General features: G+C 36.2%; 1 protein-coding gene across 2 annotated transcripts; it reads left to right on the forward strand.

Annotated features, from left to right (window-relative positions):
• The first annotated feature begins 9,373 nt into the window (after nucleotides 1–9,373).
• On the forward strand, nucleotides 9,374–113,515 carry TSBTYPE2 (tryptophan synthase beta type 2). Of its 2 annotated transcripts, XM_089831543.1 has the most exons (6): nucleotides 9,374–9,597; nucleotides 53,925–54,285; nucleotides 54,657–54,873; nucleotides 54,960–55,497; nucleotides 56,010–56,108; nucleotides 112,587–113,515. In XM_089831543.1, the coding sequence occupies exons 1-6, from the start codon at nucleotides 9,561–9,563 to the stop codon at nucleotides 112,841–112,843; spliced, it is 1,509 nt and encodes a 502-aa protein (XP_089687669.1). In that variant the 5' UTR covers nucleotides 9,374–9,560; the 3' UTR covers nucleotides 112,844–113,515. The 2 variants fall into 2 exon arrangements, with proteins under 2 accessions (XP_089687669.1, XP_089687670.1); XM_089831544.1 differs by lacking the exon at nucleotides 56,010–56,108 and having other exon boundaries at nucleotides 9,380–9,597.
• Nucleotides 113,516–119,498: the final 5,983 nt, after the last annotated feature.

The following is a 119,498-nucleotide window of genomic DNA, read 5'->3' on the forward strand; positions in this document are numbered from 1 at the left end:
ATTATGTCAAGGTAGTTACATCATAGTATGCTTAAAATTGATCTTTGAGACCATTTGAGCTTTGAATGCTACATAAAGAAAGTCTTGACCTCTATAAGACATCACATAATAACAACAAGTGGCGTTATATGTTAGTAAAATCATGTTTTAATATTACAATAATGTGTTAGTGCTTAACTGAATCTAAAGGGAGCAAAATCCATCATATAACAAATGACCATTAGATCACAAGATTTAGAGAGTAAATTATAACTAGATTGTCGAAAGATCAAGGGAACAAACTCAAATAATCTGTAGTTATAAGTGCACATCACTCTGTAGAAGTCGATATATATTAAAGAAGGAAAGGTGTCAATTGCTATACATGGCTAATGTCGATCTAGAAAGAGTGACACACGTGAAAACAAGGGAAAAACCAAACTAACAAACCAAAAAGAGAGCCACAAGCCAAAATCATAGAGACCATAAACCAACTCATGAAATTGAAAGAGATGAAACAAATAATTGTCTTTATCTATTCTGATAATGATATTTACATATCAAAACTGTATACAGGATAGCTTCGGGTAGACGAGAGGACTGCTTATAAAATGTAGCCTTACTACAAACTTGTAGGTTAAGAAACTATAAATGGAAACCAATCGGCTAGAAGTATATAAACTAAACCTGTATGTAAGTACTATGCCTTATATTTAATTGGCTCAATATAATACTACCAAAATGACTCAAAATTACAACTATAGATGTCAATTCTATTTCTTAAATACCATTATAATCTTAGAAGCCTTGTGCAGGTTTGTGGCCTTCGAACTCGAAGGAAACTCATAGGTTGTCCTGCCTTTGCTTGACTTATCATAATTTGGGAGACAAAATTCCACATTTTCCATATCGGAGAAGTCTGCATCCGGGTGGATGTATGCATCAAAGGCCTACAAATAATTTAGGAGCCAGTCTTTGCCAGGATCCTCAATGATTCCTCTCCATCTTAGTAGGAATTGAATGCTTGCTTCCATCCTCGGCCACTCTCTATAGAATTCAATGTTGTCTCTGATTACTAGACATGAATGCCTAGGACTTATAGCTAGCTCTGGACTACCCAATTCATATTCCATATACACTTCAGGAAGGGGGATCCGTAACCTTTCATCAATGTTAGCTACATTATCTCAAGCCCTAGCAACCAACAGGGGTCGAAAAGGTTGTAGCTTAGCCTAACAATGTCCCATTTTTCAACCCCTTCCCTAGCAAGGCAGCCTACCCATTGCCCCATAATATCACTATCAATCCTCCATGAGTACTCATTGTTGAAAACCCCCTCATCCAATGCTCTGCTTATTACAATTTGACTCATGTCATCTATCAGTCGAAAGATCCTATTCCATCTCTCTTGCTTAATAGGACCATAGAAGGTGATAGTGTAATTTTTGAAACCATGATACAAGTAGATATTTGTATCTATGGAGAGACAAAATCACATACCAAGGAGCTACAGTGAGAATTAACTCTTCTGAGCTAGAACCGCTAGTTATAGATTTTAGGAGGAAAAATCTAGAACCCGAAATGATGAGAAAGATGCCCTAATGGGTTTGGTAATGTCACTCAAATTCATAATTAGGCAAATTTTCATGCACAGATGAAAGATATGCATCATATTCTGGTACGAGGCTCGATTTAATGATAATTAAAATCTAGGTAAGGGAATAAGTTGGGAAGGAGAAAAAACAACCTAAATGAAAAATTATCCTATTATACTTTGGTTAAGTATTAATAATTTTTCTTCATCAGTGCCTTTATTACCTAAGCTATAAGCTTTCGTGTTATCTTCTCTGTAGATATGCAAGAATCTTACTTCTTCAAAATTTCCTAGTAGTTTGAGGGTTGTTTCTAATCTGGAATTTAAGATCCAGTTTGGCATTCGCCCTTTCCTGAGAGCATTTAATATGATCTGAGAGTCCCCTTCAATTATAATCTTTTTAATGCTAGGGCTATTGCATATTTTTATACCTTCTTCTACCACTTTTAGTTCTGCTACATTATTGGTCGTTATTTCCAGTGGTTTAGATCTTTTTGCTAACCAGTTTCTTGATTCTTCCCTAACAATGCACCCTATGCCTACCTTACCTGGATTGCCTCTAGAGACCTTGTCAAAATTTAGTTTCTTCCATCCTGGCGGTGGTGGTTCCCATTTACAAGCTTTCTTGGCTAAATTATTTTTATTTTTTATAGTAGAGAGTAGGATTGATTATAAGAGGCAGCCATAATTTTTTAATCTCTGCATCCCATTATGTAAATATTTCGTCTTCTCTCGGTCTCCTCCTGAGGTCGTTGTTTATAAATTCCGTAATAGCTATTTCCATTTTTGTAAGGAGAGCTTGCAAGTTAAGATCTTGATTTTGGAAAATATGTCAGTTTCTTTCTTTCTAGATCTCCCAAGTTAGGATTGCTGGGGATATATTCCAAAGTTTCCCATATACTTTATTAGAAGGGTCTTTAGGCCAGCCCATTAGGTGATCTAGCCATTTACCTGCAAGAGGGGTAGTCCAATTGAGTTTGTATTAGAGCCACCTCCAGCATTCCTGAGTGTATTTACAAAGATATAGGAGGCGTTCTGCAGTTTCTTCACTTTCTTTGTATAGTGTGTATCTTGATGGTCCTTCAAGTCCCATTTTTAAAATTCTATCTACTGTTAGTATTCTCATTCGCATGGCTGCCCAAATAAACATACCTGCTTTGGGGAGCCCTACTGGATCCCAACATAGATTTATTGGGAGGGTACTAGCTTCCCATCTTTGGGAGTTTGTGATCAATCTGTACCCTTCTTTGACTTTATAAGTTCTGTCCTTAGAGGTTGCCTAGATTAGTTTGTTCTTCCTATTTTTGATTGAAAATTGGACAATTTTTAAGGATGATTTTGAGTCTCTCTTAATCTGCATGGTTGAGTCCACAGTTAGAGATTGTTTTCCATTTCCACATCTTTCCCGATTCAGAGTAGTGTTCTTGTATATAATCTTTCACTTTTGAACCCCACATTGTCTTAAGGTGAGTAATAGCTTCTGGGGAAATGTCTAGTAAGTTTAAGGGTGGATGTCCATTCCACCAGTCCTCCTAGAACAGAGCTTCATCACCTTTCCCTATATCCCATGTGAGGTATTTGGATATCACATGCCGACAATTAATTATGAAGTTCCATCCTGTAGAGCCTTTAGGGGGTTCTCTAATTCTAAATAAGGAGGTACTATCTAACAAGTTAAGATATTTGTTAAAAAAGATTCTAGTCCATTTCTTGTCCCATTCTTGGTACAATCTCCACACTTGTTTAGCTCCTAATGCTTCGTTCTGCCATTCTAGAATTTTGATTCCTAGGCCCCCAACTTCTTTGGGTTTGCAAATATTGCCCCAACTGATAAGAGCTACCTTCTTCTTATCCTCTAATCCATTCCAGAAGAAGTCTCATAGTTTATTTTCAATTTTTAGGTTTATGTTTTTAGGTAGTTGTGTATAAGAGAGCTGATAGGTGGGAATTGCTTATAGAACTGCTTTGATTTTAGTGGCTCTCCCAGCCTTGGTCAACCATTTTCCTTTCCAAGATTCTGCTTGGTTATCAATTTTCCCTAGTATATGCTCTCATCCTGGGTTGGATTTGCTCCCTTTGTCTAGGAATATTCCTAGATATTTAAAAGGTAAAGTACTCTTTTTGAATCCTAACTTGTTGCATATCTAGTCTTCTCTTTCATCAGGTGTATTTAAGAAGAAGGTTTCTAATTTCTCAACATTGATTCTTTGGCCTGAGGCTTTAGTGTATGTCTCTAAAATATGTTGCATGTGTTTTGCCTCATTCAGAGTGCTGATTCTGGCTATAATTATGTCATCAACAAACTGTTGGTGGGTCGTGTTTTCTACGTCAATTGTTACTTTAACTCCTTTAATTTTGTTTTCTATTTGCACAGATTTGAATGCTCTTCCAAATGATTCTGCCATAATGATAAATAGGAGTGGGGATATCCGGTCTCCTCGTCGAATCCCCCTAAAGGTGTTGAAGAATCCTTTCTGAGTACTGTTAATGAGAAGATAAATTTTTGGGGTAGATATACATTGATATATGATGTTTATCCTTTGTTTAGAGAAGCCAAAAGCTTCAAGAGTTTTATAAAGGAATCTCCAGTCTACTTTATCATAAGCTTTTTGAATGTCTAGTTTTAATAGCATACATGCTTCGTTATTTTTAATTGCAGAGTGGATAGTTTCTTGTATGATAGAGATACCATCTAAGATCGATCTACCAGGGACAAAACTAGTTTGTTCTTCCGATATAAGTTTAGAGAAGAAGTTTTTGAGACAGTTGGCTAAAACTTTTGAGAACACTTTATAAATAGTATTACAAAGTGTGATTGGTCTAAAGTCCCCTAGTTCTTCACATACGTTTTTTTGGGGATAATGGTAAGGAAAGTATGATTGATTTTTGTTAAGAGGGATCCTCCATTCCTAGATGCTTCTAGAGCTTTCCATAGGTCTTCTCCTAGTATATCCCAACATTGTTGAAAGAAGAATGCTTGAAACCCATCTTGGCTTGGGGATTTATCTAGATTGATATTGAAGAGGGTGGTTTTGACTTCTTGAAGAGTAAAGGGTTTATTGAGGAATCTATTGTCTTCATCTATGATCAACTTGGGAATATATTTTAACATTTCCTCTTGATCTACTCTATTAGAAGAATCAAAATTATTAAGGGTATCTTTAAAATAGTCGACAAAGATTTCAGCTATTTCTTCTGGATTTTCAGTTTGCTCACCTTGCAGATTCTTAATTTTTGTTATGTTATTACGGTTTCTATTGTAAATAGTGCTATTATGAAAGAATTTTGTGTTGAAATCTCCTTCTAATAGCCACTTTTCTCTAGATTTTTGCTTCTAGAATATTTCTTCTTGTTTTAAAAGGTACTCTTTCTCTTGTTGATAGGATTCATTATTCATCCCCTTAGTTATTATTTCTTTGTTTAATTTACTTATTTTTTCTTCTATGTCTAATTTTTCTTTGAAGATATTTCTAAATTGTGTTTTATTCCATTTTCAAAAAAATTTCTTTAATGCTTTTTAATTTTGAAACTAAGCAAAACATTTTTGAACCCTAAAACTATTTTTCTTGCCACCATCCTTTTATTTGCTCCATGAATGATTTGTCCATAAACCACATCTTTTCACATTTGAAGGGGTTCCTGCTTGGTTTAATCTGCTCTTTGATTTCCAATTTTACTAAGAAATGATTCAAACCTGCCATTGGTAGTATTTCTGCATTGACTACTTTATCCAATATGCTAGGCTTACCTTTCAAAAAAATCTATCCAAACATTCTGCGATATAACAAAAGCCTTTCCTTCTATTATTCCATGTATATAAGCCATTTTTGGTAATTATGTCAATGAGGGAGTCCTTCTGGATCCAGTTTCTAAAGTCTTCCATTGCTCTGGAAACTGAGTTATTTCTTCCTTGTTTTTCCTCTTTTCTTAAAACAACATTAAAAATCTCCTCCTATGAGAATGGCCTCATTTGGTTTTGTATTGATAAATGTGCTAATTTCATTCTGGACAACTAATTTCTCTAATGATTAAGTGGGCCCATAAACATTTATTACAATCAACGGTATGTTTGATTTTGTGCTAATGGCTTTGCTTCCCATCTAATTAGTGTGGGAAGTTATCTCTTCTATATTAACTTGCTGAGAATTCCATATGATTCTGAGTCCACGTAAGGCTCCCTGTGACTGTTTAAATTCTGATTTCCACTTTCCTAGTTTTTGACTTAACTTTATTCCTTCTTCCTTGTTTAATTTTTGTCTCTTGTATTAATGTAGTGTCTGAATCAAATAAAGTGAGATTACGCTTTAATAAGCATTTACGCTTTAATAAGCATTTCTTTTCCTATTAATTTTAACACTTTGCTTCTTCTGCCTTTGTTAGGGCTATCCCCTAAGTCGTTCCATATGGTTTGCTCTTCATTTTGTGTGTTTGTTGGTTCTGGGGTTGTTATCCTTATTCCTGATGCTGATTTTTTTACTTCTTTGATTGGGGAAAACATGTTTGTGCCATTGCTAGGTGTTTGCCATAATTTGTAACTCTTCTTTTTTGCATTCTTTCTAATAGCGATGTTGCTCCATTGAGCTGAGTCTGCTAGAGGGATGTTTGCCTCTTGTTCTGAGGTCCTTGATTGATGGGCTTTTTCTTGAATGTTGTCTTTTGCAGGATCTTCTTCTTTATTGTTTCTTTGTTCCATCTGTTCAATTTATGCTTTTTCAACTAAGACTTTTGATAGTTCTTCTTCTAGACTTCAATCTGGTTGTTTCTATTTTTTGATGTTTCCTCTATTTATGATATTTGTATCCTTTTACCTTTGTGTTCTTTGTGAACAGCTTCTCCCAATATGCTTTGATCTATCAAATCATTATGTAGTAGAAGGATCTCATGAAATAGCTTGTTTACTTTTTTAATATTGAGTTCCATTTCTTCTACTATCTCTCTTTCCATTTGCCAGTCCTTGCATCTTTTAAATTTATCTAGTGAGTGCTGATAGTTTATGTTTGTCATCCAATCATTTTCCTTCATTCCTTCTTTTTCCAGATTCTCTTGTAGGGATTCTTCTTTTTTCTCTGGATTTCTTTTGTTTGAGTTTTTAACCTTTTCTGTTGCTCTTTGACTTCCTTTGTTGTCCTTTGTTATTACAACTTCTTTTGTATTCCTTCCTTTTACCATGCCTACACTTTCCTTTGCTTTTATGTTTTCTTTAAGGTTGTTCTTGAGATGCATTTTAGTTAAGTTTGGATCCTTAATTTTGTCTATTTCTCCTGAGTATTCTTTGAATGATAAGTTATAGATGGATCTGTTGGTTATAATTTTCCTACTTACTATATTGCTTAGATATGATTTTACTAGAACCCTGATTTTATTGGTTTAATTTTGCTATCTTCGAGTCCTATAAAAGATCCCAAAGATTTTCCTATTCTCTTAATGATATTGTCCTCCATTAGTTTGATGTTATGTCTAAGCATTCCATCCATTTGACTGTTTTAATATTTTTAATGTAATTTTTGTTGAAATTTGGATGCCATGTTGTAAAATTAATGTGATGTCCCTTATAGAAGTAATTATTAGTACTTAAAATTTCAGCTTTAGTCTTTGAGTTTTGACAATGAATGGACCAATGTTTGTTTGTAAAAGAGATTATGTTACTTACCTTGTCACCCCATTTCTTGGATATGATACGTACCAGCTTGTTTATGTATTTTGGTGGTCCATTCTAGTACATATAGATGCCCTTCGTTGTGCATTCCATCCATCTTCCTTCACTATGTGAATTGCTTATGATTATTTCATCATTGCTTTTGTTCTTGGTTGAAAACCTCAGATTAGGGTTTCTTGCCTCTCTTTGATTAGTTGCTTCTTGATATTTCTTCCGATGCGGTAGAATGTAAACCTCCTTTGCTGGGGGGAATGTTTCCTTCCATGGGATAATTTTGCAACTGTTTATTTGTGTGTTATGGGCTTTAGATGGCTGCCATAGACTTATCAGAGTAGGGCCTAAAGGTATTTTGTTGTTCTTTGAAATTGCTTTAGGCCAATTTGAGTGACTAGTCTGGAATTGCTTTCTTGGGCTAGGGTTTTGATTTGCCAGAGTAACATACTTTGTTTTGTTGAAAAACTCTTTTTGAATTTGTAGTCTTGATGCTATGCCATCTTTGCCCTGTTGTAGCCATCTTTGATGTTTTTTCCTATTTTGTGCAATCTGCCATCCTTCCTCGCCTCTGTTATTTTGGCTCTCAATAATTACCACATTTCATTTTGCATGCTGTTGTATTAGGTTTTCGAAACTATCCATCCCTGTTTTGGGTTCGCACTAGCTGTTGCCATTCTGAGAGGTGAGAGCTTCGAATTTTTTGTTGGTGATTAATGGATTGAATTCCTTCTTCTGATGCTAATATGCTAGTGGAATTGAGCAAAAGATTTGAAGTGTTTCTGCAAGTTTGTCTTTTTCGCCATTTTGCAGAGCAAAGGAAAACTATTAAATTTTATAATTAACTGTAATAAATTTAATAGTTTTACTAAAATATTATAAATTGGAAAAAAAATTAAATTGGCATCAAAAGATATACAAAATTTGAATATTGGTTAAAATAAATATAAGAATTTACAAATTTTAATTTCAATTAAAATAAATTCTAAGTATCTTATGTACAAAATAATTTAAATATTTTATTAGATATAAATAATTATGGATAAAATATACATTACAAATAGTTTACCGAATTATTTAATTTAATTTTAAAATATTAAGTTAGTGAAGAAGGTTCTAAACAATCATTCTCTAGATTTAACATTGTATAATTTATGCATTCTTGTATAATAATTTTTTTTTCTTGAATTTTTTTTTTTTTTTTTAATAATATAATTCTTTCTTATTCATTCAATTTACAAATTGTAATATTGAAATTTATGTAAAAGAAAAAACATGTTAGAAAAGTATATTAATAATCATGTGGTAAAACAGGGAATTTAATGAAAATGGAGGAAGCCTCTACAAAAAGGGGTTTTATAACACCAAATAAAATAATAGTTCATTTTCATTGGTTGATTTAAACTAATTCACTTTTATTGTTCAAGTGAATGCAAAAATACTAGCCTACCATCAACTACAATAAGCTGTGTAAAAAATTAAGAATAATTTGAAATTTCCACCATATTGGTTGAAAAAAAAAAAACTTTAACAAAGAGATTGATATCTACTTAGAAAAAGATAGAGAACACAAAATAAAGGATGACATGGAATTTACTGATAAATTTTATAAAACAAAAATAAATATAGTTATAGAAAGGTTAAATAAGATTAGTCATGTATCAAATTCTATTTTGTTGAATCTAAAAGTTAGTCATATTAAGATTGCTTTATGGAGATGGAATGTGTTAATAAATTTTAGAGAAGGCTTAACATAATTTGTTCAAAAGAGATAAGTTTTCGTGTAATTTAGACAAAAAAATAAATATAGTCATACATAGACTAAACATTTCGATTTTTATAAGATTGTATTTTTATAAAATGTAAAAGTATTTAATTTTCTAAGATTGCTTCATGTCAATGAAAAACTTGATTAATTCCAACCAAAATTTACTTATTTCAAGCTATAAGAAGATTATTGAAAATAATTACTTTAACAGATTTTTATTAAAAAAATACAACTATTATTCATATATATAATTTTATAAAAGTAGTTTACTTTTTGAATAATATATAATTTTATAAAAGTAGTTTACTTTTTTTGGCTAATTAGATTCTATTATCATAATATTAAATCTTTCAAATATAATACTAAATATGCTAACTTCCTTTTCACCCCTGCACTTCCCTTCCGTATTATTTCTCTCACGCTAAAACCGCAAGTTAGGATCACTCTCCCCATTATAAAATAATTCAACTCGGCAGTTCAGGTCAACCCATCTGAACAACTAGTTAGAGGAGTATCCGACGGTACAGTTGAAGTGTTGAGCAAGGGATGTGAATCACACAACCTTGGCATTCATGGCTTTGTCTCAGGTTTCATTTTTCGACGCCTACAGTAAGCATCAATCCCTTGTTCTATTCTTCACTGGTAACGCTGGATATTGTTATTTTGTTAAATCTCTATATAGATCTTTTATGTCCAACTGCGTTTGACTGTGCCGAATCTTCTCAGTGGCACTAGCAACAACGGAGGTTTCTATCTTATTAGGGTGATGACTATATCGGATATCTGTGCTTTCCTATGTTTAGGATTTTTTCTCAGCAGTCCACTGTTTGAGAGATCTTAACCATTAATGGGACACACAATAAAATACCCTTGACGTCAGAATAAGGTGAAATGTAAGAGCTACACGATTCGTAGTGAATACTTTCTAATAGTGGAAATTGTTAAACAGGGGAAATACTGGAGCAACAAGAACAGGGGAAATATTGATAGATGCTTGCCTCTATTAAAGATGCACCGGAAAATCTACAGCGTTCCAACCAAAGAAGCTTCATTCCCTAAGTAATCGCAACAATGATCGGGAATCGCAACCTTTGTATTGATATGAAGAAATCTAGAATCTATAGAATTAAAATATTAAAACTCAAGCCAACCAGCTTCAGCCTGGGTAACTTTCTAAGCCTTCATCAAGTTACCAAAGGTGACTGTCTTTGTTATAACTAATGTTTCTCGATGACTTTTAAGAGTTCCTGCCTTAATAAACCATCCTGTACGTACAACGATCCACGTCAACTGTCGAGCAATAGTTGGGAGAACCGGGCTCCGCTGACAATGAATTCTGCCGGCGAAAGGAGAGAAGCATAAGCAGGATAATTACGATCCAAAGTCGGTGGTTTAGTTGAAGGCACGTAGCGGACTATGTATTGCTTCCTCATTAGAAGTAGGAGAAAGCATTCTGCTAAACAATCTTGAGGGCCTTGTTCTTTTCATTTTTGCTAGCCTCGTACGAATTACTTACAGCAACTAAAACGACGAGCATCTTCTACATCATCTTAGTTTCTTCGTTAGCTTCTTCTGAGTCACTTCCAGCTCTTTATGTCTTCTGTAAACTCATGATTTCTTTTTATCGTCCGCTTGCAGTCACTTCTGCTGCTTCTGGCGTCTTCAATGGCAACTTGGCATTATGCTAGTCTCCAGCATCTTGTGCAGCAATTCGAGATATGTTCATCAGCACTAGAATTTCTGCAGGATCCAAGCTACCCAAGTTTGTTGGTCTATTGTTCAATTTTGAAATTATTAAAAAAGGAGGGGGCCCTTATCCTACGCTTAACTGATAATAAGAATACTACCACTATAAATCCCGTGCAGGAAATTAAAGTAGAACAACCATTATGAAATATCAAATTTACTGCTGTAGTATTAACCCTCTTAAAATATTAAATTTGAGAACCTTGGAATAATAGTGTGCAATAAACAAGATAACTATCGATGAGGTTTCTTCTTTCAATATATCAGTCTAATTTAACCCTGATCTGAATACATATAAAATATGTCAATAAGAACAAATATATTCATATTTTTCCAAATTAAACTAAACTAACATAAGAGCTGGATACCGACAAATAATTGCGAGATAATGGTAGGATGAGCCATACGAAATCTAGGTAAGCTAAATCTTTCTAGATGAGTACATTGTGGACAGAAGGAACAACTGTAGATATTATGGGTTCTCTTTGGTAGTCTCTAAACATGACAATAAAACCTTTGTACTGGCTAAAACAGAAGCTAGCAATCTGATGCACATAGGGTTTGAAAAGGGTAACTACCTCAATGCAGAGAAACATGTGATTACAATAAGTAAATTGTTAAATTCCTGCCAAGCCACAATCGATATCAGTTGATAGCTTCAATACAAACCTTGACGCAACTATCCAGTTTGAACTTGATTGGTGAACTAACAACATAATAAAATGAGCAAAGGATCTGGATAACAATTTGAATAATATTTCAGTAGCATAAGCATAGCATCACTATCATCATGAATTCTTGTGATCAAAGAACTTATGCATAAGGCTTCAAAATATCCAATTTTTGAGATTCAGGATAATGGTTGATTTCTACCGAAAAAACAATGTTTTAAAGCACAAATGCTTGATTTTTCTGAAAAGTAGGAAAGAAGGAACTTGAAAGTAAAAACTAAGTTAATAATAGAATAAAATAAAAAGCTGACTAAAACAGCCTAAAAATGGGCCTTAGCTCTCATAAATCCAAAAGCAGACCCATCAGAAAAATGATTACCAAAAATAGCTGTGATAAAAATAGTAATTTGATACAGGAACATATTTTGTGATTTTAATGTAACCCTTGCTCAGAAACAAGTTAGTCTTTTGGAGAGTTCTGAAACGCTGATCACTAGAAGACTAACCAAACAATCTTGGTGATTCAAATTTGATGCTATTCATGGTAACAATGCAAATTAAACTGGAAATCTTGTTGTGGACGATTTCACTAACCCCAGCTGTTTATTCCAATTAGTGAAATGACATTTACTGCCTAGGGGTTTGAGAAAACTGAAAAAATCAAAATCGAAGGCTGAAGATTGCCTCAAAACACTAGGGTTTTACTCTAAATCAAACCATACAAATGAAACCCTAGTGGCACCACAAATTGATAGAAACTTAGCTAGAAAAACTAAGAGCTACAATTGAAACCTTAGGCGCTGACCTCATATTTACAGTACAAATAAAAGCCTGCGTGACCGCATCAATTTTACAGTACAGATCTTCATATCAGCCTAACTATAACTGAAAATACTCGGCAACAATTATGAAATTTGTCTGAAAATTCATATTTTTTAAAATACTTTTGCGGCTAATTGTAAAGTGCTGGGATTCCAGGCTGTTGTGAAGTTGTACAAGCTACCATCATGCAAACATGAACTGTTGGTATAAGTGACTGGAAGTACTGCTTTTGCTGTTTATGGAAGCAGGAAACTTTACGCACACTCTTTGAAGAGCCAAGCCACTTAAATTTGTCACAAAACTGTTCAAAGTGCACATCTACAACATTCTTGCTACTGAAACACCTGCCATAAACTGTACTAGTGTGCTTCTCAACTATGTTAGCCACACAACACATGACAAGAACAGTCCAATGCATGTCTGGTATGTTTTTCAACTCTTGACACGACTTAAAGACACCTACGATCCCTCTATTTGTCCTTCATTATACTTTAACTTTGACCTAATTCGTCCAGAACAGTCTAGACACTCAATTCAGCTGTTTATGCCACTCAAATTGCCCTAAAAGTTAAAACACATCAGATGCACTATAATGAATGTTGCCACTTAAAAACTCAGTCAATAGCATATCTCATGACAAGAACAGTCCCAGTATCAGATGCACTGTAATGGATGTTGCCACCTAACATCTCAATCAACAACATCTCTTAACAAGGACAGTGCAATATATGTTGTGTATTTCAGCTGTTGGCACCACTTAAAACACATATGGGCCCCTCTCTTTTTCCTTCACGCTACTTAAGTTTTGACCTAATTAGTCCCCCAGTATTCTAGGCACTCAATTTAGCTTTTGTGCTAATCTTGCTTTAAAACACCACAGATGTATCGTACTATATGTTTCCACTTAACATCTCCGTTTTTACTGTATAGTGCTGCTTTTTTATTGCTTTTGCTACTTAAATCACTTACATGTCCTGCATGTGTGCAATAATGCATAGTTTCAGAGTTTCAGAATGACAGGATCAGGGATGGTGCAACCGAGGGCCTATATTTGCGCATAGCAATTCAAATATATATAGTTCTTGATAAACTAGTCACAAAACATGTATAAAGGATATCAAAATGAAACTTTGAAATAGTAAGCATATTGTAGTGCATAGTTTAAAGGCAAATACGAAATATCTATGTATCAAATTCAAAACGATGATTACATTCAAAATTCAAATACAATTTCCAATGGCTGAATCCCTTTTAATTATTCATGAGGTCCATGCCAAACTCCTCATCACTTGAACTGCTAGAGTAATTGAGGTCAAGCTCCTCCAAACCAATACCAACCTTGCTTTTGTTGCATCATCGTCAATATGTGCTAGCTCCTTTAGATCTACATCACATAGAGCTACTAGACTCTCCTATATGAGTGTTATTGTCAGTAAGATACAAGGTGCTATGTGCAACTACAAGCATCTTTGCCTTCCTAGAGGTGAGTATGTTCATCTTAATGCATTGAATGAAGCTATAAGTAGAGTACTGCCTCTCAACAAAAAAATAACTTAAAATTTGGGACAGAATATGAATGGTTAGCGTGGCTGACAAAGAATGGTGCCCACACATAGTGCACCACAGGTTTGGGCTCTTTTGTGCTCTTGTCTCCCTATCTATTCTGGTCTATTCTTGATATCCCGTAAGAGTGGAAAATTTTGTCCACTTGGTACATCTTTTGAATAGCCTTCATGAATCTTGCATTCGTGTGAATTGTTAATGTTTGCCCCATAAATGGTGACAAATAACAATAACGAACAAAAAATAGGAACAAAAGACACAAGACATTTATCTTGGGAAAACCCTTCAGCTTGAAGGGAAAATCCTAGCCACCCTAGAAAATGTATCTTTTATTGACATAATAAATACAGTGCTTTCCACTGAATACAATATATATAAAGAATTGAGAGACTCTTCATTTCACAGTTGAAGGTCTCTTCAATTTCTAAAAACAAGTCTTTTCATATTCCCAAATGCATGCCTCTTCACATGCAGATGTCTCTCATATAATATCATCTCAAATAAATATCTTAAATATATTATCCAGCTGTAAACACAATATATAGGTTTATCTCATTTTCAACATATAGAAAAATCAGAGGTGAAGATATCTATTGTGGCTACAATCTTCAACACTCCCTCTTAGCAAGAGAGATATCTTTAGTATGGTAAGCACACATAGCTGCGACCAAAGATGTCAATACATTAAAACATGTTATCTTAGCATAACATAATTCACCATCGTTACTTCATAGGCACATAGAATGAAAGTCATGGAGTCACACCCATGACCTCCACCAATGTCCACTCGTAGAGGGTGGTCCACCATACCTACTTGCAGAGGGTAGTCCACCATACCTACTTGCAAAGGGTGGAACGAAGGCTTGTACCTCAAACTTCTCTTAGAGAAGAATGCATTTCAACCATGCCTACTCGTAGAGGGTGGTCCACCATACCTACTGATAGAGGGTGAAATGAGGGATTTCACCTCAGACTTCTCCAAGAGAAGAATGCATTTCCACATGCCTACTCGCAGAGGGTGGTCCACCATACCTACTCATAGAGGGTGGAATGAGAGCTTTTTCCCTAGACTTCTCCCAGAGAAGAATGCATTTCAACTATGCCTACTCTTAGAGGGTGGTCCACCATACCTACTCGTAAAGGGTGGAATGAGGGATTTCATCTCAAAGTTCTCCCAAAGAAGAATGCATTTCCACCATGCCTACTCGTAGAGGGTGGAACGGGGGCTTTCACCTCAGACTTCTCTTAGAGAAGAATGCATTTCTAGCATGAATCATAATGAGTGATTTTCTTTCAACAATCACCACAATAAGATAGCTGATTCCAATTTGACCAAATCGAGAGCTTTAGCATTTATACCATCACATGAGCTTGCAAAGAATTCGACATCTTCCTCTCTCACGTATGCTACCTCTGAAGTTGAAAAGTCTCCCTCTCAATATCATTTCCTGTATATGATCTTCTCTCTTAATGAAGATATGCATCATTAATTCAGTCCCATGGCTGCATATTGCATTCCTATACAGTCTACATGACTTTGCATATAATCTCTCATCATCCCACTGTTCTATCCTACAACCAAGAAAGATTACTTAAAGACTCATAAAATCAACCTAAAGAAATCAGTGCTAAAGGCATACATTATTGCCAATAAAATAGAATAAATTCATTATCTATACTCAAGAGGTATAATCATAGAATACTTATCTATTTGTAGCCAAAATTCCTCAGTATGCACACACACATACAAGTATTAGTATATATATAATGATCATAGCATTTTCTCAAAATGCTAGGCCAAAATGAATAAATTGATAACCTAATACAACACTAGCATTAAAGCAACACATGTAATACACTGCATAGTCGTTTAAAAACAAACTTGTAGAAATACTTGAATTTCCAATATTTTGAAAGAGACTGTGAAGAAAGGATAATTTGTTTACCTAATTAGTGGGCATTGACCTCAATATTCCAAAGATGATCTTACCACATATAAATTGCTGGAATCCATTTTCAACGCCATTGAATAACAAATGGTAGTCGATGACCATTTACTTAGCGATGCTCCATTGAGCTTTATCATGGAACTCTTCTTCATTTTTTTATGTAAAGACTTAAGTTCTCATAGATGATAGCTTTGAGATGGTCCATATGGCTCTCATCAAATACATGGTAAATGCGAAACCTTATCATCTTGTAGCACTCGAACAATCGCACCGCTCCATTCTGTAAATTCCTTGCAATAGAGATTTAATGGTTTTTTAGAAAGAACATGAGAAGCTTAAAAATTTCTCTGGAATTGGAAACTTGCGCTCACCTTCTCAAACCATTTTGATTGATCTTCATAGAATAATCCATGTTGCTTCTAGGACACAAAGGATCGTATAAACTGAGCACCCGACACACCTCTAGAATTTTTCTCATGCAACATTTGCTTGTCATGCCAATGCTCCTTCACCAAAATCTTCTTGAATAATCGAAATTTATTCCCAACAGGCAATCCAATGTGTGGGTCTCATTCAAAATAGAGGTGGCAAAGCTGAAATGGTCACAAGGCGGTGAGTAAGTGCAACTTCTTTCCATTCCCCTGGACAATCTTTCCCAGTCAAGCCATTACCCATGGATCAAGCGTTGAATGAATTCTTGGATTGTTGAAGAATTTGGAAGCATTTGGTGCCTTATAGGTTTCTCTTCTATGATTTCCTTTGAATTTACAAGGCAAAAAATTTCCTTAGGAATGAACAGGGGGCTCCCGCTTGAATGAACGAAGTGGAAAACAAATGAATTGACCAATCTGCCATTACAATGTGAACAATCTTTTATTGATTATGTTGGGTGGATATTTTGCAACCAATAGTTTTGTTAAAATTCAACCGCAAAATAGGTCGACCAGCCACAACGTATGAGACAAAGTCTCTCCTACCTTTATGGGAAGGCTCCCCCTTCTTGCTGTTCCTTGGATCAACTCAAGGTGGGCAAAAAGTTGAGAGATTTTGTAAGGGTATTACCAATATTTTTTCCTCTTATCATTTAGGAAAGAATCCACTTACCCGTGGAGTGAGTAATGGGCAACATGAAAACTCTAGCTACACTTCTATCGAATAGTTGGAAACGGCGATATCGATACGAAACACCAACTCAAAGGCTAGTTGAAGGCGTATCGGTTTGGCTCTAATTCCTGGTTTAATCTATTCTATAAGAATAACCTCTACCATTGGGGTGCAAAGACTTCTAGAATTAGGGAATTCCAACTATTTTTGTGAATTGAGACGAAAATACAAGCTACAATCAAAGCTTCTAGTCTATGTATCACCACAATCGCTCCTCGTCAAAGCTTCGGCTCCGATTGCTTCTTAACTCGTTATGCTCTATTACTAAACATACAACAATAACATGAATCAAAGATAACACACAAATTACAGTCAAAGCTTCTGATTTGCACTATCACAATTGCTCTCAATCAAAGTTCTAGCTCTAATTGTTTCTTTGTATTCACTTTTTTTCAAAACAATACTACATAATCAAAGTTATGCTTGCACAATTTTATTAAATCTTTCTTATATACAATAAAAGATGGTTTTTATAATGAGAGGGGCACTCCTTTTATAGGAAAAGAAGTAAAAGAAAGGAGTACAAAGTGGGAGCAATTCAACCACTTTGACCTGGTAAAACTAGGTGAGAAGAATTATTGGATTACATGTCATAAGGATATGCAATCAAATTATATGTAATTGCAACACATGCAATTCATCTTCTACAATTATAAAGACGAAATTCTAAAAGCTAAAAAGAAAAAGGCAGAGAAAGTTGAATCAACCCTTGAGATTCTCAAGGAAAGCCTTATGTTTGGCAATACAATCATGAACCATAGGAAGATCATGGATCTTCATTGTCTTTGAAATGACTTCAATTTTGACTGCATTTGCAATTTTGCATGTGCCGTTTTTACAACTTCGTAATTCTCGACAAGATAATCCCATAAATGCTTTGCCGCAAACTTGTATGTAACAACTTGTTCATCATGCACGATCCAAAATCTTCAAAATCAAAATCAGCATTGACTCTATCGGTGTAATTTGTAGTTATTTCCTCTTTAGTGAACAAGTTATCATCCTTAGTAAGGACCTTACCTCCCATTTTCTTCAGATCGCTCATGATCTCCATCTCTATTGCCTGACAGCGTTCTAAAGCTCCCTATAACTTTGCTGAAAGGTTTTCCATCACCAGTGCTTTGGGTCTGCTTTGCGACCCATGAGTCTTTGACATTCAGAGAACATATGTAGGGATAGAAATATGTTGTATGTGTCTAGTACATCTGAATCACGCCTTTCTATTTGATTCCATGTACACAAATCTTCTTTCAGAGAAATGGACTCTTGATTGAAAGAGGAGATCATGTCATGGAGTTTTTCTTCAACACCTTTGATGGATTCAAGGACTTTAAGTGCATCTTTGATCGATCAGGCCCCTTTTGAGATAACCTCTTCGAACCAAGCCTTTTTGCATCAGCTCTTTGATTCACTTGGGCTATTTGAGATGTGATGGCTACAAGCTGTGAGGATTGTTGGCGAATGATCTCATCAAGACGAGCATTCTCCTGTTTTAGCTGAATTTTCTTTTCCCAGAGCTCTTGATTACTTTTTGACAAATTTGAAAGTGCATCTTAGTTATCCTGTAAACACCCCAACTGTGATTGTTTACCAACTTCAATTTTGGTGAACTTGTAATTTGAGCGATTAAACTCCTCAGCTGGGTTATCCACCAAAGGCTCCACAATCTTGACAAATTTGATCTTTTTAGAATCAACAACGATTGTAGAAATAGCCTTCGCCTTTGATAACTTAGATTTATTCTTCTTTGCAAGGAAATCATCTCATGACAATACAACTTTCCTCCTTTGATAACTTAGTTTTGTTCTTCTTTGCAAAGAAATCATCTCATGGCAGTACAACTTTCCTCCTTTTTACGGTGATCTTTCCTAACCATGTAGGCAAATTGAAACCCTTATGTATTGAAACTTGAACAATGGATACAAAAGACATTGGTCTTGATTGTATTTATGTCGCCATAATGCATGCTTTAGTTTGCATAGCTGGAACCATGGGTGTCCTTTGAGATGACTCTGTCATGAGCATCTCAAACCCTGCAACTGATGTAGGAGCATCCTAGGCTTTCTTGCAATCCTACATGTTGGAGGAGTTCTGGTTTGTGGTTTTGGACTCGTCACCAAAGAAGTGGTGCCCGGTCACTGTTGGGCATAGTTTATGCTCTAGGAGCTTGGCATGCTTTATGGAGCTCGGCATGCTCTGAGAGCTCGGCGTGCACAGTGGTGCTCGGCAAGGTCTTGGAGCTCAACATGGTTTGTGGTGCTTGGTTTGCACTGCGAGCTCGACAGTGCTTATGGTTTTATTGGTGCTCAGCATGGTTTTGCTGACACTCGGCTTGGTCTTGGTTCCTGTTGGTGCTGAGTTGTTTGTGAGTTGACTTTTGGCATTTAATTTATGTATGGGTATTTAATTTGTGTTGTAGCCGACTTGTGGCTTAACATATATTTAATGTGAGGGATTTAATTTAGTTTGTAATGAACTGGGCCGACTTGTGGCTTAGTTGGGTATAAGTAGGGGGTCTTGTAGAGTCTTTAGGTAGATTAGGAGGAGGTGATCCATCTTGGAGAAGAGGATGTGAATTTTGAAGAGCTAGGGCTATGGCTAGAAAATCAGAGGTTTGCTTGGTGGACCTGAGGATGCAAGTGTAGATTCTTCTTGGTGTACTTATCCAGTTGTGAATCTGAACTAGTTGAGATTGGGATTGAGATTGTAAGTTGGATCTTGTAGAATTGATATTGTAATTGTTGTTTGTTTTTGGCCCTTACTCGGAAGGCCTTACAGTCAGGCATATTGCATGTAATCAGTTGTTTTATGAATAAAGAAGCTATGATTTGGCATCAGATCTTGCATTATTGTTGCTTGTTGTTGTGTTTCCGCTATGTGGTTATTTGCTGGGGGTGTGGACATCTATCTCCTTTGGGGATTCTCCTGCCTTGCACTGTGTCAGCAATTGAGGTATCAAGTTATGAAACTTGACCTTCTGTGAGAGTTGGAAAATCATCAAATACATTTCCCAAGTTCTCACATTGCCTTGTTGTGAGGATTGGAGGAGATGTAGAAGAGATGGGGAGTGCCGACATGTTCACCTCCAAGATGGAAATGGTAGATGTGGATACAGTGGAGAATGAATCCACATCATTGTCTACGACATCCTAGAAAGGTTCCTCTTGAGTAGGTAGCTCTTGCTTGTTTGGCGGTTGTGGGGGAGATATGATGATTATTTCTCCCTCTTCTTCTTCGTCAAGTTCTTCTTTGATTCTTCCTCCGATCCTTGAACTTGCATGGGCACTTGAGAAGACTGTAAATGTAGTTTTGATCCTTTTCCTCCTTTAAGCTTAAACTTGAGGTTTTAACTAGCCTTGAAGAGGATGAACCATCCTTCCTTTTAATGTCCATCTAAGATCTCCTTCTAATTGGCCCGAAGTTATTGCAATCTATCCCTAGCTTCAGATGTACTCTCTTGAGGCCTTTTCTTTTCAACCACTTGTTAGTATTTGCCAAAATGGATTGGAATCTATTAAAAACAAAAATTCCTTCCTTTTATTGCCATTGAATAGGAAGGCAAGCTTATCAAACTGAGTATTGTGATACTCTGGATCAATATCGAAGCCTAGTGAAATCTCTACCATGTTGAGATTGATGATTTGCTGCAACATGAGCCTGTAATATTCCATCTTCATGATGTTTATCTTAGTCCGCAAGTCAATCCAAACATCTTCCATGTGATGAACCTGTGTGAATGCTCTTTTGATCTTTGAATGCGTCCTCAGTAGTCGAAGTCAAACCTTGCTTTGAATTTCTTCAAAGTAATGAGTTGATGTTCTCCTTCCATGGCTTTAGCTTTATACACTGAATTGAATGTATATTGACTGATTTGGAGAAGTTTAGCAATGGTAATGCCAAATCCTAGCCTGTGCTGACTTTGTTGATACGATTGCACCTCCATGAGCTTGGCTAACTTCATTAGAATGATCATATCAGTAGGATACCTTGGTAAGGTGTACGGTTCTCCTTGAAAATAACCAACCCTCAAGTAGGTGAAAGTTGGAATTTGCAAGAAGATGCATCCGAACTGATTTATTCTTTCCTAGGCTTCATTCGATACCCTTTTGATTGCTATTTCTTTGTCAAAAAGACACCTAAAATGTCCAAACAACACATTTTGAACTCTTCTGTAATCATACAAGCTCTGTGTCAATGTAATCCGGTCATAGTAATTCCAAATGGGAACTGGAGATCAATCCTCCTTGGTGGAGAGTTCTGAGAACGTCCTCGTAGATGCAACAATGTATACCAAGTATGAATTCATGTAGAATGACATTGATGTGCCCACATGAATCAACTGTTCACACAATTCCGTACTTATAAGCTCTCCCCAAGAGATGAGTTCCTTGTTCTCAAGAATTTGGAAAATGAACTTATACATCCAGGGTTCAAAGTTACTAGATTCTTTGAGGCCACAAGTTCTGCTAAGAAGAGTAATCAAATCATTTACTTCTGGGAAGAAGTTAAATCTATATATTGTTTACGCCCATCTAGAAAAATTGGATCTCTTGTTCACCAACCAATTATCATTTAGTTTTATTGATATTTCTAAGTATTGCATTCAACTAAATAACACCACAAAAATGGTTCAGTAAGAACCCGCCTTAACAACTTATGTTCTTATAGTAGAATTACCCAAAGTATCGATACCAAAATCATCAAAAGTCTTACAATATATAACCGCATTGCATTTACGAAAATAGTTATGAAACTAACCCCAGACAGAGTTGATAAAATTTAACTTAGAACAAAATGAAACTTAGCTAACTAGGAAAACTAACTGGCCGAAGCCCTTGGTTCTAAGCTAAGCACTTGCAACATTGACCAGATTGGCCTGCTATCCTTTTTCAATAGATGCATTGCGTCCTGCATCTTTCCATTCTTTGTAAGCAACTTCAAAGTCGACGATATCTTTTTGTTGTGGGATTCCTAGTTGTTCTGTCCTCAGCTACCAAATAGTGATAACCCTACGAGCATATTCCAACTTTTTATTTTGCATTGCCAGGTGATTATTGTTGATTATGATCATTGAGTTTGCTCAAGCAGTGACGGTGAAATTCACAGCAGAAACCTCCTTGGTGTCCTTCAAAGCCAACAATATATCTTGGCATGCTGCGTCAATCTCTTTCAGATTTTTATTAGGTTGATCCGTGTTTACCAAGATTTCAACATCGATGCATTTCACATTGTTGTCTAGAATTTGCTTCAAACAATCAAGCTCTTTGACAAGTTCTGAACATTCATCTAAACATTGTTCAATCACCATGTTTCTCCACTCCAAGTTAGTTCTAGAAACATATAGGAAGTCTGCATCTATGCCAGAGTTCTGTTTCTCTATTAAAAATTTATCCATTCCATATTCTTGGACTTTAGTGATATGAACTATAACTTCATCCCATTTTTCCTTCTCTTCGGCCCAAGCTCTAAGCTTTGATTCCAGATTGGTCATCATTTGGTCGGCTTTTATCCTTGTTTCAGCTAAGCGAGCAATGTAGCCTATCTTGCAGGAAACTAGAGATTCAAGCCATTCATCAAATGCCCGAGAAATTGATCTTTCTCTTTTCAATTGATCAATAAATTGCTGGTTAGTAGGAGAAGTCACATCAACCATGGAGATGGCTTAGGGTTGAATTTTTGTTTTAGCATTTTGTAAAGTATGGATGTATTGTGCTAGCAGACGAATGAATTGTTTAAGCTCTTTCTTCTCTTTCCAATCCTTCCAGATGTAGTGGGTGACCCTGGCATGTCCTGCATCTCGAATTTTCATATCTGCAGCTCTAGAGGCTGGTACGAGGACCTTTTTCTCTACCGTGTAATCTTAGGGTGTAATGTTATCAAGAGTTTTATCTTCAGAAGGTTTATATACATCAACCACCTAGTCTCCTGTCTGCTCATCAACCCCTAGCATGGTTTCTATCTTTGGCTTTTTAGCCTTAGGCATCTTTCCCAAACATTTCCCAACCATGTCTTCCACTGAGATATTTACAAGCACCATACTTTTTTTCTTGTTTACTAATAAGTCAAACCAATTTTGGTGCAGTGGAAGTGCCTTTGGACAAAGGAGTTTCTAAAATAGGGGAAGTAACACTGATGATCATAGAACTTGGAGCGTTGACATATCCACTGTCTGTTGAATACCTTGATCCATGTCTTCGTACGCTCCTATTGTAGACTCAACCATAGTCTCAACCTAAATTGGATCCGTATCAATATCTGCTACGATAGCTCTTTGGGCTTTTACTTTCCTAGTGTGAGAATAGGTCCACTTTGCTGAACTTGAAGGTTGAATTGAACATTGAACTTTGGGTTCAACTTCAGCTTCAAGGTTCAAAATACCTGCAAGGGAAAAGGTGACACCTTTGTCAGTACCATGGATGGGCAGGGGTGATTTAGAGCTAGTGAACGCTTCTTGTAGACGTTGTTTTGAATCCCTATCTTAGATTTCTTCTCCTTTTTCAACCAATTTTTAGTTCTTTCAATGACTGGGTCTGTTCTGGCCTACAGATTATCATCCTTGGGTGAATCCCAATCTATCTCCGGCAAGGGGAAGGCTTCGACCTGAGCTATATAGAAAGGATCAACCACTTCTTCAATTTTATCTTCTTTCACACCCTTTATATTCATATGAAGCTTATACTCTTTTATCTGTTTCAAAGTGAGTTTAGACCACCATCTTTTCCTCACTTCATAGTCCTCTACATAGTCAACCCATAAATCTTCGAAATGAGGAACATGTGAGAATGAGGGATGCAACTCAAATAGGGGTTGGGCAAAATCCTTGCTATCAAAACTAGAATGGGTGGTATAGGTTGCTAGATTCATTGTTTTTAATTCATGCTCTAGGTCAAAGACATCTTGGATATTTTTGCATCAATAATGACCAAGTTCTATGGGAAAAGCAAAACTAGAACCCTTCCTAGCCTTGCAACTTTTGTCAACTTTTGCTACTTGTTTACAGACCTCAATTAGAACATAATGATAGGCAATATCTGGGCAACTTAAGGGGCCTTCCTTCATATCCTCCAACTTAGATGCATGTAAATTTGGGGAACTATGTAAAGAAACTACCATAGATGGATATGGTGTGCAGCTTCTTTAGTCAATCTCCTTTGTTCTTTACCTTGTAGTTCAAAAACTTAGCAAGGAAAGTGTCTTGCACCCTTTTGAAATTACCTTGATTCTTCTCTTTCTGTAAGGGAAATACTTGTACATGGGTATATCATTTACCCGTAGAGCATGAGGTAGTCTGACCCATTCTTTGCAGCACGCTAATATATAGAACAACTACAAGGTCATGTAAAAACCAAAAACCCTAGATGCTTGGGAAAGCTCATCATGCATTCGGTCTGCTATGATTCCTGCCCAATCAATACACTTCCCATCCCTTAAGATAGCTTGAACAAAGACATACATCCAATTTTCCTAGTAGAAGGCATATTTGTTTCCTTTTACTTTGTTTAGAAGGGTAATTACATCCTTTATTTCATGTATCATATGTTCTCTTGTCAGGGGATGTGGAAGGCGGGAACCTCCTTCCTCTGGCTTGAGTAACCAATTTTTGGCTATGCCATTGTTGAATGTGCTTGGGTTTGATGCGAACTTGGCATCTGAAAGGTCAATAGTCTAGGCTTCGTATTCCTCATGTGCCGGAATCCTTAGGGCACCCATGACTGTGACCTTGTCTATATACACCAGAACTTCACCTAGGTATGTTCTAATACACCTTTGGGTGGTGTCATACCTTTTTTGTATTCTAAAACAAGTTCTGGGCAAAGAACTGCTTCTGGAAAACCTATAGCCTGCAACAATCAACTCTTGGCTATCTTTTTTGTGATAGACCTAGGTTTAGGCTTTGAAATTCTAGTCAGTAGTTTGCTAATATCCTTGTTAGCTAGGAAAGTGTCTTTTAGCTTTAGTAGGAAACTGGGAAGGGAAGTTGTTAGCTTTTCTTTAGGTAACTTTGGGCGAGATGTGGGTATGGGAGACAAACAACTAAAACAAACCCCTTTTAAACCAGTAAGAACAGATGGAAATAAAAAGGACTAATAGAGCTATTTCACTTTTAAAGAAGGAATTCTAATAGTAACCAACGAGGAAATGAGAAAAGGACTCACCGCGAAGAAGGCAAGGCAATCTGGTAGACAATCAATGTTGCAGACCGCTTACGACTCCAAGAAGCAATGAATGCCTACTTCATTTAGTAGTTAACATAATGAAACAGAAAGACGGATTAAAAACAACCTTAAACAGGTCAAGTACCGATTTGACAAGAGCATTCAATCATTAATGAGTATATTTGTTCTCACACGTAGCAAATTTTCACACCACCTTTCGTACCAATCATTTATCACAACGTTTCACTTCAACCCTTTTGGAAAGATTTCTACAATCTCCGTACTGCCACTTGTCACCTTTTGTAAATACTTTAGGCTGATGAAATGAACTCATGAACCACTTTGAGGTTCATGGTTCAAGTTCAAAAGCCGATAATTATAGGAATTCTAGTGCATGAAATCAACTTGGCATAGAGGAAGCAGAACATGATTAATGAATTATGAACTTGAACAAATGATTGATTCAAAGTTCAATTTCAAAAGAAGTGCTGAAATCCGACTAATGATATTGATCTCACCAGACCTAGACAAACGTATGGACACCAAGAGTGAATTTTGAACCTTGAACTTAATTGGTTGAGAGTTCACGTTTAAAGAAAGAAAAACAAAATGATCCAAACCAAATGTCCCGATAAGACCAAGATCTAGTGAACCTTGAACTTGAACTTAATTGACTTAAAGGTTCAAGTTCAAAATTCAGATCAAAGGGGAAAGTCATTGAAAGTTTGAAGCAACATGCACGAGACTTTAGGGTGGGTAATAGGTTGCATATGTGAAAATGAGGGCTCGTATTCAAGCTTTTTATGTAAGTAATTGGATGTGTTTGTCCCCAATTACTATCGTTGGTTCTTAGTGAATTGATGAGTTTGTCGCCATTCACAAGATGATGTGAGTAATTGGATGTGTTTGTCCCCAGTCATAAGTGTTGTATGTGTGTGTCACTGTTCATGATTGATGTTGGATAGATGTGTTTGTCCCTATCCAAATCTGATATAAGACCTTGGATAAATGCCTTAGTCCCTATCCTTGGATCCATTGGTAGATGTATTTGGCTCTATGCTTGGATGAAAGGACACTAAGTGTAGTGTGGCTAGTTCTGCTATGATTGCTTGACATGAGTGAATATGTATGTCCCTACTCTTATCTTATATTGTTTGGTGAGCTACTATATATGGTCATATAGTATTGTTACATACTTTCTTCCCATATTCACACTAAGGGGGGTGCTATTGCTGGGAATTAGTATTCACATAGGCATCAAGAATGTTGCATCATAGGATACATAAAACAATAATGAGGTTTGTTTAATAAGTTATTATAATAGCTGTTGTCTTGCATTTTGTCACCACAAAATGTTGGTAACAACACCAAACTTTTTCAAGCTAGTTTCACGTATCTCTAAGTTTGAATTTAATATTAAATTGTTCATTGTTGATCGATCAATCAATGCCAATTCATATATCAAATTGTTTTACTGAAGGCTTTCGTCAAGTCTTTTTCGTTTTGCTTTCTGTCGAGCCTTTGCTTGATTTTTGAATCCTTCATCGTCTTTTTCTTTGCTTTTGAGTTTGCGTTTGTTGATTTTTAGTCCTTTGGTTTTGCTCATGTCATGGCTTTTGGTTTCCCCTTCAATTTGGTCTAACCTAGAGTGCAATCGAAATTGTTAGTCAAGAGATAAGGCCGTTTTAGTGCCTCAAAAGTGGACTTTTTTGATGCAACAACACAAATTAAAAATATCATGTTATATTTTTAATTTGACATTCACTTTTTGAAAAATATAACTTTTTGCTGCCCTCTCCCATTCGAATTTGCAAAGTTGGAAAAAATCCAAGTGTTTTTGAAGACATTTTCAACATTGGAGCATCTTTTTCCTTCATTTTTGGCACTTAATCTTCATGTAAGTGGACTTATTCTTTCTTGCTATTTAATTTGTGCTTATCTTGCTGATTTTATACACATTATTGCTTGATGATTGCCACTTGTTGAAATCAATGCCACGGAATGTGCTTTTTTCCTTTAAAAATGAAGAAATTATTCATTTTCTTGTTTTTTGGTTTTTCCCCAATTTTCAAATTCGAATTTGTGTGTTGAAGTGCTTTGCATCTTGACATGTTTGAGTCACTTTCCAAAGGTACGTTTTTCTTTTGAGTTTTTGTGATTTGTCCTTGCTTGCCGATTTTCTCCACTTTGGAGAAGTTACAAGTTCTTTCCTAAGAACTTGTTGTTTCTCTTTATGCGAAAACATCATCACATTTCTCTTCCATCTTCCATGTCACAACACTTCACATCTCATCCGACAAATGCGATTACATGTTTTCCATCCCATTCACCATTTGCACATGCATGTAATCCCATTTTCTGCTTCCACTTTCACTCATCTCACTTTTCGTATCCACTTCCACAACACGATTACACTAAAAGATTTATGTATAATAGCATCTCAAACTTTGATTTTGATAAAAAATCACTTTTTGAAAAGTTAAAAATATGTCATTTTCATCTTCCATGGACTTGGACTTCACCTTTTCACCAAAAATTGCTATAAAGCTCATTATCCCTCTTCCATTTTCCATTTCCATCTCTCCATATGCATTTTCACCTTTGTGAGCAAATACATGTTTCCGCATCTTTCCATGCTTTACACCTCATCTCCATTCACACTTGCATGTAAGGTGCATCCTCCATCCACATTCACATCTCATCTCACCTTTCATGTCCCATTACATGTTGCACTTACATGTACTCATTTTTCATGCAATAATGTCTTGAAGACTCTAAGTCACGTTTGAAATCAACAATTTTCATTCGCACGCATTCCCATGTGTTCCACCTTCACACATTTTCATTTCATTTCATTTCATTCCATCTTCCATTTTCCACCTTCATAACACTTCATTCCGCTTTTTGTTCATTTCATCTTCATTTACTGCATATGCATGATGAGTTCTTTTTGAAATCATTTCATCGGATCTGCAAAGTCTCCAATCTATTTCTGAATCTTTGTTGCTGATCGCAAATCAACTTGTATGGCGATTCCTTCTGATGACGTGTTTATGTTTTGGGATTTTTATGTTGTAGCACAAATGCAAGATATGCCCTCATCATCAAAACCCAAAGGAAAGATGAAATATCAATATGATAAAGAGTTGGCTCTTGCAACTCCATCATTAGTCATATCTGTTCTTGACAATGTAATGGACAAAATGATTGATCATGTGGACATGGTTGATTTTTTGCGAAGAGTTGAAGCTCTTGTTGGCCACGAGATGAAGCGCATCAAAAGAACTAATATTCACTTGGTGTCTACATTACCTATGGCAGCCATGGAACCTGATTTTGTTCTTGGATGTGCATGGTGTTTTAGTCCAAAATCAAAGACTATCAAGGACACTGATGGCAAGGTTGTCATTAGCCTTGATTTAGAAGTCATTGAGCAGATCTTTAAAGTGCCACATAAAGCAGAGCGTGCAGATCTAACCAAGGAATCATCTTTGGCATGCTGGAATGGACAGAAAGGTGACTATCAGAAGTATGTCAACCAATACTGGTTAGACAATAAATGAAACAACTTTTCAAGATGGCCAAAGACCGTTCATCGGTCTAACTTTAAACAAGAGTATAAGGATCTTATCATCCTTCTCAGCAGAGTTTGTGGTCTCAAAGATTCTACTGATTTCGAGCCATGGATATACAAGTTCATCTTTCAACTCATGGAAAACAAAGAACACATCTTTCGGGGAGAGCTGATCAGCACTGCACTTTGCTAGCAGTTAGTCAACGTGGGAACTTTAGCACTCTTCTACATGAACTCCTATCTTGTCTACATTGTTGCTGCCATGGGATCTCTCTGGTCTTTCAACCAAGGGAGATCATCTTAAAATTCCTGTTTGGGATTACTGTGACCAAATCATTCTGGCGAATAGTAAATTTCATTACAAAAGAGTATAAGATGCCTTCTTTGGGCATTTTCGGTGCTTATTTGATAGACAATTATCTATCAAAAGAGTATTTGATGCAGCGTGGGAAAAGATGAATCAATACTGTTGTATTTTCATTCAATTGCCAACTTTTACATGCTTAAGAGTTGGGTATTTCAAAGGCAAACCGTATACCTTACCTAGGTATGCTACAGATCGAATCATCTTGATGGAGCTAGCTAGATAACTTATGGACATGCAAAGTGATCGACATGCTATGCATAGGCTTGGTTTCAGCATTACTTCAGCCAAACATTTGGTGATTGATTCAATCAATTCTGTGCCCAAAGCAAACAATATGGAAGCAGAGTTGCAATTAATCACCTTGAAGAAATTCAAGGCTAGATTTGACTTTGATTACTGAGGGATGAATTCTTAAATGAAAAGAGCTTGCATGTTCATCGCATCGAGGACATTTGGATTGATATGAGAATGGAGCTTGAAATAATGAAGATGGACTACTGTAGATCAACCCTACAACAGATAATCGATCTCAACATGTTGGAGATTCCTTCAGATTTCCAAGTTGAAGATGACGGCAACATCCTTGATCTGGAGTTCCATTAAGCCAACTTTGATAAGAAGTGCCCTTTTCCTATTTAGTGGCAATAGAAGGAAGGTACATCTATAATGGATAGATTTCAATCCATCTTGGTAAACACTAACAAATGGCTGAAAAATAAAGGCCTTAAAAGAGTTAATCCTAAAATGGGATTGGATTGTGGAAGCTTTGGCCCTCCTGGTAGGAAGTCACAACTAGAGATTATAGGGAAAGATGGTGCCTCATCTTCTAATGCTAAGGGTTCCCTCAAATTCAAAATGAAGGGTGGAAAAGGCTCTAAGTCTTCTTAGATCTCTGAACCAATTCAAGAATCAGAGGAAGAATCAGAAGAGGAATTGGAGACAAAATTTGATAAAGAAGATACAGACGAAGAAGGGGAAGTCATGATCATATCTCCCCCAAAACCTGCACAAACTCATGCACCGTCTATACACGAAGCACCTTTTCTAGATGAGGAAGATGATGACATGGATTCATTCTCCACAGTTTTCACTCCTATTCCATCTCGGAAGTTAATACAATGACCGTTCCTATTTCTTCTGCTGCTCCTCTCATTCTTGCAAATGAACAATATGAGCATTTGGCAAATGTATTTGAGGATTTTCCAACTCTCACAAGTGGTCAAGTTTCCCAACTTGATACCTCTTTGACAGGTTTTGAGCTTTTCATGACAAAATCCTCTCAACATGTTCTTATGCCTTCAACTGTGCAGACTGAATCTTGCTCGATTACAACGGAAATACAATTTGGATCAATTCCAATGGTCTCCACTGTACCTGCTTCTACAAATGAACATTTCGGCTTGCCTGCATGGTTGAGCAGAATCACAACAAAGAGAGAAAAAGTGGTTGTACCACCGGATAATCTCCCTGTTAAGAAGATCAAATCCAAATCTTTGAAAGATAAGATTGTTACAAGGATTTTGGTTGATTTAGATAAGACCAAGTTTGTTGAAGTTGCTGAGCCCTTGGTGGACAAACCTGTGTGAGAACCTACTCATTCTGATTACAAGTTCACTAAGGTTGAAATCAGAAAACAGTCACGTCTGAGTTGTTTACAGGATGCTCAAGATGCATTGGCTAATGTATCAAAGAGCAATCATGAGCTATGGGAGAAGAAAAATCAAAAGAAATAGGAGGTTTCTCTCCTGAACCAGGTCATTCGGCAACAATCTTCTCAAAGTGTTGTTGCTATGTCTTAGACATCCAAGGAGAGAAAGCTGATTGAAGCTGCCAAGTCTTGGATAGGAGAAATTATCTTTGAAGGAGTCTGAGCCATCACAGAGACATTTGCAGTTCTTAGGCACATCAAAGAAATGAATGGAATGGAGTGAAACTTGATCTCTTTTGTTGGTTCCCAAAACCGCAGATTGGAATCCTACGAGCCTTGCCTGCTCGATGCTGGGATATCCAACCGGTTAAGGCCAACTTGATGGGATTGATCGATGCAATCCAAATCCCCTGCGCTTTCCGCTCTGCAAAATTGAGGCGAGTGTACTCGATCCTGGACAACAACCTTATATCCAAGATGCTTAAAGCAGATAAATTAGAATGCGATTGTATTGAAAGTTTTCTAAAACGGCAAGGATTATAGAAAATCTAAAACTTGCAAATTATGAATTAAAAAATAAAAATAAATGACTGTATAAATGTGATAATTTTTTAAATAAAGAATGAATGCAACAAATGAATATATTAATTCCTCAAAGGAAAGAAATGAAACATTTGCCAGCATATGGATTATGAATCAAGAGTAAAAGACCGGTGCTTAATTAAATGGGCAATCAGAGTCAATATTATAAGTTGAGATGTACTACTTTATAAAGTTTAATATATTTAAACTATAAACAATTTTATTAATTCAGACGCGACGGATCAATTATATAAACACATTTAAACTAGTCTAAAATGCACTTTAACTCCTGTAGAGACAAATTAGACATAAATATGAAAATAATTAAATATTTCACAATATTTATGTTTATCAAATTTAAAATGCAATAATGACCCAGTCCACTTATCCGAATATTAAAATATTTATAGAAAATAATAAAAAACATTTATAAAGGACACAACTTAATAATAATTTAAAACTCTAATGCAAATAAATTAAAACAAATATTTCTTACTGATCCAGAAATAAAATCGTACTGGAGACACTCCTTACGGATGATCTATCCAATACAGTTCGACTCCAGAATCGCACAAGAATTTATTCGATAATCCACCATCCACAGGCTTAGTTCAAAAAATCATTTCTTTATCAATAAAAGAATAAAAATATATCATTGAGCATAGGATAGGTAAAATTTTAAAATATAAATATGAATATTGTCCCCTAAGTGTCTCTTACATCTCATATTTATAAATGTGAAAGGGTGCTAATATGAACCGACACATCTCTTCGCACATGCTAATCACAACTGCCTTCTAATAAGGCTGTGAGCTTAATTATTCTAATGAATCATAATATGACTCAAAACCATTGGAGATATATATTTATCTTGTTAAATTTATTGGATAGGGCGGAACAACTGCTCTTGAATTGGGTAAGCTCCTATGTGGAACCAAGGATGCCAACATTTGTCTCATTTCGTTACGCGTCCATACCAGGCTTCCAGACAACTTCCTGTTGGTTCACGCATATACCTCCAAACTTTGATGCTGGCATATGTCAATGCGTCCCTATCTCTACAATCCGGATCTGCATGGACTCATATATATTTTGGAACCATTAAGGAGAAGATGTTGTAGATTAAGGCGTCGAATTTTTGATGAAAGACGCTTCAGGAATCTTCAAATTTCAATTGTATCTCCTCTTGAAAATGTCTCAAGAAGCTCCCACTGCCAGATATAGGGCTCGCGAAATGTGTAACCATGTGTTGCATAGATCCTCATCTTCATCCACGATTTCTTTAGAATATAGCCGCAAAAGTACTCTACAATCTTTGTTTCGTGTGCAATGATTGAAGGCCTCTACATCATGTACATCTCCTTCTTTCGTGCGCAATCTGCAAGGAACAAAAAACAAAACAATTAGACCATGTTATCCTCCGACTCACATGGTAATGAAAATCTTGGTGCCCTCATTGATATGCCATCGTATATGTAGATCTCAAGGATAAATTACTGCTTCATTGTGTCATATCAATACACCTACTCTTTTGAGAAATAACAGGGGTTTTCTGAGATTTATATATTGTCAAACTGCCCTGTCTGCTATCATAGATGCACAATAACGAGCTGCCTAAGTCAGATGCTTTCCATGGTATTCTTATATTTAATGATACATGCCCTTCATTTGTTAGCAAACGGTGATGAGGAATTTCTGTCATAGCTATAGAATTACCCGACAATCCTCTATCATTTCTTCTATTCAACTTAATCTTTTAGAGGTCTATAATATACCACATTGCTATATTGAAGATTGGACGGCTACCAGCAAACAAGTAATGTTCTTGAGAAGTGGCTTGTACTTCTTAGTGTATTGTATTATAGGTGGAATATGAAAGATGGATGAGATGCATAGTCTCTAGGTCGCATGGAAAGGACTCTTCTAGTCACTTCCTTCAATCAGACTGATTCTCTGTGAACCTTCATCTCAATTACAGTGCACTCACATGCTGAAGTAAATGATTTGAGCCATGCCATTCTGAATGAATCAAGTGAACTTCTATCTGCATTTAGGTTAGAAAAATGGAAGCCAATGCAACAACAAAACATTTATCTCTGCTATCCATGGGCTGTTCGTGATATCCTGCTTACTATCATATCCACTGCTCACATATGAAGCAATTTCTTTATTTCTAGTTATGTGATACTTAAGCTACTAGCATAGTCTGATTTCTTGTTGACTTTCTTTGTATTGATGTTCCATTGTTGTCTTCCATCAAAATAAATCTACACATTGGGAAATTATACTTATTACTCTTCTTATTCATGTGTATGCTTTCAGAAATATACCACGTCTAATTTCCAAAATACTGGTTTAAGCCTTTGATTCCAACATTATTTCTCAAATGGAGAATCTAATCCTTGCATAAATTAGAGCTCCATCATCTTCTCTGACTTAAGAAGCGGATAATTTGAAGGAATTCCTCAATGATTGGGATGAAATGGAGAGATTTGACCTAGATGCCTTGGTCTCATGTGACATTCTTCCGCCATGTGAAATGTTCTTCAGATTTCAAGGACTTATTGGCTACAAAGACGAAACGTTGAGGAAGCTGATCACAAAGTTGTAGGCGACACTTAGAGATTGTGAAGCAGTTGAAGCAAGTATTACTTGTGTTTTGGAATAGATGGGATGCCGTGTTATCGATGAATCCGGTAATCTCATTGTAGTTGAAAGGGTAAGCTTGAAATATACAATTAGGATCAATGCTGATGTAGATTCTGAAGATTTTGGTTCGCACACAATGAACAAGTTTGTTTTGTATAAATCCTTGACAAAACACTTGTTAGATTCTATGGCAGAAAATTCCAAAGTTTTGCAATCAGCGTATGCAAATGCAGTGAGGATCAAAGCCATATCAAAGACCATGACAATTGCTGATCTTCCCACAATGCATGATATCATCGTCAAATTCAAGGCACTGAGAACCAATCTTTAAGATTTAAAAAAAAAAAAAAAAAAATGTTTGTAGGTTTAAGAGGATGCATTACATGAAAAGGTGTAATTACATGTAATGCGAGTTACATGTGTGTAAAAGGATGTAATGCGAGTTGCATGTGCAGTTGCATGTAACCCTATGTTTTCTCTTTTAGTTAGACTAGGTCAAATTTGGTTGAGTTGCTCCCACTTTTTCCTCCACCTTTTTCTCAACTCCTATGCCTTTATAAAGGAGTGCCTCCTCATTGTAAAATCATCATTATCTTTATGCAAGAGAGAACTATAGAGAAATTGTGCCAACAAAACTTTGTTTGTGTAGCACTATTTTGAGAGAAAGTGAATACAAAAGAGCATTTGAGACTTAACTTTCATTAAGTGAGATTGTTACTTGCATGAGTTATAAGCTTTGTCTATAATTCATCTAAGTTATCTTTGATTCATATTATCTTGTGTTATTGATAATTATTAATTATATCTCGTGAATTGAATATAAAAGAGTTAAGAAGCAATCGGAGCCAGAGTTTTGACCAGGAGCAATTGTGGAAGTGTATAGCTAAAAGCTTTGTCTGTAGCTTATACTTCGTTCTTAATTCACAAAATAGTTAAGTTATTCTTACTTTTAGGAGTCCTTGTGCCCTAATTGTAAAGCTTTTCCATATAGAAGTATGGCCGGACTTAGAGCCAAATCGGTACATTTTTCAGTTAGCCTTTGAGTTGGTGAAGGTTATTGGTATCACTATTTCCATCTCTTGATAGAAGTGTAGTTAGAGATTCACCTTGCCCATTACTGGCTCCATGAGTAAGTGGATTCTTTCTTGAAAGATAAGAAGAAAGGATATTGGTAACACCCATTTTATAAAATCTGTCGACTTCTTGCTTACCTTGAGTTGATCCAAGGAATGGTGAGAAGGGGGAGTCTTCCCTTTAAGGTAGGAGAGACTTTGTCTCACACGTTGTGGCTGGTCATCCTATATTGTGACTGAATTTTTACCCAAAACTGTTGTTTGTAAAATATCCACCCAATAATAGCGACGTACGTTGAGTTTTAAAAAACAACTCAATATTTATAAGAAAGTTGTTATAGAGTGGTTTCTCATTTAGTAGGAAACACAAACCATATATGTTTCCAAATGTGTTGAACAAGATGAGAAATTGAAGCACAATTTATTGTGTTTAATTTTTTGGAGCTTCATTTGTATTTTAAGAAAATCTTCTAATATAGTGACTTATTCGATTTAACCAATTTTTCCCAGGTCCTTAAGTGTTTAATTTATAGGATGCACACAACAAAGAGCCCACAAATATGTTTTAAGCCACATTAATCAATTTTTATGTATCTTTATACAATAAGTTGCATACTATGTGCATTGCATTTTCTAGTTCAACCTATTTAATAAAATCTCTTAAGGATTTGGAATTGATAAGTGACATCCTCCCGTATCTCAAACAATGAACAACCCAAAGGAAGTTAGGGCCCTATATACATGTGACAATGATGTTAATAAGATGATAGTTAATACTCGTCCATCCATCTATAACTATGTAGTTATCCAATTAGGTTTCATTTCTTTCTATTAGAGATAGTTTATCAATTGAAAACAAGAGCATATGACTATCACATAAAAAATATAATGTCGATCAGTTTTAGCTCGTATCTAACAAATGACAGTGGTTTGGACTAAATATTTTGGATACAAATATATATTACATTTCAAAAAGGTTTTAAAACTATAAATGCCTTGAACCAAAAAGAAGATAACAAAATTTTAGACTAATTCCATCCATCATTGTTGCTGCTTCTCATATGGGGGTTTTCCCAACTATCTCTATAGAAAAAAACTTCATCTTGGTTGCGTTTTTATTCATCTCCTTGTATGTTCCTATTTGGAGCAAGATTGCAAACTTGGCTTTCTTGGTTAACAACATCTGCTTCCATAGTATTTGAGTAAGGTTCTTGTTGAGATATGACGTTCGAAATATGATCATTGAGCATCTTTTTATCTTGCTTTGTTTCCAAAAAGTTGGAAAGCTGGATGCCCTAAAAAATCATCATATTGCCTTCTTTGAGCAAGGGCATAAATCTTTCTCTTGGGATTTCAAGAATGGTAGTGACCCTTGACATTGTATGAGAGAGGGTGAGTTTCAAATAAAACCTAGTAAGGTCTCGTTCCTTATGTTGAAAGAGTTCCTCATTCCTTTGCTTCCAAATGAACCGAAGAATTTCATTAGTAAGAGAGAACAAAAAAGAAAACATTTTTTGAATCAAACATATCAACAAAACCTACAAGGACTTCATGTGAAGACAAACCCGGTCTATGATTCCACTTGACAAGATGACCAAAGCAAAGAGGCCAAACTTTGCAAACAAAACTACATTAAAAGAAAAGATGCTCAAAGAACTCAATGCAATTGTAGATAAAACACATGATAAGTTGTTTTCCCTTGGGGGAAAGAAAAGACCCAACCACAAGATTCTTAAGGAGCAACATTCATCCAAAGCACAATTCCTTGGGTTGGACATGAGAGTGCCAAAATAGTTCAAAAATAAATTGCCATCTAGAACATGACCACCTAAAGCCCCAAACCTAGTTGATTTTGTTAATAGTGTCCATATCATATTTCAACATTTTATAAATCTTCCTGCAATATGTCTCTCTCAGAAGCTTCCCATTTGACTGTTTCACCTTCTCTAGGAATTGATTAGTATTAAAGATCTTATTGGGACAATATTTACGAACTGCTTTACCAATCAAAGTATATGTTTTCTTTTGAGAGATAAGAATGTTATACTTTGATCTTATACCATCCCAAGAACCCATTTGGCTCTTCATCACAATATCCTATAATAGAGAGATGCCTTTGTTATCCCAATTTTGCTGAGCAACATCGGGTTAAAGCCAATGGCTTATTACTAAGATAAACCCCCCACCATAAAGATTTGTCGAAAACTGCATAGTACGAATTCTTACCCACAACACTCCTTGAACAACAAGTGTCTAACCTGACCCATGCCTTCCAAAGAGATTGAAAAACAATAGACCCTGCTACCTTGACGTCAAAATCCTCCATTCATAGGGACCTCATTCTACTGTTTTCCCTTTTAAATCCTGGATCTTGAGAGATTGTTTCTGATCAACACTTTCCAAGGCTGGTTGTCATTAAGGGCTTTAATGATCCATTTGGAAGCAAGAGCAATACCTTGCTTTTTAATATCCCTCATCCCAAGGCCTCCAAGTTTTTTAGGATAACAACCCTACTTCCATTTAACACAATGCCTCTTTTTAGTTCCGTTGCCATCAGACCATACAAAGTCTCTCAAGATTTCTCAAGCTTATTGTATTGGTAACTAGCAAACAACCATGCCAAAGCATAATGAACTGCATGAGAAGAAAGCACCTTTTGAGACGTGTGTCTCCCATTTGATATGCTTATTTTCAATTTTATTATAGATCCAAGTCCACATGTCCTTTAGAGAAGGGTCAACTGAAAAGGGTATACCTAAGTATCTCACAATCTTATGAGGCTCGTCCCCTTGCCAACTCTTATTCTTGACCCATCCAGGAGGGTTTTCATCCCATCCAATAATTGAAAATTTTATTTGTGAGATCTTAGTCCCAGAGGCTTTACAAAAAAATAGGAGTTTGTTTATCATGTTATCAAAGTTGGCCTCTGAGAGATCAATAAATAGGGATCTACCATCTGCAAATTGCTCCAATAGCAATTCATTATTATTAGGCAAAATAATACCCCTAAGGGAAGGACCCTAATTAGAGGGTTTGAGGACACAGAACATAGAATCAACAACCAACACAAAGAAACAAGTTGCTAAGGGGAAGCCTTGTCTAATGGACCTTCCCAAGGGAAAAGATTCAGAGATTTCACCATTGACCTTGATAATAGTAGAAGAATCCTTAAAGCGAATGTTGACCAACTTGCAAAAAAAGGAGGAAACCCCATGGTGTGTAGAACACTAACCACAAATTGCCACTCCATTCTATCATAAGCCTTCTCAAAGTCAAGAAGAACTATGCTAGCATTTTGCCCACTATCTTTGGCCCACTTCATGGCCTCCCAACTTGTTATCAGGTTTTCTAGGATGTATCTCCCTCTGATAAAGCCTGTTTGAGTAAGAGAGACAATGTCATTGAGCATGTTAGCAACTCTTTTAGCCAAAAGTTTAGTAATTATTTTGTAAGATTTGTTAAGTAGAGTAATTGTCCAGTTCCTAACTTGGGACTTATCCCCTCCTTTAGGTAACAATGTAATAACCCCTCTATTAGTGTTTCACCAAGGGATCTGCACTCAAAAGCTTCCTCATGCAATTGCAACAGTTCCCCTGAGATCCACTCTTTATTCTTTTTATAAATTTCTGTAGGAATTCCATCTAGTCCAGGCGACTTCCCATTAGACAAAGAACTAATGGCGCCTCAATCTCTTGGATGTCTATAGTTTGATTGAGAATTCTAGCTTGTTCCTTTGAGACCTTTTTGGGAATGAATTTAAGGCATTTCATAAGTGTGTCATTATTCTCCGATCAATCTCTGATGAGAAGACTTCCTTATTAAACTTATAGAATGCCTCAAGAATCTCCTTGTATTAGTTTTAATGACATGATCCTTTGGTAGTTCCTTTATCATCTTCTCAATTTTATAATTTTGTTAAAAAATTACATAGGGTTGGATGTTTTTGGTTTTGCCTAGCATTAAGAGTATGACATGTTCATGTACCTTATATGGAGGCAACCCTCTAGGTTCATCATGATTTTTTTAATGCTGATTCAGTATTCCTTGCAAATCTATGAAAGGAGAAGGTTAAAGTGATGAGCTTCAAGCTAGTGGAAATATGCAATCATTTTAGAGTGGCCCTTCCTTAATTTATCAATACAATGAGAACTAACCACATGAACATCTTGATTCTTTATACCGTGAAAATTATATATTTTGTTTTGTTGGTCAAATATCATCCAAAGTTGGGAACACTCACAATTGGGTGGCTACCAATGTCTATAATCTTTGCACACCAAGACCACATTAACACAGTCAAGGGAGAGAGCATACATGTTATCTAGTAGTCCTTAATGGTGAGTTTGACATTTGGATACCTTCCCACGTGGGAGATGATACTCCCACTGGCCACCATGATTTGGAAACTTTTGTAGCAACAAATTTGGTCAACAAGATTCCTACTAATAGAATTGTGATTGCTACCTCCATTGATAAGAACCATGATTGGTGCTTGATGTAACCAATGAATTTTAGGACATTGTGGGCAAAGAAACCAATGAGAGCGTGATTAGATATAGGAGCCTTCTTGATTGATTTACTTGTTTTTATACCTACTATGATGTATTTGTGCATAGGAGGAGGGGCTTAGTGGCCATGTGCATGTTTGGGGCTGTCATAAATCCTCAAATGCTTTGGTGAAATGCTCATGGGAGCTGTCCATGTCACTGGGATGGTCTTTTGGTGCAGTTTTGGTATCAGAGATGAGGTCACAAGGTTGAGACCCACAGAGTGTGGTGGACCATGATGTCCCTATCCATGGGAGATGTACCCCAACAATCACTTGTTTGTATGGGGTTGTCATAAATCCTTAGATGCTTGGATGGAATGCTTGTGAGGTCGCCCTTAACATATGTGGGTACTCTCACCATAGGATGGCCTATTGGGGAATTGATTGGGCCTTATGGTATTTGAGTTGAAGTCTTGAGGTTGATGCTCATAGAGTTGTGGGCCAATGATATCCCTACATGGAGGAGGTGTACCTCGATAGCCATGTCTTTATGAGGTTTTCGTGAATCCTCAGATGCTAAGGTGGAATGCATACAAGGCCACCCTTAATGCTTGTGGGTGCCTTCACCGCTAGGCCAATCTTTTGGTGTAGTGGTTAGGCCTTGTTGTATTAGAGCTAAGGTCTCAAGGTTGAGACCTACAAAGTGTGGTGGACCTGTGATGTCCTTGTGCATGTGAGATGTGCCCCTTCAAATACCAACCACTATACCAAAAGACTAAGTGGCACACATAGACATTAAGGGTGGCCTTGTAGGCACTCCACATGAGCATTTGAGGATTTAGGAAGACCCCATATAGACATGTGGCTTCCAAGACACATCTAACAAATGTAGGGACATCACATGCCCATCATGTTCCATGGGTATTGACCTTGAGACTGCAGCCCTGATACCACTTTAATGTATGGCCCTTAAAATTATTTTCTGGTTGAATGATCGAAATGAAAGGATCCTGCACAGTTTGCAGATTGCTCTTTAGCATTTTCAGGTTTCTTTCATATTCTCATTGTAATTATGTTTAGAAAGATTCAACATGTGTCATAATGAGATTACCAGTGCATAGAATCACCAAGATATTTCATTATCTCATTAAATCATATTACATAACATCAGAGTAGATTAAGTGTAGATATTGAAGACCTGTAGAATGCTGAATTGATTGATCATTAGTAACCAGCAACACACATATAGCTTGGGCCTATATCTTTCTCTCCATGTAATCAGAACCCTGAAAAGAGAAGAACCCAATGGAGATTTGTTTTTGCCTTTGCTGAAGTGAGAAGCAACCAGAACTCAGCCTCTTCATAAATAAGAGCAGTAATTGATAATGAAATTTAAGATGCGTGGATTGGTAGCTGTCACTTATGTGAGCAATGCTAAGCAATTCTGAATTCAGGGCTTTAAAGTTGAAGAAACCCCTCTTTGGGCCCTTGAAGTTTCTTTTAGAACTTGCAAAAACAGGAATATTGACTTTGCTCTACTCATGAAAGCTGAAACAAAGTTCGTATTACGACTTGAATGGGCAAACATTTATATGAAGTGTCTTTTGATTTTTCAAACTGAAGATAGTGATGTGATTTGTTAAATGCTTAGTTACTAGTTCTGGTTTGGTTCAAAATATGGGTTCAAAGAACCAGTGCGCCGGTACGGCAAAATTTTGGAAAGGGTTTTGGGTTCATTTGGGTGCGTCCGTACAAAAAACATGTAAAAATTATAAAAAATTATATATATACATATTTATGAAGCCTAAAAGCATATAGTATCATAAAATCATATGATATAAACTAAGTTAATCATTTAAACAACAAAAACACCATAGGCATAAACTTTAAATAGGTAAGTTGTAATCATAGCATCATGAATAAAGATCATACCATCATATATTTCAATTTTCAAATTCAACATCAGAGATTCAAAACATTAAAACTTAAAAGTAAATCATTATCCATGAATCATAACAAGAAGTTCAAGTATCATTATTTCAACTTCAAGTCAAGTAATCATAATGTATAAAATTTTAATATTCATCTTCTTCATCATCATCTTCTTCTTCTTCTCATAGTCCTTCTGCATTAGTTGACTCAGCAATAGAGCTACGACCAATGGGATCAACACCAACAACAATAGTATGGACATCAAAATCTTCAAAGTCTTCAATTGTAAGCCGAGAAGTAGAAATATCCAAGTCTGCCAACTCTACATGTACATCCCACCTCTTTGTCTCCCCTTCTTTGTATTCTTTAGTCTTGTGCAAGAGGAGACACAAGTTGTAATGCACATACATCAAGTTTTTCGTTCTTTTTGATTGCAACCTATTGCGCGTCAAATGAATGAAAGAATATGTGCTCTGATTTCTCTCTGAAGCAGATGAAGTAGCAATCTATGAATACATGACATGCAAACAATTAAAATAAAATTTAAATTATGTAACTTGAATCTTAGAATTTCTAACAATTTTTTTAGACAAAGGAAACTAATAACAATTTTTTTAAAATTAAACTTACTTGTGATCACTTTGGTTGCAAGGGGCTGCAACCTTTGAAATCTTTGGCCATGGAGGTACCACCAACAATGAGCATCCTTCCTAAACCGATGACGAAGAGCATCATTACTTAAATTTTTTGCTTCTACAAACTGTATGAACTCATCCGTAATCAAATCTCGCACTTCATCATCAGGAAAGAATCTTTCAAATGCTGCCTTGTATCCATCAGACACTTCTATGTCTCTATAAGGTGGTAGCCTTCCTAGTAGATCAGTATATTGGGTGCTATAGTATTTGGGTGTCAATGCATAGGCAAGCAAATGCAAAGGAGTGGTCATTTTGTTCCATCTTTCTATAACAATTGCTCACAATTGTTTGAAGAAGGTTTCTTGAAGATCTTGTTCCTTTTCATTTACAATTTGCTTGATCTTCTCAAGCATTGAGTCTATGCCATCATAGATCTCTCCAAGGCAAGGCCTATCCATGTTTGCGTATCTAAGCATGATCATAATGGGTGCCGTAAGATTAATGAGATATTCCACACGTTCCCACCAATTTTCATCCAATATCCTCCTCCTTATTGTGGTTGCCCTCTCAGTATTGCTTTGCTACCATATAGCCCAATTGTTGCTGGTTACCATATTGGTAAGTGCCTCTTTCACTTGCATAAGTCATCTCAAGACGATTACATTTGATGCAAAATGTGTCTTAGCAACCTTTAAGATAAAATAGAACAAAGACAATACAAATTGTTAGATACATGATAAAAGAATATAAATCATTGCATAATCAAAAAATCAGAAATTGTAAGATACTATTTTTTTAAAATTAACTAACTTGAGTTCAAGTTTACTTACCTTCAGCAACTCCAAACGTGAGAACATTATGAATATCCCTTGAGTCATGGTGGTTTGTAATGAACATTTGGATGTCCTTAGCTTTTGCATACATCTCCTTGATCCGCTGAATACTCTTCCCAATTTTTATAGCATAAGATTGAATGAATGAACTGCACAAGGTGTCCAAAAAATATGGTGGTATCTCTCTTCAACCAACAAACTAGCAGCTCTACAATTCTTTGCGTTGTCCGTTATGACTTGGACAATGTTTCTTGCACCCACTTGTTCAATGGCCTCAATTAGGATATTGGCAATGAATGGCCCATCTTTTACACGCCCCTCACAATTCATTGCTCTCGAAAACATTGCCCCTTTAGGGGACACCGCCAAAACATTGATCAATGTGTTGTCCTGCATTTTGTCATCACAAAATGTTGGTAACAACATGAAACTTTTCCAAGCTAGTTTCGTATCTCTCTAAGCTTGAATTTGATATTTAATTGCTTAATGTTGATCGATTGATCCATTTCAATTCGAATATCAAATTGTTTTACTGAAGGCCTTCGTCAAGTTGTTTTTGTTTTTCTTTTTGTCGAGCCTTTACTTGATTTTTGAAGCCTTCAGAGTCCGTTCTTTGCTTTTGAGTTTGTGTTTGCTTGTTTTTGGTCCTTTGAATTTGCTCATCTTATGCCTTTCGTTTTCCCCTTCGATTCGGTCTAACCTAGAGGTTAATCGGAGTTGTTAGTCAAGAGATATTGTCATTTTAGTGCCTCAAAAGTGGACATTTTAGGTGCAACAGCACGAATTAAAAATATGGTGGTATATTTTCATTTTGACATTCACTTTTTGAAAATATAACATTTTACTCACTTTTTGTTATGTTTTAAAGTTACTTTTCATTTAAATTTATAACTTAAAGTGACTATAGTGCACTTTATGTTATAATTTTAAGTTGAGTTACTTTTTAGTTTTTCACTTAAAGTGACTATAGAATTATATAGTTACTTTTTAAATTTTTGATTTTTAAATCAGATACTTATATAAATGTCACTTTAAAATAATATTTATGACTTATATTGATTAATATAATACATAAATATTATTTTTGACCCATATTGTTGACATTTTTATAAAAATAAGTGAAATGCATAACTTAAAAGTCTAAAAGTGGACATTTTATATGCATATGCATGTAAAAAAACTATGAAAATTGGAAACTTTTTATACTAATGCATATAAAAATTCATTTTGAGAACCTTTTTCAAATCATTACATCAAAAGCTTCTAAAAGTGGACCTTTTTGATGCAATGACATGAAAAGTTGAGTTTTCATGCTTGTGCATGAAAAATGTGAGATATGTTTATAAAATATGTAAGTGACTCCAAAAAGTGAGATTTTGGAGACTTGCACATTTTAAAATATGTAATGGGCTTCAAAAGTGAGATTATAACCAAAGACATATTTTAAAACATGCAATTGCATCAAAAAGGTCCTATTTTACCTTATTACATGTTTTAAAATATGCAATGAACACAAAAATGTCCTATTATGTGAAGAAAACATGTTCTTGCTCCAAAAACCTCCTATTTTGATCATAACTTTTGATTCTCTTCATGGATTTGAATGAAATCAATTGCATTCATCATGTTTTGGAGAGGTGATCATTTTGCCCTCATCAAAAATCAAGTTATTGCACCCAAAAACATGTTTGAAACTTCAAGCTAGGGCACGTTTTTTGCATAAAAATCCATAAATCTGCCAAGTTTGATCACGTTTTTGCATGAGATCAAGTCGTTTTTACCTTTTTAGGTGATTACATTGGTTGAGGATCATTATTTTGGTGTTAAATCATCAAAATGCTTTACTTTGAAGATCACGTTTTTTGCTTGTTTTGATACAAACGGCTCAAGAACTTTCAAATCTTTAAAACGTGGCAATGAGGAGCTAATTTAGGGCACGTTTTGTGATCTTTCATAATAATCTCCTTGTTTGCTGCCCTCTATCATTCGGATTTTGAGATTTGACAAATTCTTATCATTTTTGAAGAAAATTTCAAAGAAAGAGCATCTTTTCCTTCATTTTTGGCACATATTCATCAAGTAAGTGGACTTCTTCTTTCTTGTGTTTTAATTCATGCTTATCCTTGCTGATTTAATGCTTGAAATCGTTGGATGGATGCCATTTGTGAAAATCTTTGCCTTAGAATGTGCATTTTTTCTTTAAATATGAAATTTTTCTTCATTTTGATGTCTTTGGTTCTTTACCAACCTCCAAATTTGAATTTCATCTTTGGGAGTGCATTACATCTTGGCATGTTTTGAGTTATTTTCAAAGGTATGTTTTTTTCTTGTTTTGTTTTTGTGTGCTTGTTGCCGGTTTTTCTCCATTTTGGAGAAGTTGCATGTTTTTTTCCCAAAAACTTGTTTTTCCTTCACTACATGCAAAAGCATTATCATTTCATTTCACATTCCGTTTCCATGTCATTACATCTCACATTTCATCCGACAAATGCGATTACATGTTTTTCACTTCATTCGCCATCCGCACATGCATGTAATCCCATTTTCCGTTTCCATTTTCATCCATCTCATTTTTCGCTTTCATTCGCACGACACGATTAAACGAAATGCTTTACATGTAATTGCATCTAAAAGGTCCATTTTTTATCAAAAGTCATATTTTGAAAAGACAAAAAAGATGTTATTTTCACTTTCCTTGAATTTTGACTTCTTTCTTCCTCCAAAAGTGACTATATAATTCATTATCTCACCTCCATTGTTTCATTTCCATCTTCATATACGCATTCGCACTTACATGAATAAATACATGTTTCCACCTCATAACATATTTTACATGTTACCCTCCATCCGTATCCGTATATACATGTAAAGTATACACATTCACACTTACGCCTCATTTTTTCACCTTCCGTTACATATTGCATTTACATATATGCATGCTTCATTCAATAAAGCTTTGAAAACATTCAAGTCACTTTTGAAATCGGCAACTTTCACTTTGCACGCATTCCCATGCGTTTCACCTTTGCGCATTTTCATTTCATTCTATTTCATTCCATTTTCCATATTCATACTTTCATTTCATTTCACATTCTGTTGCATGTGCATACGCTTTCTCTTCGAAAGTCACTCATTTTCGAATCTTCACTGCTGCTCTAGAATTCACTTACATGGAGATTCCTTCTGACGATGTATTTGTGTTTTGGAATTTTTGTGTTGCAGTACAAGCAGAAGAAATGTCCTCACCTTCCAAATCCAAGGGCAAGATGAAATACCAATATGACAAAGAATTGGCTCATGCAGTTCCTTCTTCAGTTACGTCTATTCTGGATAACATACTAGACACCAAGATTGGTCACGTAGATGTGGCCGATTTTCTACAAAGAATTGAAGCTCCAGCTACGCATGAGATGAAACGTATTAAAAGAAGCAACATCCATTTGGTTTCTACATTTCCCATGGTGGCGATAGAACCTGATTTTGTCTACGGATGTGCTCGGCGCTTCACTTCTAAGACAAGGAATATCAAAGATGCTGACGGCAAGGTTATTATTAGCCTTGACCCCGAAGTGATTGAACAAGTCTTCAAAGTTCCTCATAAATCAGAATGTGTTGACTTGACCAAAGATTCCTCATTGGCTTGTTGGAATGAACAAAAAAGCAACTATCAGAAGTATGTCAACCTTTACTGGTTAGACAACAAAAGAAGTAATTTTTCCAGGTGGCCAAAGACTCTTCATCGGTCCAATTTTAAACAGGAATACAAAGACCTCATCATCCTTCTTGGCAGAATTTGTGGTCTTAAGGATTCTTCCGACTTTGAGCCATGGATGTACAAATTTATGTTTCAAATCATAGAGAACAAAGAACATATCTTTTGGGGAGAGCTTATTAGTACTGCACTCTGTCAACAGATATGCAATGTAGGAACATCAATACTTTTTTACATGAATTCATTTTTAGTTTACATTGCTGCTGCTATGGGGTCTTTTTCGGGGCTATCCACCAAAGGTGATCGTCTTCAAGTACCTGTTTGGGGATACTATGACCAAATTACTTTGGCTAACAGTAAGTATCATTACAGAAGAGTCCAAGATGCTTTCTTTGGACATTACAAGTGTCTGTTCGACAAACAATTGTGTATCAAAAGAGTATCTAATGCAGCATGGGAAAAGGTAAACCAGTACGGCTGCATTTTTCTTCAATTTCCCACTTTCACATACTTGAGAGTTGGGTATTTCAAAGGAGAGCCGTATACCTTACCTAGGTATGCTACAGATCAAATTATTCTAATGGAGCTAGCAAGACAACTCATGGACGTATAGAATGATTAGCATGCATCACATAGGCCTGGATTTGGCATCACCTCAGCTAGGCCTTTATCTATTGGCAATTATTCAATTGTTTCTGTACCTAAAGCGAAGAATATGGAAGCAGAGTGGCAATTGATTACATTGAAGAGGTTCAAGGCTAGATTTGACTTTGATTATCGAGAGATGAACTCTCAGATAAAGAGGGCTTATACTCATGTTCATCGCATTGAAGACATTTGGATTGACATGAGAACAGAGTTTGATATTATGAAGATGGATTATTGCAAGTTAACCTTGCAACAAATAATCGATCTTAATATGTTGGAAATCCCTCCAGATTTCCAAGTTGAAGATGATGGCAATATCCTTGATCGGAATTTCATCAAACCGGTTTTGATAAAACGTGTCCTTTTCCTATTCAATGGCAACAAAAAGAAGGTACATCTATTATGGACAAGTTTCAATCCATCTTAGCAAACAGTAACAAGTGGTTGAAAAGTAAAGGCCTAAAAAAAGTAAATCCTAAAATGGGTTTGGATTGTGGAAGCTTTGGTCCTCCTGGCAGGAAGTCACAACTGAAAATTATAGGAAAAGATGGTGCTTCATCTTCAAATGTCAAGAATACTCTCAAAATCAAGTTAAAGGGTGGAAAAGGGACTAAATCATCCCAAGTTCCTGAACCAATTCAAGAATCAGTGATAGAATCAGAAGAAGAATTGGAAACAGAATTCGAAAAAGAAGATTCAGATGAAGAAGGAGAAATAAGAATCATATCTCCTCCTAAGCCTGCACAAGCTTGTACGTTTTCTCCACATGAAGAGCCCTTTTTGCATGAGGTTGATGATGATGTAGATTCATTTTCTACTATTTTCACTCACTCTATTCCCGTCTCAGAAGTTAATACCATGGCTCTTCCAATTTCATTTGCTGCTCCTTGTGTTCCTACACATGATCAATTTGAACACATAGCAAATGTGTTTGAAGATTTTCCGACTCTTACTAGTGGTCAAGTTTCCCAACTTGATACATCTTTGACAGGATTTGAACTTTTCATGGCAGAATCTTCACAACATGTTCCTATGCCTACAACAGTGGAAACTGAATCTTGTTCAGTCACTACAGATATACAATCTGGATCAATGCCAATGGTCTCCACTATGCTTGCTTCTACAGATGAAAGTTTCAGCCTACTTGCATGGTTGAGTAGAATAACAACGAAGAGAAGGAAGGTGGTTGTTCCTCTTGACAATCTTCCTGTGAAGAAGACTAAATCCAAATCTCTGAAGGACAAGATTGTTTCTAGAATTTTGGTTGATTCTGACAAAATCAAGTATGTTGAGGTTGCTGAGCCTTTAGTAGATAAACCTGTTGAAGAACTCACTAGCTCTGATTATAAATTTACTAAGGTTGAAGTTGGAAGGCAATCTCGTTTGAGTTCTTTGCAAGATGCTCATGATGCATTGGCAAATGTATCAAAAAGCAGTCATGAGCTTTGGGAAAAGAAGAATCAATTGAAATAGGAAATAGCTTGTTTGAATGAGATCATTTAGAAACAGTCTTCTCAGAATGTTGTTGCATCATAAACATCTAAAGAAAGAAGGTTGATTGAAGCTGCTAAGTCTTGGATACAGGAAATCATTATTGAAGGAGTTCGAGCTATCACAGAAACACTTGCACTTCTAAAGCGTATCAAAGAGATGAACAAAATGGAACTAAGCTTAATTTCTTCTTTGACTCAAGAAGCAGATAACCTGAAGGAAATCCTTGAGGATTGGGATGAAATGATAAAATTTGATCTAAATGCTATGGTCTCATGTGACGTTATTCCGTTATGTGAAATGTTCTTCAGATTTCAAGGACTCATTGGTTACAAGGAAGAGACCTTAAGAAAGTTGATCACAAAATTGCAAGTGGCTTTTGAAGATTGTCAAGCAGTTGAAACAAGCCTTACTTGTGATTTGGAGCAATTGGGATGCCATGTTACTGATAATCTTGGTAATCTTTTGGCAGCAGAGAGAGTGAATTCAGAATATACAATCAGAATCAATGCTGATGTAGATTCTGAAGAATTTGGTTCGCACACAATGAACAAGTTCGTTTTGTACAAATCCTTGACAAAACACTTGTTGGATAATACAATAGCAAATTCTAAAGTTGTTCGATCAACATATGAGAATGCAGTGAGGATCGAAGCCATATCAAAGACAATGGAGATTGCTGATCTTCCTACAATGCGTGATGTCATTGTGAAATTCAAAGCATTAAGAAGCAATCTTTAAGATTGTTATGTAATTTCTACTTCATAGTTGTTTTAGATGCATTACATGATAAAGTGTAATTGCATGTAATGCAAATTGCATGTATGTAAAAGGTGTAATGCGAGTTGCATGTAACCCTTTTAGTTTCTATAGTTAGACTTGGTCAAAGTTGGTTGAGTTGCTCCCACTTTTTCCTCCCCCTTTTTCTCAACTTCTTTGCCTATATAAAGGAGTGCCCCCCTCATTGTAAAATCATCATTATCTTTATACAAGAGAGCTCTAGAGAAATTGTGCCAGCAGAACTTTGTTTGTGTAGCACTATTTTGAGAGAAAGTGAATACAAAGGAGCATTTGAGACTTAACTTTGATTAAGTGAGATTGTTATTTGTGTCAATTGTAAGCTTTGTCTATAATTCATTCAAGTTACCTTTGATTCATACTATCTTTTATCATTGATATTGTATCTTGTGATTGATAGAAAAGAGTTAAGAAACAATTGAATCCCAAGCTTTGACCAGGAACAATTGTGAAAATCCATAGCTAGAAGCTTTGTCTGTGGCTTGTATTTTCATCTTAATTCGCAAAATAGTTAGATTGTTCTTGCTTTTAGGAGTCTTTGTGCCCTAATTGTAAAACTTTTACCATATAGAAGTACGACCGGACTTAGAGCCAAACCGGTATGTTTTAGCTAGCCTTTGAGTTAGTGAAGATTTATCGGTATCACTGTTTCCAGCTCTTGATAGAAGTGTAGTTAGAGATTTACTTTGCCCATTATTTGTTCTACGAGTAAGTGGATCCTTTCTTGAAAGTTAAGAAGAAAGGATATTAGTAACACTTTGTATAAGATCTCTCGACTTCTTGCTTACCTTGAGTTGATCTAAGAAACGGTGAGAAGGGGGAGCCTTCCCTTTAAGGTAGGAGAGACTCTGTCTCACACGCTGTGGCTGGTCATCCTATTTTGCGACTGAATTTTTACCCAAAACTGTCGGTTGCAAAATATCCACCCAACACAATGGATGATTTCTAGCATCTTTCCACCTGTCCGAAACAATTGTTACCCTTGTCTCAATCCACGAATCCTTGATGGGCTTCAATTGCTCATCAATCAACTTGACCTCGTCACCCAACAAGGTGGTTCGTACTCTCTCAAAACTGGGACCTGAATACCCTGCAGGTGCTTTATTAGTACTTCTAAACATCTACTTGAAATATGGAGAGCAAACAAGATTAAAAGACAGCCCATTTCCATACAAGCATCTTGCCGCATCAATGTCGGCAATTTCCCTACTCTGATTTTGAAATGCAGTTTCAAGTGGTCCCTTTCTTTTGTGTCGAATGGGTGCTTCATTTTGAGAATCAGGGGCAGCTAAGGTAGCATAGAAGGGGTGATTTTCTATCACAACATCTGGGGTGGATTTCATTCCTTTTGTTCTTTTCTTATTCTTGTTGCCATCAATGACATTTTGTCTAAGTTCTTCTCTCTCTTCAGCTCTCTCATGCTCTTCAATATATTTTAATACTACTGAGTTTGGCACAGGTGCATTTTTTTTTCCTGGACACTTCTTCACTCCTCTACCAGGGTACCCACACAAATGACCCACCACATGATAATATGAACTATTTCTTTCTACATCACAACCCCGACATTTTCAACATAAGCCACCACCTCTTAGAAGTGGTTCTAGAATATCCACATACTTCCACAAAGGAGAATCAAATGGGGGTTCTTTTCTGTGTTGGATATTGGCATTGTCTACTGAGGAAGATGTAGATCCCTTTGAAGTTCCTTTTCCTATGATAAGAAATTGTGTACATATTGACATATTGATATTATTATTGAGAATAAATTTTAAAACTCTAGCCTTTAATATTTATGAAACATTGAAACAAAAGCAAAATAGAACAAGAACTTACCTCTTCCTGACATTGTAAGCTTGCAAAGATGTAGCAATGAGATACAAACACTTCGATATAGCTAACAATCTAGTCTTCCAACTCCACCTTGCACAAACTTCTTTTGCGCAATCACCTCTTTGCTCACAAAATCACCTAGTTGCACACCACAAATGATGTTAGAAGCCAAAATAACCTACTTAAATTCACTTTTTAGGGCAACCGGACCTCAAAACATATTAAATTTGTTATAAAAATTGACTTGAAAGTCGACCAACAATGGAAATTCATCCCAAATTTGTCACAGGTTCAATCTGGGCAGCCCAAATTCACCTGGGTTCGAATTCTGGGTTGCGGGTTCGAAGCAGCCTAGGGAAATTCGAACACTAGTCAAACCTGGGTCGAACTGGACTTGAATTTTGAACCGGTTCAAACCCAAGCAGGGTTATTGGGCCAATATGGCGAACTCGGGTAAGTAAGGTTAAATGCTAACTAAATCCCTTGTGCTTTTCTTCAAGTTTTGCCAACTTGGTAACTCCTTTAGAGTGGTGGTTCCACAAGAAAAACACAACTTACATTAATCATATTTGTTTGGGATTGGACTAAGTGCTTTTAAGGATTTTATCACCAAGTGAGTTGCTCTTTTGAAGTCATAAGGATAGACATGAAATGGTGAAATAGCTTGACTCTTAAAGGTCCTCTATTGCTGGTACTATTTCGCAACTTCTTTGCCAGTGTGATCATTGTTTTCTAGTTGCATTGCTCTGAGGAAAGTCCTATATGAACTTTGTTTTAGTTTCTAACTTGTTCATCATGCTTTTATCTATTAGTATGGAATCTATCGCATTTCTAAAGTGGTGATGTGAAGCCTAAGATCCAACAAACTTCTCTCTCAAGCTCTCTTTGACTCGACATGAAATTCCAACGACTTACTATTCAACTCGTTCTTTTCACCTAGTTAAATCATTAAAAATGTGATATTATCTTAATACTCGAGATTTTTCATGTTGATGACACCTATATACTATCATTGAAATTTGAATTGTCATTCTTTCTTGGCAATGCTGCCAACAAGATGTGACTTTTAATTAGATATTTTAAGTTACTCCTGTTCCATATTTCTTCCATCTTTGCAACTTGAATTGCTCCTTCACCTTCACATTTAAAAAAGCCAATTTCATATTTAGTTAACATCTTCCTTTGTCCTTGTCACACCTTTTCTCAAACCCTGCCACTAGAATTGCCAGTTCTACCAAGCAAGACCACTAGAAAGGTGTAGGAACTTACTCTTAGATAAGCTTCTTTGGAGAGTCCTTGTTGGTGATATTTTTTCGCTTGATCAAAGTGTTGTGGAGACTTTTTAAACTACTAGATCCCATTCCCTTACAGTATGGCCTTTCTTTGTGTTTCCTTTTCTATTTTGCCTTGGACAATTTCAACCATCTAAAGATTGAATTATCCTAGTTTCTTTTTTGCCATCCACAAATGTTCTGTGAACATGGTTAGAGGATAACCTACACCATGGCCTAATGACCCAACAGACTGACAAAATCAATCGCTTGACCACCATTGACTGTTATGACAATGATTTCAGTTCTGTACAGGTGCCAATTTTGGGACTAAATACACTTGATTTCATTTCAGAATGGTAGTGTATTATCCTTGTATAATGTTATAAACCCTCTTCTTGTGGGAATGCATGAAAAACACATCAACAACATCAAACATAGTTTGACTGTTATGTATATTTATGTAGATTGTTAAATGCATCTTCTGTTAAATAATTGAACAAGTGACTGTATCTATTAGATGCTAGAATTGCACAAAATATCACTCCGTAGAGTTCCAAGGAAAGAAATAACTAAAGATTGCCAATGGAAAAATGAATCAACATCCTTGCCAAACCACTGAAACTTAGCTAGCTTTAACAAGGAAAGCCAAATCTTTCTTATGGAGATGCAGTTTCCCTAAGCTTAGTGGGGAATTATTGTCCTCAAACACTGGTTTCCTACTTGTTTTCTATGGACACCTGATGTTGAACAATTGGATTGTAACTGTACCTAATCATTGAGGAGCCCCTAAATGAGATCTCAACCAGAGAGAAAAGTAACAAAAGGAAAATTGAGTTCAGACCACAACAAATTCCAGCAAGTCCTAGCTTCTGCCTTACAAAGAATGTCAGAAGTAAACTGCCAGCTTTGCATAGAATTGATTTGATTGTCCATCCTTGATGAATTACTTGCTTTTCCATCTCAGTTCACAATCATTGAGATTTTGCCATATCTTCAAATGTGGCACAATAGCCAGAGTGTGCCTCACCCATTCATATAAGTTTATGTGGCAATTGTTTGAGTTGTCATATTCTAATAGCTTGCACTGCATTTTGTATAATCAAGTTCCTATGAAAGCGTTTCTTATTTTTGTCCCTGATTAGTTGCTTTTTCTTCAATTTTAACATCCATGAAAGGACATATTTTCTGGAGCTGAGGTCCTATATTTCAACTGCTTGGGGAATATGTTAATAAAACATATGCATTTATTCCTTAGGTTTATTGTTAAATATTTCCATTTGTGTTGTGCTTGTGGATTGTTTTACTTACAAGACTACTGTTTCAGGTTGGCGCATTTCATCTGTCCAACATGTAGCATTTAAAAAGAGTGTTCCAATCAAGACAAAGATATTTCAGAAGCTCATTGTTAAATCAAGTTTGCATGCGACATTTCACAACTCAAAGAAAAAGATAGTATTGGATGATGACAATATACCTCGCAAATGGTACAATTTAATTGCAGACCTTTCTGAGCCACCTCCACCAGCGTTAAATCCATTAACTCATGAACCACTTAAACCGGAAGATTTAATCCCTCTCTTTACAGAAGAACTGATCATGCAGGAAGCCTCTCGAGAGAGGTATATTGAAATCCCACAAGAAGTACTTGAGGTCTACAAGCAATGGCGACCCACACCTCTTTTCAGGTGATTCTTTCACTTTCATATATATGAGTTGCACTTATAGCTAGACAAGTTTCTTCATCAAAAGAATGTGTTTCTATTCTGCAGTTTCAGAGGGTAACACTTAGGGTGTTCAGTACTTATTTTAGCCCGCTTTATAACTAAACATATTCTCTTTTCCATGATAATTATTATAAAAGCTCACTTTGAAATAAAATATTGAAAATCTAACGTTGCCACAGTGTGCTTCCATGATAGAGAGGATGATCTGTGGGTTCTTTAGCTGGGCACAAGTGCTTTCTTTCTTTATCATGCATTTGCTGAGTTACTGTATGTCTGTTTTATTAATGTAACAGATTCTATCTTGTAAAATAATCAATTTTATATCAGTGCAGAGCAGGACAACTGGAGAAGTTGCTTGGAACGCCTGCACGGATTTACTATAAATATGAGGGTGTAAGCTCTGCAGGTTCACATAAGCCAAACACGGCTGTTCCTCAGGCTTGGTACAATGCTAAGGCAGGTGTTAAGAAATTAGTTACAGAAACAGGTGCTGGTCAATGGGGCAGTGCATTAGCTTTTGCATGCAGTTTATTTTCTCTCCAGTGCGAGGTGAAAAATCCAAGATTACTTTCTTTATATTTATATTTTCTTAAGTTTAACATGAGTATGAATTAACTGAAATTTCATTTTTGTAGGTGTGGCAAGTTCGTGCTTCCTATGATGAGAAGCCTTACCGTAAAATCATGATGGAAACATGGGGAGCCAAAGTCCATCCATCTCCCTCTGACTTGACAAAAGCAGGGCGCCAAATTCTTGATAAGGATCCAAACAGTCCTGGTAGTTTGGGTATTGCAGTTTCAGAGGCAGTGGAGATGGCATTACGGGATCCTAGCACAAAGTATTCTTTGGGTAGTGTACTTAATCATGTCCTTATGCATCAGACTGTAATTGGTGAGGAATGCATAAAACAAATGGAAATATTTGGAGAAAAGCCAGACATTATAATAGGCTGCACAGGTGGTGGGTCAAATTTTGCAGGGCTAGCTTTTCCATTCATTCGTGAAAAACTGGCTGGAAACATGAAGCCTGCTATAAGAGCCGTTGAACCGTCTGCATGTCCTTCTCTAACAAGGGGCATTTATGGCTATGATTATGCTGATACAGCAGGGATGACACCACTTTTAAAAATGCATTCACTTGGACATGATTTTATTCCAGATCCTATCCATGCAGGTGAAAATGCCTCAATCTTGTGACTGCTTATGTCAAGGTCTTTATGATGATTGTTACTCTCCGTTGTTGTGGAAGAATTTTTTATTGTTATGGAAGGATATTTTTTAGGTACAAATGATAACCAAGATTCACTATAGGAGGATTAAAAAGCTAGATTATGCCCCTGAAATCATTATACCATGAAAGCATTTTCTTGTCTCCTGTGTGTTTTTCATTTTCTTTCTAATAAGGCTTTATTCTTCCAGGGGGCTTACAATACCATGGCATGGCACCTTTGATTTCACGTGTTTATAACCTAGGTTTCATTAATGCAATTGCAATACCTCGCCTTTGTTGTGGAAGAATTTTTATTGTAAGGGAAGGGAATTTTTTAGGTACAAATAATAACCAAGAATCACTACATGAGGATTTAAAAGCTAGATTATGCCCCCAAAATCATTATATCTTGAAAGTATTTTCTTGTCTCCTGTATGTTTTTAATATTCCTTTCTAATTAGGCCTTATTCTTCCAGGGGGTTTACGATACCATGGCATGGCACCTTTGATATCACATGTTTATAACCTAGGTTTCATGGATGCAATTGCAATACCTCAAATTGAATGTTTTCAAGGTATGCATTCCAACCAGACTTGTGACGAATAATTTGTATATACTATATGGAAGAAGAATAATTTTACAATATCTCATATTTATAATTCACTAGGGTTGACATAGAACACAATTTCCCCCAAGTTCACCAGGTATCTAAAGATTAGTGTAATAGGGTGGGGCTAACGATTTTAAGATTAATGTATTCCAAATTCTTTACTTATGGTCAATTTATTTGCATAGTGAGTTTGGAATACTACTGATTCATCAATTAAACAACTTTCCTGAACTGGAGCTGATTCTCTTCTTTCTAGTACTACTGGTCTGCAAGAAAATCACTGTTCATCAGTGGGTAGATCCTTCTCCCAGAAAAGAAATGCTCAATCCTTCTCAAAGTATATCATTAGATATGACAAGAAAGCATACAGCTGATCTATGTCCTCTACTTTCACAACTGAACTTCAAAACACGAGTATCCAAAGAGGAAGTACAAATCTGCATGGCTAAAAATCTTCATCCAAGCCCATGCAAAAAGGAATGAAAATTCAATCTTCTCCTTAACTAGAAAAGAATTGCTGCAACTGGAAGATGGGCACACCTCCCAAAGATACTTCTCAATAGATGAAATGAGCATTGAACTGGCTACAAGGAACACTAGTATGATGATTTATTTTCCTTTTGAGGACCCATAGACCTTTCATGTTTGTTATAAGGGAAGTCTCCGCCCAACAGAGTAATGGAGCTTTTAATGGCCTCTAAAGGCTGCATCTTAGTTTTTCTCACCATGAAGCATGAAAAACCTATAATTCTCTGGGGAGATCCATGTTTCTACCAAAATTTGGGCCCTTTCGTGAAACAACAGTCTTTGATTTTTTTCATGTATACAGTGTTTTCATAAAATATGAAATTATGTGATTGTTTTATAAATATTTAACTTTGCAGTTTCAAGTCAATCTTCCTTGACTGGGGCCATATTACATGTGCAGTAGCTCATAAGGACCTCCCTCTCACGATCAAGAACAGGTCACTTCTGCTCATTGCATCTAGAAAGCACTAGAAATTCCTGGGAGGTTCCCCATAATGGCATTTGCTGGATCAAGAGTCCTAAACATGGATTCTCTCCACAATCAAGTCCATTAGCTTTCAATTTAGACAACTTCATTGAAAAGGTTCTTGTTAAGAATGTAGTGAAGCACCCTAGATTGGTTTTTGAACAAATCTGACTTTTACAGGTAATTTTTTTTTTTGAAATTTGTGTTTTTTGAGGTTTTCTGTTTTTTTGGTTTTTGTAGGTAAAAGAAACTGAAAATTCAAACACAAACAAAAATTAAACTCCTAAACTCAATACCAAATTAGAAACCAAGCCAAACAGTTTTATTTATTCTCAATTCTTTTAAGACAATGCATTAAGAACCTGTACCAAGCTTAAATAGTAATTTCGAATTTGCAATTTTGCTGTCTTTGTGACGTCTGATGCTAGAAACTCCAATTTTATGAATGTAAATCTGAACTTTTAGACTCCTACACCCAGATGAAGGCTGTATGGCTGTTAATGGCAGTCTGCAAATGTCTTGAAACTCTGATTTTTTGCTGCAGACCTCTGATTGCCCTCTACTTGCAACAGCAATGAAGTTTTAGTACCAAAATCTGGCGATTAGGTGCTGGACACCAAAGCTGGAAGCTACCAAATTGTCCGTTGAGACTGCATGGCCCAGCTAGTAATAGGAAACTGATTAATGAGGTATCAATAACTCTGTTCTGCAAATATTTCCCTGATAACTGCCCTTCTCCAACTCAAATCTGAACAAATTGCTCACAATTTTGGCCAATCATGAATATTTTGTTTGTAAAACTCTACCTGTAGAATCCCTTACATGATCTCACACACCTGCAGACTTCCGAATCTCTGAGAGTTTACCTGCTCAGAAACAAATCAGCTAAAAATCCCCTCAAAGAGCTCTCCACAATATTGCCAATGTAAAAAATGATTTTTGGATATGGAAAATGGCTCTCCAACTTCATATTTTTCCATTTTAATTTCCCCCTCCAATGCAATTTCGAAATTGGCATTTTTTTATTCACCCTTTTTATTATAAAATAATGTTTAATTTTATTTAATCCCCCACCTAGGGATTCAAACTTAATGAGGGGTCATATCCATGGCTCAAAGCCCCCTTTTAAGTTATAACATATCTGACTAGGGAATGGTGTAAAGCTAAAAATAATTATAATTTATTATTATATTCTAAATCAAAAGTAGCTCATTCATTTGGATTTTGATTCTAATTCTATCTGAAGCCCCTTGTCTATTGATGTTGTCTAACCACTGGGAGCTATACTTTCTATAAAATAGAAATTGTGCCAGAAGTATTGGAACTGGCCCTAGAGGCCTCTTGATGTGTCTCTGCTAATTCTAGTTCATCCATATCAAAAGGGATTCCTCCTAATTCCTAGGAGACTGCCCAAGAGTAGTCAAATTGGCTCTCTAAAACCTAATATGTCTTTATAAGCTGAACTATAACATGACTTTGCCTCTATACCACTCACCTCATCATCATTGACATGTGTGCTATGATTAGGGCACACGTCTACAACCACTGCATGCATACTGCTAAACTCCTCACTAGATGGCTCAACAGAAGTAGTTTCTAATATGACAGTATCCTCGCATGCTTCTACTCCCACTATCATTGCATCGCCGTCTAATACATGATCCTGGGATCTCATGCCAACAACTGTATCCTCTGACTCTACCTGACATAAATTCTCATCACATTCCACCACAACTGTGCCCAACTCATGCGGTGTCCCATAAGAAATGTCCTGCAAATTTCTAGCTGCAACTATATCATCACATTTCACTCTTTGGAAAAGTGATATCATGCTTTGCTCAAATCTCGGATTTGAAATCAGTTGGGTCATCCGTTTGTGATTTCGATTCAGCTGATTGACCAACACATCCAACTATTTCACAATAACCCGTATCTTAGATTCTCCATCCCTAGGTAGAGAAGTACGCCCTTTTCCGGTAAAATGAATACCAAACCTCTTGTCACCATCCATAACATTGAAAACTGAATCACAACATCAATTTGACAATCTATGAAGTAAGCACTAATCAAAATAATAACTGAGCCCAATTCCTGTAGGTTGGCAGGAAACCGCTCTGATACCATTGTAATAACCCCCAAATGGCTTTTGTTGCTGAAAATAAGTTTATTCAAAATTTCTAACAAATTACTGACATATGCAAATAAACTTCCACAACCAGCTAAGTTAACCATCAAAATATTCTCAGACTTGCAATAAAGACAACATGTATTATTGTTCCACCACTAATGATTTTATTTCAATGCTATGATTAGTACATCTCAATTGCTCATGACCAAGCAAAATGTTATTGAATATGCAAGGAAATTTGGAGACAATGCCACTTGCAGCAGTACATAACTTCAGCCAGTTTGCAGCCTATAAGTATTTTATTTTATCTTCACAATAAAAATTTAAACAAGGAACTTGATTTTGGATAAGCAGCTCCAAATCACAGCAGATTGAGAATGCACACATTTATTGATAATTCCCTCACACAGTCACTGTTATTGGTAAGGAGGACATTTGCCCAGCTTGCATGCTAACACCAGGCCTATCAAAATGATAGCAGGCAGTCCCAAGAAAATTGAATGGCAGAGAATTTACTGCCCAGAATAGGCACGTTGATCACCATTTATTGCCACCCAAAAATCAGTATTTAGGATGCCCCAATCTTCAGTAGCGAAGCACCCAGTTGTGCAGATGGACAAACACAGGAAATTGCAGGAATAATGTCCAGCCAAGGATATAATAAAACAGCCCGATAGGGCTTTCGGCTTTCAACCCCTGATTAAATAATTCCAATTTGCAGCATTAATCCTTATCCAACAATTGATATAAATTGATCATGCAAGTCAGTGATCTCAAACACTAAACTCTTCAGCACACAAAATCTTCCTAGCTACAGTAAATACAGTAATGGAAGATTCCAAACAATTTGCCAAATCACTATACCTCAACAGTGATTTCAAATGATTTGTAGGAAAAGAATTCACAATACTTCAACTATGAATTACCTAGCACTTCTCAGCTCCAAACCCTTATACCTCAGCAAGGGCATCAAAATTCAGAACCTTAGAAAAAGCCACAAAGGCAACAGAGCAAATAAATATTGAAGCATGCTTTTCTCAACAAATGGGCTTGTGTTTATAACCTCCAGATTCCCTTTTGTTGCCAAAATGTAACTTCACTTAGAAAGCTTCACCACACAACATTAATTAGAAGCTTCTATTAGATTCTCTCACTTAACTTGGCTTAACTAATTAATAAATGACACTTTCCACTGATAACTCAACCTTCAACTTAAGTGAAATTATAAAGTTAAATTATAATTTTATAATAAGCCATTTAATTATTTAATAATAATTTGGCCACTAAAAATTTAATAAATCCCAAAATACTTATCATTTAAATATGTCATTTGAAATAGGAATCATACCCATTATTTCTCCATGTGACCAAATGCACCTTCCAAAAATAAAAAAAGTCCATCTCGATCAACACCAACGTACCACAAATAATAAGTACACAAAACTAAGCCCAAATGAAGTCCAATTTGAGCCAAAAGAAGACCAACCCGTAGCTCATTGAATTGTGGAGAAGATAAAACCCTTCCAAGTCAAGCCACTACCTCAGAAGACCCTCTATCCACAATAATTAGACTACGAGGATCACATTAATAGGCTAATCCCATGAAACTCTAATACTGACAAAAATGGGGACATTACATCTAATCAATGCTTCGAATATATTGTTCCTCAAAGATCCATTTTGCCAATATTTTCATGGAGTCAAAATCCATATCTTCCAATGATGGATTCAATCCCATTGAAACTTTCATGTTGCAGCAAGTCAAGGGATGCCAAAATTTCTTTAAAGAATGAAGACATCCAGTAAAGAATATTTGAAAGAATATTCTAAACTTGAATTTTCAAGATGAATAAGCAAAACAGGGATCTTGCATTAAATTTGTAAAATGAGTACAAACGGTCTTTACTTATTTACAATAATCGACATATCCAAATTGTAAATTATATTTTATTCCTCCATTTTTTTAATACTCCTTTACTGCTCATTTTATGATATTTTCTAACTTAATATCTCTGGCTTGTTTTTCTTCTCCAAATGATATACTTCTTATTTATATCTCAAGCATAGGGGACATGCCTATTCAAACTTTAAAAGGCATGTCTCCAAAATAAGTCGCAGCTTTTCATAACACAATTACTTCAATCATATCTGCCTACTTTTGCGAGATCTTTTAATGACTTTAATCCTCTTAATATATCATTCCTTTAGGTGTCATATATTTTGTTCGAATTAGGCATTTTATTACTGATTTGGCAAGGATTCTGTCAAGCGGCTCCTGATAATTGGTGTTTATCGATTTAAACTGCATCATACTATTGCGATATGTTTCCGCCATACATATCATTGTCTTCAAATTTTTAATTGGTTCAATCACTTGTATAGATTCTGACGGACTCCTTTCCCAAATTCTTCTAGCGCGGAATTTCCTTTTGACATGCACTCCAGGCTGACTCAAACCATTTATTGAGTTGCCAATTCTATGTGATGCTTTTTGTTTACACTTATAATAATTTATGATGGTCGGAAATAATTTTATCATCACTTATACAGGAATCTCCATCATCGCATTAGCTTATGATCCCTTACTTCCAAATTTCGACATTACCATTATTGATATGACATGTCATTATTGACTTTTCTGTTGTGTCTTATTTTTGATATCGTGACTCCCCTTACACTTTACTGGACGCTTCTTTTGCCAGAAGTCATTATGTTATTGTGCCGTAAATTTCATTGGGCTTCTATTCCATTCACTCTATCAATAATTGCTTGTGATAAGGCTGTAGTAAATTTTCATTCCTCTTGTTTGTTCTGTGTTTGCTGTGGACATGAAATCAATAGCTTCTTATTTTCTGAATATTAATTTAGAAAATACTCAATCGATCCTCTTGAAGTCAATAGCTGAAAAACTCATAGTAGTGTGGGCTTGTTTCTTTTCCAGCAGATGCACATAAATTTCCAAGCCTACACTTCCTTCAGACGCACATATGCTTATAGACTTTCACCATTCAATATCTCCTACTGATCTCATATGTTCATTATGCTGTCGATTAATATGTTCTTGTCTTTGTCGGTATCGCTGCTCATGTTTATGAAGTTTCTCCTTCATCTTGCCCCTTCCACAGGTCATTGTTTCTTTTTTGTCGGGCTCTAACTTTCATCAGGCTCATGCTGTTTATGTCTTCTTCAATCTTACAAGTCTTTCACATAGTTTTCGAGCATGTGGACCAATTGTCTTACAATTTAGTCGTTTTCTTGAATCTTCATGGGTTCATTTATGTAATTACAACATTCCTTGGGCTCAAACAAAAAGCACAAAACTCATGAACCTGAAGATAAATCCTTGTCCTGTCATTATCTCTTCTTCTGCATTCAGGAAAACTCCATCTTTAAACAAATTAAATATGTTGCTAAGAGAATCGATGGACAGAAAACCTTCACTTTAAGAAGTTACAAACAACAAATTAGGGAGTTGGTGGTTCTGTGTCTGCCCAACCTTAATTGTGCAACATTTCTTCAACATGCAGAGGCCATAACCTCTTCCTACAGATATGAAATCAAGTTCATTTTCTTTTAGAATTGCATAAGTGTTAGAGAAGAATCTAAAAAATCCACTTTAGATGTTTCCCATATGTTGTGTTTGCCCTTTTGTCTTCTAAATTGGGTACCTTTCCGACAAAAAATTTGTTTTAGAGAGTTAACCTTTCTTTCCCTCTTGGAATTTTCGGTAGCAACCTGCACTTTGGGAAACCAACGCAGTCTTAAAGTTTTTGAGTCCTTCACATACTTTCCATCTAGCTTGCGGATGACATGGTGTTTTGGTTTCTCTGTTTAGGTTGTTCCTTTGTGCTATGTATGGATTGCTGCTCAATGGATCTAGCTTATAGCTGATAAAACTGTTCTTGTTGTACCAGGCTATATAGTCTATACCTCTTTGCTCATGTTTGACAATACTCTGTCAAGTCTCCAACATTATTTTTCCAATGGAGGCCCTAATTTTTTGAAAAAAATCAGGGCTCCATCAGAACTTGCAATGAACCCAAGCACCTACAGTCCATGGTGTAGACCCTTTGCAGATCAGACATGGACCCAACCCGATTTCAAACTGGTGACGAATTCGGTCTCGGACTTGGATGGCAAGGTCCAAATCCTACAACTTCAATATTCGGTGATAATAGATAACGGTAACTACACAACCGAAATTATATATACATTGCTTCTGTAAATTTACTCATTCCTTCCAAAATTGAATATTTACTATTTAATCTTCCACTAAACTATTATATATCGGTTATAAAGAAATGCCAACCTCTTTTTACCGTACAGGGTAAATGGATAGTTATTGCATTAAGAGACTAGAATATAACACAAAACAAGATAGTACTGTATTCATATAAGCAAAGTATACAATCACGAGTACAATGTCGATTCATAATTCCATTCATACAATGTACATATATCTCCTGAAAGGGTGACTCAACTGTCATGCAACCTTTCAGACACCTAATCCCGTTGGCTATAGTATAGTTTTTACGGACAACATCATCCCCCCTAAAAGAAAAGTTGTCTCCGGACGACAAAATAGAGACAACTCAACTACTTAGTACATGAAGACAAAAACTAAGAAGAAGAAGGGTGTGGTCCGTGGTGGAGTGGGTGTAGTAGCCATCCTCTGTGCTCATAACTCTTTTAGTTGTGCCTACAACTCGTGCACCTGCTGTGTCCGGGCGTCCAAATCTACCTTAGCTTGCATCTGAAGTTCTAATGTTCTCTTCATCATCTTAACTATGTTTCAGAGCTCCACCTCCTTTGCATTTGAATCCCTCTTCGTATCCCCCAATTGAGATACGAATGTTGCCTTCTCTAATTCTCTCTCATCAATGAGTGTTGCTTGCTCTTTCTCCCAAGCTGATTGCTACGCGGCCAAATTGGCTTCTACTATGGCTAATCTGGTAGTTGTCTCCTCCTGAACCCTCGTTGCCACTACTTGATCCACCTCACTCCTTCATAGAGCATAGTACGTATCCCGATACATTTTTACTATCTCTCGCATCAGGTTCTCAAGTTTTCTCTCTACTACAGGCTCCTTAGTAGTCCACTCCTGCCGCATCTCTGGGGTCTTTATGTTCAGCCATCCTTGTGGCTCAAAACATACTAAGAAGGCTGCTGGACAACCAACTTGCATGAATGACAAAACTTGCTCCAACTCCTGCACCACTGCCTCCAAAGCATGTGTCTGTGCTGAAATCACTACTTGGCGACCTCAAGTCACCATGTTCGCTAAGTACCTTTGACATCCTCCTCTATAGTTGTCGAGGGGCCTGATGAAGTGGGGTGCTCCGTGGCCATCGCTAACTCTACTGCTTCTAACATCCTCTCTGTAGTACTTCCTATTAGAGGTGGGGGTGATAGCTCAACTGCAACAGTAGGATGACTCTCCTCTGGTGGGGCTAGAGGATCCATCGCTTGAGATACTTCTCTCATAGGTGAGAGAGTGCTAGATGTTGGTGTTACTGGTCTAATGCTGAATCTCCTACTCAAGTACGTGCTTAAGTCTCGCTCACTCAATTCCTATACTACAATACCCTCACTGGTAGCCAATAATGCATTATCTATAGTGATCACTGCATTAAATCCCACTACCTCTAGTTTGACCTACGGTGTCCCTAAACTCTCAGGAACCTCCTATGTCGATAACTCCATCACCTCGTCTGGCAAGGTTGTAGGCGGTGATGAGTGGGACTCTGTCTAAACTATAGCCACGACCTCCAGAATGATCGGGGTTGCTGCAGCTGGTTGAGTCACTATTGTGACAGGGGTCATCACTATTGGTTGTTTGAGCTATCCAAATCCTGGAATGTGTGCACTATGCGTACTCATAAGGACCAAATGTGCTGTTGCCGAGAGTGCAGGCTGTGGGAATAGCAACGGTGTCGTTGTAATGACTTCCACGTCTTCATCATCCTCTTCTTCCTCTTCCTCTCCATCAATCTCACTATTGTTAGATGATGTCTCCTGCCGACTGCTATTAGTATTCCCATGCTTCAAACTTGCATCCAACTCCTGCTTGATCGTTACTTTCTACCTACTTGGTGTGTCTAAGTGTCTTGACTGCATAATGGGGGGCTCACCTGGTGCGAGTGGATTAGGCTTGACCTCCAGCTTGTCAAGAGGAATCATCTGTATTGTCGCATCTAGGAGTAATCCAATAGCGTAGTGGGGCATGTAGAACGTCTTGTGCTAAAGCATCATGAACGAACATTTATTTCGCCAGTAATGCTGCCCAATCATACACATGATCGTGACTTGCGAAAAGGAGATATCCGACGTGCGGCTTGATCCCATGAGCTTACTCTTCACTAGGTCCATGAGGCAATGCCAATGTCCTTCTTGGATGTTAGACTTCTCTAGTCCTTTGTCCTTCGAAGTGTTCATCAGGGCTTCTTTTTCTGTTGCAATAGTTCACCACATACAAGCTCTATCAATTGCACCTTCACCTCTCGACTTAACTTCTTTGGCTTTTTATCAATTTTCCTACCTCCCTATGCATGGCTGGGTATTCCAAATACCTGCATGAAGTCTAGTGCCCTGAATGAGATTACCAAGTTACACCCGAGATAGGAAAATAAACTGCTTTTGGAGAACTGGACGTAGGTCTCTACCATCGTGCGAAAAAAACCCTCGTGATCACGAATGCAAAAAAATGGCATTCATATTGCCCACTCTACCTGTGGCTTTCTGATGCTATTCTTCACCGAATGGTCCATAGGAGTATCCTACCACCATTTCCTGCAGTTGACTCCATTCAAACCTTCGGAAAAAATATTTTGTGGTGAGAGCTGCACTGCTACAGGCATTGTCTATACTACTTGTTTGCCTTTCTTTTTGCTCGTTCGTGCTCATGCTTGTGCCTCCTGCAACATGAACACCTGAAGGCAATGTCTTTACATTTCAATTCATCTTCGTGCTGGTAGTTGAATCTTCGTCTAACTTCTTCCAAACTCTCTTCTCGGCTGATTGCATAAGTGTCTCTTCTTTTGTCCTTTTGTGTGAAGAAAAACGGTTAGGCAACAACGGTTAGGGCTGCTACTTACCCTTCGGAATGGCTCCTCACAACTCCGTACAATTTATTCGAAGCTTTGTTACCGTCTGTACAGTGTCTGTATGGCTCCTAGAAGCTAACCCATTGCGTTTTTTTGCTATCGTATAGTACCTCCTACTCCTCCAAGTCTGCGTCTTCTCTCTCCAATACTTTTGTTCAGCTATGGCTGGACATGTTCTTGCTCTATCAGCTATCGCTATGTGATTTAAAATGTACGATACTTATATTTTAGAGATCGTATGATGTTCATTTACGGTGCATGAGTTTGGAACCTTTACTCTAGCTATACGGTATGTCTTGGAATCCGTGTGGTGTGCCATGTCCATCGTTGTTTCTTGCCTTCTGTATGGCATTCCTTAGTAGTCCGTATGAAAATTCTTGACTTGTGTTGCTTGTAGCCGTATGATGCTTCATAATCGTTTTAGTTGTGACTTCCCTTTGCCTTCTCTAGGCCGTATGGTAATATTTTCTTCCTGCTCGGTTGCACAACATATGGTGCTTTGATATGGATTGAGACTTTGTACGGCGCATGTGTAGACTTATAGGCCGTACGGTTTTCCTTGAGTACTGTACAGTGACTATAGGCTCCCTTTGCTTCTATATCCTTGCCCGTATGGTGTGATCTAATGGCTCTTGATGCAGTGTTTGTATAGTACCAATGTATTATTGCCATATCATAATCCAATTGTTTATGCATTTAAAATCCTAATGTAGTAATGCATATAGTTTATTACTTTTAATACTATCATTGTTATTATTATTTACTTATTTATCGAATATTTATATTCGATCTGAATTCTTTGTTTGGGTCTCCTTATTTCCCCGGTCTCCACTCCGCTCATGGTGGATTTTTCATTTCAATCCATTTATGGGACTAGTCACTTCTTTTCCGTCCAGTGTCCATAGTTTGATTGCTCCGTTATTGCCCACTTCACAAATCTTGTATGGACCGACCCACTTCACCTTAAATTTGCCAGGTTTGATTTCATTACACCCATTATATTTTAATTCTAATTGACCTAGTTGGAACTTGTTCAATTTCAAATGTTTGTCATACCAAACCTAGCGTCTACACTTTGAAACCTCGGTGGCCCATTGTGCTTGCAATCTTTGCTCCTCTAGCTTATTAAGGTTATACAACCTCTCCTTGGGACTTTCCATGTCTCTTAATTTGTTTTCAATCGCTATTCATAAACTTGGTACCATGAACTCGGCTGGTACTATGACCTCCTGAATATACATTAACTGAAACATAGTGTGTCTTGTGGTAACTTTGTAAGAGGTATGGTATGCCCATAACGCCGATGACAACTTTTCCTCCCAATCTTCACCTTCAACTACGCAAGACTTGTAAATTACTACAACCAAGATTTTATTTGTCAATTCCGCCTGTCCGTTTGCTCTTGGGTAGTATGGGCTTGACAGGGAATGATAGATTTTGAATTTTGTGATGAGTAGTTGGATTCCTTACCTTCTAATGATTTGCTTGTAGATAAATCTCGCCATGCTCAGTTCAGAGTTGTCTGGTAGGGCCCATACGTCTATCCACTTTGTAAGATACTCATTTGCTACAACAATATATCTACATCTTCGGGCTTTGCCCACCTTCAGTGGCCCAACAAAGTCCAGCCCCCACCGTTCAATAGTTCCTACACCTTTGAGGGGTTTAGAGGCATAAAATCCCTCTTTAGTGGCTTCCCAGCTCTCTGCCATGTATCACATGCAACGACCCACTCCCTGGCGTTGTTGTGCATAGTTGGCCACCACAATCTAGTGAGAAGTATCTTGCGCGCAGTTGTGTCTGACCCCATATGTCCATCTGCAGGCCCTTCGTGTGCTTCTTTCAATACTTTTGATATTTCTTCCTCCAAAACACATTGTTGTAGAATCTGGTTGGGTCCCATCTTGTATAGCAACCTATTGATCAATGAACATTCGACTTCTCAGTACGAGTTTCCTCTTCTCGCTTAGTGGCATTTCTCTAGGGAATTGCCCCGTTGAAAGGTACTCCCCAATACTCGCATACCAAGATGGTAGTACGATGATCTGAAATAGTTGTGTATCCAGAAAGTCATCATTGACTCCCTTTGGAAGTTATCTTGACTTGATCTTGGATAGATGATCCGCGCTCACATGGCTTTTCCTAGGCCGTACCATAATTTTAAATGTGAATTTTTGCAGGAGAAGTAACCATTTACTTATCCGTCGTTGAATGATTGGTTTATGTAGAACACAAATGGGGTTGCCAGTAAGTAGTGTCTGAACTTCTACACGATGTACACCATTCTGAGAGCCTCCCAATTTGTCGTGCTATAGTTCTTTTCTTCTTTTGATGGGAGTCTACTTGCGAAGTACATTGGGTGGTCCAATCCGTGATCGCCTTCTTGTGCCAAAATTGCTTTGATTGCATAGTTTGATGCATCGACATGTACATGAAACTCTTTGTCCTAGTTTGTATAAGCCAAAATAAGTGCTGTGGCTAGTCGTGTTTTCAATCCCTAAAAGGCTTCATCCTATTTTGCTTCCCATTTGTGGGGTTCTCCTTTGCAAGTTAGCTTGTCAAGAGGGTAAGATATTTTGGCGAAGTTTTTAATAAACCTCTGATAATACCCTATGTGTCCTAGGAATGATTTTACTTTAGTCAGATCTGTCGAAAGTGGCATTTCCATAATCACTTGGACCTTGTCTAGATTTGTCTTCAATCCTGCCTTACACACGATGTGTCCCAAGTGTTTTCCCTGAGGTACCATAAATCTGCACCTCTTAGGGTTTAGTGCTAGTCGTGCTCGTTTGCATCTTTCCATACATTCCTTGAGTGCGGTCAAATGCTTGTCCCCCGCACTAAAAACTAACCAATCGTTCAAGAACACTTTGAAGTTTCCTACTGACATCTTGTCAAAAATGTGCAGGATGATTATTTGAAACGTTGCTGGGGGGTTGCATAGACCAAACGACATCCTGTTGTCGGTGTACACTCCATCTTTTACCACAAAGGTTGTTTTGAGCTTATCTTCCTCTACGATGGATATCTGGTTGTGACCAGAAAATCCATCCATGAATTAATATATTTCATGCCCCACAACTTCCTTTAAAATACTGTTAGTATATGGTATTGGAAATGGATCTTTAATTGTTATTGTGTTTAGACAGCGAAGATCTACGCGTATTCTTATTTGAGTGGTATCCTTTTTCAGTGATATCACAATTGGGGATACTTGCTTACTTGTTTGTACTTGAAAAATAATGCTTGCATCAAGCATTCGGTTAATCTCGTCTGTGACCCATGCGGAATAGTTTTTGTTCCTACGGTATGGTCGCTTTTGGACAGGTACTGCTCCTTGTATTAGTGGGATGTAGTGGACACACAATTCTGGCAGCACCCCCTTTAGGTCTTTGTATGCCCATACAAAAACAACCTTATAATCCATGAATATCTTAAATGCTAGTACTTTCAAAACTGGATTCTAGTCGTCTCCCACAAATATGTTTTTTGGATTAGCCTCGTCTCCTAAGTTCACAATTTTCACCATGGGTTTTGTTACAAAATTTCTACACATGCTGAAATTTAGTTTTGATTTCAAAGGTTTCATGCAATTTCTTAAACATTTTACATCTTAGTTTAGTTCATCAATGTTAAAATCATGTTCATTGTGAGTCAAAAGAATAACAACTGTCCTTGTATTATTCATTCTGAATATACAATTGATATTTACAAAAGAACTGAGATAATCAAAGAATGCTGAGAATGCTGAAAATAAAATTTTCTCACTTCCTAAGTTGCTGATATATGTTCTACTCTACAAAAATAAATGACATAAAAGAAAAGAAAGAGTAGAGTCATGGGCACCAGTCATTGTAATGACTGGTTGACTTTCGTCCATCCGCTGCCTCGAGCCGTGGTCCATCCACGCATCCAAACCTTGCATTCATAAAATTTGTTAGGTCCAATGGATCTAAGCAATGCAAGTGTCTCATTCATCTCAATCATTTTCCTTTCATGCCATTCATTTTCACAAAATAAAACATATATTAGCAAGAAGAGATGACTATCATACTAAAATGCTTCATTACTAACACGTTGGCTTCCTGTGTAGAATCTTATATCTTATAGGTATGCGGATATAATTGTAGGCTCCCACGAGGGTTATTGAGCTCGGCATGCCTATAAGAGATAAGATTGAAGAAGCTGATCAAAAGTGTCATGAAAGAAACATAAATGGGCAGCCACAGTGAATAATTGCAAAGCAAAGGAGTTGAAAGTGTAAGCTATAGGAAGATCAAAATGGGCAGCAAGCTACAGGTATGGAATGAAGTAGAGGCAATGTACGGACATGGATGCAAGTGAAACATAAAATATAAAAATGATTCTTATGAATGATGCTGTATCACTACAAAGTGGATGTTGATCAGAGGGAAAAAATCTCTGAAAGGCATTCAGTGAAGATACATATGCAAACCACAAAAAAATAAATCTGATAATGTTACAGGAGGCAACTCATGCTACAGGAAGGTGCATTCAGTAGGATATTTATAAATTGTATTGCAATAGGAAGTCATAACAGAGTAGCAAGAAAGTAAATTGCTCACCAAAATAGAGTGTTACGAAAAAAATTCAAACAGATTTTTTTTGTGCATGTTTTTGAGCTAAGTGAATATGCATTGCATCTATATCAATGAAGATCCTAATTTCAGCATCAATGATATGTTCGGGAAAGTCAAATCATGTACTAAAAGGTGGCTGGAAATGTGATGTAAAGCTAAATTTCTACCAGCACTTAGAGATTAAATAGTAAAGTGGTAATGAGTCAGCATTAATTAATTAAAAGCTGAAAATAACATTCAAATCTGCAGAAATACAGGCTACCGAAATACAAATATAACTCATGATTTCAAGAGAGAAAAGCAATGGATCTGAAAATAGTATGCTGCTACAGCAGATCTGAAACAATAAGCTGCTACAGAAGGTAAAATAACACAGAATGAACAAGAAAATCCTATAATGAAAGTTCTAACACTTTCGGACATGTATCTAAAAGCTATGGCAGCCTTCAACCAAAGCAGAGAGAGATTTCATAATAGGAGTTCCAAATATTAGCAGCCATCTAGCTAAAATTTCCAGGGGCAGAATTTCGGCATAATTTCTTAATGATGTTACAAGTTGGGAGTCTCTAAGAAGTTTCCAGTCAAAGGTATAATGCAGGAGCACAAGACCGTAGCCACAAAATGAGTAAGAAAATGCATAGACTCTAAGGTGGAAAACCCAATTCGGGTTTTGAGTAGATGGAGAAAAATCATCATAAAACTTAAGATGGTGTCCAACAGCAGAACCCAACATCACAACTATCTGTAGCAGTCATATGTGTTTGGAATGACATTCAAAACATCAAGATTCAAGGAGCAGCAAGATAAAATCCTGATTCTGAATTTAAACTCAACTTCTTAAACATCAGAAATATGTAAGGAGAAAAACGACAACATCAACAATGAGCAAAACCCCATAAGCTACAATAAATATTACCTCAATGTGAGAGATGGAAGGTCCAGCAAAATGGCAGGAGGAAGTAAAACCTCGGCGGCTAGAATGACATAATAGTTTCTGAGAAACAAAGCCCAGAATCACTTCGTACTTCATGAGCAGACCCAGAAGTAAGTCACGCTTTAGATGCAAGGAAAACCCCATATTTGCTTTTGAGTTCAGACATCCAAGCTAGAAAAGGAGGAAATAAAACTATGGCGGCTCCAAGATCCAGTCATTCTAGTCACGACTTGTATAGTGACAAGCAAATAATAACAAAGAAATCACGCATTCCCTCAAAAAACTTAGAGAGTGCAGAAAACGTGAGGAATGAAAAGATACCAATAGCAGTAAGTGATGGCTCTAAAATGGCTCTGAAACTCAGTAAATACTCTCCTAAAGCCAGTATATGGCTACAAGTGCAACAAGAAACCGTATGCCTTCATATTTCTTTTGAACACTCTGATGAAACACTAAAATTTTGACAAATTTTAGAGTCCCAGATATCATGTCAAAGACAGAATATGTAGACAATCTGGAATCATAAACAAAACAAATGAGCTGTCCATAAAAATCCTCAAAGAAATGTGTTCCACTATAATACAGTGGTAACGAGAAGACATGGGAACCAGCAGAATGGGGTCTAAGCAGTCAGACAAAGGAATGACACTCTCAACTCTTTACTATGCCCTTCTGACTACATGCAAAGCTATGTCACCATTCACTCCATTTTTACTAAATCCATGTATCAAAATCCAGTTGAAGTTCTTGATTCTGGAACAGCAGATTAATAATGTCTTCATCAACTACTTTAGTTTTAGTGGTACTGTTGGTGATTTCAGAAGAGGAATGATATATGGAATAGTTTGAAACAGGACATAGTATGAACTGTATACTGTCATATTAAACCAAATACAACAAATACAGAAAAATCATCAACAAATTCCATGGACTGCAATATTTGTATTGTGCCTGAGCAATGATATTGAACATGGTAAAAAAAGAAACAGTGTGACATACGTCAATCTAAAGCCAATTCAGTCAACAAAAAGAAACATCTAGCAGCGATGATGAATATATATGCTAAGTTCGATTGCGGAAGAAGGAAGCCACGAAAACTGCTCCAGTGGATAGAATCACATGACTTTTCCACAAATACAAAAGACAAGCACAATGGGGGTCATTGTATTAATATAACTATTGTCATCGTGTTTAAAAATTAACACCAGAAGCATCATTTGCATTGAGGAACCATAAGTCACCAGGATGCTCGAATATTATTTATAGTATTGGCGATATTCATGACAATGGTCTGAGTATGATATGCAATCACGGCAATAAAATCTTCATGAGATAAAATAAACGATGTCAGTATAAGCATTGCAAAAAAATAAACGAACGAGTGCTTCAATCCCGTGGAGGTGCCCTCGGTATGGGGAACTCTTTGAATACATACGTCTACATGAATTGTGGATATGGATTATTTACAGCAGTGCTATAGTTATTCAAGATTAATGATAAAGCCATAGCAGTAGAAGTATGAAGTCTTCAGCGGTGGTTGGAAGTAACGAAGGCAATATAGTAACGCTTGAGTGTGGGCTCGTCTTTGAACTAATATAATTATCGGGCCCTAAACTATGTATAAACAATATAACCAACCATCAACTAAACATGCAGCTTATGTATTTTGATGCAAAAGACAGAGTAGTTCCTGTTTTGAAAAGGTGCTATTTGCCTGAAGGGATATAAGTTATTAGATTTGAAAAGTCATGTTCTCTCATGGATATATAAGAAGAATGATTCATTTGTAACAATCCAATATTTGAAAACATTCATATTCTGAAAAAGCATTTTATATTACTTGTACAGAGGGATAAGGAGTTTAATATGATTTTGTAATATAAATTCAATTATTTTATTTTTAATGTTAAAATAAAATGTTTTTTGTTTATTATTCAAGGCATGGAGATTTAAACTACAATGAATCGTCCTTTGTAATTATTTTTTGGAATTCTATATACAATTTAAATGTCAGATAAGTGGACATGGTCATTTAGCATTTTAAATTGGATCATCACAAATATTGTGAAATATATAGTTGTTTTCATATTTGTGTCTAGTTTGTCTCCCTACCAGAGGAGTTAAAGTTCAATCTAGACTAATTTAAGATTGTGTATATATTTGATTTGTCACATCTTGATTATTTAATTGTTGGCAGTAAAGTGTGTAAAACATTATAAAGTTGTACGTGAAAATTCACTGAAGTTGACTCTATTGCCCGGATGGGCAGAGGCATTGGTCTTTCCATTATTGAAATTAGAAAATCTATATATTTGTTCCTACAAACATCAAATCCATTATTTACAAATATTTACAATTCATTCAATTCAAATACTCAACATCTAGTTTTCATTTTAATTGAGTTCGAGGACATTGCCAGTCAGAGAACTCCAGAAATTTAAATTCGCTATAGAAAAGCCTTGAACTAGAGAGTTAGTATTCGAGGTGAAAGTTTACCCACTTGGGTGTAGCAGAGCCTAAGTGTAAGGGATTCAAGAAGTATTCCTGTTCGTTGGCTAGAAGTGATTGAGAAGTCCTATTGGAGAAGTGGTAGGCTCTTGGATTTCCAGTCTACGATTTTGGGAACCAACACACTCAAAGTCATTAATGGCATTGGTGGCTACAAACAACAACAACACCTCCATTAATGGCGACAACAACAAGCAGAATATAGGCGACTCAAGAAGAATCAACTACAAATCAAGTGAAAAAGTCCAGAAACCCCATGTTTCAGCTTTTTATTCCCCAAAATGCCCACGCAAAATAACAAAGTGAGTGGGTATAGGGTTGAAATAAAAGGGAAAATTGGTTCCTTAATTCTTCCTATAACTTATGAAGTCCGAAGACCATTTGACACTTGTGTGTCTTTTCTAAATATCCCAAGTATGTCGTAGGGTGGGAGATTTTTTTTTTTAAGAATGATTAAATAAAGCCAAGTGACATTTGGACATATTTTATTATTTATATTTAGTCAATATTGTAAAACAAAAGTGTTAAATGATATTTATAAATCATTTAAATATTTTTGTTAACTTTTAATGCAAATAAGAGGGGAATTTGAATTTTTCTTATGACTAATGGGTCAATATGACATATGTTGAAATACTTAGTCTTAGGAGTTATGAGGAATGTTATATTCAAAGACTTAGTAGTATCAATTAAAGTCATGAAGAGTTTTTCTAGGAGGCAATTGTAGGTTGAATTTGGACTTTTACTAGGCATTTTGAGTGTCTTTATGATCAATTAGAGTGTTTTTTGGGTATTTTTGAGTGAGTCATAGGTTCTTTTATGACTTAGCAGGGTTATGAGGCAGTGAGTCGTCATTTTTGATAAGATATGACTCTTTTTTTGGAGCCTTGTTTCATGGATTCGACCCTAAGGGGTTTGTACTTAAGTCTTTTGGACTATGATTGTAAGGAGAGTTTTGATTATGTAGAGAGGATTTTTTTCATGACAGTTTTGTGTCCTTGATATATTTTTTTGCATATTTTGTAATTCATTTTTGGGGGATATTTGATACATGTACTAAATCATTTAGTGATATTTTCTGATTTGAAATCTGGCCTTCATCCTTTCTATTACTGTGTGTGAGTAATATCTGATTGATTAAGTGTTAAGTGAATTTTCAGGATTCCTTATCATTCTGTCGCGGTTATCACCTAGTTGTAGTTTTTGCTTTTGCTTGCAGGTTGTAATTTGTGTCTTCCGTTTTGGGACTGTTTTGTGAATGTCTTCACGTTCCTTAACTCTCATTATTAGGACCTTATCATGAAATGTTAATGCAAGTCAGTTTAAGATTTAAGTGTTGATCAATAGGGGGAGTTTCACTATTTTGTTAATGGTCATGTCTTCAATATTTGTAAGTTTTGGTGCATCACCTATTAGATAAGTTCAGTTTTAGGTTTCTTTCTGCGTCTTTCTCCCTTTTCCTATCAAATTCAGTTCATTTTAGTTACAAGAGCTTAGGTGATTATTCCAAGGAGCCGGCCTATAACTTGGAGATCCACTCAGCTTCATAGGAGAATCCCATTGCCAGTCAGTGGTTCAATGTTACCTGAAATTTCCAGTGCTTTTCATTAAATTTGGTTGGGTGCAGATTTCAAGACTTCATAGGTTCTTCATATTTAATAGGCTTCTCATCGCTGAATGTATGTGTAGGTGTTTCATCTATCTACGCCTCTCCTTCTTTGACTTCTCTATATTCCATTGGAAATTTGTTCTTTTCCTCTCCCTTACTTCCTTCTTCAACCCCTAACATGTGACAGCTCGGAAAGAGTTCATAGTCCTCCATTTGCCAATAGAGTAGGCCATTCACCGAGTCCAAGTCGTCCTTGTTGGATCCTCCTTCTAGTTTCAAGATTCCTTCTTCATTGGGTTCCATTCTTTTCTTTCCTTCATCATCTCCTACTTCACCTTCAAAATCTGTCGACGCCACATCTTCTCCCACCATTTGGGTGTGGAGACCAATTACGAACCTATGATCTCTTTCCATGGACAGAGTGTTCTTTTTCCAGTCGTGTTTCACCTTTGCCTGTACTAGCCAGCCCCTTTTGAGGATGGCATTGTACCCTTTCCTTTTTAATGGAATGACCATAGAGTCGAGTAAGAAAGGTTGTGTCCCGATCGTTACGGTTTGCGCCATTAGAGTTCCGAGGGGTTTGATGCCTTGTTGAATGGTGGTAAGCAGTTGGAATGTAGGTGGCCATAGGATAGGTTGTCCCAACTTCTTCCATGTTTCCTCAGGAAATACATTTATGCCCGACCCTCCATCTACGATGGTGTCCATGAGGATAGTTTCGAGAATACCCATCTCAACTACTGCAAGGTGTCTTTCCGTGTTCAACATGAGTAGCATTGTGTCTACCATGGTCGTTTTGCTTCCACCTTTTGTGTTCTTCCCCATCTCTTCCATCACCTTCTGGGATGGTGTCATGTTTAGGACTATGGTCCATAATTGAGGCATTGCAAGAAGGTCATTCAATTTCATAGGAACCTCAACTTGCATTACCTGCCTTATGATGTTTTGTTCAGCCTGATTCCTCCTTGAGGTGTTGGTAGTGTCCTTCATCTGCATTTTTTTGACCTCCATCTCTTTTTCTATTTCTATTTTTGCCTACAACATATTTTTCTTTTCCTCGTTTAGATCTAGGTATGTTGCCTTCTTCGCTTGTGCGCGAGTGATTGCTAATGTTTCTTTGTCACATCTTTCTATGGTCAACTAGTTGACCCTGAGTTTAGGGCATTTTGAGTCATCGTGGTCTCTAGGACCACACCATCTGCACAACAGTTGCGGTGTTCCCTTCATAGTACAGTCTCTGGCGAAGTGGCCCCAGAGGTTGCTCGCACAACATTGTATCATTAGTTGTCTGGTTGGATTGTATTGTATCCGACTACGACCACTGTTATTGTTGTTGCTGCCTCTTCCATGTCGGTTGTTTTGATACCCTCTTGAAGTTGCCGCATCATTGCTTGTATTTGTTCCTACTCCCGAGGTGGACACTTCTTGCATTAGTAGCACTTGCTGGTGTCCCTTTGTTTACATATTGAATGGGCATTCCTTGGTGGAATGTCTCACAATCTAGCAAATATCACAAAATGGGTTCTTAGGGCAAGAGCCCTTTGTGTGGCCCTCCTCCTTGCAATCCGTACACCATAGTTCCCCTTTCCTGTTTTGGCCAGGGTTCTTTTTAATGGTTTAAAATTCTTTCATCATACGTAGCATATCTTTCTGTAATGCTCGAACCTTTTTACTCGCTTCCTCATCGCTGCTTTTAGAGGATGTCTTCAGAATCTGAATATCTATCTTTCTTCTTTTTGCCGGTTTTGTGTTCACTCTCTAAGTCCATTGTGCGATTATATGCATCAATGCATGATGTTGGAGGTACTATTTTCATCTTTTTCGACAGTGTTGTTCGTAGCCTTTCAACGAACCATCTTTTCTTCAACCCGTCCGTTGGTGGGCTTTCCATCTTTCCTACCAGCTCCTTCAGTCTCCTTGCGTATATGCGAACTGTTCCATTCTTTCCCAATTTTGTACTGTAAATTTCCGCTACGATCTCACTGTCATCTTGGAGTAGTCGAAACTCTGTTGTAAATTCCTTCTTGACGTCTGCCCATGTAGTTGTGCCTAAGTCATGCATGACTGCAATTTTTACATGTGAAGTGCTTCCTCATAAAAATAATAGGATCTACATGTATTGTGAAGTTCTTGAGGAGATCAATGACTACATGAAGATTATGGATTTGGACATCAATGTGTTTAATGATTGGTGCCCTTGGGATCCCGGTGGTTTTGGATATAACAATGTTTATATACGAGTGGTGCAGTGGAGCCCGAATGGCAATCTACTCATCTCAATTGAATTTGTGATCCTGAAGAAGCATGGAGTTTTCAACAGATATTGCAATCTGCATCCACGCATGGTTTAGGATCCTGGAGTTTGCGTATTGCTTGAGAACAAGCAATCTTTGGTCGGTGAGAATTTGTAATGTCCCTAATTTTTTATGTAATAATTAAATTAAATTAATTAATTAACTGGTCCCAAAAATTAAATAATATAATAAAAGGACCTTTAATTAGTTACTTTAATTAATTAATATGGGGCCCAAGTTAATATTTGTATTTGTGGTTCCAATTGATTTAATATATCTCGGACCTATTTTTATTTTAGTTTTCGTTGGTAAGTGTTGTCGTTGGCTATCTTTGTACACCCTCAGAAAGGTTTTCCCCAACGGTTATTTAAGTACGGTTTGTAGGTAGTCGTAGGGATGCTTTTTGGATTGTTTCTTTGTATTGCAAATTCCTGTTGGAGTTCTGGATTTGTTCACCATTTCGGAAGTGAAAGTTCTTACTTATTTGGCTTGTGCAGTTTCGATGGGATTCAACCCTCATCCTATTCCGTTGTTGTATGTAATACTTCGCCCGGATCTGGCAAATCAGAGCACTATCTTTTGGAAAATATTACTTGAAGGATATTCTAGTTCAAATCTCCATTCTTGTTTGGCATTGCTCAATGAATTCAGGATAAGTAGTTAATGGCGCATGACTGAATTCGCTTTCCATCCATACCCCCATCCACTAGTCACCAAACTCAGTGCACTTCCGCACTATCACATTACCTACCCGTATATTCTGAGTTCAATTGTACAACCTTCAATCCTACCGTATGACCTCTATATACACAACGTACGACCCTACCGTACAACCTTCCTTTTACCCTCCCGTGCAACATCCACACCATTAGCTACTTGTGGTTGCCTTCCTCATTTCGTACGACCATCAAGTGGATACCATACAACCTCTTCCTTTACTTGTCGTACGGCTATTAGGTGTACTGTATGACCTTGCTAACACCCGTTTTGACATGCTGTACGGTGCCTACATTACTTTTTCACCATACAGATTCCAATCTAGTCAACGCCGCACCCCTTGCATACCGTACAATGTAGTTTTGAGGAGCATCCACTGGTACCTGAAGGTTAGGAACATTACAATAGTACCAGAGCAAAAACCTTTTGGGAGCATCTTCGAAACTTTTGGGAACATTACCGAAACCATTCGAAAAATCTCCAAAACTTTCGGGAACATTACCAAAACCGTTCGGGAGCATCTCTGAAACTTTCGGGAACATTTCAACATTACCGAAACCGTTTGGGAATATCATTTCCACATTACTAAAACCGTTCGGGAACATTACAGTGGTATTAGAGCATAAACCTTTCAGGAGCATCTCCGAAACTTTCGGGAACATTATCGAAACTGTTTGGGAAATCTTCGAAACTTTCAGGAACATTACCGAAACCGTTCGAGAGCATCTCCGAAACTTTTGGGAACATTATCGAAACCGTTTGGAAAATTCTATAGCATTACCGAAACCTTTTGGGAACATCATTTCAGCATTACCGAAATCATTCAGGAATATTTAATTAATAAATTAAATTAAATTATTACATTAAAAATTGGGGACATTACAAAGGCGAAGGTTGTAGTGAACAAATTACAAAGACAAGATCATTCAATTTTTTGCACAAAGAATGGAAATGCAAGTAAGTTTGTAGAAGCCTCCTCCAATGCTCCTTAAGCTTCTTTCAATACTTAAGTGCAAGCTACAAAGTTGCACAAACAATCAACAATCGAAATGGAAGAGCCAACTGGTTTGCTAATTTCTCTCTCAAAACCCCAATACTCTTCTCAAACTCTTTTCTCTCTATCACAAGCATTAGCAAAGGATGGAATGACCTTTTTAGGTAAAAAGATGTAATCCAAAGCACAAACAATTCACTTAACCCTTTATTTTATTATTTTTTGCACTTTATGAGTCATGCTGCCAGAGAGAGTCCAGAGCTCGAGACTATGGGATTCAGGAGAGTCCTTGGACTCAGCGAGTCCATGCTAACTTTGCCTAGTCCGAGTCCAGAGGCCATTTGCCTCAGAAATGTGGACTCTATCTTGGACTCCTAGAGTCCCGTAACTATTATGCAAACCCTTCAAAGTTCGCCACCTAGTCTAAACGCATTTTTGGAAGCCCTAGACATATATGTAAAACATATGCAATATGCTAGAAAATTGTCATTTTCCTCTTAGGTGGAAATTATAAGTCAAAAATGCATTTTTCATAGGCATTTACATATGTTATAAAACATGTGCAATTGGCTTTAAAATTGCCACTTTAGCCTTCCGAGTAAAGGGAATAAAGATTTTTCAATCAAAAACATATGTATTCGGGTCCAAAATCTCCACTTGACTTAATGCAAGTCACATTTACATGTCATAATAATATACAAATGTATTTAAAAAACCCACTTAAGTGGTGATTTAAAAAGACACATGTATTTGATTATTAAAATAAACTTTAAACACAATCACATATGCAATCGCATTTAAAAAGCACACTTTCAATGATGTTGGGACTTAGAATTTATTGAAAGTAGATTTTCATGAAGTAATTTGCATGTGGATATATGCAATATGAAATAAAAATCCCACTTATGACCTAAGTTGTCTCATGTAATTATATTTTAATGTTTAACTATAGTTTTAATAAAGTAACATGAAAAAGAATCTTGAAATAAGTTGTTTTCATAAAACATAAAAAACTATAGTCAAATCAACTTCGGAATGAGTTGAAAATTTGAAATGGACCACAAACTCCACTTTAAGTATCAAATATAACTTTATATCATGCAATTCCCACTAAAAAGCCCACTTTTCTGAGGTTTTTAATAAAAATATGCAGTTGACCTGAAAAACCCCATTTTTCCCCTTATAACTTGAGCTTGACAACTCCGATTTTGACCTAAGTTAGCTCGAATTGAGCAAAATTTCAAGGGCTCTTCACCTAAGGAAAAAACAAGACCACAAACTATTTACAACACAAAGAAAAAGAAAAGAAGAGATGAGAAAGTTAATCCAAAAATTGAGCATTTGTAGTGCAAGATGGAAAACTCTTACTTACAAACAATTGGGGATAATCTTGACGGAGAACTTTCAAAAGAACACATAAACAAGACTACACAAAGGAGAATTCGGAGATTATGAATTGTTTTCATGAGGCCTTATCAATGCATTGCAACAAAGAGGATACACCTACGAATCCATGAGAAATTCCATAGGGTTGCCTCAATTTTGTGATGTCAAAATTGAGGACAACATCTTGCTAGACAATTGGTTTCGTTCAAGGAAGGAGACCCTATGTGAGTACATTATGCCCAGTTGATGGAGTTGGAGGAATAAAGATCAAGAGCAATGCAAGCCATGGAGTTTCAACAGATGCAAGTAAAGAGGAGCTTTGATAGAAAAGCAAGAGCAAGGAACTTTAATGAGGGAGATGTCGAACTAAAGAGCAAATTGTGTAAGCATACCAAGTTTGATTCCTTTTGTGGATGTCTGTTTATTATTTCAGAATATAAGGAGCACAATGCATATCAATTATCAACCATGGAAGGAGATGTGCTTCCTACACCAGTCAATGGTATTTACCTTAAACGTTGTTTTGAGGTATGATTTGCAAGGTTCTTTGTACATATCAAATAGGTTGCAAATGAAGTTCTTTTGCACTCTTGTGTTGAGGTTTTTTTTATTTCCTAAGTGCTTCTATGCAAAGTTTTCTTGTTTTCAATAAGAGTTTCCAAGTTATTTGCAAAGGTTGAGCAAAACAGAAAAATGTCACATGGATGTACCTACCTTGGCCACCTACTCATACTCATACCTATGCCCACAACATAGCATTTTAAAGCAAGATCACAATTTCCTGTGTAGCATACATACTAGCATGGTCACCTAACCAAGATACCTACACACATCCAACACCGCACTAGTTTTCCTATTCATGATGTTGATGTGTATCGGATATGCAAGAATATGCCATCATTTCTTTCAGCCCAATGTCATATACACAACTCATCATGATGAGTGGAAGCCTATCTCATCATCACAAACTATGCTAATCACACTGAGCTAAAACCAACCATCACATACTCTTGCATACCTAATTTGACTCCTAGCCCAATGGAGTGTTAAGGCTACTGGTTTTTGATGTCTAGCAGGCAAACATATAGTAGAAAATTGTTACCCATTTTTCACCTATTGACTCAAAATTGGTAGTCATGATTACTAGATTGATTGCTGATTTAAATGTTCATGATTATGCATTTGGTTATGTAAGCACTTGTCATTTCATGTATATAAGTTATATTTTATGACAAAAAGTAAAAGCCATCACATAGAGCAAACAAATACCATTACCTTTTTTGAAAATGTAACTCTATTTATCAAGTGTTCATTACATTTCACACAGGCCGTGAAACCAACCAAAGGAAAATAAACTCGAGTATAATCTATGCATATAAATACAAAATGCAGAAAGAAATGACAAGAAGGTAAGAGGTTCATGGGTGCCAACCATTGCTTGGAATGACTGGCCATGTATTGGTTGTTTGCATCTTTGTTCCCGCTGTCTTGCTTTCCATGCTCTCGCCCTGCAAGTGAAACATAAATGGGTCAGATCGAAACGATCTAAGAAACAACTAGCAAATTTACCATCCTACCCCCTGCATATGCATCTATATCCAAAATCCCAAGACATTGATTTATTTTTCTAACTGGTTTGTGTCATGTTCAAAAAATGAATTAATGACACATGGATGTAATATGTGGCTCCCACAAGGGTTTGAGCCCAATGTGTCATTAATCAAACAGGCACCAAGTGAATCTAGAAAAAAACACATAACATCAAAAGGGCATGTGTTATTATACATGAAACCTTTTTATTATTCATATTACAGATTGTGAAGAAAAGAAATCAGCTAACTGTTTGAGGGACGAATTATTAATAATTTGAAACCTTACAGTTAAACAAGAATTTGAAATGGCAACAAGAAGAGGGAGAAATATTTTAGGAGGAAAAAAATTTCAATGCAATTATACCTTGATTTCAATGAAACAATAACAACAATACAAGGTATAGTCATTTTCATATCAGCGTGATATATATGAGGAATGAATGCATTGTGTTGTCCTGCATTTTGTCACCACAAAATGCAAGTAACAGTACGAAACTTTTTCAAACTAGTTTCACATCTCCCTAAGTTGAATCTGTTATTCAATTGCTTGATGTTGATCGATCAATCAACTCCAATTCGTCTATCAAATTCTTTTACTGAAGGCTTTTGTCAAGTCCTTTTCATTTTTCTGTTTGTTGAGCCTATGCTTGATTTTTGAGGCCTTCATCGCCCTTTTCTTTGTTTTTGAGTGTGTGTTTGTTGGTTTTCAGTCCTTTGATCTTGCTCAAGTCATGACTTTCAGTTTCCCCTTCAATTTGATTTAACTTAGAGCTTAATAGGAGTTGTCAGTCAAAAGATATGGCCATTTTAGTGCCAAAAAAGTGGACCTTTTTTATGCAACAACACGAATTAAAAATATCATGTTATATTTCTAATTTGACATTCACTTTTTAAAAAATATAACTTAAATTCACTTTATGTTATATTTTTAAGTTACTTTATCAATTTAATTTTCACTTAAAGTAACTATAGTGCACTTTATGTTATATTTTTAAGTTGAGTTTACTTTTTGATTTTTCACATAAGTGACTATATTAACTATATAGTTCAATTTAATTTTTGACATTTAAACAAAATGCTCTAGTGAATATTTACTAAAATGATATTTACATGTTATATTCTTAATATGATATGTAAATATAATTTATTTCCCATTTAAGCAATATTTTATTGAAATTCAATTGACATGTGCTTATTAAATCACTCAAAGTCATCAAAAGTGGAAATTTTTCATGCCATTGCATGTAAAATCCAACTTAGAGTATAAAGTCACTTAAAGTGGACCTTTTTGATGCCATTGCATATAAACTCACTTAAAATATGCAATGACATAAAAATGTGAGCTTTTGCCTTAATATGTATATGCAAGTTTTTAAAATATGCATGCACATCCAAAAGGTGAGTTTTACACTAAAAGTGAGTTTTACACTAAAAATGAGTTTTTAAAATATGCATTCACATCTAAAAGGTGAGCTCTACACTAAAAGTGAGTTTTTAAAATATGCATTCACCTCCAAAAGGTGTGTTTTGCGTCTAGCATGTTTTTAAAATAGGCATTCACCTCTAAAATGTGTGTTTTGCATAAAAACTCATGCCCATGCCCTTCCAAAACCCATTTTTAGAGAAAATACATGCAAAGAGCTCTCAAGAACAAATTTTTGAGGATTTTGCTTGATTTCCTCCATGGATTTTCTTGAAATCTTCTCTATTGGAGGTCTTTTTGCAAATCTATGGGTTTCCAAACATTGAATGTTGAAGTCTCTTGCTAAAAATTGTTATTTTGAACTCTATTCAAGGGCACGTTTTGGAAGAAATCACCTAAAATCTTCATTTTTGGCTCACATTTTTGCAAGGGGAGGTGTTTTGGCATTTTTAGTGGTTTGTATTGCATCTTGGCTCACATTTTTTTGTTTGGAAGTCAAAATGTTTTTGTTTCATGCTTTGGAGAATCACATTTTTTGTAAAAAATGTCCCATAGGCATGCATTTGCCAAAAACGTTGGGATCTTGAGCTTTCTTAGGGCACGCTTTTGGCATTGGCCATAAAAAACGCCTCATTTGCTGCCCACTACAGATTCCCCTTGCAAAGTTTGAAAAGGTCCACGTTTCTTGAAGAAATTTTCAATATTGGAGCATTTCCCTCCATTTTTGGCACTTAATCATCATGTAAGTGGACATATTCTTTCTTGCTATTACTTTGTGCCTTATCTTGCTGTTTTTCTGCACAATTTAGCTTGATGTTTTACACTTGCTGAAATTCTTGCCATGGAAAGTGTATTTTTCCTTTAAAAATGATGAAATGGTTCATTTTCATGTTTTTGGTTTTTTTTTGCTTGTTGACATGTTTGAGTCATTTGCCAAAGGTATATTTTTATTTTAAAGTTTTTGTGTTCTGTGTGCTTGCTTTCTGATTTTTCTCCATTTTGGAGAAGTTGCAAGTTCTTGCCTAAGAACTTGGTCGCATTTCATTTCACTTCATCTTCCATTTCATGTGAAAGCGTCATCACATTCCATTTCCATCTTCCATGTCACAACACTTCGCATCTCATTCGTCAAATGCGATTACATGTATTTCATCCCATCCATCAGCCGCACGTGTATGTAATCTCATTTTCCACTTCCATTTTCACTCATCTCACTTTCCGTATCCACTCGCATGACATGATTACATGAAAAGCCTTGTGTAATTGCATTTCTTAAACCCGTTTTTGACTTAAAGTCACTTTTTGAAAAGTCAAAAATGTCATATGCATGTTTTCTCATGTACTTTGACTTTGCTTTTCCACCAAGATGACTATAAAGTTCATTTCTCCTCAAGCTACATTTCATTTTCATCTCTCCATATGCACTCATGCCTCCATGAGCAAATACATGTTTTTACACTTTACATTTCTTTCCACATTTCGCATCATCTCATCCATCATCCGTACTTACATGTAAAGCTCATCCTCCATCTGCATCTGCATCCGCATCCGCATCTCATCTCACTTTCCATCCTTTATTACATGTTGTACTTACATGTAATCCATCTTTTATGCAAGAACGTCTTGAAAACCTAAGTCACGTTTTTGAAAATCAGCAGTTTTCATTTGCACGCATTCCCATGCATTCCACCTTCACCCATGTTCATCTCTTTCCATTTTCCACCTTCATAACACTTCATTCAACATTCCATTTTCATTCACATTTCATCTCCATTCACTACATATGTATATGGTTTCTCTTTGAGATCATTTCATCAGATCTACAAAGTTTCAAATCCATACTCAAACCTTTGTTATTGATCAAGAATCAACTTGTATGGCAATTTCCTCTGATGATGTGTTTATGTTTTGAGATTTTTGTGTTGCATCACAAGCGCAAGAGATGCCCTCACCATCAAAATCCAAAGGCAAGATGAAATATCAGTTTGATAAAGAGTTGTCTCATGCAACTCCGTCTCAAGTTACATCTGTTCTTGACAATGTGTTGGACACGAAGATCAGACATGTGGACATGGCTAATTTTCTGCGAAGAGTAGAAACTCCTGCTGGTCACGAGATGAAACGTATCAAGAGAAGTCATATTCACTTGATATTTACATTTCCATGGATGCCATGGAACTTGAGTTCGTTCTCGAATGTGCAAAGGTTTTAGCCCGAAATTGAAGACAATCAAGGATGTCGATGACAGGATTATCATTAATCTTGATCTAGAAGTTATTGCACAAATCTTCAAGGTGCCACATAATGCAGAGCATCAGATCTGACCAAAGAATCATCTTTGGAAAGCTGAAATGAGAAAAAGGGAGATTATTAGAAGTGTGTAAATCAATACTGGTTGGATAATAAAAGGAGTAGTTCCTCTAGGTGGCCAAAGACCATTCACAGGTCTAACTTCAAGCAAGAGTACAAAGACCTTATCACACTTCTCAGTAGGGTTTGTGGTCTTAAAGATTCCACTGATTTCGAGCCATGGATGTACAAATCATCTTCTAGATCATGGAAAACAAAGAATACATCTTTTGGGGAGAGTTGATTAGCACTGCGCTCTGTCAACAGTAGCTCAACGTAGGGACTTCAGTGTCTTTATATATGAACTCCTACCTTGTCTACATTGTTGCTGCCATGGGATCTTTCTCCTGTCTTTCAACCAAAGGAGATTGTCTTAGATTCCAGTTTGGGATTAGTATGATCAGATCACTCTAGCTAATAGTAATTTCCATTACAGAAGAGTCCAAGATGCCTTCTTTGGACATTTCCAATACTTGTTTGATAGACAATTATCCATCAAAAGGGTATGTGATGAAGCCTGGGAAAAGGTGAATTAATATGGTTGTATCTTTATCCAGTTTCCAACTTTTACATACCTGAGAGTTGGATACTTTAAAGCTGAGCTGTATACCTTACCTAGGTATGTTATTGATAAGATCATTTTGATGGAGTTAGCCAGACAACTCATGAAAGTACAGTCTGATCAACATACTTTGCATAGGCCTGGTTTCGATATTTCTTTTGTCAAACCCATCGCGATTGGTAATTATTTGATCAATTTTGTACACAAAGCGAAGAATATGGAAGCAGAATTGCAATTATTCACTTTGAAGAAGTTCAAAGTCCGACTTGACTTTGATTACTGAGAAATGAATTCTCAAATCAAGAGGGCTTTCACACATCTTCATCGCATTGAGGATGTTTGGATTGATATGAGGACAGAGTTGGATATAATCAAGATGGATTACTACAGATTAACTTTGCAGCAAATCATCGATCTTAATATGCTTGAGATCCCTTAAGATTTCCAAATCAAAGATGATGACAACATTCTTGATCTAGAATTTCATCTGACTGGTTTCGATAAAATGTGCACTTTTCCCATTCAATGGCAGAGAGAGAAGGTACATCTATCCTAGATAGATTTCAATCCATTTTGGCCAACACCAACAAGTGATTGAAAATTAAAGGCCTAAAAATTGGTTAATCCTAAATTTGGTTTGGATTGTGGAAGCTTTGGCCCTCCTGGAAGGAAGTCACAGCTAGAAATTGCAAGAAAAGACGAAGCTTCTTCTTTTGATGTGAAGAAGTCCCTTAAATTAAAGAAGTCTTCTTCTTTTGATGTGAAGAAGACGAAGTTTCTAAATCATCTTAGATCCTCGAACCAATTCTAGAATCAGAAAAAGAGTCAGAGGAATCAAAGGAGCAATTAGAGACAAAATCAGATGAAGAAGATGAGGAGGAAGAAGGGGAAGTCATGATCATATCTCCCCCAAGGCCTGCACAAACTCATGCACCATCCATGCATGAAGCACCTTTTCTGGATGAGATAGATGATGATGTGAATTCATTTTCCACTGTTTTCACACCTTCTATTCCAGTTTCAGAAATCAATACATTGGCTTTTCCTATTTCTTCAGCCACTCCTCTCATTCTGGTGAATGAACAATATGAACATTTAGGAAATGTGTTTGAGGATTTTCCAACTCTTACAAAGGGTCAAGTTTCTCACCTTGATATGTCTTTGACAGGCTTTGAGCTCTTCAGGACAAAATCCTCTCATCATGCACTTGTTAATTCAGTTGTGCAGATTGAATCTTGTTCAGTCACAACGGAGATACAATTAGGATCAATGTCAATGGTCTCTACTGTACCTACTTCGATAGATGAAAATTTCAGCTTGCCTGCATGGTTGAGTAGGATCACAATGAAAAGAAGAAAAGTGGTTGTACCTCTGGATAATCTCATTGTCAAGAAAACTAAGTCCAAATCTTTGAAAGATAAGATTGTTTCAAGGATCCTAGTTGATTCGGATAAAACCAAGTTTGTAGAAGTTGCTGAGTGACTAGTGGACAAACTTGTTGAAGAACTTACTCGTTCTGATTACAAGTTCGCTAAGGTTGAAATTGGGAAGCAGTCATGTTTGAGTTGTTTGCAACATACTCAAGATGCATTAGCTAATGTATCGAAAAACAATCATGAATTATGGGAGAAGAAAAATCAACTCAAATAAGAGATTTCTCACCTAAATGAATTCATTTGGCAACAATCTTCTCAAAGTGTTGTTATTGTGTCTCGGATATCCAAGGAAAGAAAACTGATTAAAGCCTCTAAAACTTGGATACATGGTCATCTCTTGTAATGTTCCCGTTATAAAAAAATAATTAATCAAACTATTGTTAATGGGCCGATTGATTTAATATATCTTGAACCCATTTTTGTTTTTGTTTCCGTAGTTTGTGTCGCCGTAGGCTACCTTTGTACACCCTCAGAAAGTTTTCCCAATGGGTATTCAAGCATGGCTTGTAGGTAGTCATAGGGTATGCAATTTGGATTATTTTCTCTGTACTGCGGATTCCTGTTGGGGATTCTCTGTTGTTCGCCATTTTGGAAGTGAAAGATCTTCCCTACTTGGCTATTTTTCCAGTTTCAGTAGGATTCAACCCTCACCCTATTCTGTCACCTATATTGCTTTGCTCAGATCTGGCAAATCAGAGCACTATCTTTTGGCAAATATTAATTGAAGCATTATTCGTATTCAAGTCTCTATTATTGTCTGGAGTTCATCTAAATTTTTTGTGATTATGTATGAGCGAGATTGCCTTCATAGTTGTGGTTGTATCACTTCCAACTCAAGTACTTACTGAAGATTTTCCTCATCCAACATACCGTATTGCACATGCTTGTACTGTACAAGTTGTTGATTCCACCGTATGACCTGAAACATGCTTTGTCGTACGACCACCTGGCCTACCACACCATCATCCTCCTTGTGTCTCCACTATATGGAAGACACCCTGACACACCCACCATACAACACTTGGTGTACTGCCCCTTCACCGTACAACCTTCCATCCTTGACACCATGTGACCTTTCCTGTGCATTGCTTCGGTATCGTATGGACTTCTTGGATGACAATCCGTACTTCCCCCTCCTATCTCCACCGCATGGACCCCTTCTTTGCCTTGTATGACCGGTCTTTCCACACCGTACGGGTGTTCCTGAGCTCATCTCTATCAAGTATCTAGTCCTTCGTAATTGGGAACATTACAGTGGTATCAAAGCTTTGATCCTGCCAACCTGTGGATAATGAATGAGAGTTTATAGTCAGAAGAGAAAAATAACACATTCCATTGATAGAATGGTTGTCGAATCGGAACCCATAGCTGTTGAACTCGTGGCACTACTAAGAGAACTTGCCAGGAATCAGGCACCGATCAATGATACTCAACGACTCATGGAAGAGACTCAAGAAGTTTTCAGAGAATAAAATATCAGGAGAACAAAATGGTCATAGCACGGACTTGGTGTCGAGTAAAACAAACCCTCATCCAACGCGCTCTTAACCTTCCATGTTGTCTTTTCCCCCACGGATGGAGGCACCACATGGAGGGAAACAACCAACCTTTGAAGAGATGAAAGAACAACTGAGAGAAGACCGGAAGAATGCAAATTTTGAGGAAGATATATCCTACAAAAATTACGTGGATCTGAGAATGAGATATTTGGGAGGCAAAAATCGAGGATATTTTAACGATGATCTCAGAAGAAAGTTGAGTAAAGTAAATCTGTCTCCATTTGATGGATCCGGCTCCATATTTGCGCAAGCATGGGTAATGAAGACCGATACTTACTTTCAATTGAATCCTATGCCAGAAGAAGAAACAATTAAATTTGTGGCATTACACTTGGAAGGAGTTGCGCATGAATGGTGGCATCACAACACCATCACACTGGGTCATGATCAAATAAATACGTATGCAGAATTCACTGAGAGATTGATAGATCAATTTGATGGTAAAGATTTGAAACTCAATTTCAAAGATTTGGTGCAATTGAGGCAAATTGGATCGGTTGACCAGTACATCGCAGAATTTCAAAAACTCTCTGTCTTGGTCATGGACATTTCTGAAAGACGACGGATAGTGCTCTTCATGGACGGACTGAGAGAACCACTAAAAGGTTGGGTAAAGGGGTTCAATCTTGCCACCTTGTCAGAGGCCATTAAGAAGGCACAAAGTATGGCAACATCATCGACATCATCCTTATGAAGTTAGTCACATTCCAAACTGCCAGCATTTCCGAGGGACAAAGATAATAAACCTCTGCCCAAGAAGCCGTCATTGGATGAAGCCACCAGACAGGAGCTCCGAAGAAAGAAACTATGTTTCAACTACAAGGGACCTTGGGAGCTCGGCCATAGATGCCTTAGAAAAGGAAAGATCCATTACATTGACGTTGTGTCCAATGATGAGGACGAATAGGAAGAAATACCCTCTAAAGACAACCAACATCACAATGACACCAACTAGGTTAGTTTGATCCGTATGAAAATAATTGCAGCATTGCTACAGTGTGGAGGAACTATCACCCTAGCCAGTAGCCCAAGGTGCACGGTTTTTCATGTGCAGGAACTCTTCAAGGACATACTCTTTTCTGGTGAAATGAAGAGGTCTACTTATGGAGATGCACGTAGGATTTCAGGTCAAGGTTGCCGGAGGGACTCCCCTGCCCTGCACACACCTTGTTTCAACCGAATCAAACGGTGACCGAGGATTTCTTCATAGTGGAACTTGATGATATGGAGGTAATTCTAGGCATATAGTGGATGGAGACACTTAGAGTTTCAAACGAATGGACTTCACTTTTGTTGTTGATGGAAAGAAGGTTGTTCTCCACAAAATGGAAAATGAAGGTTCGAAGGAAGTTTTTGCACATCGGATGGAGGCGATTTTTTGGCGTGATGATGTTGCGTGGGCAGCACATTATTTTGTTTTAGCAGAACCTATAAAAGGGCAATGGACACCTCCCCAAGATGATGATCTCTAGAATATTTTGATTAACATGATAAAGTTTTCATTGACATTCCTCTTGGCATACCACCTCATCAAGGGTTTGAACATACTATCGAGTTGGAAGTTGGAGCCAATCCGGTCATAACCACACCTTACCACCATCCTAAAAAATTCAAAGATGAGATCGAAAAGACTATTTAGGAACTGTTAGAGAAAGGATGGATTTGTCCCAGTTCTAGCCCCTTCGCGTCATCAGTGGTATTGGTCATAAAGAAGGATGGGATAGTGCGCATGTGTGTGGACTACCGTGCATTGTACCAAAAAAAAATAAAAAATAGATATCCCATTCCAAGGATAGATGAGTTGTTGGATGAATTGCATGGCATAGTCTATTTTTCGAAAATAGATCTCTGTTTCGGATACCACCAGATCTGCATGAGGGAGGAAGATGTGGAAAAGACAGCCTTTCGTTGTCACTACGGGAATTATGATTTCTTGGTCATGCCGTTCGGATTAACAAATGCACCTGCTACTATTCAACAAACAATTGCGTAAGTACTTGCTAATATTTTTTGATGACATTCTTATTTATAGCAGGACATGGGAAGAGCACCTGAAACATCGGGATGAAGTCCTAAGGATTATGAAGGATCAGTCTTTGTTCGCCAAGCAATCCAAGTGTAAATTTGGTACGAAAGAAATATTGTACCTGGGACATGTTAGTAAATATGGTGTTCAAGTTCATCAAGAGAAGATTCAGGTTGTCCTTGATTGATCACTCCCAAAATCACTCACAGAGTTGCTAGGGTTTTTTGTACTGTGTAGTTATTACTAGAGGTTTGTAAAAGGGTTCTCTCAGCTTAGCGCACCACTAATAGATCTGACAAGAAAGGGGTTAACAACTCACCTTTGATAAGCTGAAGAAAGCAATGAGCACTTGTCCCATACTAGCTTTACCTGATTTCACTCAACTGTTCATTATGGAGTGCAATGCATCCGGAGAAGGCATTCGTGCAGTACTGATGCAAGATAGCCACACCATAGCCTATGAGAGCAGGAAGCTTACACAAACAGAATGCTTATATTTCATCTACGACAAAGAGATGTTAGCCATCGTACATGCACTAACCAAGTTCTGACAGTATATGGTAGGTGCCAAGTTTGTCATTCGTATAGATCACAATAGTTTGAGATATTTTCTAGAGCAATAGGATTTGAACGAGAGACAACAAAAATGGGTAAGCAAGGTTCAAGCTTTTGATTTTGACATTGAATATGTGAAAGGAAAGAACAATGTGGTTGCAGATGCCTTGTCTAGGAAATCTACCATCTGCTTACTAATCTAGATTTCAGCCGACTAGAAAGCACATTTGTTGGTAGAATATTCCAAAAACACATTCGCCTGTGAGCTAATGGATGGCAACACCTAGGATGATTGGTACAAAGTGGTGGATGACATTATTTACTTTAAGAATCAGATATTTTTATTGCCAGAATCCAAATTGAAGTAGAGAATCTTGAAGGAGGTACACGACTCACCCTTGGCAAGACCCCTAAGCTTCCTCAAAATGTACAGACGTCTCAGGGAGAGGTTTTCATGGAAAGGACTTAAAAGAGACGTATTGCAATATGTAAGAGAGTGTGCGGTCTGCCAGCAAAACAAGTCCGAACATACTTCGGGTTACTGTAACCTCTGCCAATTCCAGAACATAAGTGGGAAAGTATCTTGATGGATTTCATAACTGGGCTTCCCAAGGTGAACTGAAAAGATTGTATCTTCATGGTGGTTGACAAATTGACAAAGTACGCACATTTCTTTGCCATCCCCTCAGATTTTCAGGCTGCACAAGTTGCCGATTTGTTTTTTAGAGAAGTCTTTCATCTACACTGGCGACCCTAAAACATTGTCAGTGATTGGGATGGGCGATTCATTAGTATTTTTTGGACAAAACTGTTTTGGATGGCGGGGACAGAATTGTCAACAAGTACTAGTTACCACCCTTAGACAGAGGGACAAACAACGATTGTGAACAAATGGCTCAAAGGCTACCTTTGGAACTATGTTTTGGCACAACAACAGGCGTGGGTCAAATGGATACACCTAGGGGAATATTGTTACAATACCACATACCACATGTCCATAAGAATAACACCATTCAAAGCTCTATACAGGTACGAACCCCTTTCTTTCATTGCCACAGTTCTAGGTGACAGTTGCGCACCGAGGGCGAGGGACAGGAAATCCTCAGATGCCTGAAGGAAAACTTACAACAAACACAAAATCAACAGAAAATTTACGTCGACAAACACAGAATGGAGAGGAGTTTTGAAGTAGGGGACTTGGTCTATCTTAGGCTCCAGCCATATCGACAATCCTCATTGAAGGAAAAGGGAAAAGAAAAATTGAAGCCACGATTTTATGACCCTTATTGTATAGTTCATCGCGTTGGTGAAGTTGCCTATGAGTTGGAACTTTCGGAGGGAAGCTGTATTCATAACGTTTTTCATGTCTCATTCCTGAAGAAGGCCGTGGGGTAGAACGTCATGGTAGCTACAAACCTTTAGCCGCTCAGTGAAGAAGGAAAGCTCATATTGGAACCAACCCAAATCATCAAAGTACGTTAGAAGATTCTATAGAACCACACAGTGAAGGAATATTCGGTGCATTGGAAACACTTGCCATTGGATGACGCGACGTGGGAGGGCAAGCACATTCTTTAGACATTGCAATTGCTTGAGGAAAAACAAAATTTGGGATGGGAGGACTGTAATTTTCCCGTTATAAAATAAATCATTAATCAAACTATTGTTAATGGGCCGATTGATTTAATATATCTCGGACCCCTTTTTGTTTTTGTTTTCGTAGTTTGTGTCGTCGGCTACCTTTGTACACTGTTGGAAAGTTTTTCTGACGGGTATTTAAGCACGGCTTGTAGGTAGTCATAAGGTAGGCAATTTGGATTATTTTCTCTGTACTGCGAATTCCTGTTGGGGATTCTCTGCTGTTCACCATTTCAGAAGTGAAAGATCTTCCCTACTTAACTATTTTTCCAGTTTTGGTGGGATTCAACCCTCACCCTATTCCGTCGCCTGTATTACTTCGCTTGGATCTAACAAATTAGAGCACTATCTTTTGGCAAATATTAATTGAAGGATTATTCATATTCAAGTCTCTATTATTGTCTAGAATTCATCTAAATTTGTTGATTCTGTATCAGCGAGATTGCCTTTATAGTTGTGGTTGTATCACTTCCGACTCGAGTACTTACTGACGATTTTCCTCATCCAACATACCGTACTGCACATCCTTGTACCGTACAGCCTGCTAATTCCACCGTACGACTTGAAACATACTTTTCCGTAGGGCCACCTAGCCTACTGCACCATCATCCTCCTTGTGTCTCAACTGTATGGAAGACACCCTGACACACTCACCGTACGACACTTGGTGTATTGCCCCCTCACCGTACGGCCTTCCATCGTTGACACTGTACGTCCTTTCCTGTGCCTTGCTCCTATACAGTACAAACTTCTTGGATGGAAATCCATACTTCCCCCTCCTATCTCCATCGTACAAACCCCTTCTTTTCCTTGTACGGTTGGTCTTTCCACACCGTACAGGTGTTCCTAAGCTCATCTCTGCCAAGTATCCAGTCCTCCATACTTGGGAACATTACATCTCTGAAGGAGTTCAAGCCATTACAAAAACATTTGCAATTCTTAGGCGTGTCAAAGAGATGAATGAAATGAAGCAAAACTTGATTTCTTCTTTGACTTGACAAGCAGATGATTTGAAGGAGATTCTCAATGACTGGGATGAGATTGCAACATTTGATCTAGATGCCTTGGTCTCATGTGACATTCTTCCGTCATGTGAAATGTTCTTCAGGTATCAAGGACTTATGGGTTACAAAGAAGAAACATTGAGGAAGCTGATTACAAAGTTGCATGCAATCCTTGGAGATTGCCAAATAGTGGAAACAGGTGTCACTTGTGATTTGGGACAAATGGGATGTCAGGTTCTTGATGAACGTGGTAATCTGATTGCAGTTGAAAGGGAAAGTTTAGAATATACAATCAGGATCAATGTTGATTTAGATTCTGAAGATTTGGTTCTCACGATATGAACAAGTTTGTCTTGTATAAATCCTCGACAAAGCACTTGCTAGATTCTTTGGCAACAAACTTCAAGGTTGTACAATCAGCATATGCAGATGTAGTAAGGATAGAGGCCATATCGAAGATAGTGGGGATTTCTGATCTTCCTACAGTGCATGATGTTATCATCAAGTTCAAGGCACTAAAGAACAATCTTTATGATTGTTATTTTTGTTTGTAGATTGAAGAGACTGCATTACACAAAAACATGTAATTACATGTAATGGGAATTGCATGTGCATGAAAAAATGTAGTGTGAGTTGCATGTGCAGTTGCATGTAACCCAATAATTTCTCTTCTAGTTAGACTAGGTCAAAGTTCATTGAGTTGCTCCTACTTTTTCCTCCATCTTTTTCTCAATTTCTGTGCCTATATAAAGGAGTGCTCCTCTCATTGTAAAATCGTCTTTTATCTTTATTGTATGCTAGAGAGCTATGGAGAAATTGTGCCAGCAAAACTTTGTTTGTGTAACACTATTTCGAGAGAAAAGTGAATACAAAGGAGCAATTGAGACTTAACTTTGATTGAGTGAGATTGTTACTTGTGTGAATTAGAAGCTTTGTCTGTAATTTGCATACATTATTGTTGCCCGGTCATAAAGTGTTTCAATTTTTGAACCTGTTAATCCCCTGGTTACGTGTGAAATACGTCCCATTTTGATCATTGAAATGACCTTTTTATCTCTGAGTTTTTGTGAGTTTTTGAATCTTCATGTCTCCGGCTCGTCCTTAGCTCCGCCCAGCACTTGAAATTTTTAAAATCCGGCTTCTGAGCTCCAACTTATTGCAGGTTAATGGAGAGACCCAAAATACGCGTTTTCAAGTTTATCATTAACCATTAACCTCTCAAAAAGGTTAATGATAACTTTCAAATCGCGCATCTTGGAGTAGGTTAATTAACCTCTCTAAAAATGCGTATTTCTAAACCTCTCAAATAGGTTACTGATAACTTTCAAAATGCGCATTTTGGAGTAGGTTAATTAACCTCTCCAAAAACATGTATTCATTAACCTCTTTGAGACAGTTATTAACCTCTTTGTTTAGCTGATTACAGTCAAGAACTAGAAGTAAGATCATTTAAAAGGCAAGTGCCGAGATAGGAGGCATATTGAAGGTTAAGAAGAAACATACTGATGAATTTTTGAGAAATCTATTTACCATTACAGCTAATGTGCAAGCTATGGGACCACATGGTGTACTGGTTGATGCTCTCTGCAAGGTAGGCAATGTTAATGGCGCCGCTAGAGTGATATGTACATTGAAGAAAAGATGTTGTGTTCCCGATTTTTCATACAATGCGGTGAGTCTTGGCCTATGTAAGTAGGGGAATTTCATGAGGGCACATCAAGTGCTTGAAGAAGGAATCAAAATTGGATATGTTCCTTGTGAACCTACTCATAAGGTTCTAGTTGAGAAGTTTTGCAAGGCAAGGAAGTTGGAAATGGCCAAGGAACTTCTTAATTATATGCTACAAAAGAGTACTATAGAAAAATCTCGCATTTATAACATATTTCTACATGCTCTTTGTGCCACAAACAATCCTTCTGAACTCCTAAACATGACGCTCATCATGCTGCAGAGTGGCTGCACAATTGATGTATTTGTCCTTAACACTGTCATCCATGGTTTGTGTAAGGCGGCCGGGTTGAGGAAGCTAAAAAGGTCTTAAATGATATGATAATGGGCAATGTTTGGACACCGGATGTCATTACATTCAGCACCATGATTCGTAGCCTTGCAGAAATGGGTCGTATTGATGAAGCACTGGACATTCTACACGAGATCCCACAGAGAGGTTACTCTCCTAATGTCATAACTTACAATGCTGTTACCAGTGAGCTTTGCAAAACTCAGAAAATAGACAAAGCCTCTACAATCATAGATGAAATGAATACCAATGGTTTAAGTGCTGACAGTGTTACTTACATTGCGATTGTTGGTGGTCTTTGTCAAATGGGTCAGCTAAATAGAGCTCTTTTGGCATGGTGTTGTCAAGCCATCTAAATTTCATAACGATTTTTTTTATACATCTCTGTTGAGAGGAATGTGCAAAGCTGGATTCTTTATGGAAGCTTGTGACTTCTTACATGAAATGCTGAAAGATGGATTTGCGCCTGGAGTTGAGAAAACTGAAGATTTACAACTCTCACTCTTTGCAAAAACTTCCAGAGTTAATAGAAATGTTCAGTCATTTGGAAGAATTAGATATAAATAACTCAGTTGAGAAGAAAAATACAACATCCTTGGCGCAATCAATTAAACAACTTAGTAATCTTAGATCATTGCAGTTGTGGTCTATGAATGATGGCTTCTTCAGCTGGAATTTTGATTTAAGCATGGATAGGCTTGAAACCATAGAACTTGTTAATCTTCAAAATATATTCAAATTGGTAATCTGTGGAGAGATATGTCCCAGGCTTCAAACACTACTAATTTTTGGCATGGATAGTCTAGATGAAATGGAGTTAAAGAAGCTATAGAGTATGTGGCTGTTAAGATTGTTCAAAGCATACAGAAATATCGTGATGCAGCAATGATTGAAATTGATGTTTTAAATGTCTTTTCAAAGCATGATAAGACTAGTGTTGGATGTGTGGAGATACGGAATTGGTTTGACTTTCATAACCACATTTATATTGTTTGTGAGAGGCTTGGACCAAGCTTATTCGATTTTCTATGCAAAAACAAATATCGTCCATTTCTTGTTGATCTAGTCCGGGAGTTTGGTCGACAACTTTTGGACTCTGTTGCATATATGCACGAGTTGCATCTCATTCACACTAACTTGTAGCCAGAAAATATACTTCTTGTTTCTTTGGACTATGTAAAAATTCCAGAGAATAAGAGAACCTTCAGAACGATTGACTGCCCTCAATGGAAGATAATTTTAATGCTTCATTTTCAAATTCATGGACATGTTATGGAGGCTGTAAGCATACATGAGACTGCGCTTGACTTGTTTGATGTAATGCCTAAATAGAAAAGTGGAGAACATGGACAAGGCATGTAGAGTGTTAACAAAATGCTCGACAAAATGAAATGCTCATTTCTGACCCATAACTCGAGGAGCTTCACTAAGTTTACCTCCAAACATTAAGTAATCGAATTCGAAGTAACATCCTTGTTTCATTTGGCAATCAGCAACTTACATATAGGCTGGAGCATCATGAATGTTATCTGGGTCTGTGAGTAAATGATAAGATGGGCATGACAAAAATTCTTGTGAATGAAAACATGGTCATCTCCAATCAAATGTAATGTTGGCAGATCTTTTTGATAGAATAGTTAGTTTGTCACTTTGAAAAAGGAAATAAGGAGTACAGTGTGAGGTCGAAGACATTTGATGTAAGGTCTAAGTTTCAAGTCATTCTTGGTTAATTTTGTTGAGGTTAATTAACCACACCCAAATCATGTATTTGGGAGATAGTTATTAACCACGAAGAGGTAGTTATTAACCTCTATGTCTATATAAGGACTCCTTTTGGCTTTGTAAAAGAACTTTTTGGTTTTAAAAATAAGGGAACACTATGCTGAATTTTGATTAGAAGATGATATTTGGAAAGTATGTACAGATTTTGTCTTTATAATAAAAAATTCCTCTTAAGTTCTTGGTGCAAGAAAATAAAGGAATGTGCTGAGTTCCCTCCTTTTTCGAATCTAAATTGTTAGAAATGTTGGTTCTCTTTGTAGTGAGCATTCTCACGGTGTGGTGCAAATGTTTATGAATCTGTGGATCAGCATTATGCTAGTAATAGATTTCAAGCGTACATCTTGATTGTTGTTATTAGTGGTTTTAAGTTAGTAGTCTGGGAAAGCCTTGAAGTCGTGTGGTGCATTCGTCATCATGAGCTTTCTCACCTTTTAATTTTGATTTCATTTTTATTTGTTAAATTTCAAAATTATATCATACGAGGGAGCTGCCCCTCTAAACGCAGAGGAAGGCCGCATACCAAGGGCCTATCCAACTATTGTGAACGGTTTGCCACACACTCGATTGGGAAAATTCTACTGTGACAAATCTGTTTACCAACAATTATCTTTCATTCATGTTATCTTGTGTTCTTGATAATTAAATGTAAAAGAGTTAAGAAGCAATTGGAGCCAGAGCTTTGACTAGGAGCAATTGTGGAAATATATAGTTAGAAACTTCGTTTGTAGCTTATATTTCTTTAGTTAAGATATTTTTACTTTTAGAAGTCTTTGTGCCCTATTAGTAAAGCTTTTTTATCCATAGAGAAGTACGACTAGATTCAGAGCCAAATCGGTATACTTTCAGTTAGTGTTGATTTATTGGTATCATCGTTTCCAACTTTAGATAGAAGTGTAGTTAGAGATTTCACTTTGTCCATTACTCGCTCCATGGGTAAGTGAATTCTTTCCTAAAAGTTAAGAGGAAAGAAGATTGGTAACACCCCTTTTATAAAATCTCTCGACTTTTTGCTTACCTTGAGTTGATCCAAGGAACAGTGAGAAGGGGGTACCTTCCCTTTAAGGTAGAAGAGACTTTGTCTCACATGCTGTGGCTAGTCATCCTATTTTGCAACTGAATTTTTACCCAAAACTGTCGGTTGCAAAATATCCACCCAATAGATTGCAACTTCTAGCTAAAGGGAAAAGACAATCCAGGGTATGCTGTTCTTAGAGCAATAATCTCCAAGAGCTTGTGTGTCATAATAGCAAGAATGAAGAACATCAATGCTCATCAATGGAGCAACTGAAAAGTATATTGCCATGGACAAATTATGTAATAACTGTCAAGGGCAAGTACTTTCAGCAAAAGTAAAGCTACAAGAATAAAATTAAGAATGCATGAAAGACAATACAAATGTTCTAATGTGAGATCCATTACAAGTTTTCAGCATGAAAAAGGATGAAGGTCCACTGGTGTCAGCAATGTTTATAAGTGTTGTTACCAACAGCAAATAAAGTCAAAGAATGCTACAAGATTCTGAAAAAGCTATTGGATCAGCCAAAGTAATTTTCTACAAGTGAACAGTATGATCATGATCAAGGTTAGCAGACATATGAAAATGAGAAGTTATGATCAAAGCACTTTTAACCATAAACAAAACTGACACACAAATAAGAGATATTCTTCTGATCTGAATTCAAAGTTTATCAGAGCTTATGCAATGGATTTGGAAGTAAGGTACAACAGGCTGATCAACACAATAATACAGAATTATCCCCCATTCTTGCAGCTGAAATAATAACCCCTCCAGATCAAGCTATAGGTTGTCTCAATGGTAAAATTCCAATGATACCAAGTAATGAAGCAATGTTTCCTTCTGTTACAAAATGGGTTCACAACAAAATATCAATTTGAAGTTCAAAGATGTTAGCTACTATGGTTGATGTTATTGATTATGCTGACTAAACTGTAAAATGCCCAAGGAAGAATGTGTGTGGTGATTATCAACCGTATTAAACCTATGGAAACATAATAACCATATCTAAATGGAGGGATTAATGGGTCAGGATGGAAAAGTATTTGACAAAGTAGGGATTGAATGAAGGCTGAAATGTGATGATGAGAAGAAAAACAACATTATGGCTGCTCAAGAATGGAATTTGTGCTAATATCAACAGATAGAAAGGTAAGCCTCAAAGATGGATGTGTTTTTTTACCTGCAAATGGAAGGAAACATGTCCACTAAATACCCAAGTCAAGAAAAGGCAATCTAGCTAAGAAAAGGTTAGAGGGAATTATAGATGTTGGAAAACAATAATGGAGTTAGAGGAAATGCACTAAATGAATGCTACAGGAGATTTATCCTATTTTAAAATACCCATCTCCAATGTAGAGGTTCAAGGCTGCGAGATATATAATGAACCCAGAACTCCAAAGAGAATGAAAAGGTAACAAGGAAGAAACCCTCATCCAGTTTCTGCAATAAGAGAGCAGATAATCACTAGAACAGAGAAATCACGCTGACCCAGGATCTCTGCAAGAAGCAACATGTCATAAAGCTGTGTGAATAAAGGAAAGAATGATTATATGCAAGAAGGTGCAAGGTTTTTTGCTCATTTCATGTTTTGCAATTCCAGTTAACCCCTGGGCGAAGAAGAAAAAACTATGAACCTGTAGCTTATCATATTCTGGAAATAGGGAAATTCATAAAACATTGGAGGAATAAAGCCTCAATTCAGCCATATATATTTCAACAAAAATGAAATCTCTACATCAATTAGGAGAAAATCGCACTCAAGGATTCACAAGAAAAAGAAAAATGCAGGTCTAGACTGTAAGCTGGACAAACCAATGTTATTGCCATGCCCATATCACATTTTGCCAAATCAAGAAAACCCAGATTGGGTTTCATCAAGAAAAAAAAGGAACGAACAAAAGCTCCTATTATTCCTGTAGAAACCCAGATAAGGAATGATGTAGCAAGCAATACAATCATAGAGCTAAAATTTTGAAGAAATAATTGTGCAAAGGGCTATGGCTAGAGGGAAAAAAAAACCCATGAAATCTCCTCAAACGCAACCAAGCTAGGTCAGCTGTTATGTGTAGTCAAGTCTGGAGTAAACTGGAAATGCAACAGTAGCAGTGAAGTTTTTATCGCTTCATTTATTCTAAGCAAACCGTCGTAACAAATTCACACAGTGATCTCTGTGTTAGTGGAAATAAAAACGTCACCTGCAAGAATATAAGCTTGGCATCGAATAGGAAAGGGATGTTGAAGCAGCAACAAAACAACAATAGAAGATTAATGGTGACCACCAGTAGATTTTCCATGAAAACCTTTGCAATGGCAGCTCAAACAACAAGAACAAAAAGCTTCATCATGATAGAAACTTTAAACAATTGTGATTCAAGCATCGTGAAATTTCCAAAGAACCACATGTAATATGAGTAGAGGAATCAGAAATTATGTTCCAAAACATAGCAGCGGCTGTTCATGTCTTCGAACTCTCGAGACTCTCAATGAAATGAAAAATGATGCATGTAGGGTTGTGTTGGTTCCCAAAACCACAGATTGGAAATCCAAGAGCCTACCACTTCTCCGATAGGACTTCTCAATCAATTCTGGCCAACAAACGGGAATACTTCTCGATTCTACTCTTCAGGCTCTGCTACACCCAGGCTGGTAAACCTTCACCTCAAACGTTGATTGTCTGGTTCAAGGCTTTTCTATAGAAAATTTAAACTTCTGAAGTTCTCTAGCTGGCAAGGTCCTCGAACTCAATTAAAATGAAAACTAGATGCTGGATAATGGTTGAATGTTTTGTATGATTGAATAATAATTAATTTGATGCTTGTAGGAAGGAAGATATAGATTTTCTGACTTCAATAATAAAAAGACCAGTGCCTTTGCTCATTCGGGCAATAGAGTCAACTTTAGTGAATTTTCACGTACAACTTCATAAAGTTCTTAAGCACTTATACTGCCAACAATTAAATAATCAAGATGCGATAGATCAAATATTTATACAATCTTAAATTAGTCCAGATTGAACTTTAACTCCTTTGGCAGGGAGACAAACTAGACAGATGTGGAAACAATTAAATATTTCACACTATTTGTGATAATCAAATTTAAATGCTAGATGATCATGTCCACTTATTCGACATTTAAATTGTATACAGAATTCCAAAAATAATTACAAAGGATGATTCATTTGCAGTTTAAATCTCCACGCCTTTTAATAATAAACAAAGAACATTTATTTTATTAAAAAATAAAATAATAGAATTTATATTACGAAATCATAATGAATTTCTTATCCCTCCGTACAAGTAATATAAAATAATTTCTCCTGAATATGAATGTTTTTCCGAATATTGGATATGTCTTGTTGCTTTACATTTCTCTCATTTTATATCTTAAAAATTAAAGAAATGTGACTTTCCAAACTCAAAAGTCACTTCCTTATAAAAATAAATTACATCCCTTCCTTATTAATTGCACTAATTGATTATGGTAGGTATTACCTTTTTTGTTTTGGCTTATGTTGTTATCAGGCCTTCCCTTAGATCAAACTATTTCAGAAACATTATCACAAAACATAAGTTATAAACTTATATACCATGATCATTAAAAATCAAATTATGTTCTACAAGGGCATTCGTTCAAAGCGTTGGAAGTGATCAGACGACACCACAACCTTATCTTTCGCTTCCGCAGGCATCTAGGGGTGCTTCTGCACAGACATAGATGTTTTTACATATCACAATTGAAGGGTTCACTAGCCATGATAATATTGGTGGCATTTCTTCATCTTCAATTCCTACAATGAATCTTTTTAACGATATCCATATATGCTAGGCGTGTGGACTAACATCTATTTGGAGCAATTGATACTGGTGCATCGCTATAGATTTTGAACTGCATCTCCATGTGAAAAATATTACCTACAAAAACACCTTTGATCATTAATTATCTATGCAAACCTGATCCCTTGCGGCACCTCCATACATGGTCATCCTGAAATTTAACCGGGGTGCTTTCCAAATGCATGACTTCATTAGATTCGTTCATGTCTTCGATTTATACTTGCTTTCTATTCATTCTTGCTGAAGTCAAATTCATACTCTTTCTTGAAGTTGACTTCAAACTAATCGCTTATACTTAGTTGTCCTCACTCTTGCCTCTATTGCGGTTGCATGTTGTATATGATGTTTTTCGTATCACTAAAAGCTCCTTCTATGCCCACGGTAACATAATAAAGCTATTTCATTGAATACTTAGTGAACAATACTGATGGATCTATTCATAGGATCTTCCATGAAGTGATGTTATTGCTACCTTGTTTCTGTGATATCTCTTTGATGTCTATCAGTCTCCTATGCATCATTCATGATTTTATTTGAAAATATTGCAACTGCCCTTAAGGTTTTTGAATTTTCTCATTCACTGTTATCCATAACTCTGTAACAGTGTTTTTTCTTCAAATATTCACCTAGCATAAACAATATTATCTGTCATTTGCAGAGATTTCATTGAATCTTCTTAAAACATTAAATATAGCCAATAACCCTATCGCAATTGAATGCATGTTCCCCAGTCCTTTCCATAGATCAACCACCTTTGATATGTATGGATTTTGGTTATATCTTTGACTTTGACATTTTGACATTGGTGATGATATATTGATTTCCAACATTATAAATGGGGCTTAATTTTTGCAAAAATTAAGGTTCCATCAGGTTTAAAACACAACATATATGCTCCTCAATTCCTTTTCACAATTTTTGAAGTTCGAGTATATTGGTGGGATTTTTGTTTTCCAAGTCCATGATTGAATACAAACCCATGGGTGTTGCAAAGAGACTTTATGTCCTTACGAAATTCAAGTCCATGTTTTATTTGAAGTGATAGAGTATAGCGAAATAAATTTAAGATGTTAGGAATAGATTAGTAATTAATATTTATAAGTTATGCTTATTAATATTAATTAATCTTATTTCTATCATTTGTTTTTATCACTTTATCGATAAGTCCTCTTTAATTATTATATATAAAATTTATTTAATGTGTAATAATTATTTGAGAGATTATAGGAGGGATTTGTTCTTCTATTTTGTATATGGTTTATTGTAGAAGAAGTCGTTTTTGAATGCATTATTATAAGCTTCGAATCCATTATCTTTTTTCAGTCAACATGGAGGACATCTATGAAAGATAAGGGTGTTATTAATGTGAAGACTTCTTCTTAGATGATTCTTTCTATTTTGAGGATATGAGGAGAGTATCTAGGAACCATTTGAGTCAATATAGGACTTGTTAGTCGAATTTGAGTTTGCTTTGGTAGTTGAAGGGTCTTTATGACCAGTTGGAGCAAATTGTGGACAGTTTTGAGTGAGTCATAGCTGTGTTTATGAATTAGCGGGGTTTGTTCAGTAGTTTGACTTCATTTTGGAGGTTTGTAGGCCCTCTTTCTAAGGCTATTTTCGTACATCCAACCCAAGTGGTTGTGAGATTGTACGTAGGCAGTTTTGGATCTCATTATTCTTCACTTTTGATTATGCAAAGGAAGCTTTTGTGACATACTTTTGTCCTTAGTGTATTTTGCATGTTTATGTAAATAAGCTTGGATAATATATTTTGACTGAAATCATTTTGAGTAGGTCTTATTGAATCTCGACCTTCTTTTCTTTCTGCACCTTTGTGTAAATGTATGATTGATAAGGATAATAAGTGAATTTCAGATTCCTTATTGTCTTGTCTCAACTCTTACCAAGTAGCGGGAGTTGTAATGCCCAGATTTTGAACAAGACACACACAATACATGCTATCAGTTTGCTTAATCATTTAAAGAATTCATATAGATTCATTTTTCAGATTATTGCTAGATCACAATATACATATTTAACACATTTCAATTATCATTTTAATAGAAGGAGAAAAAACTTTTAATAAATTTTGAGCCATTTTCCAAGAAATCATTTAGAGGGAAAATGCATATACAAGATTCAATTTTACTCCTAATATTACAATTTCTTTTGGAAACATCTCATCAAATCACAATTACAACCATGAGGATCAACATATGATCTTTTACAATACAATAGCTTTACTAGAACTTGTTATATTTCACCTGGAAAATATTAATATAGCATGCAATCTACCAAGCTTTTTCTTCAACACAAATCCATCATGAAACCTGCACAAACAACAAATGGAACCATGGAGAGCTCACCTCCCAACCTAGGTCTCTATGAGACCATCCACCGAGCTTGGAGAATCAAGACCAACCGTGTAACAATCAAGCACAAACACATAATGCAACAATTATAGGATACAACATTTAACTCCCATTTTGAGCTTACACAATAGGTTACCATAGCAACAAATAAGATGGGTAAAGGTGTGCCTAAACTGTGAGGAGAAGCCAAATACTGAAATCAAATTTGCCTTCACAATGCATACAAAATAAATACCATATCTCACATAAATTCTCCCCTTATCTCCCCCAAAGTGCAAAACATGGTATTGGTGCATGAAGCCCATTCTTTCATGCTTGTCCCACTTCTTTCTAGGGAAGAGACTCTCAACTTGGGAAAAGGCCCAACTAACCCCTTCAACCAAAGGCCACTTTTTCCTCCCCAAGGTGAGGGATGTCCTTCCACACTCATGAAACGTTACGTTTGCAAAAAGTCAAAATAGAAAAGAAGCAGAGCAAATCAAGCATACCCAATACCACAAAACATGAACAAATTTACAATACATCACCTAGATTTCTTACTACAATCACAGAATGAAAATAACCCTACACATGAGATTCCTTCCATGGCAAAATCCACCAACCTTGATCCAAAGCTATGGAAAATGAACAACTTGAGAAGAGCTATCCGTTTTCCTTGCTTGACTATCTCTCAATTCCACAAGATCTCTAAAACTAGAGAGTGGATGAACAACCACTCTGATTTCAAATTCCACTCTAATAGGCATCTAAACTCCTACATTTACTCCACTGATGACTCCTTTGAATGAGACTCCAACTAAGTGTGAAAGAGGTGGGAGTATGTATTGTGTGTGTCTTGTTCAAAATCTGGGCATGACAGGAGTGTATGTTTGCTTGCAGGTTACAGTATTTGTCTCACACATTTTTGGGGTTGCTAAGTGAATTCTCCTCTTTTCCTTAGCTGTCTTATTTAGGACCTTACTGAAACATTTTTTGCAAGCCTGTAGAGAGTGGAAGTGTTTTCTCATAAATAAGATCTTATGGAGTGAAACCAGTTGTATGTTCTTCGTGTCTACATCTTTGGTGAATCACCTGCTAGTTTTAGTTTTTTCAGTTTTGTGAGTTTCCTGCATATCTCTTTTCCCCTTTTCCCTATCAAGTTTTAGAGTTGTTTTTTGAGGAACAAAAGAGGTAATTACCTAATACAAACCGGCCTAGAATCCAAAGGTCTTATTTTCAAAGTTGCATATCCCACATGCAGAAAATCAGTCCCATGTTATGCCAGATTACTGAACTTTAGAGTTGCAGTAGGGTGCAAATTTGGTGCATAATAGTGATTACATATGTAGGAATATGGAGTTTGGTTGTATTTGGATGATGGATCGAACATTGAAGATGAAAGCATGGAAATACACTTGCATTCATGGGGGAAAATCTCCAATATTTCTCCAAAAACAAACAAAAACAAGTAACAAAATATGTACAAAAACTAAAAAGAAAAAGAAAAACATACCTCTTGGTTTGACTTAAACTTTGACAAACTCCAAAACTTCTCTTTTCATGCAATTTCATTTATGAGATAGAAGAACTTTTGCATTTGAAACAAAATGAAGATTTCATACTTATTTAATAACTTCATGCAAAAAACTAGGACTGCACTTGAACAAATGGATAATAAAGAGCCAAATAATGCAGCAAATTAGCAAAACAAGCAAGAAATGCAACCAAATCAAATCCTCACACTTACTTGGAGAGCAATGAACAAAATTAAGAAGAAGTTAGGATGAACTTGTTCTCTCCAAAATTGGGTTCTCCAAGTGAGTTTGCATGCAATGACTAAAATCCTTTGAAAGATTCAATCTTAGCTTCAAATTAGGCTTAGAAGATGTAAATGCATGTGCAAGATGTTGCCAATGATCTTGCAAATGTCTCCCTAAGTGCAGATCACACTTCTTGAAAGGATTTCAATGTTTGAAAAAGTCTCCCTTTGGCAAATCGTTGTCTCCAACTTGTATCGAATGTGCATGTATTTGATGCGAATGCTTAAAGATTTCCTTTCCTTCCAAGCTGCTGGGTAAAAACATGGTCTAATTGTCCTTCAAGATGGTTGTTTTTCCTTTAGAAGAGCAAAATTGGGTTTAGAAGTGCTCTTTACATGTACATTTTTGCTTTGTAGTTCCCAAAATCGGGTTTAGAAATCCCAAATGCATGTTTTAAATGGGCAAGACATATGCATAGAACTGATGTTGCAACCAAAATCAGGTTCTCCAAGATCAAATACATGTGACATTTTTGATGAAAATACATTCCTTCAAGGTAAATCGGGTTTGTGAGAGGCTTTTGCATGTCACTTTTTCGCCTTATAAGCCAAAAACGGGTTTAAGAAAGCTTTTGCATGTAACTCATATGCATTATCAATGCACAAGTTCAAACATTTTTCTTCAAGGAGCAAAATCAGGTTCTTTAGGCCCTATTGCACGTCATGCGTTTGCACATAGTGAAAAACTGGGTTCTCCCAGCTCAAGTGCATGTTGAAAATGGTTAATGCAAATGCGTGTTTTTTAGTTAGAAGCCAAAATCGGGTTCTCTAGATGCATTTACATGTGAAGTTTTTGAGTGCAAGAGAGAAATTCGGTTTAGAAACCTCAAATGCAAATTTTAAATGTGCAATGTAAAGTCATGAAACTCATCTATAGACCAAAATTGGTTTAGAAGAGCCCATTGCATGCTGCATTTTCATGCCTTGCATTTACATGTGTTTTGACCAAAACTCCACCTCTTTGGAAAATCGGATTCTCTTGGATGCATTACATGTAAATGGATTTGAAAAAGAACATGTAATGGTGTTTCATCACTTAAGTTTTCTAATTAGCACATGTCTATTTGAAAATATCACTTAAAGGGGTCAAATACATATTTACACTACATATTTTACAAATTATGTGTAAATATGTTGAAAAGGTGATATTTCAATTAAATATTTTAAATTAAAATATCAAAGTAAATTTCAACATCAAATTAGACTATAATGTGATAAAGTCACGTAAGTGATAAATTTAAAAGCAACTAAACATCAAATTATAACATAAAGTTCACCATAATGACTTTAATCACTAAAGTAATAAATCTAGTGTGATAAAGTAACTTAAAAAGATAACGTAAATTCGTTTTAAGTTATATTTCAAAATGTGCAACTCAAGATTAGAATATAAGGCTAGTAATTGAAATATGCAATTGAACTTGGAGAACCCACTTTTTAGGCACTTAAACTTGACATCTTTTGCCTGACAACTCCGATTAAGTCCTAGGATATCTCGAATCAAAGGGAAAAGCAAAACAATAGCAATAGATTGAAGGAAACAAAAAGACAAAATAATCTAAACAAACACTCAAAAATGCAAAAAAGATTTTGAAGGTCTCAAAAATCAAGTATAGTCTCAGAAATTGAAAAAATGAAAAAGACTTAATGAGAACTTTTAGTAAAGAGTTTCATTATATAAATTGGTGACAATTGTGAACAATTTTTGCCAATCAAATAATGAGTTATCTCAGAGAAATACAAAACTTAATTGGAAAAGTTTCGTACTGTTTAAGACCTTCATATTTTGGCCTCATTGTTTGCTCAATCGGATTCCTCATTCCTTGTTTAGGTTCACCCAATTTTTACCTATGTGACAACTTAATCCTTAACAGTTTTCTGAGTAAATTATTCTTGATGATTTTTTTTTTGACTATTCATTTTTCTTTTATTTTGTTTAATTATTTTTCCAAATTATCAATTTCACATAGATATTTTTTTCTTTTCTTTCCAAACTCGTTAAAATTTATTATCAATTTCAAATTGTATTCTTTAACATTCATCAATTCTTGTGAACTCTTCTTTTCCTGCTTTACCTTTTTCCCAACTTTTCCCATTAAAATAAATAATTAAACTCACCTTATCATTCTTTTAGAAACTTCGTCTGCCTTCCAATATCTTCTTATTTGTTGTGATTGATTCTGCAATCAATTTCAATAATGCCTTTCAAATATCCTTTAGCAGCTATAGTTGGACCTTTAATATCCAATGCCTACAAGTTGGCCATCCTTAAACATCACTCACTAAGAAAAAATTTAAGCTTGGAAAAGGTAAGTTAGTTTTGACTTTTAAAACTATTAGCCTAGGAATCAAGTCCTAGTGTGTGACTTTTAAGCCCGCACTACAAGCTTTTGTTTTTCAATACATGCACCTTTTCTTTAACTGTAACAACCAAAAACTTCATAAATATTTATTTCCTGAGTGACAACTTAATCCTTTTCGTGGCAATTTTTTTAAAATTATTGTTGCAGTGATTCCAACGATTCCTTCCATTTAAAGATTTCAAATACTTTAAATATAATAGACCTCATCTAACCAAAAATAACTTTTTACCAATGACTTCCATTTATCTTGGGATCAAAGTCTAAACACTTCAAAAACTTATGATTTATTTATCTGCAGATTCTCCTTTGTAATCGATGCTGGACAGCTAACTCCAACTGGTCCATGGTATTTTAAATTATCTGTATTATTTTCTGATTTCACTTGTTCACAGCTTTCTTTAAGTTATTGCAGCGAACAGAAAAAGCATTATTTTCCTTCAAATTCTTTTCAATCTGCTCCAGCCAACATATCTTCTACTATGACATGCATCTTCCTCAAAAAATAGCTTTTTAACCTTTCTACCACTTTTGACAACAGCCCTCAACAACCTTTGACCAGCCTCTCATTCTTCTTTAGATATGCGACCTTTTGCAATGCCAGATGGCAAGCTTAAGCTTGTAATGATCTGAGATTTCTTTCTCGGATTTCCTCAGGTTTCCAAATGCCTCCCGTTCTTTAGCCGTGGTTTACTAGGGCAGCGATTTCCTCAATCACTATTGGCTGCCTTGGCTTGAAATTGCACACTTCCAGTCTTCTTTCAAGCAGTGATCATTTGTTCTGCACCTTCTTTTGCTTCAGCGACATTTTTTGGTTTTCATACGCACCATTTCTGGTAATTTACAATCTGTCTCTGTCACTGGCTGGCTGCTGCCTTCTCACCACATACCTCTAACCTAGCTCTGGTACCACTATGAAAAACAGATAGTACCAAAAACACAGAAGAAATACAAGCATGCACAACTACAACATCAATATGAAGCAAGTGTTATTATTAATTATTATTAAATATTAAATTGATTATATTTATTTATACAAAAACTGCTCATCGTATGAGCTGCACACAAAAGTTTCTAGACTTCAGAAGATCAGAAACATAATTAAAATCTTACCTGCCAATCAAAAATTATTCTTGTTGTAAACATGACATAATTTTTGGTTTTAATTAAATGATCCTAAATTCCTAACTGTCTAACTGCTACAAATTCATTATCGACATACAATTACAACTGCAGATTGGTGGAGAAATTAACTCCTACCAACCTATTAAACAAGCAACAACTGCTGAAAAGTGGAGATCCGGATGCATCAGTTTCTGTAGACATCTAAGAACATAATATTTAGAAATTTGTTTAAAATTGTGAAGTAATTAATGACCAGAAACATTAGTAAAAGGCCGACAGATTAAGTTGCAATTGCTTTCATGTTTACTACGATTATAATTTGAGAGCTCTGTTCAAAATGCCTTACTGATCATACGGATCATGCTACTTACAAATAAACATTCAGATTCAACAAATACCGACAACCTTAAATATTGAGAAACAAAGTTAGCATTTTCTTTTTAACATTTTTGGAGATTAATTAATATTGTAGTGTTGAGGGTGATGAGGAATTACTTCAGTTTTAAGGGGAATTACATTGAGCTACTCGCTTTCTTACAGTTCTGTTGTCGTGCTACCGTACTGCTACATAATGTAAAAGAGATGACCCCCTTTCCAAAAGGTTATTTTACCTCTCATAATAAATGGCAAATACCAACGTTGGTTTTAGTTTGTTCATTTTGCAAAGTAGATAGAAACTGTGCAGAAGTTATAAATTATAATGAATATTTTTGTTTAAACAGGAGCATTACAGTTTGCACGAACAGAAGGCATAATTCCAGCTCCAGAACCAACTCATGCCATTGCTGCTGCAATCAGGGAAGCATTGCATTGCAAAGAAACAGGTGAAGACAAGGTCATTTTGATTGCGTTGTGCGGGCATGGTCATTTTGATCTCTCTTCGTATGAAAAATATCTTAAATGTCAAATGATAGATCTTGAATTCTCAGAAGAAAAATTCAGATCAGCCATGGATAGTATTCCAACTCTTAACCAATAAGATTTCTCTCTGCAATCAAGATAGGTTGATGTAACGTACCTAATTATAAGATATATCTGTGTTGCCCTTTGTGTTTGTCTTTGATGACAAATAGGGTATTCATTGGCATTACCATCATACATAGGTTGACATGGCTTGGCTTACAGCGATTCTTGTATTCTGCATGACGACATATTCAGATATCCATTTCGGGTGAGTTACATATTCAGTTTGGTGGCATTGACAGGATTCAGACGTTTTCTTTGTACTTGTTATGCAGAGCTCTATTTGGCAGGAACAGATGAATTGATAACAAGGTTGTCTGCACTCTTAGTATGCCTATGGTGCTAAGCATATTCATCTCATAAGCATCTTATATAGCTTGGCTGATGTTCAAAGTGCTGACCAAGCACTTGATGAAAATAATATTACATATTTGAATTATATACTAAAGTGCTAAAAAGCACATTCTGTGCTTGAGATTGTAAAATGTTGAATAGACAAAGTGCAAAATCGGCATTTGATTAAAGAAAAGGAAAGTCGATGTGTTGCAGGCTAAGCACATAAGGTCAGTTTTTGTTAATAATGGTGACTGTTGATTCACGTGGGTGTGAGTAGCTACGATATACACTAGTCAGATAGCACTCAATCTTGAAAAGGGAATAACTAATATTTCAATGTCATTTAGCATAATATGTGTTATCGTTTTCTAATGTTATCAGGGACAGTAGATTTTTGCTTAGTTACTGGATTCCTCATATAAAGGTCGGATCCAGATCCGGGCTTGGATCTGTGAGGATCCGATCCTTGATTCTGCTTGTGGATGCGTTAGGATCCGCGACCGCATATCTTGAGGGATTCACAGGCAGAATTGAGGATCCTGCCCGGATCCTCATGGATCCAAGCCTCAGCCCGAGGATAAATTTGTCATTTCAAATTAGCCTTCTGTTGGGTAGAATCCTATTGATCATTTCCAAATTTTATTTGAGTCTTAACAATTTTATTCTAGTTGAATTGTTTATCAATTCGTTTGCAGTTTGAACTTCATGCTTTGTTGGGAAACATGTTACTTCCATAGACATCTTGACTGATTGTAATTAGATAGGAATAGATATTCATGCCATAGAATATTAAAATAGAGCTTTCTCTGCTCATCTTTCAGTTTCAGTGAGATTCTCTTGGTGACTTTTCTTCAATTTTTGCCATCCTCCTAACTGAAATATGGCATTATAACAGAAATTTACACTGAATTCACTATAGTTAGAAATGAAATAAAATTTCAGGGGTATGTTCCACTGCTGCATTTTTTCTATCAGAATTCAGCATGAATAAAAAGCACACATCCCTATTTGAGTGCTGAACAAGAAATGATGCCTTGTATACATAAACGCAACCTTCAAACTCATTATTAGTTGAGCTATGTTGACCTTCAAAAGTTGAGAAATGTAGTACACACACAGACACACACGCACAAGCGCACACGCACACGCACACACATCCCTATTTGAGTGCTGAACAAGAACTGATGCCTTGTATACATAAACGCAACCTTCAAACTCATTATTAGTTGAGCTATGTTGACCTTCAAAAGTTGAGAAATGTAGTACACATGCGCGCGCGCGCACACACGCATGCACACACACACACATGCACACACATGCGCGCACACCTACGCATGCACTCGCACACACAAGTGTGCGTGTGCGCACACACACACAAATCATAATTGGGAAAAGAAAAATCCCGAATCCACAAATCATTCACGTGCCCGAATCAGATTCGTTTCACGAATTGGCAAGTAAGGATTTTTGACAACATTACATTCGATTATGTGATGAAGTTTAAAGCACACGTCACCTATTAGTGTTTATCAACATTTTGGAGTTCATTTGCTATACACAGTTAGTCTACACTTGATTGTGACGTGGCGTATCTTGATCACGTGTGTTTTGAGTGTGTAATTGCTTCGACTTGAAATCATTTCTATTACATTTAATGGATTTCAAATGCAATTATGCTTTGGTCTAAGACATAACATGTTGAGGAAAGAAGGCAGTTTCTAAACATGTTTTTGTGGTTTCATTTTGAACAAACCCTATTGCTGCAATGGTTGATCTTGAGGCAATTATAGGTAATTTTATAACTGGTTTCTTCTTGTGACTTCTACGAGTATGGAAATCATTATTGCATACAGATTGATTTGGTGGTTTTAATCGCTGATATTGGTGGGATTTGTTCATAGATTTCAGGGGATTAAACTCACTGTCTTTACCATTGTTTGTGTTTTTGGTCCAAAGCATTGAGTGAAAGCAAAACAATCGAAAGAGGAAAAATTGGCAAAAAGCTTTTTGAAACTTGAAAAATGATGTTTTTTTTTTCCAATCGGTTATTTGACCTCAAACCATTGTAAAATGGCTGACTTGAAATGTTGCAAAAAATTTTGCTTGTTACTGTAAATTTTGTTACTTGTAAAATGTAATTTATTTTAACAATGTTATCGCAGAGGTTAAATTTGTTATCAGTATTTTTTAGTTTGCAGATTTTTTTCTTTAAAATAGTTAGTAGCCCTATGGACCTCTTTGAAATTTTAAAATTTTGGTTTTCTCCTGGTTCCCATGGTCCTTTTAGTTCACATTATATTGAGTTTGGTTCAAGAATGGGCCTTGAACCACCTTGAATTAGTTCAATGCGGTTCGACAAGTACATGGTTCAGAAGGTTCATTGAGTTTGAAGGGCTCAAAAGTTCAAAGGTTCAAAATGTATGGTTCGAGTTTAAAGTTCATTGGTCCAGTGCAGAGATTCAGAGATCGAAAGTTTGGGTTCAAAGACCCAGTTTAGTGGTTCAATGAATACAATGCAGTTCATCTGGTTCATATATGATTCACAGGTTCACAAGTTCAGATTGATTCCAATAAGTTTGATGGTTCATAGATGTAGCTTCAAATTCATGACAGGTTTGATTTATGATATAAAAAAGGAATCTGAAAGACATTTGACATGTACAGATTAAAGAAAAGGACCCCAGTGGACTCTCAAGTACTCACATTGCTTGACTATGATAAAGATATCATGAATGGGGACCGAGTGTAAATCATTTGACAATATCCCTATTAAAGTCCAATTCATAATAGATGGTGACACTAAGATGATAATAGCCTCGACCACTGCAACATGACGGTTTGAAAAATATTCAATGATTTACATTTATATAATATTGAATATGGAATGTTTGATTCCTAAGTTCCAATGAGGTTTGTTGCAGTTTGAGTATTATGACACGAATAAAATTTTGACTTGATTCTGCAAACCATTTGTCAAAATGTTGATTCATGCAGTGAATATCATTTGCTTTGTGGTGCGTCATCGACTCCCAATATTTCTCCACCAAGGCGGTGTGCAAAGTTTGAGTTTGAATGGGCAATCTCAAAATGTCACCGGTTACAACCTTTGAAGATGAAGGCTTTGATTCAAACAACGACAGTGTTAAGGCGACCATTTTTTATTTTGGCAATTTGATGTGTCGTACATACACGTTCAGTGGGTGTAGAGCCCTGTTTTTAAGATGGTGCATAGTGTCTGATCAAAGCGGAGTTACGACAATAGACAAGACTTGGTAGATGCACATTCGATACTTGGCACAAAGGCTTCTTGAGTTGAAGTTAATAACTAGCACTTGCATCAGAAGAAGGTGCAAGGGGTACGCGGATAGGTATTTGATTTCAAAGTATAATTAAAGGTTTGTATAATAAAAGTAAGTTTACAAAAGTGTAGGTCTTCAAATATGTATTGTTGTAGAAAGTAGTCTATTAAGTAGTAGCATCAAATAGTGTTTGTGGCTTTTGTAGGTTCTAAAAAACCATCGCATGAACTGCATGAAAAGACAAAAAATTATATTATTGCTACTTACAAATCTTTTATGTTTCTTTAGAAGGTGAAATGTTATCATTGAGGAAAGAGAGTAATTTAACAACTAGTTCTTTAAAAGTGAGTGTGTAGCTTATTCTCTTGGTGCAAAAAAAAATTTAAATAAATATAAAATATAAAATCAATAGGAACACAAGATGAATCTTAAAAACCATACAATACATACCAAAATTGATCGCATAAACTTGCAAAACATAAATTAAGACCATAAGCAATAGCTTTCAAGAGTTAAATTGTATGGATTTCTCTCTCCATATTTGCCAAACTCAAAATTCTAAATAGGCAGACAAAGTTTAGAACATCTCAGTTTAGAACTGTCTGCAAACACAAGCATGATATTCTGAGTTCAAAATAGTAGTGAAGATTCCAAAAGTAGGTACTTGTAGCATGGGCATTTGTGGATTATAGTCAGTGGACTAGCCGAATGCTAAGTGTAGTTGAGTGGAGACAGTGAATAATATTCGAGTTCTTTTCCCACCATGAATCTGACTCGGTTTCCATAGGCTTTGTGGATTGGGGGTTTTGTGGGTAGTCCTGAGATGTCAACCATTGAGAGTTGTTTCTGTTGGATTTAAGAAAAAAAAAATATTAGTAACTTCATAAACTATAATATTATATTGTATAAATAATATAACACATTTAGTTTCAAAATTCTTAATATCATCATTTTACTTATAACAACATATACTCACCTCATACTTTTACATATTTATTAACATTTGAAAACATCCACAACTTGAAACAAAACTAGAGCACAATAACACTAATCATCAAAATAACTATGCTTATAAAACCTCTTTATATTTTTATAATTAATATGGGCAACCTTTTCTGTCTTATTTACTTCAAAATTTAAAAGCATATTTCACTATTGTCGCAATATCATAATATATAGAATATTTCATAAATATTTTAGCAAAAAGTAACTCCTCAATATAGAATATATATATAATGTTTCATCTATTTTAAGGAAACTAACTCCTCAATATAGAATATTTATGAAAATTTTGATAAATGTTGTTGTGAATGAATATCTTCATTCTTTTTCATCTTATCTCTAACATTATAATTGGGTGAAAAAAATGAGCATGATTATTCTAGTGTTGTTTGCATGAAGTATCATCAACTAGATTGCTTTAACAAAACACCTAGTCAATAAGGCACATGCTAAGCTCTAGAGAAATAAGGAAAACAATGATATAATATTTATCAAAAGAAATTGCATATGGATGTGGTTTAAAAGAAGTTATTACTACTAACTTGTTAGATGAGAGTTTTCATTTTAAAGCAGTATTCTTATCATATGATTCTAAGGCCCAATATTTACAAGCTTTCAACCTTAACTTATCACATTGTCAAAAAGTGGGATCAACATAAATTTTGGAGGTGTCATTCATAGAGCTAGTAGGAAAAGAAAGGAATCTCATTTGTACAAGGAGTTGGAAGATGTGGAAACTTTCGCTTAATCCTATCTATGTTATAGGGAATGTAAAATGTCTCCAAAAAAAATGTAAGATCATTCCTTTATGAAGATTATTAGAAACTCAAACAAACATATTATTTTTAAGGATAAAAATTAAAAGAGAGAGATAACAATAATTAAGGAAATTAGGTTAAAGAGGATTACAAATGATGTTAAGGCCTTTGAAATTATAATGGTTAAATATTTCAACAAAATAATAGGAGTCCATGAATATCAATGAGATCTTAAGACCTTTTCAAATGTTAAAAGAAGTCCATGAATATCAATAAGTTCTTCAACTTTCAAAATGTTGAAAGGAGACCATATATATCAATGAGTTCTATGACTTTCAATTTGTTGAAAGAAATTCATGAATAGTAATGAGGTTTTTAAAAGGAGTCCATCAATATCAAAGAGTTCTTAGACTTCCAAACTATTAGGAATCGATGAATATCAATGAGATCTCAAGACCTTTTAAAATGTTAAAAGGAGTCCATCAATATCAAAGAGTTCTTAGATTTTCTAACTATTAGGAATCCATGAATATCAATGAGATCTCAAGACCTTTTGAAATGTTAAATGGAGTCCATCAATATCAATAAGTTCTTAGACTTTCAAACTATTAGGAGTCCATGAATATCAATGAGATCTTAAGACCTTTTAAAATTTTAAAAGGAGTCCATCAATATCAATAAGTCCTTAGATTTTCAAAATGTTGGAAGGAGACAATAAATATTAATGAGTTCTACGACTTTCAATTTGTTCAAAGAAATTCATGAATATCAATGAGTTTTTAGACTTTCAAACTATTAAAAGAAGTTCAACAATATCAAATAGTTCTTAGACTTTCAAACTATTAGGTCCATGAATATTGAAGACCTTTTCAAATTTTAAAAGGAGACCATGAGTAACAATAATTTCATAGACTTTCAAAATGTTGAAAGAAGTTCATAAATATCAATGAGTACTTTAGACTTTGAAGCTGTTAAAAAAGAGTCTCAATGAATCAATGAATTCTTACACTCAAAAAATGTTAAAAGAGGTTCATAAATTTTAATAAGTTCTTAGATATTAAAAATATTTGAAGTCCACTAATATCAATGAATTCTTAAACTTTGAAATTATTAAAAGAAATCTATGAAATCAATGAGTTCATCCAAAATTGTTGAAAGAAATCCCATGAATATCATAGAGTTCAAACTTTCAAACTAATAAAAAGAAGTTTATAAATAAATGAGTCCCATTAATATCATTGAATTCAAAGATTTTCAAACTAATAAAAAAGTTCAT

Source organism: Cupressus sempervirens, chromosome 5 (genome assembly GCF_028749045.1).
Source record: "Cupressus sempervirens isolate cs-2001-9-10 chromosome 5, ASM2874904v1, whole genome shotgun sequence".
NCBI classification, from domain to species: domain Eukaryota; kingdom Viridiplantae; phylum Streptophyta; class Pinopsida; order Cupressales; family Cupressaceae; genus Cupressus; species Cupressus sempervirens.

Coding starts and splice junctions, on each gene's coding strand:
- TSBTYPE2 (XM_089831543.1), top strand. CDS start 9,561: ATGGCTTTGTCTCAGGTTTCATTTTTCGACGCCTACA. Junction 9,598..53,924: donor TTCATTTTTCGACGCCTACA/GTAAGCATCAAT, acceptor CTACTGTTTCAG/GTTGGCGCATTTCATCTGTC. Junction 55,498..56,009: donor TCCAGATCCTATCCATGCAG/GTGAAAATGCCT, acceptor TTATTCTTCCAG/GGGGTTTACGATACCATGGC.